Genomic DNA, 140683 nt, shown 5'->3' on the forward strand with positions numbered 1-140683 from the left:
CTACAGGGGTGGAACCAGGGGTCTGAGCCCTCTACAAAGGCCAGACCAGCGTCCTTCTGTGCTCTGAGGCACTGGGAAGGCACCCAGGGCCCGGGCAGAGCCTCCTGGCCGTATCATCTGCGGTCAGGCCTTGGGGTGGGGGGAGCAGGAGTGGGTTCTGTCCTCCACCCAGGGCCCCTGACACATACGAGGGGTGCAGACACCAGCACGACCTCAGAGCACCTTGACTCTATAAAAACCAGACAGGAAGCAGCCATGGCCACACATGGGAGGGAGTGGGGAATGGACCCTGTGAGCTCTATTCTTCCAGTCACCAGGGCCAGAGCCCGCAGAGATGCGCTGCCCAGGACACACCCAGGACAAAGCAGTGAGTAGGCTCCCACGCCCACAGCTTTGTTCACCATCCCCAGAACCAGACAGGCAAATAGGAGAACGAGGGTGGGCACTCACCAGACATCCTAACACCTGCGGAAGACCAATGCCATGGGAGAGGGGCACCAAACCAACAGAAACATTCACAGAGCAAACAAACATCCTGAAACAAACCTAACTAAAACTCCCAACGGGCAAAGCTCAGGATATGTGCACAGCAGGCCTGGGACGCAGTCCTCAGGCAGTAGGGAAAGTGTGGGGAGGGGTCTCAAGTGGGAGCCTCAACCGTCTGCACAACTGTGAAGTGTGTGCTGCACACCTGCTCTTGCTCGGGGGCTGGGGTCTTGGTGCCAAGCAGAGGGTGCCCACATGACCAGCCCGATAAACTCCCTCAGCGCTTGTCTCTCAGGAGCTCCCTGCTCGTAGATCAAGTGCACGAAATGTGACCTGGCCAGGAGGGTCCTAGGAAGCCTGTGGTGCCCTCCTGACCTCTCCCCAGGCCATGTTTCTGGAGGTGCTGGAGCCCCTGGGCCTTTCGCTGTTAAGAGCTGGCAGCTGTGAGGCCTCCTGAACGACCCCTGAACCCAGGGTGGCATCAGGGACCCCACCTCACTATTCTGTTAGAGATAAAATAGTACAAAGTGGGACGGAAGCCCCTCAGCAAAGAGCAGAATAAGCGCTGCTGGGAGAGGGGCGGAGCCCAGCCGTACACATGTGGAGCAGGGGAGGAGGGGCAGAAGGACGTCATGGGGTCACACGGGAACAGTATGGCAGGTCAGCAACTGGCCTCTGCACCAACACTGCCCAAGCCCAGACTCAGGTCAGCAGTTGTGACGAGGCCCCAGCTGTGACAGGTGTGAGATCTGAGGGCAGAACAGTAGCACCGTCTCAGCGCCTGCTGGTCTCCCCTTGCCCGATGAGGTTGGTGAAAACACCCACAGACCCTGACGTGGACACCGGGAATTCAGGGGAAACCAGAGGGTAGGAGGAACAGGAAGCCAGTGGAACTTGCCGAAGCTCAGGCGTCTTGGGGAGATGGGGCAGTGGGGGTCTCAGTGCCCGTGCTCCCCAGGGGGCCACTCCGCTGTTCCTATACAATTACATTACAACACGACAAAGAAAACACTGCTCAGAATAGGGGGAAAATAGAACTTTATTTTTACCGTAGGAATTAGACTCTGTCACAGAATAAGGACACCATGGGACTCTCTCTCGTTTCATTTAATACAAATGAATACAAATGAATTCTGCAGAGGGATCGCCTCTGCTCCGTCTCTGGACTTGCTGCCCTATGGCCACCATGTCCCACGGTGCCCACCCCTCACACCCAGCTCACGGCCCCTCTCTCCTCTCCACAAAGGCGCTGCAGCCCCACACCGGCCTGTGAACACCAGTAGGTACAACACCTCCCATTCCCACCCCTTTCCCAGGACAAGTCCTCAGACTGAACTTCAACTTGTAAATGATCCCTTTCTGAGAAGGACGACTCGGGTTCCCACAGAAGCCTCTTAGCCAGAACTGCTGAACATCAAGCATCAGTGAGCTCTCAGGAAGCAGAACGCTGCCCACGGCACATGGAGCAGGGCAAAGGACAGCACAATGTCAAGAGTCCTGTACGTCTTGTAGATTGTCCCTTATTTCAAAAATAGAAACTCCTATTTAAATTGAACCTGTTTGCAACAGGCCAAATGTGTGATTCTGCACGCAACAGATCTGTTATTGCTTGAAATGTAACCCCCAGGGCTGGGCTGCCCACACTGGGGCACGCTGACCATCTCAAAGTTACGAACCACAGCTGAGCGCCCGCCCACAACAGGGACCCAGGACCCGCACCATGCTTCCCAGGCATGGATCAGGTCCAGGTAAGGCACGCTCTGTGCTCTGCGCTGAGGGGAGCCCTTCCCTTCCTTCCCCTCCCAAGCTGCAAAGAATGGTTTTGTCCCAACAGTCATAGGTGCTGCCACAGCCACTGTGTACACACACTCAGAACCTCCTAGCCTTCAGACTGGAAAAGAAAACCTCCTGCACACCCACAAAAGGTGCCTGGACTAGAGTCTTGGCTTCACATGCTCGCACTCCAGGAAACGCACTAGTAACTGAGACTCAAGGGTGAGCTACAGTGAACACTAGCAGGGAAGACGCTGGTCCTCACAGCCAGCACAAAATTTTTCTATGCACCCCTTTTTCATTAATCCACATTTTTAAAAAGTATTTATTTCCTGACAGTATTTCTAAATGTGACTATTTGTAACATACAACAAATGAAAAATATGACTAGACTGCAAGAAAAAAAATCTGCTTGTGAAACAAGGTACTGAAACAAAGTCGTGTGCTCCTTGCTGGGGAAAGGGGACCAAGAGGGGCGCTGGAGACATCTGGCTGTAGCCCTCTGCCTGGGCAACAAGGCCCCAGATCTTCAGAAGGAGCATCACTGGCTCTAACCACGGGGCTGGCACGTCCCCTCACCGCTCCCGCTCCAGGAAGTGCTGGGTGCACAGGCGCGTCAGTTGGAGAGGTAGTGGTGACAGCGCGTCTGGTCCCCGAGCCCCTCGCAGGACGCCCCAACTGTGCCTTCTGCCTACAGAAGCCCGCATTTCAGAAGAGAAGCCCGCCTGGGGTGGGGAAGGTACAAAAAACACAGATGCTGTGGTTCTGTAAGCTCGCCTTTTTTGGTACCAGCACAGAGTGTCCCTGTCACTGAGTGTCCCAGAGGAAACCCTGCGAACCACCTGGTAGTGCGTCTGCGCGCAGCTGTGCACGGGCGCGGGAGGCTCAGAGCCCCAGCGACTTCTGCACAATCTGCTTGGCGACCTTGTAGAACTGCTCCCGGTCGTCCCGCCACATTTTGGAGGCGTCCACATTGGCACCGCTCTCGTCATTGGGCTCTGAAAAAGGGAGAATCTCCAGGTGAAAGGGGCTCGGCCAGGAAGGGCCTGGCACGACCTCCCATGTCCTGTAAGGGCATTGGGCATCTCCCCACGGAGGTGACCAGGCAGACCAGAAGCTGTGGGAGGCTGTCAGTTCTCTGGGGAGAAGAGCCCCTCCTGAGGGGCCAGGCTGAAAAGTGGTGCAAGCCGCCCTCGGGCTCCTCCACCCAGAGCGACAGCTTCACTCTGTAATACCAGCTGGCAGGCCGAGCAGCCGCAGGGCCAAGTCTCTCCATTTCATGGAAGCACTCCCCCCACAACCAGGGTTTCAGGCCACTCCTACCTCGGCTCCTCTGAGCCCCCCGTGTCTTGGCTACAGGATTCCCTCCAAGCTGGGTCACCTCCTGCCTCCTCCAGAGACAGCCCCACACCTTACCTCCATGGCCAGTCCTTGGAGAGCCCCCGCCAAGAGTGGACACTCACACCCAAACTCTGCTCTTCCTGAAATCCTGCTCCCTCTGCACTCCCGTCCCAAAGACAACACTCCTCCACCCGCTGTCAGGGCAGGTGCAAGAGCCCCCTCACACCAGTCACTGAGCCTCCAGGGTCTTCCCAGCCTTGCCCTCCTCTCGGCTGGGACCTTCCCCGCCTGCTTCAAGCACTTGGGCTGCGAGGACGATTCTTCCTGGGCACTGCCTTATGGTCTAACAGCTCCATGAATGTCAGGCTCTGGGAGAGCGCTTGTCCAAAGGGTACCCCCACCCCCCAGCTGGGCTCCAGCCACACCCAATCCTGGCAGTGCCACCATGAGGCTCAGCGGCTCACCCCAAATGCCCCACCCCCCCTTACCTTGTTGACTTCTCTGTGCTCTAAGCTCACCTCAGGGAGTGGCCCAAGCACCCCTGTGTCCTCATCTCAGATTTACTACCATGGCTGCACCACTGGTGGGTGTGAAAGTGCCCTAGATTGTGGGGCCTTAGGGCTGGGGTCAGTGTCGCCTGAGCTTTACACCCAGGACACAGTGTCTGTAATACAGCAGGACTCCCAGGTGAGAGGACAGCTAACCATGGCCAATGACATGGCAGACAGACATAAGACCATCTTTACATCCACAATTATGAAAAGTAAGCTTACGCTTGGGGAAGAGTATGCGATTAACACTAAATAAAAAAGCAGAGAAGAATATATATCAACTACTCAGGGAGGAGGTTCATGACACTGTACAGGAGGCAGTGATCAAAACCATCCCTCAGAAAAAGAAAAGCTTTAAAAAGGAGGCCTTACAAATAGCTGAGAAAAGAAGAGAAGTGAAAGGCAAAGGAGAAAAGGAAAGATATACCCATCTGAATGCAGAGGTCCAAAGAGTAACAAGGAGAGATAAGAAAGCCTTTCTAAGTGGACAGTTAAAGAGGTAGAGGAAAGCAACAGAATGGGAAAGACTAGACATCTCTTCAAGAAAATCAGATACCAAGGGAACATTTCATGCAAAGATGGGCTCAATAAATGACAGAAATGGCAAGGACCTAACAGAAGCAGAAGATATTCAGAAGAGGTGGCAAGAATACACAGAAGAGCTAAACAAAAGAGATCTTCAAGACCCAGATAACCACGATGGTGTGATCACTCACCTACAGCCAGACATCTTGGAGTGCGAAGTCAAGTGGGCCTTAGGAAGCATCACTACAAACAAAGCTAGTGGAGGTGATGGAATATTGCACTCAATATGCCTGCAAATATGGAAAACTCAGCAGTGGCCACAGGACTGGAAAAGATCAGTTTTCATTCCAATCCCAAAAAAGGACCAAGCCAAAGAAGGTTCAAACTACTGTATAACTGCACTCATTTCACATGCTAACAGAGTAGTGCTCAAAATTCTCCAAGCCACGCTTCAACAGTACATGAACCAAGAACTTCCAGATGTTCAAGCTGTATTTAGAAATGGCAGAGGAACCCGAGATCAAATTGCCAACATCCGCTGGATCATCGAAAAAGCAAGAGACTTCTAGGAAAACTTCACTGACTATGCTAAAGCCTTTGACTGTATGGATCACAACAAACTGGAAAATTCTTAAAGAGATGGGAATACCAGACCACCTTACCCGCCTCCTGGGAAACCTGTATGCAGGTCCAGAAGCAACAGTTAGAACCAGACATGGAATAACAGACTGGTTCCAAACTGGGAAAGTAGTACGTCAAGGCTGTGTATTGTCACCCTGCTTATTTAACTTATATGCAGAATACATCATGCGAAATGCCAGGTTGGATGAAGCACAAGCTGGAATCAAGATTGCCGGGAGAAATATCAATAATCTCAGATATGCAGATGACACTACCCTTATGGCAGAAAGTGAAGAAAAACTAAAGAGCCTCTTGATGAAAGTGTAAGAGGAAAATGAAAAAGCTGGCTTAAAATTCACCATTCAAAACACTAAGATCATGGCATCTGGTCCCATCACTTCATGGCAAATAGATGGGGAAAAATTGGAAACAGTGACAGACTTTATTTTCTTGGGCTCCAAAATCACTGCAGATGATGACTGCATCCAAGAAATTAAAAGACACTTACTCCTTGGATGAAAAGCTATGACAAACCTAGACAGTGTATTAAAAAGTACAGACATTACTTTGCCAACAAAGGTCTGTATAATCAAAGCTATGGTTTTTCCAGTAGTCATGTATGGATATGAGAGTTGGACCACAAAGAAGGCTGAATACCGAAGAATTGATGCTTTTGAGCTGTGGTATTGGAAAAGACTCTTGATAGTCCCCTGGACTGCAAGGAGATAAAACCAGTCAATCCTAAAGGAAATCAATCCTGAATATTCATTAGAAGGATTAACGCTGAAGCTGAAGCCCCAATACTTTGGACATCTGATGCGAAAAGTTGACACATTAGAAAAGACCCTGATGCTGGGAAAGATTGAGGGCAGGAGATGGGGACTACAGAGGATGAGATGGTCGGACGGCATAACCAACTCAATGGACGTGAGTTTGAGCAAGCTCCAGGAGCTGGTGATGGACAGGGCAGCCTGGCGTGCTGCACTCCATGGGGTCGCAGAGTCGGACACGACTGAGTGACTGAACACCACCACTCAGGAAGGACCAGTGAGCTGCAAGACAAGGGTTAGTGAGGAGAGAGAAGCAGGCCCTTGTGTCAGGTCTCCTCTCTGGACCAGAGCTGCTGCTGTCGTGGGGCGGTGGGGCGGTGTTACCTGCCAGCATGCTCACCACCGACAGGAGGATCTTCTCCACGCTCTGCACAGGGCTCCAGCGCTCGGCGCTGCTCTCGTAGCCCATGGGGTCGTCACCAGGAGCATGCAGGATGGAGATGCAGACTCGGCCGTCTGGGTAGACTGTGGGGCAGGACACACACGGTTAGCTGAGGGAACGCTGGTGACAGGGCACCTGGTCAGACCACGGAGAAGAGGCACAAGCAGTGGACACGGAAGAGAGCTGTCTGCACGACAACACCACTGTGGCCTGGGCGCCACTAACATCCACGCACCGCCCACAGGCCCAGCGGGCTCCCAGGGCAGCGCCCGATCACGGACAGGGTGCTGGGCCGGTCTGCACAGCCCTAGTCCCCATGGGGTGGCTCCATTTTCATATGGATCTTACAGGTATTATATCCAAGGGAATAAATGAAAGGCCATCTGGTCGTCAGATATTCTACCCATGTGTCTCACATAGTCAGGATCTTCACAACGCTCTCATAAGGAGTTTCTCAGATACTCCTCATTCTGCCATTAAAGCCCTGAAATGGGCTGTGTAAAACACAGGTCCCCGTGACCAGGAAAAAGGCTACGGGAATTACTTAACTATCCAGAAAAAGACAGGTACTGAGCTTTCTCCTGGTAATTTATTCTAACAGAAAAATGACCGCCTGAATTCTCTGGAAATCAGCTGTGCTTGAATTGAAATCCGTCTTCCATCAACAGCATCACTAACTAGACCCTCAAGATGCACCTGCCATTCTCCTTTCACAACTCTCAGGTGAATCGGTACACGCTCAGATACCCAGGGATCACTGGTCAACCTGTAAGGCTACTGAGTGATAACAGTAACAGGAAGTTTTAAACAAACTGGCTGACGTCACCTCCACCATCTTGTGACCCTCTAGCAGAATGACAGCTCTAAATAGCCTTTCCTCCACACCTCGCCCCTGTACCCCAACATCCAGCTCCAGAAGCTGCTGCGCTCTCACTGAAGGGTTAGAAGACCACGTGCCACCTGTCCTGGACACTGGGATGTCCGTCTGAGGTCCACACGCACGGGACCCAGGCACCCAGGACACTGTGAAAGCTCTCCCTGCCACGGACAGAGAGGACGTGTCCAGTTTTCACCTTCAGCGTCCCCTCCTCAGAGTGGTAGTCCCATGCGATGGCACTGCCGCCCCAGAAACATCAGAAAGCAGCTGTGTCCCTGCACCCCCCAGCCCCGGGCCCACCCCCACCCACAGTGCCTCATCACCGGCACCCACACGTGGCGCCAGACTGGCAGGCTCTCTCCTCCAGCCACAGCAAAGCCCCAGCCTGCGCACTCACTCTGCCCTCTGCACTACACACCGTGACCCTTCTGAGACCATGCTGGTCGTGCCAGCCTCTCCACCCCCTCACACCCTCTCCCAGCCCCTCAGCGGACCCCCACTGCTCCTCAGACAGGCGTCAGAATCCTTAACGTTGACTTAAGAGGCCCTCCCTGGTTTGCCCCTGCATCCTCAACACAGGGCCTCTGCACAGGCCAGATCCCCTCCCTGCCCCACACAGACCCTGGCCACCCCTGCTGCTCCTCCCACGGGAGGGGGGCTCCACACCCACCTTGCAGGTGCCCTCCTGGCCCCCGTGGGGCTTTTCATCGGTACAACCCCGTAATGAGCGCCCATTGCTGCCCTCAGATGGGAGCTCCTGACTGTCAAGCCCCCACCTCTGATTATCTGCTCACTGCTGCACCCCAGCAACCCACAGCGAATCTGCTGGGTTACCTTCTGTAAGTGTTTATGGACTGACCAACCTTCATGATACTGTCAAACAGTTCTCTCAAAAATAACTTTAACAAAATAAAAGTGACATACATACTCACTCACAGTAAGGCTAAATTTTAAAACTGTTTGAACTGATTATCTGAACATCAAATATAATATTATCAGACTATTAGCACTCACATAACTCAACAAGTTTATTGGCCATATTTGTCTTTAAAGTACATCACAGGTGTCATTTTAAAGAATGTATTTATTTTCAATGTAATCTTATTTTTAATTACGCACAATCGTCTTCACAGTTGCATTTTACTGTTAATCACCTTGAACTTGCTGACTTCTTCAACTGCCTCTACCGACCATAGTGAATGTCTAAACGTTGTATTATGGGAAATTTCAAACACACAGCAGAACCATGGCACATAACGTACGCCCACCTGCACGCACCTCCAGGGGTCCCTGGAGCCAGCACACTACTTCAGAAGCACTTACTGTTGGGGTGAAACATCTCGCAGGTAAATCTCATCTTTGGGGGACTTAATGGGTAATCAAGTGGGAAACTCAGGATGGCAGGAAACACCCCAAACTCAAAACAGGTGTCTTCTGGGCCCCTGGAAGATATAAAAAGAGAAACAGAACTTCCAGGTAGATTTTCCTCAATGTCTACCACATTTTAGACATAAGTACAGGACACTTCTACTGCTTTACAAATAAATGCACGTGACAAGATTATCTAAATAACACGATGAATTGGCTCTGGATGCAAAGCCCTATGTCACCGTCCCCTTCCAATCTGGTTTAAACCATGCAGGGCAGGCCAGGCAGTAACAAGGCTAAGAGTGAGGCGGCAGCACCTGCCAGAGGAGAGGGAACAGAGGAGAGCCAGAGCGACAGTGGGGCGCCCAGGATCCCGTCTGTCTGTGCAGTACAGCTACATGCTACGACACAGACACAAACCAGGGCAATGTTAGAACAAGGCTCAGCTGTACTGAACGAACAAGCAGTCACCAGCTGTCATCTCAAAGGCTAGTTGTAGCTTTTGAAAGTGCCTGAGAAGTGCTCTGTAACCTCCAAGGAGCAGACCCAGAGCACACAGGGGTCACTGACTGATGCGGCTCGAGCGCATGTGTGTGAGCCACCAGCACTGACCTGCAGGCCTGGGCTCGCACCACATCCTGGGCCGACACCGTCACCTGAGACTTCACTGTAACCAGGCACGCGCCTGCCTGCCTGGGTTCACGTCTTCCTCGTGTGGAGAATGGCACAAACGGGCCAAACCACTTTCAAAGTCCTGTCAAATTTTAAAAACACTATTCTGAACAACAGACAAGATGGAAGGCCAGCAGAGAGAGAGGAGAGATACCCTGCTCACAGTGTGACAGGGAGCAACCTTCTCCCCTCACACATACAAACGTCTCATAAAACAGGCTCGACACTTAGACCAGCTTTCCTAAGCAAACGTTTATAAGGAAGCAGAACTGATGAATAACAGCTACAGACACTGACACAGGGCAACGCTTTGGGAAGAGCAGTCAGTCCAACGAGGAGGAGGGATCCTGTTCTCTTCACAGGAGCGGAGAGGGCCTGAGGCCAATGTAACACGCGAGCCCCAAAGACGGCAAGGGGACAGAGAGCCTGCGCTACAGCAGAAGTTCCCTATGCAGAGACACTTCACTTCTACCTGGTGAGGACACCCAGCGCAGCAGAGCTGGCACTGCGTCATTGCTGGGGTTGCAGGTGGAAAATGGTCAAAACGAGATCAAGGCAACAAGTGTTTGGTGGAGCCATTTTTTCTCAACAGAAGACACACACGTGGATTCTGAAAACTGTGTTCCTGCTACTCTGGGGGAGACCAGAGGGAAAAGCTGGTCAGTGTGGAGCATGAGTGTCCAAGAGAGTGGTGCCAGAGTCTGGGAAATGACGGCCACCCAGGGGGCGAGTGTAGGGGGCTCCCTGACAGCTGCCCCAAGCTTTCCCCTCCGAAGGGGTCTGCACCCCGCCCCCTTCTCCAGTTGAGAGCTCACAGCAGAGGATAAACACCACTGCGGGGCTCCCCATGCATCCTCCCAGGGGAGGTGCCAAGAAGGAGGGCTGTGGCCTCGGCCAGGGTCCCCCAACTTGGTCCAGGGTTCCCCCACCTCGGGCTGGATCCCAGATCGGGTGGCTGAGGGGGCGCGGAGCAGAGCACAGCCTAGGCTGCTGACCCAGGAGCCTGCAGAGTAGGCCATAGGCATGCCAGGAAGGCTAGCAGCGCCTCACTGTCCCTGGCAGCTCCAAGCCAGAACAGAAAAGAATGTCTAGGTAGGTCGTATTTTTGGACTGAGCCAACTGGTATTTGCTCAAGACTTTGATAACAGGTCTTTGTTTCCTCATAATAGGGCTTCTTTAAAATAAAACAAAACCCACTGTGTCGTCCGCAGCTTCAGAAGCAAGATCAAACATTTCCTAAAGTGCTCCCACATCTGAAATATCAAAGCTACTTTCAAATGCTCTGGTTCGCTACTGCTTGAAATGGGGGCTTCCTCTCTTCCAGGACACCCGGCACCTTGGCCCAACACACGGGCGTGCCCATGTGCGCGGTGGCACGCCTGCTGACTTCACGGAAAATGCTATCGAGTAAATTCCTGAACTAAGATGGAAGACATAATTGGTGTTGTTTTTGGACAGCTTTTTTGCCACACTCTAGGACCGCCTCACTTCTCCTCCACTAAGAGGGCCTCACCTCAAAACCAAATTTATCTGAGGCAAACACAAACTCTTCAAAGCCCACGAGTTATTTTCTATTGTAATTGATTAAAATGATGGCTTCAATTACTGTAGAGCTCTGAAAGACGTATTTTAGTTCCTTTCTGACCAGCATTAAGAGCAGAGCAGGATGGCCTTGGTCTCCTCCGCAAAGGCAGCAGTCCACTGTGCTCTCCCGGCTACAGGGGAGCGAGAGGCTGGGGCCAGCACCGTGAGCGCAGCACCTACGTCCCCGCCCGACCAGGCCCAGCAAGGCTCGGTCCTCTTGTAGGACAGCGGTTGTGGTCACTTGTGGAGCCAATAAACACTGGAGACACCCGAGGTTAATCTTCCAACATCACCCTCAAGTGAAGAACTGTGCTTTGCTTCTCATCTCTAAAACTGTATCACAAGAGATAACACAAGAAGCCCACAGCTGCATTCCGAAGGCGACGGGGAGGCCAGGGCCTCCACTGTGGAACCTGGGTGTGTCTGGGCTTGGTGAGCCATCTGCCCGCCAGGCATGTTCCGGGACCGCAGCCTGCCCATCACTCCAGCTGCAGCAGGTGTGGGAGAAGCTGTTTTTATGCTGTTCTCTTTTTCAAGTTTGTCACAGCACACAGACAAGATGTCTCAAATGTACATACAAGGCTTGAAGTAATGGAGACTGTAAACCCGTTCACTAGCACGCCCTTGAACTGGATCACCTAGGGACCATTACTCTCCAAAGCCAGGACCATAAAAAGCATAAAAAAGCACATGAAAGCATAAAAAAGAAGGGCACACGGCTTCACTGACACCCTCAGTCAGGGGAGCGCACGTCCCTTGCCCACACACTGCAGAACCACACGGAGCACCCAGCTGGCAGGCGGGCAGCTGCGAGGAGTGACTGGCACCAGAGCAGGGGCACCACCTCCTTCCTGCATCCTTGGCTCAGCTCTCAGTCAAAGCTTCATGCCAAAGCCCCTGCCTCCCCTGCCCACATGGGCTGCATGCACAGCCCTCAGGAGCCAGGACTCCAGCTCTGGGGTGCCCTGCTGTGCTTCAAGGCCCCCAAGTCACTGAAGGAACGCCTGCTGCAGGAGGGTCGCCTGGCCAGCAACGGAGCTGCAGAAGCTGCCAGGGAGGTCCTGCTGACAGGACTTACATCTGGGGGACAGACAGGCCACAGGGAGCTGTCGTCCAGGGGCCAGTGGGAGCCTGGCGGTCTTAGCTGGACTGGGAATCTACAACCATCTGGCCCCAGCCCTTCTCAGCACTGCCTCTGGGATGGACCCAGACCGCCGTGTGCCTCTGTTGTTGGGTTCTCAGCACCCCGGGGATCCTGACGCAGAGAACCAGTGCTGGTCACTCTGAGGAAGAAAAGCACAGGGCTTCCATTTCAGGAAAGCACAGCAGTAACAAATACAGTTTCCTTCCATATAATTATTTTTATGATTAAATCTCCTATAGTAATCTCCTAACTTTTGCCTGTAATAGAAATTTCTGAAAACTTTACATCAAATATATTTGAACTTTATTTAAAGCTCACAAAATAAGTCCATCAATTATAAGAGCGTCATAGTGAATTCTGACATGGACAATAGCATCGACAACATAAACTCTGACTCTGGAGAAAACAGGTATGTTAGAAAACACGCAAACACAGCAGCATATAGAATAAATGCAAATGTCGGCTGCCCTTCCTGACCCAGCTCTGAGGCAGCCACTGTGGAGTCTGGTTACCCTCCAGGCTTCCCTCCACATGCGTCCACTCACATCTTCAACCACAAAACAGGGTCGCTTTTCATTAACAAGTATCATGGCACCACTGAGAGGAGTTTTTAAAGACCTGAATAAGTGGAAAGACATTCCACGTGCATGGACTGGAGCACTCAAGATGGTTAAACAGTCAACATGCTTCCTACTGATCTCAAGACTGAGCACAATCCCAATCAAATCCCAACAGCTTCTTCACAGAAGCTGACAAGCTGATCCCCAGAATCCAGTGGAAACACAAGGGACCCAGAACAGGTAAAACACCTTGAAAAAGGAGAACAGAACACTCCCCAAGTTTCAAACATACTCTCAAGCTGCAGTGGTGGAGAATGTGTGTCATTCACGGAGGGTTAGACACAGGTCAACAGGACAGAATTCAGAGTCCAGAACAAACCTTCACACCAAGGGTCAACTCATTCTGACAAAGGTCCAAAGTGATTCAATACAGGAAAGATTTTCTTTTCAACAAATGGTGCAAGACAAATGGACAGCCACATGCAAAAGAATGAAGCTGCCCCCTACCCAATGCTATACCCCTAAATTATCCAAAACAGGCCCCAAATCTAAATTTAATAGCTTTAAATATAAAACTCCTAAAGGAAAACATAAGAGAAAATCTTTGTTACCTTGGGTTACATGACACCAAAAGCATAATCTATACACGGAAAGACTGCTACACTGCATTTTATCAGCAATAAAAACCTTTGCATTTCAAAAGACTCTCTTAAGAAATTGAAAAGGGACTTCCCTGGTGGTCCAGTGGTTAAGACTCCCAATGCAGGGGGCACAGGTTTGACCCCTGGTTGGGGAACTAAGATCCCAAATCCCATATGCCACACAGCATGGCCTAAAAAATTTAAAAATGGAAAGAAAATATGCAGACTGGGAGAAAATATCTGAAAATCATACATCTGATAAAGGACTTGCATCCAAAATATATAAAGAATTCTTAGGACTAAATAAAAGACTACCCAATTAAAAGTGGGCAAAAGTTTCTAAGTTCACCAAGAAAGACACTTGAATGGCTCTTTAGCCCATGAAAAGATGCTCAACAGCATCGGTCACCAGGGCAATGCAGACCAAACCCACACTGAGACCCACCTCACACCCACCAGGACAGCTGGCATCAGACGACACAGAGAGGGTGAGGAGTGAAGAAGTGAACTCTCAGCACTCAGGTGGGAACGTGAAACGGTGGCTCCACAAGTCCACCCCTGGGCATTTAGCCCAGGGGACGGGACACCTGTCTGCGCACTTAAAGTTCACAGCTGCCGTCACAACAGCCGAAAAGGGAAGCACCCCAACGCCTGCCAGTGGGGGAGCAGATCCCTGCATGGTGAACAAGCTCACGGGGACAGGCAGGAGCTGCTGCCCCAGGCTGCACGGAGGAACCTTGAAGGCACCACGCCCAGAGAAGGAGCCAGAGGCCCTATCCTGTGACTCTACTCATGGCAAAGTCCAGAAAAGGCCAGTCAACAGTCAGACAGCAGACTGGAGAGTGCTAGCGGCTGAGGGCGGGAGTGGGGACTGAGTGCACACGGGCATGAGCACTTTTCTGGAAACGCTCTAAAAATGACTGCAAAACTCTCCTTATTTAATGTACTAAAAAATCACTGACTGCGCACACTAGATCCAGGTAACACTCTGCATATAGATCCTTTCTCAATAAAGCTGCTGAAGGTACCCGGCCACACCAGGGTCTCTCAACCTCAACACCACAGCCACCGCGGGCAGCCCGGGCACTGTGGGGCACTCAGCGCTCTCCCACCCAGGACAGGGCAAGAGCTGCCCCTGCCACCAGGGGGTGTCAGCCATGGTGTCTCCAGACATGGCCCAACATCCCGCAGGAGACACCCTACTCAAGGACAACTCTGGTCTAGACCTGCCTTCCAACACCTGCCCGAACTGTGGCCGTGCCGTCGGCATCCTGATGACTGGACATCCATAACTTGGGCTGGACAATGACGTTTCCACTTTTTTTTTTATGTCTGCAGTGAATGTTGTAATGAATGTCCTCACACACAGGTCTTCATTAACACCTCTTTTTCTTTTTCGGGTTTTGCTTTTGGCTACGCTGGGTCTTCGTCACCGTGTGGGCTTTCTCTAGCTGCGGAGAGGGGGGCTACTCTAGTTGCAGTGCACGAGCTTCTCATCGTGGTGGCTTCTCTTGTTGAGGAGCATGGGCTCCAGGCCCGTGGGATTCAGTAGTTGTGGCTCGAGGGCCCTAGAGCACGCGGCTCTGATAGGTGTGGTGCAAGGGCTTAGCCGTCCCACAGCCTATGGGATCCTTCCGGATCAGGGATGGAACCCGTGTCCCCTGCACTGGCAGGCAGGTTCTCATCCACTGGATCACCAGTAAGTCCTTTGTAACACTTCTGATGAAGGACCCCCAGGCGGCGAATTGCTGGGCCAGAGGACATGCAGTACAAATCATTCACATGTGCTGTAACAGCTCAGTTTCATCTGAGCAGCCACAACACTAACAGGAGCCAGCTTCTGTACTCGCCATGAAAGCCTGGTATAGAGGGCGGCACCGTGTCAGTGGCCTTGGCACTCAGCATGGGCCAAGCACAGCCTAGGAAGGGCCTCGGTCCGGGAACCCTAGCCGTGGCCTAGGAGGGGCCTCGATCGGGGAACCCTAGCCACAGCAGGTGTGAACCAGCTGGGACCCAAGTGTGCCGCAGACTCGCGATGAGGTCAGCCAAGGGCCCAGCCATTCAGGAGGAGGGCGGGCCTGCTCACTTCACCACAGCCTCAGGGCCCTGACCTGGAGATGGGACAGCAGCTGCTTTAAGAAGCCTGAGGCAGGACAGAAAACGGGCAGCGAGACTCCAAGGACTTCACACCTTGTCCTGACATGAAAACTAAACTACCACCCTGCATGGCAGGGTTCCTTCTGTCCTGCAAAAGCGTGTGTCCATCCCCCTACCACTGCCACACTGCGGCCAAAGGCCACTGAGGTTGCACAGGCCAGAGACCCTGGAGCTGGACGAGGTGGGCGTGAAGCCACTTGTTGATAAAGGTTTTGATCCAGAGAAGCAGAGTGACTGCCCAAGACCATGAAGCCACATCAGACACACACAGCTCAGGGACCCACAGCCCTCAGAAGGACTGACCAGAAGCCCCAGTCCTTTCCCCTGGGCCAGGGGCTCAAACCCTACCTTAGGCTAGGCCAAGAATCTCTGGAGTTCCTGTCTCCTTTAGTCAAAGAACAGGCTGTGGCGACTTTATTACTGTTCCTTAATTTGCTGGGTTTCCCATCCTAGGCCCTTAACCTTGCTTTTTCAGGGCAGAGCTGTGGGGTTACCAAGGACACATCTGTATCCTCAGACAAGGCTCCCATATGACTGGCTCTCAGCATTTGCTGCTGGGACATCTGAACAGACATTTTCCTCGCTGGACAGCTGAGGCCTTGTAGGTAAGCACTACAGCAAAGCCCAATAGCACCGGGCTCCCAGAAACAGGCACGGTGCTTTTTAGAAGCACAAGTGGATGGAGGGAACTCTGGAAACAATCAGAGAATAAAAAGAGGGAAGAGAAAACCTATCACCAAGGAGCAAAACTCAGTCAGCCGTCTGCCAGAACAGCGGAGTGAGACAAATCAATGGGAGGACAGTTAATTCCTTAATAGATGTTTTCAGCACATTTGTAAACGACCTCTTGTTTGTGGAAGGATCTGGAATGGGACCAAAACCCACAATCTCAGCAGATCCCGAGGCCGGGGAATTCCACACTAACGCAAAAGGCTAGTCAAACCCAAAAGTACTCTACCTAGAAGTAGTTATAATCACTTTTTAAGATAAGTTTTCAAAATACTGGTTTAATTTTATACTATTTACCTATAATTAGTAATATTTACTCTAACAGATTCTTAACAGTAAATCCTTTAAAAAATAAAACACACTGGAAGGCTCGAGTGTCCCAGAAGGGCTTCTGTGTCCTGTTGAGTGGAAGCGTGAAGGGCCATCAGGGGCTCGCTGACCCCCGCGCACCCACAGCCTGGCTGTCCTGGGTGGGTCAGTATATTACCACAGAAAGAATGCACCTGACCTGACAGATGGAAAGGACATATTACAGACCAAGTTTCTGGTTTCAATCTCCTGTTTCCCTAAAGATAAAAAGCTATAGCTGACCCAAGTGCATCAAATGCAGACAAGCTGACCAGGAGACGCATCCTCCAGTTTGGACCTGCTTTAGAGGGTGAAAGACAGTACCTACTAGATACAAACACAGAATGTGAAGTCATCCTCCTGCCAAAAGCACTTCAACACAGGAAAGAAATGGGTATCACAGGCCCAAGCCATTGGCTATAAAAAATGATGAGGCAATGCTAGGTGTGACATAATTTCTTTGGATAGTGTTTATTGATGACTTTTAAAACAATTTGCTTATCAAAAAACCTCACTTTCACACCAATTTTCATGTATTAACCTAAGCTCCACAGGCAACATTCAGCAGCAGTCTGCTCTCAGACTAAACTCGGTATGAGCACTGAGCAAATGCAGAGCATCTACTGATGCTGACATCACACTTCAAACCCAAGTGCACGCCTGCTCCAGCAACCCTCACACTCCCCCAGGCCTGCCCCACTAGAGCACGCCTCAACCCAACAAAACCCCACCTGAAGAAAACTTTCTAGCTAACTGAAAGCTCTCATTCTACTAACAAGAACACTAAAACGGATTATAATTTCAACTTCCTAAATTCAACCTAAGCACATTTTGTTTAAAATACCACCTAAGAATGGTCAAGAATCGCACACTTAAGGTCGAAAGAAAACAAGGGCCTGGGTCACAGGGCCAAAGAACACTCTGAAGTCAGAGGTCCACTGCTCTCTCCAAGAAGCGACACTTACAGTGAAATATGACATCCAGGCAGGACCTTTCCAGAATGAAGTCAGGAACCACACTGCTCACCTTAGAACTAAGCCATGTCTTTAAGTCAGGGACAAGGGAAGGCCAGACAAGGCACACAGAGAAGGAGCAGCAGCAGAGGACCTGAAGAACTGGGAAGGGGGGAGAAGGGAAAGGGGAGAAGGGCAGGGACAAGAAGGAGGGAGATGAAGCCAGGTTCACAGGTGGGCAGAGCCCAGGCTGCACCCACAGACCTTAGGCCACACCCATACCGAGGACCTCCCACCGCCAGGGCCCCAGGCTCACAGGGACTCTTCGAAGCCTGAGCCCATTCTGTCTGAGGCTAACCCAAAGTCCAAACTTCATTACTCTGAAACTCTACAAATACAAATACTTAACTAAGCCTTTCACTGGCTTTAAGGAAACACTCATTCCCTTTGGATGAATGTTCCTACTGTTGTTTTTTTCTTTTGAAACTTTTTATTTTATATTTGTGTATAACTGATTAACAATGTGATAGTTTCAAGGGGACTCAGTCATACATATACACGTATCCATTCTCTCCCAAACTCCCCTCCAGTCCAGGCTGCCACATATCACTGAGCAGAGTTCCAGTGCTACACAGTAGGGCCCTGTTGGTTATTCATTTTAAATATAGCACTGTGTACACATCTATCTCAAACTCCCTAACGATACCTTCCCCCATCCATCCCCCCAGGCAATCATAAATTTATTCTCTGAGTCTGTGCAACAGTTTCTGTTTTGTAAATTAGTTCAAATGTTCATGCTGTTCTCTGCTTTCAGATCAGCAGACAGAAAAACTCAACAAAAGAGGTGCACTTGGCCTTTTTTTCTCTGTTGACACCTCCAAGCAGTCACACTGCTGAACATGATTCACAGTTCTAATTTCCAGTAAAGGCTTAAAACCAAACAACACATATGATGAACTCACATGATCAATGCCTCCCATTCAAAAAAGTTCTCTTCATTCATGGGGCCTGCAGGGAAAGAAGAAATTCCAGAACTTTAATTCTGTAGGAAACTTTGGCAGTTAGGAGTAAATGATAAAGACTGAACTTCACAGAACCTTACCTGCCACAATTCCTTCTGGAGGATTCAGCGTTAATTCTGTAAGATAAAAGGTAAAGCCATTATGAAAAAGAATGCATATTACCTTGCATTTTAACAAAAATCTGTAAAACATATATAAACCTATACATGACTAGCATACATACTAGCAACTGGAAATTCTGCTTGTCCCAAGTGAGTGCCGGCTGCACTGACACTTCAGATCAAGACTGTGTGAAGAGCTGTTTCCGCCAGCAAAAAGGAAGCTTTCAGAACTGCCAACACTTTCACTTTACAATGAAGAAACAAACGAAAGGTGCTGTTAACTTTCCAAAATACTCCTGCTGGTTATTCTGACTAAAGCTCATAAATCAAACATGCTATATTATATCCCAACTGAATGGGAATTCCTGTCATGTTGACAGTGGTCATCAAAATGATAATGCTGCACTAAGGACATGCAGTCTCCTGAGTCCTCTCTAGGAGAGGACCCTGCAGGGCCCCACTGCGTGCAGCACCTGCTGATGTGGTGACCCGACCACTCTGCTCCTACAGAGGAGCCAGTGAGCATGAAGCCCCAAGAAACCCTGGCACCTTACTGAACTCTGTAAGCCACTGAAGCCAGGGAGAGCCAGGGGTGCAACTGCACGGTGGACTTGAACCACAGGGAGGATGCATGCTGCTGAGCTGGAAAATCCCGCCAGAGAAACAGGTTTCAGAAGGATGAAAATAGTCGAGTTCTGAAACATCAAGTTAAAGATGCTTACAAGTCATCTAAGTGCAGATTTCCATCTGAATGCAGAGTTCCAAAGAATAGCAAGGAGAGATAAGAAAGGCTTCCTCAGCGATCAGTGCAAAGAAATAGAGGAAAACAACAAAATGGGAAAGACTAGAGATCTCTTCAAGAAAATTAGAGATACCAAAGGAACATTTCATGCAAAGATAGGCTCGATAAAGGACAGAAATGGTATGGACCTAACAGAAGCAGAAGATATTAAGAAGAGGTGGCAAGAATACCCAGAAGAACTGTACAAAAAAGATCTTCACGACCCAGATAATCACGATGGTGTGATCACTCACCTAGAGCCAGACATCCTGGAATGTGAAGTCAAGTGGGCCTTAGAAAGCATCACTACGAACAAAGCTAGTGGAGGTGATGGAATTCCAGTTGAGCTATTTCAAATCCTCAAAGGTGATGCTGGGAAAGTGCTGCACTCAATATGCCAGCAAATTTGGAAAACTCAGCAGTGGCCACAGGACTGGAAGAGGTCAGTCTTTGTTCCAATCCCAAAGAAAGGCAATGCCAAAGAATGTTCAAACTACTGCACAATTGCACTCATCTCACATGCTAGTAAAGTAATGCTCAAAATTCTCCAAGCCAGGCTTCAACAATACGTGAACCGTGAACTTCCAGGTCTGCTTTATTGACTATGCCAAAGCCTTTGACTGTGTGGATCACAATAAACTGTGGAAAATTCTGAAAGAGATGGGAATACCAGACCATCTGACCTGTCTCTTGAGAAACCTGTATGCAGGTCAGGAAGCAACAGTTAGAACTGGACATGGAACAACAGACTGGTTCCAAATAGGAAAAGGAGTACGTCAAGGCTGTATATTGTCACCCTGCTTATTTAACTTCTATGCAGAGTACATCATGAGAAACGCTGGGCTGGAAGAAACACAAGCTGGAATCAAGATTGCCGGGAGAAATATCAATAACCTCAGATATGCGGATGACACCACCCTTATGGCAGAAAGGGAAGAAGAACTAAAGAGCCTCTTGATGAAGGTGAAAGAGGAGAGTGAAAAAGTTGGCTTAAAGCTCAACGTTCAGAAAACTAAGATGATGGCATGTGGTCCCATCACTTCACGGGAAATAGATGGGGAAACAGTGGAAACAGTGTCAGACTTTATTTTTTTGGGCTCCAAAATCACTGCTGATGGCGATTGCAGCCATGAAATTAAAAGACGCTTACTCCTTGGAAGGAAGGTTATGGCCAACCTAGATAGCATATTTAAAAGCAGAGACATGGAGAAGGAAATGGCAACCCACTCCGGTATTCTTGCCTGGAAAAGTCCATGGACAGAGGAGCCTGGTGGGCTGCAGTCCATGGGGTTACATGACTGAGCACGCGTGCATGAGGGTGGAGGGAGATGGGTTGGTAGCAATAAACTGGTAGAACTAAAAACAATAAAAATAAAAATAAAAAATAAAAGCAGAGACATTACTTTGCCAACAAAAGTACGTCTAGTCAAGGCTATGGTTTTTCCAGCAGTCATGTATGGATGTGAGAGTTGGACGGTGAAGAAAGCTGAGCGCCGAAGAATTGATGCTTTTGAACTGTGGTGTTGGAGAAGACTCTTGAGAGTACCTTGGACTGCAAGGAGATCCAATCAATCCATCCTAAAGGAGATCAATCCTGGGTGTTCATTGGAAGGTCTGATGTTGAAGCTGAAACTCCAATACTTTGGCCACCTCATGCGAAGAGTTGACTCATTGGAAAAGACCCTAATGCTGGGTAGGATTGGGGGCGGAAGGAGAAGGGGACGACAGAGGATGAGATGGTTGGATGGCATAACCGACTCGATGGACATGGGTTTGGGTAGACTCCGGGAGTTGGTGATGGACAGAGAGGCCTGGCGTGCTACAATTCATGGGGTCGCAGAGAGTCGGACACGACTGAGCGACTGAACTGAACTGAAGTGCAGATTGTCAAGGGGGAAACTGGACCTGTGCCTAGAGCCCTAAAGAGTAGTCCAGGCTGGACACATAAATCAGGGGTCCTGAACACAGGATGGTGCCTGAAAACAGGAATGCAGTAAAATTAAATAAAATGTATGTGCCCACAGACTCGTACGGGAATGTTCCCGGCACAGGAACATCATAACAGCCCCACGTAGGAAACAACCCAAATGTCTATCTATGGTAAATGAACAAGGTATGATTTATCTACACCAGGGACACTGCTCAGCCACAGACATGTATTCTTGCCTGGAAAATCCCATGGACAGAGGAGCCTGGTGGGCTACAGTCCATGGGGTTGCAAAAGAGTTAGACATGACTTAGCAACTGAACAACAACAATAACCATGACCCAGAAAGTCATCTCCAGAGTGTAAATTCAGGTATGTGTGCACACGGGCACCAAGAGACATGCTGAAGAATTTTTTTTTAAACTGTTGATGTCATGACTTCGAAGACTAGCTTCAGAATCTAGGCAGTAGCCAACATGCTTCTGTGCAGAGCAACTTGTAACAAATTATAACAACATCCATTATGAATCTACTTCTAGAAAAATATGAGGAAGTAGCAGGTGAGACATCACTGGACGTGACTAAGCAGTTTTAGACAGTAACACATAGCATGCTCCTGAAAGGGACAGAGAATGGACTCTGATCAAGGATAGTAACTTAAGAGTAAGAAGACCTCTCTGGAATCATTCCTTCCAATGAATATCCAGGGTTGACTTCCTTTAAGATTGACTGGTTTGATCTCTGTGCTGTCCAAAGGACTCTCAAGAGTCTTCTCTAGCATGACAATTTGAAAGCATCAATTCTTGGGTGCTCAGCCTTCTTTATGGTCCAACTCTCACATCCATACATGACTACTAGGAAAACCATAACTCTGACTATACGGACCTTTGCTGGCAAAGTGATGTCTCTGCTTTTTAATACACTAAGTTTCTCAAAGCTTTCCTTCCAAGGAGCAAGTGTCTTTTACTTTCATGGCTGCAGTCACTGTCCACAATGATTTTGGAACTCAAGAAAATCTGTCACTGCTTCAACTGATTGGGTAGATGAATTACAAAGAGCTAAGGAGGGGTGGGGGATATAATGTCGGTAGGAAAGGGAGCGAGGTGCTTGGGCCTGGAGGAGGAACTTACACCCAAAAAAGCCGGCCTTTTTCCTCCTGCATGGAGTTCCCCTGGGAACTCCCCCCCAACCCCTCAATGACACCCTCGCTTCAGGGAAGGGCAAGGTCTAAATTCTGCAGCTGGAGAACCTCTACCTCCAGCAGCCTGCCCACCCTCATCCTTGGTCAACAGCGGCATCTACTGGTCGGCAAAGAATTACAGCAATCGAGTGAAACACATGGAGCGACCATTACTGGACTAAGAACCCACCTGCCAATGAAGGAGATGCAGGTTCAACCCTTGGGATGGAAAGATCCCCTGGAGAAGGAAATGGCAACCCACTCCAGTATTCTCTTGCCTGGGAAATCCTGCCAGAGGAGCCTGGCAGGCTACAGTCCACGGGATTGCAAAGAGTTGGACACGACTTAGCGACTAAACAACAAACAACGCTCTGTTTACTTGTTCTGTTGTTTTGTTTTTAAAACACACACACACAACCATATTGTTTCATGTTTAACGATAAAAACAACTTCAAAAAGAGAAACAAAATCTTAATATCAGAGAAATTTACAATGCCCATTCTTTGCCACTGATTCCTTGAGAATGATAATTGGTTAATAAAAACATTGTTTTAAATAGTGGCTTAAAAAATAGATACCACACAAAATAAAATATAAACTTTGACCAGCAGTCCTATTTCTTGGAATTTATCCCCCTTGGACACAAGGGTAAAAATAAGAAAAGACACTTGGGTAAAGTTAGCTTTTTGGAATAGCAAACAAACAAAAAAGCTGGCAACAACTCAAATGTCTATCAACAGGGGACCAGTCATATTATGACGCCCCTACTGATGGGACACCTCTGTGTCCTCGTACAGGATGAACTCCAGGATGCAGTAAGTGGCACAAAATGGAGAAAAGTGCATAACTGGGGTCTTTAAAAAAGAATTAAAATTAAATGAGGTCATGGGGGGTGGGCCCTAATCCAATCTAACAGGTGTCCTTTTAAGGAGATTAGGGCACAGGCATGCAGAGGGATGGACACGTGAGGACACGGGAGGAGACGGCTGTTTACACACCCAGGAGAGAGGCTTCGGGGGGCCAGTGCTGCCACAACTGTGTAAGGAAGTGATTTCCGTGGCTTAAGCTCCTCATCCTGTGGTACTTTGTTACAGCTTCCCAGGAAAACTAATACAGCATTCAAAAACTCAGAGAGCCATTTGGAAATCATCTGCAAATAAACCTTGATCTTTATCCCATACGACACACAAAACTTTGACATGAATCACAGACTGAAATATAAGAGGTAACAGTATAAAGAAATCACAGGAGAAAACCTTAGTGAGCTTATGTTAGGCAATGATTTTTTAAACATAACACAGGAAGCAAGAAATGGTTTAAAAGTCAATCAACTGGACGTCACTGAAAATTTTAAAACCTTTGCTCTCTTAAAGGCACTGTTATGAAAATTACAAGGCAAACCACAGCAGCTGTCATTCAAGGGACAGAGGGAAGCCAAGTGAAGGAGCAGCAGAATCCTGCCTCACAGCCAGTGCACACAGCTCACAACACCACACAGTACACTTCAGATGCTAACAGGGCAACAGCACCTGCTTCTTACCACATGTTTTAAAAAGGCAAGCCATAGTCTAAGTGAAAACATTTAAAAAATGTCCAACAAAAGACCTGCACCAGCACTATATAAAGAACTCTTAGGATGTAATAAGAAAACAATAAACTCAATTAAAAACTGAGCAAAAGACTCAAGACATATTATCGATAAAGATATAAGGATGGTATGTAAAAACAGGAACTAAAACCATAATGAGATACCACTACACGCCCAGCAGAATGACTAAAACTTTAAACCTGATCACACCAAGTGTCAGCAAGTTGGTGGGCCTCCTGATACCCTGCTTCTGGGGAGGGAAAGTGGTACAACTGCTTGGGAAAACAGTTTGGCTATTTCTTCAAAAATCAAACACACATCTCACATGTGATCCAGGAATTTACTCAAAAGAAATGAAAGTGTATGTACACAGAAAAACAGGGACCCAAATGTTCACAGCAGGTTTACCTGTAATAGCCAAGAAAACTAGAAACAACCCAAACGTCCACTGACACGTGAATGCAGTAACAAGCCATGGTGGGTCTGCCCACACAGAGGAACATCCCTCCGCTAGGACAGGAAGCAACAATTGGCCAAAGCAACAACCTGGAGGAATCGCAACATGATTACGCAGAGTGAAAGACCTCTGACAAAGAAAGTACAAGCAACTAGGAGGGTGATGAAGGTGGACTGAAGGTGGATTAGTCATTGCCTGGGTGCTGGGGGTGCAGGACAGAGAGGGCCCAGCAGATTACAAAGAGGCAGGAGGAGGCTGGGGAGGTGGGACGGCTGCACGCACACCAAAGTCATCAATGAACCCTTATACACACCAGCTTACTGCAGGTCAATTACACCTCAATAAAACTGTTCACAAAAGGATGGCTAGGAAAATAGACACCACAAAGGCTGAAAGACAAAGCACAAACAGGGATAAAATACTTGTAACACATAACCACTACTCGGCAGTAAAAATGGATACAGCTCTAATAAATGAATCTCAGAAATAGTGCTGAGCAAAAACTCAATTTGCAGAATACATACTGTGCAATCCCATCTCCACTAAATATAAAACCAGGAAAAAGTCAGTAAAATGTGTAGGAGGATATTACAGGCTTCCCAGGTGGCACCAGTGTAAAGAACCCACCTGCCAATGCAGAAGACACAAGAGACGCTGGTTCGATCCCTGGGTGGGGAAGATCCCCTGGAGGAGGAAATGGCAACCCACTCCAGTATTCTTGCCTGGAGAATCCCATGGACACAGGAGCCTGGTGGGCTACTGTCCATTGGGTCATAAAGAGTCAGACACGGCTGGAGCGACTTGGCATGCACGAACGCAGGAGGATATTAAGTGATAGAACTATAAAGAAAAGAACAAGTCACACAAAATTCAGTGGTCGTCACTCCTGGTAGGGGTGGGAAGGAACACACACCAGACTGCTCAGTTCCTGCTAACGTTCTTCTTCTTAAGCTGGTGTCATTTTACTATATTATCTGAATGTACACCTTCTATATTGTTTACAAATGTAACATCTTTCACAATAAAAGCTTTAAAAGCTATAAAGAGTTAAAGACAGGGAAGGACGACAGAAACAGGAAGCCCAGGATGTCTGGTGTTCACAGATGGCATTTCCAGGGAAGTGGGGCAGGGAAGGGCTGCCCACGGGGCTGAAGAGTCATACTGGGCAGAGGGGTCGATGAGATCAGAGGCAGAAGGGCTGGGGCATGCAGAGGCTAAGAGGTCAGAGGCTAAGAGGGCTTCTGGGCAGAGTGACCCGATCTGACTTTTTCCTGTGCTGGGAACAGAGCCTGGGCCAGTGTGGAACCCCAGATAAAGGAGAAAGTCTGAAGGTGGGTCAACAGTTAAAACAAGGACACGCCGGATTAGGATGGGCAAGAATCAATGACTGGCATCTTTATTAGAGGGAAGCCGGCCGTGGGAAGCAATCCGTAGAAGCTGGCAGAGGCAAGGCAAGATGTTTCCTAGAGCCTTAGGAGGAACAAGGCCTGCTGACACTTTGCTGGGACTTCTAGCCTCCAGACCGTGACATAATAAATTTCTTTCGTGTTAAGCCCACTCAACTGTGCTGCGTTGCTATGGCAGCCCTGGAAGCTAAGACCTAAGACCATATATGACATCCCTAGAAAATCCCAGATGATGCATGAAGATAAAACACCAAGAAAAGAGGTCGGTTTAAGACACTTTGGTTCTTTCCCTGCCTCTCCTTTTTTCTGGCTGTAAGAACCTGGGCAAATCATTTTGTCTGTTACTCAATTCCCTACAAAAATCTGTAAAATCAGGAGCCTGAACAGACTCACACCCAAGGTCCTACCACCTCAGAGTTTCTGCAGTTCTATGTCTTCTGCAGTTCTGTGTCTTCAAGCACAAGACAGTGGGCCTAATCCACATCCAAATCTATCTAATCCCTCGCGCACAGATGCTGCTTCTGGGGGGATACCTTCCCAATGAATGCACCACCCTAAAATGCAGGCGGACAGCAAGCCGGCATGCTAAGGCACAAAAGACAAGAATCACTAAGTGGAATTTTGTCATGTTCCTGAGATACAGCATCAACAACAAAACCCCCCATAATACACTGTAGTCATTTTGTACAGCTGATGTGACAATGACCGCAAACTCAGTGGCTGAAAACAATACCCACTGATGACCTCACAATTTTTGTGTTAGAGGCTGGGCACCCACAGGCCAGTTGGTTCTCTGCTGATAGTCTCACAAGGCTGCCACCCAAGTTCACTCAGTGGCCTGGCAGGATCCCACTCCCGGTGCTGCAGGACCAAGGCTCCAGATCCTCACCACCGCCAGCCAGGGGATGTCCTCAGGTTCCAGAGACCACCGTGTTCCTCTGGTCCTGGCCCACCCATCAGGGGGCATCCTTCTCCTGCTCTGGGTCCCCGACCTCCCCTCCTGCCTCATCTGTTTGGGGGCCTCGTGTGATGACTGGGTTCCACCCCAATAACCCAGGACACACTCCCCACCTTAACGTCAGCTCCTTAGTTACCAACATCTCCAATGTCCCTCACAGCAGCGCCCAGGTCACTGTCTGATGGGTAACTGGGGACTGGAGTCTTTGGGAGACACCTGCAGAGCCTGTCTGCTACACACACTCCAAAATGTTGTGCATTTACACATTAAAACACACAAGATACATTTCCGTGATACAGCTTTGAAAATCAACTGCTATTTACATTTTATTACTACAAGCTGACAATATGGTTGAAATAGTTAATGAAACTTTTATAAGTACGGTAAAGGGACAACATGAGAAAATACAAGCTCAATGATGCAGACTGGACTGAAGCAGCCACCTAAATTCCCTGTGCAGGGGTTTTATAGTGTCTTCTACAAAAATAACACCTGCTGGCAGTCTAGAAACAGGGATTAACACACAAACAGATACAGCAACACACTAGAATGGCAAGAGACAGCATGTGTCCCCAGACCCCAGCCAGGTGTCCCACGAGGAGACAGAGGCAATGGCCCCCCACCCCCAGTCTGTGCAGGGGGAACCGTATCTCCCCACTCCGCCCCCAAAAGTCTTTCCTAAATATACATTCTTACCTTAGAGAACACTGGATGGTGAGAACTATTTAAACGTTTATTTTAGTAAGCCTGCACTTGCAACACTGTGGTTCCCTCCAGCCAAACATCCATACTCCCTGTACAGGGCCATCAAGAAGGTTTAGGGTGCGCGCATGTTTACCAGTTCACTTTATGACATTCGTTACTGTAGTTTATCTTCAAGTTTCTTCTGAAAGTGTCCTCAGTATAACGACAACTGTCACAGCGCACGCTCTAGACAGCCAGCTGTCAGGCACCTGCCTAAGGTCCATCCTCACAGATGAGGATGGGGGAAGGCGCAGGGCGAGGGCCAGGCCAAGGTCAGACAGCTAACCGGCAGGTCTGAACCGCAAGCAGGCTGCTACCGTGTCCCAGCAAACACAAGAGCATCCGTCCCTCACTTCTCACCGAGACTCCAAGGGCGCCTCCGCGGTAGAAGGCAGAGGACGGTTCTCGTTTTCCCCTTTGCCTTCAGCTGCTGCTGCTGCTGCTGCTGCTAAACCGCTTCAGTCGTGTCCGACTCTGTGCGACCCCATAGACGGCAACCCACCAGGCTCCGCCGTCCCTGGGATTCTCCAGGCAAGAACACTGGAGTGGGTTGCCATTTGCGGCAAACATCAGAAAATCCTGCGGGCACTAAGCACTAAGGACGCTGCGTCAACACCCACCCGGAAGAAAGGTAGGTGGCACCGCTCAAAAACCGTTCGTTAAAGCGGAGACCCGAGTCTGACCTTTCACCTCCGGCCCATCACAATGCGCTCCCCACTACCCCTAGGACGGTTCCTGGACTCCTCAGGAGGAGGCGAGGCGCCCCTCCCCGACCCGCGGACGTCCGCGAGGCTGAGGCAGTGGGCCCTCGGGTTACCGCAGAGCCGGCGTCTCCAGACCAGCGCCACGCCAGCCTCTCCCAGCCAGACGTCGTGGGCGGCCCCCGTCCCGACGGCGCACCGACGGAGTCCACGCCCCGCACCGGACAGCAGGCAAGGTGCAGTCTCGAACTCACGTTTGTACTCGGCCATCAGCCTCTTGAGCGCCGTCCCCGCCATCGTCCAGGCAACACCTGCGCCGTCAGCCTCGGGTCCTCAGCTCTCTTCCCTCCCGCCCGAGGCCGGGGCCACTTCCGGGTCGCCTTGGGGGCACAGGAGCCCTTCCGGGGCGCGGGGCGCGTGCGCGGTGTGCGGGGCAGCTCTGGTGTCCCGGCTGCGAGCCACTTTGTGCGGTCAGCTCCGCCTCCGCGCATCCGGGTTCCAATGGGAAAGTTAGCAGATTTCGGAGCCCCGGGCTCCAACAGAATGTGTGTGAACAGCCTGTTCGTCCTCGAGGCCTCCGGGGTTTCGGCGGCGGGGACGCGGACGGATGGTGGAGACGCCGGGGAGGGCGAATGGAAGGGCGGGTAGGCGGGGAGGGCGGATGGAAGGGCGGGTAGGCAGGAAGGGCGGATGGAAGGGTAGGTGGGTAGGGCGGCCTCGTGCGGGCCGAGTGAGCGGGTGTCGTTCAGATTGTTTTGGGGGTGCACCTGGGGCCGTGTTGGGGCTCCTGCACCGTCACCCGCGCAGTTCAGAGGAGGTAACTTTCAAGCGCAACTGCAGTTAAAGCGAGAACATCCACGCGGAGAGCGGCTGGTGCTCGGTGGCGACCCTCACACGGTTTTACGTTTGAAAAAGTTAGATTGGCGATTGTGGCCATTTTATGCTCTGTCGGTCTGTGTTCAGCTTGGCCTGGAGAGGAGCTTTGGAGACCGAGGAGGGAGCAGAGCAGCAGCCAGACACCCCCCACCCCAGGGTGGATGGGCTTCCCTCACAACCACAGCCCACCGCCCCACGCCCCATACGCCCCAGGCAGCGGCCCCCTCGGCCTTCCCTTAGGCCTCTGCCTCAAGAAGCCAGCATCCACCCGCGCTGCTCTGACTTCTCCACTGACTAAAGTGTATCAGGTCACTAGATGAGTCCTTTTTTCATTAATATTCATGGTGGCTCTACAGCTGATTGGCCCATTGATCTATCTACTCCTCTATTGTGCTTTTTAGAACCCCATTCCTAAAAGAAAAGTTTTGATCTTCACAACACTTATTCCCACACACTCTTGTGTAGAATTTACTATATTATGCCCTGTGTGGTGGTCTAGTATAATATGTAACTTATTATCTGTCTCCTTTAACCAGAAACATTTCCCATGAGGGCAGGGAGTTTTTGTCTTCTGTGTTTCTGGATGTGGTTAAGAAGCATCTCTTGAGCTGAATAAAACCGCGCAAATAAACCTCACAATGATGCATGTTTGGCATAGAGGCATCAACAAAAATTCAGCCTGACACTGTCTTCTCAAATGACCATAGTGATTTATATAAAAACACTGTACTTTTAAACAGTTCCAAAAAGTAATGGGTTTGCACAAATACTCCTAAGGTTTCCATCTCCCATTCAAGTAGTTACCTTCTCTGTGATCCAGCTACACCCCATCCCCCCATGCAGGTCAGGGGTCAGAGGGCGACTGAAGAATAATTCTACTTGGCACGGGACAGAAGTGCAGGTGATGAGAAGTACCATCATCAACATGAGGCTCAGACAACAGCACCCATCAGATGCTGGGTGTTTTCTGAACTGCATCCATGTCTGTCACTTGCTGTCTGAGGTCATTCTCCTGTTCTAACAGTGTGTGTTCAGTTTGTACCAGGATTAGTTTCAAGTGACAAAAAACCAAAATATGAGGTGCTAACATAATGGAAGTCTCACCTCGCTGTGACTGGTGGGACAGGCTCACCTTCAAGGATACTTGTGCTCCCCTCCATGTATCCTCGCTGAGACTCAATTGAGACTAGGCATCCTGTGTTTTATTCGCTAAATCTGGCAATGCTCAGCTCAGGTCAGCTGGTCCTGGTGTCCCAAGGGTTCTAAGCACCCGGTGTGTGATACTTAAAGGCTTTCACCCACTGGACTGGCCGGCAAGTTTGGAATGAACTAGTTTCTTTGGGAACTGAAGTTCTGAGGTATAAAAAGGGTCTGCTTTTTGCAGATTCTTTCCATCAAAGCTGTGTCAGGGAATGGCTGAAATTAGTGGGTGCTCTCCCCAGTTGTGCTGCACAGTGCAGCCAGGCCGGCACCACCCGTGTGCCTGGGACCAAGGGGTCCTCGGGTGTGGGGTTTTGGTACTGAAACTGGGAAGTGCCAGATGGGACCCAGGGCACCCATAATAAAGTCAGTTAAGACGCCTGTCTCCTACTGAAGCATCTGTTTAACCCAGTGATTCTAGGAGCTGGTTTTACGTGACAGTATTTTAATATATCAGCAGATCTGTTATTCCAAATCCACCATCTGCACAAATTTCTAAGATAAAAAGACAACCTCCAGGACACTGCCTGCTTGTCTGTCAGATGCTGGAGGTAGCGCTCAGGCAGCACTGCACTAGGGCTCCCCAGAAACTGCAGTGCTCCTGACCTCAGGCACCCTGACTTGTCACCCTCCCCATGAGTGCAGGGCCTGCCCTGCTGGGCTCCCCCAGCTTCTCTGGGCCACGCCTCTGCCTGCTGGATGCTGCTGCCATAAGCAAGTCACGTGCTCACTGCCCCTGAGCTTTCAGCCTATGCCCAGCTCGCCCAACCACCAGGATACAGCATCACAGTGCAACACACCAGAAGTTTCCAAAACAGTGTCAACTCACTTCCATTTCAAAACAGATGAGGGAATAAGTTGCCAGCTGCACTGCACAAAGGAAAAGTCTCACATTCAAACACCAAAAATATCAAGAAGCCCAAAGTCATAGTAACCCTCCCCCCAGGAGCCCAGGAGAGGGAGGAGAGCTCTGCGGGGGAGGGGGTGGTGCGGGGGAGGGGGTGGCCTCAGCGGGGATGTCGCAGCCTGTAGGAGTGCAGAAGGTGAGCCAGCCTTCAGGTGGAAGTTGGAGTGGTCTTGCTGAAGTTCAGTTCAGTTCAGTCGCTCAGTCATGTCCGACTCTGCAATCCCATGAATCGCAGCACGCCAGGCCTCCCTGTCCATCACCAACTCCCGTAGTCCACCCAAACCCACGTCCATTAAGTCGGTGATGCCATCAACCATCTCGTCCTCTGTCGTCCCCTTCTTCTCCTGCCCTTAATCTTTCCCAGCATCAGGGTCACTGCAAATACTGAACGTGACACGATGTCCAATCTCCAAACGCAGTATAGAATATGAGCCGAGAGACAGTATACCAAACTATATTTACTGTTGACAGTAGTAAAGGACAACAAATAATGTACAAATTGGGGAATAAACACAACAGAGCTGCAGACACCCATCCTGTGCCCGAACAGCAAGGTACAAAGTGCAGACTTCTCCACCGAGGTCTCAGGCGAGCAGGAGATGATGGTGGCTGTCCTGCCCAGGTGACCCAAACAGGCAGCCAGGGGCCATCAGACAGGAGTGAGTCCACACAGCAGGGCACCATTGGAGGTTAACCAAAACAGACCCCAAAATTCACAGAACTGAAATCACACGTTAATGGGGAAGCTCCATACCAACTTGGGGAGCAAAGCATGGTCCTCACGGAGAACCTGGAGGCATCTCTCACTTGTAGCCACACTTTGAAGCAGGTCTTTTACACAAAAACATAACAGCAAAATCAGCAATATTGTATCTTCCTTGTTTACATACAGACCATTGTTACTCATCAGAAGCAAATACTGGAAGAAATCTGAGGCCCTGGCACTGGGACCACAGCAGATGTGTGGGACTTACTTTCTTCGACGTTAAAAAAGGGGAAAAGCCCATTTTTGTTGTGTCCAAGCAGTGTCAATGGCAGTTGGTGGCAATGGGTCCGGGGCCCCAGGCCCCGCCCAGAGCCGTGTTACTGAAGAACTTCTTACCTCTTAAGAAACATTCCAGTATTTTCCCTTCAACTTTACTATATTCTGGCAAAGCTTACATTTCTAATATTTAGCATTAAAAAAACCTGTGCCCGCAAGAAACAGTAAGTGAAAGTGTATCTCCCATACCAACCATGACCCCAAAACTCGCCCCACAGAAGCACCCCCAAAGTAGTGACGGTTCTCTCCATGATTGGAATGAGGAGGGTCAACACCTGGAGTGAGATCCCCATCTAGACAGAAAGCAGGCAGTCAGGCCACAAGCTTGGAGAAAATGTCATAGGAGGGAGAAAAACCAAAAAAGTAAAAACAAAACCCAAGTCCTTCACCACGCATTTTACCCAAACAAAGGTACCAGGGGATGGGCCAAGGGAGGCTGGGGACCATCACCACGGTGGCGCTCAAGTGCCTCAGAGCAAAGTCCTCCTGGGGAATGTCCTGGGTGTCCGAGCCTCCCTGCGGATGGGCCTGGCCACACGCCCACCATTCAATAGCAAACACAGCACGGTGCGGCGAGGGGACGCGGGCTCTAGAGGCCGCTGGCCGCCCTGGAGCCCCCCGTCTGCTGCTGGAACACGTCGATGGTGTCCTCGTCTTCCATCTCCAGCTGCAGGCACAGAAGGCGTGTCAGCGTCCTCACGCGGGAGGGCCACCCCCCGCCCCCCGCCCCTGAGCCCACCCCCGAGGGGGCACCTGAGGACAGGGGCCCAGCTATGGATTTCCAGTTGGCCCACTTCTTCCCCAAGTTCTCCTAGCAGAAGCCACAACGCTAGGGCCTTGACTGACAAAGAAACTAAGTCCCGTTAAAAACAAAGTGTCTAAAGTTTTACTGAGAAGTATACAAAATCAGATTTCAGCTAGGAGTGAGTGACCAGAAGCACTGAGTCCTGGGGACCTCAGAGGTGGGGATGGAGTCCACACGGGTGCTGCCAAAGCCAACTCCCTCCCAAAGGAAGGAGTTCCTGCTGGCCTCTCCAGCCCATCAAGTAGCATCCTGCTCAGAAATCAAGAGAAGTACCCCTGAGGGGGTGGGAGGGCAGGGGGAGGACTCCTGTTGCAGACACGACACAGCACGAGCATCAGAGGAGAGGCTGGGGGAGCCCACAGCTGCCACCTCCCTCTGTGGAGTGGCATGCGGTTCCCCACAAGAGCAGAGATGAAACCTCTACAGAGCAGCCTTTTCACACTGAAGGCTGGCTGACTCTCCCCACGCTCGACCCCGCAGTCATCTGGCTGACAAGTGCCAGGAGTGCAGCCTGGACCCCAGGCTCTCCCTCCAGGGAAGCAGTGCGTGGACTGAGAGAGCCACACATGGTGGCTGATGCTGGAGGAAACAGAGCATGCTGCACCCCTCTCTGCCCATGCCCCTTGGCATCAGTGCTCAGAGCGCAGGAGTCGGAGGCAGGAATGTAGCTGCAGACTAACACTGCAGGTCCAGTGTCCCGACAACACACAGTGGTGATCCTATCTGCCCAGCTAGCCTAGAGCAGAGGTGGGAGTGGGGTGGGGGGTGAGGATGCTGCGCCTCAGCCGTGACCCTGGACCACCTCAGCTGAGAACCCAGCCCTCCTGCTCCTTCTCCCAACACAGATGAGGCTGACAAAGTACATTTTTCTCATTTGAAAACTGAACTTAAAAATTACAAAATCTAATGATCTAATAATCTAAGCCATTAAGAAAATGTAAGGGGAATTCACTGGCCACCCAGTGGTTAGGACTCTGCACTTTCACTGCAGAGGCATGAGTTCAATCCTTAGTCAGGAGCTACCACAAGCCATGCAGCATGCTCAAAAAAAAAAGGAATACGGTGTTCTATATGAACAGCAATCAGTAACTCTCAAATGTGAGCGTTCCTGATGGCAGTTACCACACGCAGGTTGGAGCTGGATTCCTACCTGTGCTGGGGTGTCTGTTTCATTAATTGGTTGTCCATCAAACCTGAATCGAATCTGTCTCATTGACAAGCCCTGAAAAGAAAAGCAGTTATCACTGTGTAAGTACTTCCCGCTAACACATTAGTTCAAAAAGAATCACACATTCATCAAAACACCAGACTTCTGAATACACGGATTTATGACCCAGTTGACGACGAAGTCTCACCAGTGGGCCTGAAGCTCTGAGGCAGCTAGAAAACAACAGAAGAGTTCCCCCAGGAAAAGGGAGCCACAGAAAACAGTAAAGAACAAGGACTTTTGAAAATCAGAAATCATGACGGCACAAGACCACCCATAAAAAGCGGGAACAGAAAGTTGAGAAAACCTCCCAGAAAGAAGACCAACAGCAAGAAACCCCATGCACAGGCAGAGGAAATGGTCCAGATGAGCACATCTGACACAGCTGACTACAATCGGATGGAATCCCGCTGGAGAGGGACACAGACTGTCACTGAACTGACAGAAGGTCCAGTTCCTGAGCTGAACTGAGTTTCTAGACCAAAAAGGCCGAGAACGAGCCCAAAAGAGTCTAAGACAAAACTGCCTACCTCAAAGCCCAGGAATAAAGTCCTGAAAGCTATCAGAGATAAACCACATTACAACAAAGGACCAAGAATCAGAGCGTCACTGAACTTTTCACACAAACAGGGGAAACTAGAAGAATATGATGCAGTAACTCCAAAAAAAGAAAATGAATTTCAACTTAGAAATTTATGTGCAGTCAAATTACTCAAGTGTGAAGGTTTATAAAGCAAATCATGTTCAGAGAAGCAGTATTCTTCATATGCTTTCTGAGCAAGATACTGGAAGATATGCTTTACCAAGACAGGGGAAGAAGATTAATCCAGAAAGATTAGTCCAGGAGCGGGGCTGAGGACGTGGGCAGAAGGATTCCTGGGAGGCTCTGGGATGACCGCAGAGCGGCAGCCCAGGTGGGGCAGGACGGAGGGGCCCGGGTGGGAGATAGTGTAGCACAGCAGGAACATGATGGACACCCTGAAACCGACACACACAGCCACCACCAGACCAAGAACAACAGGACTCAGGCAAGAGCCAGCAGTAAGCACAGGCTGCTGTGTGGCTGGGGTGGGGCCTGGTCACAAAAGCAGCCGATTCCAGAGCAGGCTGCGTGCAGGGAGGGGCTGTGTGCCAGGCAGGGGCTGGCTGTGTGGACCACGGGTCAGAGCAGAAGTCCCACCTTTCACAGGTGAAAATAGTCTCCAAAATTCAAAATTTCTCCAACAAACAGATGCACAAGTATATTTACCAAGAAAAAGTGGAAAAAAAAAAAAAAGCTGGAGTTGACAGTGACCTCCTCTGAAGAGCAAAGCCTGAAAAGAGGGGAGAAAAAGAGGAAGGCATGGAGCTTTTTTAGGTGTTTTTAACAGTAACAACAAACAGGCCAAGGCAAGGGTGATCAAAGCCAAGAGTAGAAATTAAGGTCAAGGATTTCCGCATCCCCCCAAGAGGACTGGCTCCTGTGGAGAGCACCAGGGGCCCCAGGGCAAAGTGTGACACATACACTCAGGGTGCCAGTGTCTCTGATCACCATGGGAGGGCGCCAGTGAGGCGGCTCTTTGTCTTGTAAAGCGGTAAATAAAGGGAAGCATTAAGTCTGTCTGGAGCAAACTGTGCCAGGGCAGTGTCTCCACAGACATGGAGGAGAGATGGAATCCATGAGAACCCACTGCTCAGATTCCAACAGCGCCAGACACCTGACCCGCCCAGCGAAGACCGGCCAGCCTGGACACACATGAGCACACACACAGGCCCCTGCACACACAGCCCACCGCCTCTCCCCACACCTGGCGCTCGCAGTAGGCCTTCATCAGCTTGCTGAGCGGTGTATGTCTCTTGATCTTGAACTGGACTACGGAGCCGTCCTGCCCGGCCACCTTCAGGTTGATGTGGTCGTTCTCCGTCTTCACTCCCTCCTGCAAAGAGACGTGGGTCTGGGCCTCCGCCTGTCGCCCCACAACCACCACTGCTTCTTAAACGTCCCCAGCAATTCAGTCACTGGTGTGTCTGTCGTATTCCTACACAGAACTGACTTGTAACTTCTATTTGCTGAGTCAGGCAAATGCCCTGCCAACCTAGCGTTTGTCACACACGTCAGCTTAAGGGGAAAAAAAATCTGCGTAACACCAGAAAACAACAGCGAGAAGATCCGCCTTTGTTGTAAGGTTGCTCTTAGAGTGGAGCACAGGTGACTTACACTCAAGTGTGAGGGTGAATAAGACACCAGAGACATTTCTGGCCAGAACAGCAGGCTGCGCAGTGGCTCAGGGTCCAGACTGCCCGTGGCTTCCCTGCTTGCCTTCCAGGGAGGGCCACCTTCGAGTGCATCCTGGGTCGCCAGTCCCACCTGAACAGGGTCACTGCCCTATCCTATCCTGACATGACCCATGGGACGCTCCAAGCTGCTGAGCGATCAAGGTCTCTGGTCCTTGGAAACTACTGGAAGTTGATGCAAGAAGCTGGTGTTCCAAGCAGAGCTCAGCCCAAGAGCACGCTGCTGGGGAGAAGAGGAGTCTCTGCTTTTTCACAAAGTGATGAAGCTGACCTAAGTCAATTTGCACAGTCTGGGTGGAGACCAAAGTGGGTTTGTGTGCTGTCCCGGCCAAGGTCTGTCCTTGCCCACAGCTCCCCCTTCCAAGCCCTAGGACCTGCTCCCCGCCACATGGAGGAGAGAGGAAAGGAGGCCCCTGGAGACCAGAGTAGGGGAGCTCGGACTAGCTCTGAGAAGTGGTCCCAGGGGGTGAGACTCTAGCAATGAGCTAGATCTGATGAAGCTGGGGGGGTCCCATGATCAGTAACTCACCACTCCCCAGAGACCAAGGATGCTTTTGCCTTTTCATCTTTTCAAATAAAGGTTTTATTTTGAAATAATCCTACATTTCCAAAAAAATTGCCATACAGAGGCAGAGCGCTCCTACAGGCCCCACTGGGTCTCCCTGGTGTTAACATCTCGCACACTGCACTGTGCGTCCTACCCAAGAACACAACACTAGCACACCGCTAGCAACAAAACTGCAAGCTTTTTTGTATTTCACCAGTTTTTCCACTAATACCCTTTCTCTGTTTTGCATTTCACCATTTTTTCCACTAATACCATTTTTCTGTTCCAGAATCCAATCCAGGGTACCTCCTTGCATTTACAGGTAAGATTTCCTCTCCGTTTATTCTTTTATTTCTTTGCTATTTATTGTGTTAAAATACACATAAAATTTACCATCTCAGCCATTTTTAAATGTACATTTTGTAGTCTAAAATACAACCACCACCCCCATCCATCTCTACAACTCTTTTCATCATGTAAAACTGAAACTCTGTCCCCATTAAACCCTCACTCATCCTCCTCCAGCCACTGGCAACCACCATTCTTCCGCCTCTATGAATCTGACTCCTCTAGGGACCTCCTGTAAGTAGAATCACAGTATCAGTCCTCTTGTGACTGGCTTACATCAATCAGCATAATAATGTCTTCCAGGTTCATCCCTGAAGTAGGAAGGGTCAAGATTTCCTTCCTTTTTAAGCCTGAATAATACCCTGCTGTACACATAGACCAGGCCTGCCTAGTGGCTCAGATGGTAAAGAATCTGCCTGCAATGCAGGAGACCTGGGTTCGATTCCTGGGTCTGGAAGATCCCCTGGAGAAGGAAATGGCTCCCACTCCACTTATTCTTGCCTGGAGAATTCCATGGACAAGGAGCCTGGCGGGCTATAGTCCATGGGGCCGCAGAGTTAGACACCACTGAGTGACTAACACTTTCAGCCAGCAGTAGAGTTGCTGGATCATACGGAAATTCAGCTTTTAACTCTTTGAGGAACTTCCATTCTCTCTTCCACGGCAGCTGCATCATTTTACATTCCCACCAACAATTCCAACTTCTCCACATCCTCTCCAGTACTTGTTGTTTTCTGTTTTGATTTTTTAAAGTAGCTATCCTAATGGGTGTCAGGCAGTATCTCGCTGTAGTTCTATTTGCATTCCCCTGATGATCAGTGATGTCAAGCATCATTCCATGAGCTTCTTGGCTATTCGTATGTCTTCTCTGGAGAAATGTCTATTCAGGTTTTTTTGCTCATTTTTTAATCAGGTCACTTATTTTCTTGTTGAGGTTTACGAGTTCTCTATATAGTCTAGACATTGATCCTTTATCAGATATGCAATGTAGAAAGAAAATCAAAAAGGAATTGGTGTCACTCAGAGAGCCCCTCAGACAGAACCCGGAGACCACTGAGGACAGGACTCACGCTCATCGCAACCCAGATGGAATCTGACCTATCACCACATCCTGTCCTAACGAAGCATCCAGGATACCTGCCCAAAACGCCAGATGCCTGTGGGACCTTGACCCTGAAACACCGCGTGACAGCCACCCCTTTGGGACACACATTTCCTTCTGTGTCAGAGTTCAACCTCGTGGCTCTTGCCTTTGTAAGCCCGATTCTTTCTCTTACCCAGAAAGCTCTGTGTTTTACCCAAATCTGTGTCTCCCAAATCACAATTCTTAACACCCCAAATTACTTTCTTATTTGCAGCCTTCTGTGGAGTTTTTTGGGTTGAAAGTGAGTTGAAGATATCATCTCCCCTTTCTGTGGTTGCCTTTTTACCCTGCTCACAGTGTCTTTTGATGTACAAAATTTTTTAATTTTCATAAGTCGTTTTTTTTTTTTCATGACACGTGTGTCTTTGGTGTCATAATCAAGAAATCACCACCAAGTCCAATGTCTGTCCTAAGCTTTCTTCTAAAAGTTGTATTGTTTTAATTCTTACCTTTAGGTCTTTGATCCATCTTAACTTTCGCATTTAGTGTTAAGAAGGGTCCAACTTCATTCTTTTGCACATAGATGATGCATTTACTTTCTTAATGAAAAAATATGGGTGTGTTTAAACAGAGAGATGCAGGGACCAGAACACAAACATAAAGAGGGCAGCGGATACAGACCAGGCAGAGGAAGGCCAGACCAGGGGTGAGTCTGTAATAATCAGAACTTGGAAAAAAGGAAAGGGAAGGAAGAAACCCCAAACACCAGAGCAGGCTTCACGCGGTCAGTCCCCACCTGGACTCTCCAGGGGAGCCAAACTGTCCTCCCAACTGGTCCACAAGGCTTTCTTTGCACCAAGATGGCCTGGGGGTGTGCCTCCTACCCCTCCCCTCCAGGCCCGAAGGAGAGCGTGTTTCTGAGCCAGAGCAGCCCGGCAGGAATCGAGGCCTCAGAAGACAAGGGTGGGGCGTGAGGCACAACCAGCTCGCTGTCTTAGAAGTAGTTAAAACAAGTTAATTCTACTGAACTAGGCCTTGGACATTGAACACGTGGGAGTGTTAAGCTTAAGTGCACCGAAGGGATGAGTACTGAGCGTGTTTCACTGTATCTCATTGCATTTAAACTGCAGGAAGAGGAGACCACATAGAGGTCATAAAGAAAGGCAGTTACATCTGTTCCCACCCCCACCAGAAAAGCAAAGGCAGCTCCGAGGAGGCTCCAGGACGACCAGGGCCGCGTCCACCGGGGCCCCACCGTGGGATCCCATCCAGGGGCTCCGTGCAGGCGCACCCAGCCCTGCTCTGCCTCCCGTACGCACTGGGGTGCGACCTCCAGCAGCAGCAGCGGGGTAAGAGAGAGGCTGCGCGCAGAGCAAGAGTGCAGATGAAAAGCTCCAGAAACACGTTTCCAAGACTAGTTTTCACGACCGCGGACCTTCGCGAGGACTGCCGGCCAGGGCACCAGACTGCGGAGCGCACACCCGGCAGCGGCGACGCGGGATGGGCGCACACCCAGGGGGCCGCAGTGGATCCAGAGAGGTCAGGCCTCTCGGAGCCCCTGCCCGGCCTGCGCCCTCTTGGCGCTCCGCAGCGAGGACTGAGGCCTCCTCAGACCACGCGCACGCAGGGCAGGAGAGCCCAGGCCGGCCGGTCCGCGTGAGGGGCATAGTTAGGGAGGGTCCCGGCGAGGGAAAAGGTCCTTCGGAGGGGCGGTCCCAGAGAGGGTTTCGGGACGCGGGCGATGTCGGCGGAGGGAGAGGGTCCGGACTAGAAGCGCCGGCTCTCCCAGACTCGGCCCAACCGGGCGGGGCTCCCCGCAGGGCGGGCCGGGCTGGAGCCGGAGGGGTGGAGCTCGAACAGTGGCATCGGGACCTGGGCGGAGTCGGAGCGCGAGGGCGGGGCCTGGGTAGGGGCGGGGCCCGAAGGAGGGGTCTGGGTAGGGGCGGGGCCTGGAAGGAGGGCGGGGCGCGAGACCGGGCTGGGGGAGGGGAACCGACCGGAGCAGGGCGGCGTGGGGGAGGGGTGGAGGGAGAAGGGGGGAGGGGAGGCCCAGCGGCGCGGCTCGACACGGGTCCCAGCGGCCGGCGGCGGAGGGCGGCGGGGCCCGGGGCGCGGGCGCGGGGGCGGCGCAGGCGTGGGGGCTGAGTCCGGCCCGGCCCGCACCCGCCGGCCCTTACCTTGGGCTTCTCCTCGGACATGGCTGCGCTCGGACGGCAGGGGGACGGCAGGCAGCCCCGAGCGAGCCACTCACGCTCTCGGCCCGCCGCTCTCCCGCCGCAACTGCTCGCGGGGCCGCGCTTTGCCCCCAAATCCCTGCGCGCAGGTTGGCCGGCGCGGGTCACGTGGCGGTCGCGCGTGCACGATGCGCGCTCCCGGACGTCGGGCGCGTGCCCGGTCGGCCAGGGTTCCTGGCTGTTGGAAATGCGTCACCGGGCGGGCCCTACGCTGTCCGGAGTCTGGCCTTCGGGGTGCTCCGGGCAGCGAGGCCTGGGGCAGCTGGAGGGGTGGGGGCGCGCTGCGACCCGGGGAGCGCACAGAGCAGCTAGGGTCGAGGTCAGGGGCGGTGCATAGGGCAGCTGGGGTGGCGAGGGGTAAGCTATGAGGCAAGGGGCGCTGGGACCCAGAGGTGCCTGGGGCAGCGAGGGCCGGTGGGGGGGGGGCCTGGAACGCGCGCAAGCACCCCGAGGGAGCGTACTGGAACCCCCAAGGGTGCTCAGAGATCCAAGCCATGAGGCCTGGCGCCTGATCTTGGAGCCTGAGAATGGCCTGTTCACCTCTTCAGTCCCGAACTGCCCCCTCACCTACCGCAGCTCCACCAGCCAAGCCCCATTGCACTCACTGGCTCCTATATAGGGCGTGCGTTTCTCAGAGGAAAACAAGGAAAATAAAGCCAGCCAGGCGAACCACCTCCACAGTGGCCCCAGGAGACCTGAGTGAGAGAGCTGCTCTGGAGGGGACCCCCGCTACTAGGAAGGGCCAGCTAACCTCCACTGAGGAGCCGAAGGTCAGGTCATGAGGAAGTGGGAATGAGGAAGAATGCCTACCGGGCCGACCCACCTGGCAGCTCCGTCCACAGAGGACGTATGGTGTGTTCATTCAGCAAGGCCAGGCAGACTCCAAAGTCCGCCTCCACCCTCCCTGAGCTCCCGGTGAACAGAGACGTCAACGGGCCTTTCTAGGAGGGCCTCGGGGTGGTGGAAAGTCTCTAGTTCCTTCCAATTTGCAATCTCTGCTCCCTGACTCTGTAGGGCTCCTTCCTCTCCCCTTGTCCAGTCCCCTTCAGGGTCCTTCTGAGCCTGGCGAGTGGAAGCTGAGCACCTGTGAGAGACAGTGATCTAGCCCATTGGGTTCAGCTCATTTCCTGTCAATATCAAAAGGCCATAAAGCCAAGTTTTCATGGACCTTACTTTAACTTCTTGGGACTTCCCTGGTGGTCCAGTGGTTACGAATCTGCCTTGCAATGCAGGCAATGCTGATTCCCTGGTTGGGGAAACTTAAGATCTTACCAGATCTTACCAGCTCAGCCCACATGAGCTGCCACGAAAGCTCCTGAGTGATGCAAAGAAGATGTGCCACAACTAAGACCTGATGCCGCCAAAATAATTTTTTTTTAATTATTTAAGAAAAGAGAACACTGACAAAGCATTGTCAAAATCAACTTAAAAAAAAAAAAATTCACTTTTGTGGCTAGAGGCACCATTTAGGAGAGGGGGAAAGAGCGCCCCAGAATGGAGCTGCCATATCCCAGACTGACAGTCTCTCAGTGAAAGATGTGGTCGGACCTGAACTCCATCTCAGCCAGGTCCAAAAGTTTGGTCCCTGTCGTCCTGGAATGTGGTGTCTGTTCCAGAGGATCTTGGCACAGTGGCCAGCTCAAGGGGTGCTTCCTGGAAAAGGGAGTCTCTGGAGCTGGCCCCTTCCAGGACAGAGGTGGACAACTGGGACCAGAATCACCCCCTGCCCCCAGAAGACTGGCTGTGGTGTAGCTTCAGATAGGCAGTGTTTGGACCCATCACCCATCAGTGACTCTAAGACACCAGCAGCTATAAACTATGATGTTGTTTTATTTAACACAGACACATTAAACTATGCTGGTTACAGGTTAGAATTGATGAAATACAGTATCAAAATGTGTTACAAAAAAAATTAAACTATGGTTCATTCATATAATGAACAGCTCTGCCACTATTAAATGTGTAAAAAAAAAAGTTGATAACAGGAAAAGATGTTCATATGTTGATGAGTTTTTTCTGAAGAAAATTATAAAACTATTATGATTTTGAACAACCAGAAAATTTGTATAAAATATTTTGAAAATCTGAAGACAACCAGATAGCTGCCAAAACAGGAAAGACTTTTTCTGAGGGGCAAAGATCCCGAAAGACAGGAAGTGCTTTTCCTTTTCAGGTATTTGATGATTAGTATGATGGCGTTGCAAACAGACACAACTGAAGCAACTTAGCTCGCGTGCACACACAATGTATCAGCTTCCCAGGTGGCGCCAGTGGTTAAGAAACACCCTGCCCATGCAGGAGACAACTGATGGGTTGGGAAAGATGCCCTGGATTAGGAAATGGCAACCCACTCCAGTACTCTTACCTGAAAAATTCCATGGACAGAGGAGCCCGATGGGCTCAAGTCCATGAAGTTGCAAAGGGTCAGACATGACTGAGTGAGCACCATTTATATATTCTTACTATATTACATATTCTATTCTAGTTTCTCATTTTAGAGCTACTATAATTTCCTTTGCTTTAGTCCTTGCTCTGCTGCTTTTACTAACCAGGTAACCTTGGATGCAAAACTTTTGCCTCAACTTCCCTGTGAAATGGCTCAATAATGGTACCTACCTCATTCCATTAATCTGTATGAAGATAGGAGAGTGCAAGTCATGTAAGTGCTACATGAATACCTTCTGTTATTTTCTACTGTTTCCTTTTACCTGTTTTTATGACTATGTTAATTGGTTTTGTTGATTCATTGTTCTTGCAGTGGTTTGAAAGTTATTTCTCATTTTCTTGGGAAAATCCACTCCCTCTACTTCTATTTTCTTCTAACGTAACTTCCAGTTCAGAATCATCTCTTCCACTGTGTCTAATCTGTTGTTACACTCATCTAGTTTCAACAATTGCATTTTTGTTTACAAATTTCTATTTTTGTATAGATTTTGCTTATCAACTGAAGATTTCCATCTCATAAACTGTTTCCTTGAACGTATTATTTAGTTATTTTTAAATCTATCTAGTAATGCCAGTGGATTTATTATTAATATATACATATTTCTTTCCCCTTGGCTTTGATCACTTGATTTCTGGTTTTCTCTGTGAACTTTCTATTCTGAATATTGTATATGACCATATTTTAGTGAACTTGAGGCCCCAAGTGATGGTGTTTTGTTAACAGCTACTGAGCTGCTACATCATGTGCTGTGTGTGTGCTTGGATACTCAGACACATCTGACTCTTTGCGGCTCCTTGGACTGTAGCCCACCAGGGTCCTCTTTCCATGGGGATTCTCCAGGCACGAATACTGGAGTGGATTGCCGTTTCCTACTCTAGGGGATCTTCCCCAACCCAAGGATCGAACTCACATCTCTTGTGTCTCCTGCATTGACAGGCAGATTCTTTACCACTAGCACTACCTGAGAAGCCCAAGAATAAATAAATACCAGTAATCATACTAGATATTAGTGGATTAAGTTGTTACATTTAAGGACAGTCGCTTCCTAAACGGGTCAATAAAGTACAACTATGTTTGTAAGAGATACAACTGAAGAGTAGAAGAAAGGGTAAAAATAAAAGGCAAATTCGCTATATCTTGTAACAATTTTTATATCAGATAAAATACATTTCAAACCACAAACCATTAAATGGACAATGAGAGATACATTCAGTTCAGTTCAGTTGCTCAGTTGTGTCCGACTCTTTGCAACCCCATGGACTGCAGCATGCTAGGCTTTCCTGTCCATCACCACCTCCTGGAGCTTGCTCAAACTCATGTCCATTGAGTCAATGATGCCATCCAACCATCTCATCCTCTGTTGTCCCCTTCTCCTCCTGCCTTCAGTCTTTCCCAGCATCAGGGTCTTTTCCAATGAGTCACTTCTTTGCATCAGGTGGCCAGAGTATTGGAGCTTCAACCTCAGCATCAAAGAGATACATTATCAATACATTAGTAATGGGTCCATTCCACCAAGAAGCATGTAGGAAAATGCAAATAGGAGTCTGACTCTGTTTTTTTTTGTTTTTTTGTTTGCTTGTTTTAGGTTATTCACTTTATTGACCAGAAGATTGTCACAAAGAAAAAATTGGCATCCGTTTTTATCCACTAATATTTTTAATTTTTATTTTATATTGGAGTATAGTTGATTTACAGTGTTGTATTAGTTTCAGGTATAAAGCAACTTGATTGAGTTTTACATATCCATATATCCATTCTTTTTCAATTCTGTCCCCATATAGGTTATTATAGAGTGCTGAGTAGAGTTCCCTGTGCACTGCGGTAGGCTGTTGTTGATTATCTATTTTATTATTTTTAAATCTTTATTTATTATTGAAGTATAATTCAGTTCAGTTCAATCACTCAGTCGTGTCCAACTCTTTGCGACCCCATGAATCACAGCATGCCAGGCCTCCCTGTCCATCACCAACTCCCGGAGTTTACCCAAACTCATGTCCATTGAGTCAGTGATGCCATCCAACCATCTCATCCTCTGTCATCCCGTTCTCCTCCTGCCCTCAATCCTTTCCAGCATCAGGATCTTTTCCAATGAGTCAACTCTTCGCATCAGGTGGCCAGGGTATTGGAGTTTCAGCTTCAACATCAGTCCTTCCAGTGAACACCGAGGACTGATCTCCTTTAGGATGGACTGGTTGGATCTCCTTGCAGTCCAAGGGACTCTCAAGAGTCTTCTCCAACACCACAGTTTAAAAGCATCAATTCTTCAGTGCTCAGCTTTCTTTATAGTCCAACTCTCACATCCACATATGACTACTGGAAAAACCATAGCCTTGACTAGATGGACCTTTGTTGACAAAGTGATGTCTCTGCTTTTTAATATGCTGTCTGCTGCTGCTGCCAAGTAGCTTCAGTCGTGTCCGACTCTGTGCAACCCCATAGACGGCAGCCCACCAAGCTCCACTGTCCCTGGGATTTTCCAGGCAAGAGTACTGGAGCAGATGGCCATTTCCTTCTCCAGTGCATGAAAGTGAAAAGTGAAAGTGAAATCGCTCAGTCGTGTCCGACTCTTTGCAACTCCATGGACTGCAGCCTACCAGGCTCCTCCGTCCATGGGATTTTCCAGGCAAGAGTACTGGAGTGGGGTGCCATTGCCTTCTCCGAATATGCTCTCTAGGTTGGTCATAACTTTCCTTCCAAGGAGCAAGCGTCTTATAATTTCATGGCTGCAATCATCATCTGCAGTGATTGTGGAGCCCCCAAAAATAAAGTCAGCCACTGTTTCCACTGTTTCCCCACCTATTTGCCATGAAGTGATGGGACCGGATGCCATGATATTAGTTTTCTGAGTGTTGAGCTTTAAGCCAACCTTTTCACTCTCTTCTTTCACTTTCATCAAGAGGCTCTTTAGTTCTTTTTCACTTTCTACCATAAGGGTGGTGTCATCTGCATATCTGAGGTTATTGATATTTTCCTGTATTAGTTTCTGCTGTACAATGAGGGGAATCAGCTATATGTATAAATATATCCCCTCCCTCTAGGACCTCCCTCCCACCTCCCCACATCCCACCCCTCTAGGTAACTGCTGACATCTTTGAAGCCTCATCCCTGAGTCTTTTCTATCTCCCCATATCTTAGCAGTCAGAAAAGAAAGCCTGGGCACTGCCTCCCTTGGTACCAGTGGGAAATTCAAACCATACAGGAGGCACCTGCCTGTGCTGGAACCCTCACCAAGGCCCCACCCCTAACACAACAGAAGCCCAAGTGCGTCTCCTTTCCTGGCTCTCAAGTCATTTTTAGACCAGCTTGAGGGGCCTCCACTGCTCACCCCAGAAAGCCTCCTTGTGTAAGGGATAAACATTTCCATACCTTCTTTGTGTGTGTGTGTGTGTGTGTGTGTGTGTGTGTGGTTATCAGTCTTGACAGCTGGACCAAAGTTTGGGTGAGAGTCCATCTTCTTTCTGAAAGATGTCACAATGATAAACACTAAGTAAGCATTTAGAAGATCTGAGTAACATAGTAAGCTTGCAATAATAAGCTTGCACTTTGTATTACAAGATGGCAGAGTAGAAGGACGTTCGCTTATCTTCTCCTGTGAGAACTCCAAAACTGCAACTAACCGCTGAACAACCATCGACAGGAGAATGTTGGATCCCACCAAAAAAAGATACCTCACATCTCAGTGCAAAGAAGCCCCAACAAGACACTGGGAGGGGTGAAATCACATTTAGAATCAAACCCCATACCAGCCAGAGATGCTTGGAGGGTTCAAACAAAACGTTGTGTACACCTGGACCCAGGGACCCCACAAGAAACTGAGCCAGACCTGCCTTTGAGTGTTTGGGCATCTCCTGAGGAGGCCTGGGTCAGCAGTGGCCTGCTGCAGGGGCAGGGGCTCTGGCTGCAGCAGACCTGAGAGGCGTGTGAGCCCCACCATAGAGCCACTGAGCTGACAACCCATAAACTGAGAACAATTATACCAAAGAAGTTCTTGCACTGTTGCAAAAGTTCTGGGGCCCACAACAGATTTCTCAACCTGGGGATCCAGCAAAGGGACTTAGAACCCCCAGGGAATTTGACTTTGAAGGCCAGTGGGATTTGATTACTGAACTTCCACAGGACTGGGGAAACAGACTCTTGGAGGGCACAAACAAAAACTTGTGTGCACCAGGATCCAGGAGAAAGGACCAGTGACCCCACAAGAGATTGAGCCACACTTGCCTGTGAGTGTCCAGGAGTCTCTGGCAGAGGCATGAGTCGACAGTGACCTGCTCTGGGGTCGGGGCACTGAATACAACAGTCTTGGCATAAGTCCTTTTGAAGGAGGTTTCCATTACCCCTACCATAGTCTGGCCTCAGGTGAAACTACAGGGGGCCCCAACCACTAATGCCTCAGGCCAACCAGTCAATCCTAAAGGAAATCAGTCTTGAATATTCATTGGAAGAACTGATGGTGAAGCTGAAACTCCAATACTTTGGCCACCTGATGCGAAGAGCTGACTCATTGGAAAAGACCCTGATGCTGGGAAAGATTGCTGGCAGGAGGAGAAGGGGATGACAGAGGATCAGATGGTTAGATGGCATCACCGACTTGATGGATGTGAATTTGAGTAAGCTCTGGGAGTTGATGATAGACAGGGAAGCCTGGTGTGCTGCAGTCCATGGGATCACAAAGAGTCAGACACCACTGAATGAACTGAACTGAAACTACAGGGAGGGAACACAACCCCACCCGTCAACAGAAAATTGGATTAAAGATTTACTGAGCATGGCCCCACACATCAGAGCAAGACCCAGATTCCCCCACAGCCAGTATCTCCCATCCAGGAAGCTTCCATAAGCCTCTTACCCTTATCCATCAGAGGGCAGACAAACAGGATGGAAACCACAATTACAGAAAACTAACCAAACTGACCACTTGGATCACAGCCTGTCTAACTCAATGAAACTATGAGCCATGCCATGTAGGGCCACCCAAGATGGACAGGTCATGGTGACGAGTTATGACAAAACATGGTGCACTTGAAAAGGGAATGGCAAACCACTTCAGTATTCTTGCCTTGAGAGCCCCATGAACAGTATGAAAAGGCAACAAGATATGACACTGAAAGATGAACTCCCCAGGTTGGTAGGTGTCCAATATGCTACTGGAGAAGAGTGGAGAAGTAGCTCAGAGAAGAATGAAGAGGCTGAGCCAAAGTGAAAACAGTGCCCAGTTGTGGTTGTGACTGGTGATGGAAGTAAAGTCTGATGCTATAAACAACAATATTGCATAGGAACCTGGAATGTTAGGTCCATGAATCAAGGTAAATTGTAAGTGGTCACATAGGAGATGGCAAGAGTGAACATTGACTGTTTAGGAATCAGTGAACTAAAATGAACAGGAATGAGTAACTTTAATTCAGATGACCATTATATCTACTACTGTGGGCAAGAATCCCTTAGAAGAAATGGAGTAGTCTTCATAGTCAACAAAAGAGTCCAAAATGCAGTACTTGCGTGCATCTCAAAAATGACAGAATGATCTCTGTTTGTTTCCAATGCAAACCATTCAATATCACAGTAAATCCAAGTCTAGGCCCCAACCACTAATGCTGAAGAAGCTGAACGGTTCTATGAAGACCTACAAGACCTTCTAGAACTAACACTAAAAAAAGATGTCCTTTTCATCACAGGGGACTGGAATGCAAAAGTAGGAAGTCAAGAGAAAACTGGAGTAACAGGCAAGTTTGGCCTTGGAGTACAGAATGAAGCAGGGAAAAGGCTGATAGAGTTCTGCCAAGAGAATGCACTGGTCATAGCAAACACCCTCTTCCAACAACACAAGAGACAACTCTACACATGGACATCACCAGATGGTCAATACTGAAATCAGATTGATTATATTCTTTGGAGCCAAGGATGGATAAACTCTATATAGTCAGCAAAAACAGAACTGGGAGCACTGAAGAAAGTAGGGAGAACCACTAGACCATTCAGGTATGACCTAAATCAAATCCCTTACAATTATACAGTGACAAATAGATTCAAGGGATTAGATCTGATAGAGTGCCTGAAGAACTATGGAGAGAGGTTTGTAACATGGAACAGGAGGTGGTGATCAAAACCATCCCCAAGAAGAAGAAATGCAAAGAGGCAAAATGGTTGCCTAAGGAGGCCTTACAAATAGCTGAGAAAAGAAGGGAAGTGAAAGGCAAAGGAGAAAAGGAAAGATATACCCATCTGAATGCAGAGTTCCAAAGAATAGCAAGGAGAGATAAAAAAAGCCTTTCTAAGTGATCAATGCAAAGAAACAGAAGAAAACAATAGAATGGAAAGACTAGAGATCTCATCAAGAAAATTAGAGATACCAAGGGAATATTTCATACAAAGATAGGCACAATAAAGAACAGAAATGGTATGGACCTAACAGAAGCAGAAGATATTAAGAAGAGGTGGCAAGAATACACAAAATAATGGTACAAAAAAGATCTTAATGACCCAGATACTCACGATGGTATGATCACTCACCTAGAGCCAGACATCCTGCAGTGCAAAGTCAAGTGGGCCTTAGGAAGCATCACTATGAACAAAGCTAGTGGAGGTGATGGAATTCCAGTTGAGCTATTTCAAATCCTAAAAGATGATGCTGTAAAAGTGCTGCACTCAATATGCCAGCAAATTTGGGAAACTCAGTAGAGGCCACAGGACTGGAAAAGGTCAGTTTTCATTCCAATCCCCCCCAAAAAGGCAATGCCAAAGAATGTTCAACCTACTGCACAATTGCACTCATCTCACACACTAGCAAAGTAACGCTCAAAATTCTCCAAGTTAGGCTTCAATAGTATGTGAACTGAGAACTTCCAGATGTTCAAGCTGGATTTAGAAAAGGCAGAGGAACCAGAGATCAAATTGCCAACATCTGATGGATCATAGAAAAAGCAAGAGAATTCCAGAAAAAACATCTACTTCTGCTTCATTGACTACACTAAAGCCTTTGACTGTGTGGATCACAACAAATGTAAAAAATTCTTTAAGATATCGGAATACCAGACCACTTTACCTGCCTCCTGAGAAATCTGTATACAGGTCAAGAAGCAACAGTTAGAACCAGACATGGAACAACAGACTGGTTCCAAACCGGGAAACGAGTTCATGAAGGCTGTATATTGTCACCTTGCTTATTTAACTTATATGCAGAGTATATCATGCGAAATGCCAGGCTGGGTGAATCACAAGTTGGAATCAAGACTGTCATGAGAAATACCAATAACCTCAGATATGCAGATGACACCACCCTTATGGCAAAAAGCAAAGAGGAATTAAAGAATCTCTTGATGAAGGTGAAAGAAGAGAGTGAAAAAGCTGGTTTAAAACTCAACATTCAAGATCATGGCATCCGGTCCCATCACTTCACAGCAAATAGATGCGGAAACAATGGAAACAGTGACAGACTTTATTTTCCTGGGCTCCAAAATCACTGCAGATGGTGACTGTAGCCATGAAATGAAAAGACACTTGCTCCTTGGAAGAAAAGCTATGACCAACCTAGACAGCATATTGAAAAGCAGAGACATTACTTTGCTGACAAAGGTCTGTCTAGTCAAAGCTATGGTTTTTCCAGTAGTCATGTATGGATGTGAGAGTTGGACCATAAAGATAGCTGACAGCTGAAGAATTGATGCTTTTGAACTGTGGTGTTCAAGAAGACTCTTGAGAATCCCTTGGACTGCAAAGAGTTCAAACCAGTCAATCCTAAAGGAAATCAGTCCTGAATATTCATTGGAAGGACTGATGCTGAAGCTTAAGCTCCAATACTTTGGCCACATGATGCAAAGAACTGACTCATTGGAAAAGACCCTGATGCTGGGAAAGGTTGAAGGCTGGAGAAGAAGGGGACTACAGAGGCTGATATGGTTGTATGGCATCACTGACTCAATGGACATGAGTTTGAGCAAGCTCCAGGAGTTGGTGATGGACAGGGAAGCCTGTAGTGCTTTAGTCCATCGGATCACAAAGAGTCGGACATGACAGAGTGGCTGAACTAAACTGAATGCATAGAGAGAGAACTTGGAAGCCAAAGAAAGCTGTATGTAATATTTTTAGTCACCTTGGAATAGTTACAAAGTTTGAGCACATATTAGGTCTCTAAGAAAACTCAAGAAGCAAAATCCTGTGGAGGGTGAGTTCTGCCTAGGATATGGAAAGCTGTGATGATCATTTTCCCAGTCTACAAACGAGAAAAGTTGGAGAACCTCAAAATTACAACTTTTCTTAAACCCATCAGAAAGCTGGGATTTTGACTTTCCATTGTTAAGTTTAGGGTCCTCTCCCTAATCGGTCTGCTCTTACTTTCAAACTCAAGCTTTCAGACTCCTCAGATAGATGCTCACTTTGTCTTGTCTGCACCAGAAGTCTCTCGATATTAGAATGGCCTTCTGGGTATAGAAATCTGAGCCTAAAGCCTTCAAAGGTGTCACCTCACTGTCGTTATTGTCAGAATACATCCAGGCCCACCCAGCCCCTTGGTGGTCTTCTGTCTCTGGAGAGGAAACAGGGTCAGCAAGTCCCACCCCAAAGTGCAAGGACATGAGATCTGCATCCACGTGAACCTGCATGAGGGCAACAGTGAGCCCGACCTGCCACTCCCCATTCCAGGGCAGTCAGTGCCCAGAAGCAAGCTGGAGGGTCATCACACTGAGGGGAGTGAGCCTGGAGAGAGCCCCTCCCCCCGGTCAGGTGCTCAGGGCAGGCCTGGAGTTCCAGGCGGAGGGGGACACTGAGGAAAACCTTCCAGCAAACCATCCCCCACCCTCAGCATGGGTGATGGTGAGGAATGTGAGGTCAGTGGGCACTAAAGGTAACCATGGCAACCACAAAACCCAGAGCCAGCCAGCCCGTAGCCTGCCTGACCCCTGCAATAGCAGCCAAAGAGAAGAAGAAAAATGTCCATTTCCAGATATAAATACTGTTAACCACAGTCTCTGTTGCCCTCCAGACAGTATCTTGCTCTCAGTAATTATAAGACACGCAAAAAAGAAGGAAAAACTCCCACAATCAAGACACAAAAATCACCAGAACCAGATTCAAATGTGACACAAATGCTGGGGTTGTCAGACCAGATTGATATTAAGGCTCTAGAGGAAAAGATAACACAAAGTAAAGAGTGGAGACTTTGAGCACAGAAATGGAGACAGAAGGGGCCCATGGAAATTCTAGAAATCAAAACAGGGGAACAGAGATGAAGGATCTTCACAGTCTCACGAGGAGACTCAGTACAGACAAGGGGAAGAACCATGAGCTTTGAGATAAGACCGTGGAAATAACCCAGACTAAACAGAGAGGAAAGACGGGCCCCACCTCCAACACAACAGAGCAAACAAAAACCTGCAATGATTTCAAATGTCCTAACATGGCAAGCCACTCCAGTATTCTTGCCTGGAGAATTCCATGGACAGAGGAGCCTGGCGAGCTACAGTCCATGGGGTCGCAAATGGTTGGGCACAACTGAGCCACTCACACACACACAACATACAATTGGACAACAATTGGAGTCACAGAAGGAGAAGCAAGAATGGGCAGGAGATATATTTGAAAAAATAATGTTTGGGAATTTTCTGTAAGTAAAGACACCATGGCACAGATTCAAATTCAGAAGGATTTAAATGTATACAGAGAAGACTGGCAGGCTGCAGTTCACAGGGTTGCATAGAGTCGAAAATGACCGAAGTGACTAAGCAGCAGCAGCATAATAAGCATACAAAAGTCACACCAAGACACATCATATTCAAAGTGATGAAAGCCAAAGATAAGGAAGACACCTTGAAGGCAGAAAGAGGGAAAAAAGACACATAACATGCAGAAGAACAAGGACCAGAAGACCACACACCTGATGCAGAGACCATGCAAGCTGGAGACCAGGAAGAGGAAGGATAGCTGCCATTTTACACATGGAGCTCAGATCTCTACACCCGGCAAACTAGCCTTCCGAAGACTAGCAGAGACTTCCGGTGTGAGCAACTCTGTGAAGACTCTTAAAGGCTAGAAGGAGGCAGGTTAGAGAGCAGACCCAAAGTTCAGCGACTCGATGGGGTGACTTTCCAGGTGTTCTTGCTCTTTCATCTCCCAGCTCCGACCAGAGGGCGCCCCCAGTGTGGCGGTGACAGGCCAGTGCAGGAGGCAAAACCCCAAGAGAAATCCTGTCTCTCTAGCCAGAGAAAAGGAAACCATGCGAACCGAAGGCTGTGGTGAATCCAGGTTTTGTGCTCTTTTACTCCTAGACAGATCCCTATCCTGGAGCAGCACACCCGCCCAAACCTCAGGAGAAAACACCCCCCCCGCCCCCCCCGCCCCCCCGCCCCCCCGCCCCCCCCGCCCCCCCCCGCCCCCCCCGCCTCCCCCGCCCCCCCCTCCCCCGGCCACAGAAACCGGGAAACGGCCCCATGGTCCAGAAAAATCGTCAGCGATCCTTCATTTTATCCCTCTTCCCTCCCTGCTGGATCCCTGGGCAGCCTCCGGACACCTGACTCCGCCTGGCCCTTCCCTGCGGAGGTTGGGCCCCTCTACCGACCCCAAACGAGGGTCTGAGTCCTCCCCAGATGCCCTGGCGGGGTCTGGGGAGCATCCTAGAAACAGGCTTCGCGCCTGTCAGACCTGGGAGATGCTGCATAAGCCTGGCGGGACTGGAGGTGCAGTCGTGAAAGCAGGCCGGGGACGCAGGGCTAACAGGACGTCGGGCTTCACCGGGGTCATCCTCTTGCATCCCTGGGCGGGCAGCACCCTCGTCTTCTGGGAACAGGCTGCAGGTGCACAGGCTGGATCAGAGACTCTGGGGCGGGGCCCAGCCAAGCGGGTTTTAAGAGCCTTCCGGGGGATTCCGGGATTCCGACGCAGCTGCAGCTAGAGAGCCCTGGTGGGCGGTGCTCAGCCGGGACACTCCAGACAAACTGTCAGGGCATCTAGGAGGAGCACAGGCTCTGGTTTATCAGGCCCTGCGTGGGCACTGACGCTCTGCAAGCCGATCGAGCTCCCAGGTGACGCCAGGCTACTTAACCCGGGCCACACCACGCGGAGCAAGCCTCTGGGGCAGTCGTTCTAAGACTTGCTGTGCATCACCATCACCTGGAGACGCTGGGGAAAAACCACCTTGTGAGTCCCTTCCTCCCCAAACCCAGGAGACCGGTGAGCCTGGAGGCGGGGCCAGGCACGAGAGAGGGTAGTGGACGTGCTGAAGGCGGGGCCTGGCACAGAGGAGGGCAATGGACGTTCCTGGAGGCGGGGCCTGGCACGGGAGAGGGTAGTGGGCGTGCCTGGAGGCGGGGCCTGGCACAGGCGAGGGCAGTGGGCAGCCAAGGTGGGTTCGCTGCTGTGGAGCAAAGGTCTGGGCTCCTGGAAACGAGACCGTTGGTGGGCCTGGTACGTGAGCCTTCACCCTGCCCCACCAGCCAAATTCAGGGCACTTTCTGAACCGAGTTATGGGGAAATGCACAGGCAAAACGCCCTCAGCAGCCTCTGCAGACTGGAGAGTCTGCCATGGAATGGGTCGGATGCCAGGGGTCAACACCAGAAGCTAGAGATAGACCCGGAGCAAATAATATGTCACCTGGAAGGAAGGAGAGGAATCGGAATTTTTTGAGCCCCAGGAACTGTCAGGCGAGGGGCCCTGAGAATGAAACTGATGCATAGCTGCTAAGCTAGCAGGCAGGAAAATTCTAGGTCTTTTGGTCAAAGGCTTCCCGAAGTCTGGCAAAGGCTTCCCCTGTGGCTCAGCTGGTGAAGAACCCGCCTACCAATGCAGGAGATGCAAGAGAGGTGAGTTTGATTCCTGGGTCTAGAAGATCCCCTGGAGAAGGAAATGGCAACCTGGTCCAGTATTCTTGCCTGGGAAATACCATGGACAAGGGAGCCTGGTGGGCTACAGTCCATGGGGTCACAGAATCAGACATGACTGAGTGTGCATACACATTCGGGCAAAACCCAGCTGTGACGGTAATGGGGACACCTGGCTTTTCCCCAGTGGTCTCCAGGCTGGTGAGAAAGGACCCTGTCACTCAGCCACAGGGGAGACCATGGAGTGGCTCTCAGGGCTTCCCCAGATGGACCTGTAGCCATTTTCAACGGCCACTGTCCTGGAGCAAAGGAAATCCCTGACCCTCAGGGGTTATTACCGGCTCTGCAGGGGCTTCCCCAGTGGCTCAGGTGATAAAGAAGTTGCCTCCCAATGCAGGAGACGGGTTCAATCCCTGAGTCGGGAAGATCCCCTGGAGGAGAGAATGGCAACCCACTCCAGTAATCTTGTCTGGAGAATGGCAAGGACAGAGGAGCCAGGCGGGCTACAACCCGGGGGTCGCAGAATCGGATATGACTGAATGGCTAACATTTTCTGTGGGGACCTGGCAATCCACCAAGGTCCGCTGGCCAGAGTGGGGCCTGTGGAGGCCAGATGAGGATGGGTCCTACTCGAGTCTAGCTCACTGTGGGCCCGTGGGAACCAGAGGCCCAGCATGTGTCAGGGACGAGCTCACTTGGTGCCTCCCCACTGGTGCCTGGCACCAAAGGGAAGACTGCCCTACAGATAGGCCTGGGAAGCTGTGGAACCCACCCCTGCCGCTGAGATGGTGAGCAGAGCCCTGCATCCCAGAGCGGGTGCCACAGGCTACTGCACCCCAAAGGTCAAATGTGGGGCTCCCTGCATACGATGAGCTGGGTCGTATCCCCTAGATTCACAAGCCGAAGCCCTAATCCCAGCACTCAGAATGTCAAGCTCTGGAGAGGGGATAGTTAATGAGGAAATGAAGTTAGAACGAAGTCACTGGGTGAGCCCTAATCCCATCTGTCCAGGTCCTTCCAAGGAGAGGAGGACAGACATAAAGAGAGACGGCCACACGCTTCCACAGGAGGGGCCGCCTGAGACGCCTAGGGCCCAGACTCCTGGCCTCCAGACTGTGAGACAGGAAATGTCTGTTGTATATGCCTCGAGTCAGTGGTCTTGTCACGGTGACTGGAGCAGAGGCATTCCAAGATCCTCTGAGCCCCCTCTGGCTGTTACAGGGCAGAGGAGTCCTGAAGAGTGGCTGGGGTCACAGCCAGGCCCCAAGGGTCACAGCTGCTGGGGTGAATTAACTCGGCCACTGGGCTCCCTCCAGCTGCTGGCCTGGCACTTGCTTCCCTCTCCTCTCCCAGCCCTGACAGCTGAGACCACCTGACGCCTGTGCCTCCATACTGACCTCAGGCCAGTCGACCTTCTGGCTCTGTCGTCCGCAGCGCCTGACCTGACTATGACATCACTGGAGCTGATGGGCCTGGTGAGCAGGCAGCAGGGAGCCCAGATGCTCAGCCACACCCTGTGCACCCCCAGACAGTGCGGGGAAGCGGCCTGATCAGGGCAGGTGGCCCGCCAGGGGTCTGGCTGTTGAGAACATGCTAGACTGCCCCCTGGAGGCCAGTTGCTGACTTGCTGACCATGACTGTGGGTGGCAAGCTTGGACAGTGCAGTCACAGATCATGGAGCCCACGTTCAGGCGGCTGTCGTCAGAGGCCTGTGATGCCTAGCGGGCTCAGGGAGAGGTGCGGGAACATGGAATTGAGGTCACAGGGCCTAGGGTAAGCTGACAGGGGCAGGGCAGGGTGGGGGTGGGTGAGCTGTGAACCTGCCAGCCCAGTTCTGACCCTGGACCTGCCACCGCGTACTCCAGATCCCAGGACTCTTGTGGCCCCTGAAGAGGCTCCTGCTCATTTTGGTGCCTGGACCCCTGGATTTAGTCACTGAGCAGGCAGGCTCCCTGTGGGCTAGCACAACCTCACTGTCCCTCAGCCAGCGCTGGTGGGCAGTGAGTGCCTGGAACCTTCCCGGGAGGTGGGCCAGTTTCCCCAAGCAGCCACCTAGCCTGACCCCCACTGTGGTTTCCCTTCCTGAGGGGAGGCAGCAGATCCCAGTCCCAGGTGTGAATAGGTCCAACCTCCTCCCGTGGCGGCCTGGAGGCGCTGGCAGTGCCCTGCCTGCCCGTCCCTTCCAGTTGCCCTCAGCAACCCTGTGACTGAGACTAACCTCGGAGTTTGGAGCAGAGAACGTTTATGGCAGGGCTGAGAAAAGAGACACGTGGCTTGTGCTCAAAAAAAACCCAACTAAGCAGCAACTCAGAAGACGGAGGGGCCATCCTCACACCAGGCACTGAGACCCTGGGGAGGGGAAGGGAGTGGGGGACGAGGCGGGAGATGTCTGTGCTGGTCACAGGTCTGAAGCAGGGGAGCTGCAGGAGGAATGAACGCATGGTGGGGCCCGGGGACCACTCAGCTTGTGGTGTGGAGGATCCCTACCAGCCTGGCATTAGGAGCAGGCTGCGCACTCGTGCCAGTGGGTCCTGAAGCCCGTCTTTACTCCAGCAGCCCTGCTGCCCCAAGCACTCACGTCCACAGCCCCCAGAAACGAAACACAAGGAACACGAGGCATAGTCAACAAATGCATGTATTAATCAGCTGATTGGAAACTGGTTCAAGATTAAGGCACTCAGACTCGTGGTTTCCTTGAGGTTACAATCTCTGGCTGCTCTTGGTGCTGCTTCAGAAGAATAGGAGACTGCGGAGCCGTCCCGGGAGGGCTCTCTGCTGTGTTGGGAGGGTGGCACGTGCCCCAGCAACCCGCTCTAACAACCCGTGTATCTACAACCCGGCTCTGCTTTCAGCTCAGCAGCCTCAAGTCAAGAAAGAGTGATTTTTACATCCAAACTAACTACCATGTTAATACAAAGTTCATTAAAGTCTACTACAAAGTTTATGAACAAATAGCATAAAGTAAAAATTTGCAGACTGTTATATTTAGGAATGTTTCATAATACTTTCATTGCTATCAAATGCCCAAGAAATCAGAGAAATAGGACAAAAGACTTTGTTAAAGGTTGTTTCTGGTCTGTGAAATGTGAGGGTGGGACTGCGAGGTCAAACACAGATCCGTGCGGCTAACCAGGCACATGCGACCGTGTGACAATGTCCTCCGGCCCCTGGATCCGCATGAATGCCCCTACTTATTGTGCATGTTCACCTTCCTTCCCAAAGCTCAATGTTTTTCTCATTTAAAACAATATGGCAGCTAGGACTATTTTCAGATTTTTTTTAAGAAAGGCTGTTCACAGTGACTTCACCATCTGCTGTCCCTGCCAGGAAGCGCAAGGGCTACTGACTGCGGGCACGCATCTTGATCTGGAAGAAAGGAACGGCACCACGGCACCCAACGCCCCTTCTGTGGGAGATTCCCAGAACAAGCCGAGACAGATGATGGTTAGGGAGCTAGGGTCGGTGGACAAGAGGGACAGCCGCCAGTGCCTATGTGTGGAGATTCCATCGGCGGTCCCTCCTCTCGAGGGAGGGCCTGTGGTCACCTGCAAGTCCTGAGTGACCACCAGAGACAGCAGGGAGGGTCTGACTCAGGAGACCCCGATCCCGAGGTTGACGCTCAGTGGGGCTGAAGAGAAGGCAGGCAGAGCCTCAGGAGGCCCTCCCACCCCCAGGACACAATAGCACCTGACCGACGACTGCCCATCGGAGGTTTTATAATTCAGATGAACGCTAGAAAAATATCTTGATGTACCAGTAAAAACACAACCTTGAAAAATCACCCCATAGCTGGTCTGAACTTTGACAATAAAGCTTTTTGGGAGAATCTTTTGGGTGGGAGAATAATATCCAATAATTAAAAAAAAAGGTTTACGGCTCAATGCTACTTGGTGTGGGCGAGGTCAGACTGCATCCTGGGCCCCAAGATGCAGGGGAAATGACAGGGGTTGGGGGAGGTCCCAGGACGGACTGCACCACTCTGCTTCCTGCACGTGGACCTCGTGGGCCCAGATGCAGGGCCGTCTGCACTGGCTCACAGACGAGTGGAGGCCTGAGGTGTGCCGCTTCCTCCCCAAGTGGACAACAGAACAACAGAGAAGCCCTGACAGCCTTCGTGTCTCAAATGGCTAAATACAGAAATGAGAGAAGAGGAAACAGAAGCTCCCAGGCCTTGGCCCAAGGCAGCTTCCTACCCCAGGGCGGGAGGCAGACGGGCAGCGGGGTCCCTGCTGACTAGAGGCCTGGAGACTGCTCGCCACGCCACCAAGTGTATCTTAGTTGTTTTCGAATCTGGCATATGGGTTTTCTTCTTTAAACAAACCTGAAAACAAAACAAGCCTGATTAGAAATACACTCAGCCACAGGCAACAAGAGCCAGAAAACGGCACATGAGGCTGTGCACGGTTTCCACAGAAGCCCGTGTGAAGGTTTACTGAAGCCCCAAGGAAGACAGGTGTGCAAGCAGCTCAGACACTACCCTTCTGAGAAAGTCACACCACTGGCGACGTTAAAACCAAAGTGAAATTTACTGGAAACAATACTTCTAAGAAAAATAGGTCCTAAGCAAAAAAGACTTGTTTGCTGATCCAGAAAGAAATAAGAAAGCCACTGTATCATCCCTCCGTGGCTGGCTAAATTATACAGAAGAAAAGAAAAGCACCATACTTAAGATGCTCTATATAAATCCTGATTAATTTTCAGAATTAAGGCCACAGGCAGAAGGTGACTTGTCAGTTCGACAGTGAAGGAGCTAAACACCTGAAGACCAGGAGCTGTCTGTGCGAGAAGCATACTCTCTCTCTCTGTAACAGCTGGAGCCACTCCAAAACTCTCCTCCCCACAGGGCTTGGGGTGTGGGGGATGACAGGGCCAGGTACGCGCAGAGGGAGGGTGCTGTCTGTCAGGGGAAGATGGTGAGCTCAGCTGGGGAGAAACACACAGCTGGTTTGGGGTAGGAAACGATCATGTGCCAAGTATCAAGTACAAGCAGTATTGTTAAGGTCCTGTTGGGAAAAAAACCCCCAAACCAGCTCCTGGTGCTACTTCTAGTTTAGAGGGAAAAACAGACGATAGCTGCCTTGTGAGGAGGAAGCCAAAGGACAGCGGGTTTCTCTGCGCTGTGTCCTGTGTGTCAATCAGGCTCAGCTCTGACCCCGCCCCGCATTCTTCCCATGGTCAGGCGTTCCTTCCACAGTCCAGGCCATTCAGAGGGCTTCACACAAACGTGTACAAGTTAATTCCATCAGTGCAATTACAGGGCAACTGATGAGCTCCTTGAAAGGAATACAGGGAATCTCTTACTGCTCCAGAAAAGGCCTTGTGCAGGCTGGGCACAGGTCCAGGGTCCCATCACTGCCTGTGCTCTGCTGTGTACATATGTGTTTGTGTCTGTGTGTACACACACATATGCGAGCACACACCCACCTGTCTCTTATTTACATTAACTTTAATCAGTTGTCAAAAAGCGCCTTTCTACAATTTCCAATTTCGTAGGAAACCAAGTGCAGAAAACACCAATGATCTCGGTGGTTTGAGAATCAGCACAGAATCAACTGAACACAGGAGCAGGTTCAGTGCTCCTAACACCAAGGAAAACAGTCCCCCCATGGAAAACCTCTGCAAGCAAACGCTGGAACAACACGACACAGCTCCCAGGACAAGGCCTAAGTGTGGTCACTGCCGAGAGGGTGGGGAGTCAGGCCAGGAGCAACTCCAGCATGAGGGCCGGGCACGCAGGGCCCCGCAGTTCAGAAGCTCCCCCACTGGAAGGCCAATCAGAGCAGAGGGGAAGGGAGGCAGTACTTCACTGGCACGTAGGTACCGGGAGGGCCGACGGAGGCACAAACACTTGGGGGACCAGTGGTCAACCGCATGCTCCTGCAGAGCCACCCCCAACACAGCAGAGACTGCCCGCACTCAACGTGACTGGGAAGGCAGGGCAGCCCCTGCCAACAGAAATGGGGAGCCCACTGTTCTTACCATATTTTTTTCTGATTTCATCATGTCTCAACTTCATCTCCGCTCTCCTAAAACAGAGAAATCTGGTTTAGCACCAAACTATGGTGTAATTCTAACAGCTGTGCCTCTCACATCCTCTGGCCTGGAGCCAGACCGGACAGGACAGCTTGACCATGGCCACTCCCACTGGGATGGGCAGGTGTTAAGCACACACTCAAGGCTGCTTTGATGGCACATCATTCAACTCTTCCTTTCAATAAAACCAATTCCAGTGCCCCTTACTGTGATTTTAGAAAACTTCTTTTCACATAAAAACAAATCAGCAAAGATCTCCTTGGTTCTGAAGACAGTGGGGAGTACATGGGTCCTGGCCCCCAGCAGCTGCAGGCCAGCACCCCCAACCCTGGCCGCACTGCACACACTCGCCAAAGGGCTCCAGGACCAGGGACACATGGTCACCAGAGCACTGGCCACACAAGAAGCCCAGTTAGGCCTCAGATGGACAGGAGACCTAGTTAAATGCCTTCCTCCTGCTGAGCCTCTGCTGGCTCAGGACTGGATGACCCCCTAGAAGCCATGCTGGCCCAGCCCCCACACTCAGCTTTCCACCCTCTGCACCACCCTGAGAAAACCCTGTGGACACTCCACGTGGTCCTGCTCTTCAGGTGTGGAGGAAGCTCAGGCAGCAGGAGCGCCCGACCCTGCTGCCCCTGGATCAGGCTGGGCCTCACCGCTCCTCCTGCCGGACCCGGCGCTCCTCGCGCTCCCGGATGGCCTTCTCCTCGCTCTTGTCTGGCCGACGGCTCCGGCTCCTCCTGCAGCAGCACCAGCAGCAGACGGCAACCCCCAGGAGCAGGGAGCCCCCGATCACTGACATGGCGATGATCAAGGCCTCGAAGTTCACTGCAGGTTCAAAGGCACAGAGTTAGGGCCTGAGTGTTCCCAGCAGCACCCCTCCCTGCAGAGTCTCCAGAGCCAGGGATGCCCCTCCTCTTGGGGCCTCCAGAACCGGGGATGTCCCTCCCCAAAGGGTCTCCAGAACCAGGGACGACCCTTCTTGTGGGGGTCTCCAGAACCAGGAGCGCCCCTCCCCCATGGGGTCTCCAGAACCAGGAGCGCCCCTCCCCCATGGGGTCTCCAGAACCAGGGATGCCCCCTCCCCAAAGGGTCTCCAGAACCAGGGACGCCCCTCCTCGTGGGGGTCTCCAGAACCAGCAGCGCCCCTCTCCCATGGGGTCTCCAGAACTAGGGACGCCCCTCCCCCATGAGGTCTCCAGAACCAGGAGCGCCCCTCCTCGTGGGGTCTCCAGAACCAGGGATGCCCCTTCCCCAAGGAGTCGCCAGAACCAGGGATGCCCCCTACACAAAGGGTCTCCAGAACCAGGGACACCCCTCCTCGTGGGGTCTCCAGAACCAGGGACGCCCCTCCTCGTGGGGTCTGCAGAACCAGGAGCGCCCCTCCTCGTGGGGTCTCCAGAACCAGGGATGCCCCTCCTCGTGGGGGGTCTCCAGAACTAGGAGTGCCCCTCCCCCATGGGGGTATCCAGAACTAGGGACGCCCCTCCCCCATGAGGTCTCCAGAACCAGGGGTGTGGAGCAATGCCCCAGCTTCCTCCAGCCTGTTTCTGTGACTGAGTTACCAGTTTCCATCAACTTCAAGCAACAGGTAACTTTCCTCACCACCTGATGCTGGAGAGATGTTTCCAGCCTGAGAAAAGCTGACAAAACCAGGGAGACCAGCCCTGCTCTGACGACCTGAGTCAAAGGCCAGCAGGAGGCATGTCCGCCTGTGCAGGCCAAGGGCTTGCCAGAGCCAGGGCCCAGGCCAAGGCACACCCAGGGGCTGGAAAACGGCACTGCCGCCATCAGCTGACTATGGTTTCCTGTCCAGACGAAACACACTTAGGACAAGTTCCAATTCTTTCCAGCTTCTCTTGAGGATTGACAAATTAAAACCAGCCGGTCAGTACTTTTCCACTCCATTCACACCAAAGCTTCTCACAGGACAGCCTGGCACCGTCCAGTCAGCTCAGCCCCGCCCTGTACTCCTGGATGGTGGTGGGACCTTCCCATGACAGCTTGCAGCACTGGACTTGCCTCCCGCAGCTGATAACCTTCGACCCTGCCGGTTTCTTGGCTGGGGGCGGGGGAGGCAGATGCCCACCACCCTGGTGCCCCCACCCCAGAGCCACCTCAGGCTACCAGCATAACAGCACTGGCCGTGAATCTTATGGTTTTTTCTCCTCTGACCTATCCTGGAAGTGCCAGAAACACAAGAAATAGAAGTAACACAAGACGCTCGCAAGCAGAGGGTGTGACTTTTGGACTACAGAACTCCCGAACAATCAACTTTAAAAACCAGTGAGACTGAGAAGACTGTGGCTCTAAGACACACCTGCCCCCACAGGAGCCTCTCTCGTCAGCAGCTAGAGCCGGTTATAAAGCAGAAACAGAAACCTCACCATGATGGGAAACAGGATGTATTAGACCTGAGCAGAGAGAGACCTGGTCCTGGAAAAGGGGCCAAATGGTAGCGACTTCGCTGTTCTCCAACTGAATGTATACATTTAAGGTTGTCACAATCACAAGCCCACATGATTATGCCTAGAACTGGATAAGATGTCCCACAGTCATCTCTAAGAACAGAAAGCACCCGGGGCGCAGGCCTGCGTGAGAGCGGGGTGTGCTGTGACCAGGTGAGCCAGGAGTGTCTCCAGCGGCCTGACCGCAAGGCTCCCCTGGACAAGATCCCAGCTCCCTGCCTGCCCAAGGATGAACCCAGCAAGTCCATCACGCTTTCTCTAGGAACAGCGGGCACTCCACCCTTCTGTTACCATGAAGACTGCCCCCAGCACCCCCTCACCCAGTGCGAGCCTGTGTGGAGTGCAGAGCCCCCCTCCCCAAACTGCCCAGTGCAAGATGTCCTGTGTCCAGCTGTGCTCACAGCCCCAGGGAGGGAACCTCACATCACAGAAAAGGACTGACCAAGGCCCCACCCCGTCTGAAGCAGCATTGACTGGGGCGGCCACTCCTGAGAAATGTGTGGCCGACAGGCTAAACTGCTGGTGTGAGCCAGCAGTCCGCTCCTAAGGGCATGCCCAGGGCGGCAGGCATCTGCGTTCAGCCCACACAGGAGCACACGGTAGCCCATATACAGCCCAATGTCCACCAGTGCACCACAGCAGTCGCCCGTGGGGTCCCAGGGGACAGGCAAGTGCTGGATGCGGTCTGTGTGTCTTGCTGAGTGGCATCACCTGCAGGCTCCTGTGACAACCCACTGAGTACACAAGTATGTGTGTGTATCCCCACACACATGTACGTGCATGTGTTTGTCCTCTAGAGTATAAGTGTGTTTGCACACATGTACGTGCATATGTATGCGTGTCCTCTAGAATACAAATGTCTGTACACACACATGTATGTGGCACATGCATGCGTGTACTCTAGAGTTCAGGCCCAGAGAGAGGGAATGAGGGCTCAAGTGCGCCCTGTGTTTGGAGTCACGCTTCCAACTGTTAAAAGCACTTTAACAGTTAAAGCCCAAGATGCCCACGGTTCCCTGGAGCCAGAGCCAGCTCTGCAGAACAGGTAGGAGGGAAGGTCCCAGGGGAGACAGACACTAGGACGAAGCAGATGCTGGCAAGGCCCAGGGAGCCTTTCTGGAGCGAGGGTGGCCATGAGTACAGCCAGCTGCGTGAACATCAACAGGCATGCCTCTACACATGTACATGCACACACACACACACACACACTCACATAGACACAAACTTCTGGGTCCCCTAGGTTTCAGCAGGTGAAATCAGAAGTGAGTTGTTCAGTTGAAGGCTGACAGATTCTGAGACAGAAATCATTTAGAAAAAAGGTAACACAGAGAATAAATTGCAGATGAACCCAAAACGCAAACACACAAACAGACCATCACAACTCCCTGCGAGAGCACTGGCTCCCACAACCTGCAGCCAGGCGGGCCTCTGGAAGGCCTCGGACCTGAGCCACTAAGGAAAGGATTAATAAGCCCAACTCATAAAAATGAATTCCAGGTGGCAGCACGTACCACCCACCAACTCATGTGGCCACTAGAAAGCAGCCTGGGTACCACCGAGCGTGCGTCTCCCCAGGAGAAGCACCACTACCGGGACAGGTGTTGACGCCACCTGCGCGGCCCCGGGATGTGGGAGACGCCTGTAGAACTGAGGCCACGGCCGTCAGACCTGGACCACTCCTCTCTCAGACACCAGCACTCTCACCGGCGATCCCCACTTCCGGTGTCTTCCCTTCACTAAGCACAACCAGAATGTTCAAAACGACACTGGTTTTGCAAGAAACCAAAAAAAGTGGTGACTGACCCCAGCACACGCCCCAGCGTGCAGAGCTGAGCCGGCAGAGGGAGCTGGGCGGCAGGATTCTGCTCACGGGGTAGTCCAAGCACACCTTGTTCGTGTTGCACCAAAGGCACTGCAAGAGTCGAGGACAGGATGTCAGAGGTCAGACGGGCCAGCATCCGCCCTGTACCGCCCCCTCTCCAGCACAGCAGCTCAACTCCACCCACCCACCAGGGCCCTCCTCACCCAAAGCTCCTCCACCGGCACTCCACTCCTCGTGGCTTCCTGCAGTACTGGCAGCAAGGCAGGCACTGTGTGCCTCCCCATGTGCCTCATAGGAGGGTCCACATCCCTTGCAGGAGGGGCCAAGCCAGGCAGTTGAGTGGTGTCCACCCAAGGTTATTACCTTGCAAAGACCATAACTTGACCTTTACAACTGCACTGAGTGGTCCATTTTAAAGATGATGCAACTGAAGAGAAAGTGGAGCTAGTGAACATGAAGCCGTGTTGCCCGTGTCCCTGGAACACGTGGTGGGGACCTGGCTGGCACACCAGGCAGGGCCCTAGAGCCGGGCAGGTGCCGGCTCAGATGGGAAGTTTGAGCCACCTAACAAGCCCACCCAAGTGAGAACATTCTGGGTATTTTTATCCGTGAAAGTAAAGATTTCACTAAGTTGTTTTTCTTCCAGGTTTTAACAGGATAGAAAATAATGTTATTTTTTCCATCCCAAGTTAGGGTGAGAGTCTGTTACCAAAAAAATGTCACAATGAAACCCGGGGTCCCAGGACCACTGAGGCAGTGTACACTGTGGTGCCTCATGTTCAAAGTCACAAACAGCAGCAAGGCCCTCTTCATTTTGGCCATATGAGGATCCCTTCCATTTCAGTGGTTCTTTCCTGACTTAAAAATTGGGGGGAAATCCTCCATTTTAAAACCGTCAAGTTTTAAACATCTCATCTTCCATCCTTCCCCTGCAGTTTTACTGAGAGCCCCTGGAGTGCACTGAAGTGAGTTCTCCTCTGTGGTAGCTCTGCGACCATCTCTGTCCTGTTTTTAGATAACGAGGTACAAGCACGTGGTGAACCACACAGGGCGCTGGCAGGCTGCAGGGGCCTATGGACCCTTCTAGCAGCTCTTGTGCTTCAAGGAGTCACACACTGAAGGCCTGGCTTTCCTCTGCACTCTTTACTTTTGGTTGCACTGGTCTTCACTGCTGTTCAGGCTTTTTCTCTAGTTACAACGCGTGGGCTTCTCATTGTGGTGGCTTCTCGTCGCAGAGCACGGGCTCCAGAGCACAGGCTCAGTGCTTATAGCGGAGGGACTTAGTTGCTCTGAGGCATGTGGGATCTTCCCCAATCAGGGATCAAACCCGTGTCTTCTGCATTCAGCAGGTGGATTCTTCACCACTGAGCCACCAAGGAAGCCCTCCCCTGCCTGGGTTCAGAGTGGGAGTCAGGCCTTCAGAGGGTGTGTGCATCCACTGTCATCTAGGCAACCCCCAACCCCAGAGATGAGAAAGAACATGGGGTGCTCTGTCTCAAGGGCCCCTCAGCAGGAGAGCTAATGCTCAGCACTGGGTGAGAATAGGGGGGCTGAGAGGGCTCCAGGCACACCTGCCATGTCTCAGGGCTCATGTGTAGAACAGTCCAGCCCCTGTCCCAACAGGCCTGCAAGGTGGAATGACGCCCAGGAAGCCCTGGACACAGGTCGACAGTCACAGACTAGGGGCTAAACATGCCCCCCCGCCCCCAGCACCTGTGCTCACCCAACACCACACCTGCGGGCCCCGGGGCTCATATGCGTTCCTGGCCGTGAGCCTGTTACACATTTGCTCTCAGGAGCTGAAGCAGCACGTTAATAACACTCGGTGGTATGTGCAGCTCTCCTGAGACAGTTTAAATCACCCAAGAAAAGCTGTTACTGACCTCCCTGAACCCCATACCATGCACGGGGCCCCTGGAGTCAGAGCTGGCCAGTGTGCTTCTGGATCATGCGCTGATCGCGTACCACTTACCGAGACGTTTTTCAGGCACTCTTCACAGGTTCTGCTTGTGTTCTGAGAACAACCTGCAGGGAAAGAATGAACATCACTGAGAATCCTGCAGTGTCAACACCAGGAGGGCTAAGTGAGTCGTGCTCAGAACCTGGAAAGGGACACCCAGCCTTCAAGGTCCACGACTGAGCCTCTATGAGCAGAGTCCTGTGAGGACATGCCAGCATTGTGCGTGGGCCTGACCCCAGGGGTCTCCTGGGAGATGGCCACCTGCTTCTTGCCTGGGCACCACTGACCAGCTTCTCAGCAGACACTCTGGAGCCGAAGGCCACAGCAGCACCAGGCTGGGTTTGAGCCAGGCCTCAGCCCCTGGCCAGTCCCCCAGGGAGGAGGGAGAAGCTGTTCCAACCCCGTGGAGCAACCCGCACACCCCCGTCCCTTGGGCATCTTCACAGGACAGCCACTACAGGAAGGACTCAAAGCTGAGCAGCTAACAGCTCTGGAACTCGAGCCAGTCAGGGGAGAGCTGGTGCACGAACAAAGACTCTCCAACCCACCATCAAGCAGCTGCTCTTCACCCCAGGCTGCCCCGACATGCGCGCACACTCAAGAGGCCCGAGCACAACCCTTGGCCAGCAGGAAAGGCACAGGAGTCACAGCCAGGTCCCACTGCACACCCACCAGAACCGAGGATGCGAAACCTTGGTGAGGGTGGGGGCTCGCAGCGTGTCAGTAGGTGTGCAGAGCAGCTCAGCCACTTGAGAACAAACAGATGCTCCCCCGAGATGCAGCAATTCCACTCTGTCTTGTGTCCCTGACACACCAGGACCCCTGGTGCACAGGAGGGCTGACAGCAAACTTCACATATAGTAACAGCTGAGCGCTGAACACGGCCCAGGGGGTCCAGGCACCATGCATGCCCCTCGGCCTCCCCACAGGTCCAGAGAGCTGCCAGGCGGCTTCTCCTGCCTAGTGGGCGCATGCTCCCCTCCCCTCCCAGCACCACCTCCTCCTCACATGCAGTGCCTAGGGGGCAGGGGACAGAGGTGGCTGGAGGGTCTTGCAGTGGGACACTCTTCAGCCCCAAAGAGGAGCACGCCCGCACAGAGATGACTCTACAGACCACAAGGACCGGGAAAGGCCCCCACAAAGGCCCATAGCACAGGGTCTGGGACAGGTGAGACTCAACTGCGGGGGGCAGGTAGGACTGGGTGGGGCCCCGACCACTGGAGATGCCTGTTCTGAGGCTGGAAAGAGGTCAGGGTCACACAGGTGGAATGCACTCGATGGCACACGTAGGTTCCTGCATCTCACTGCACACAGAATGCATCTAAGAAAGGAGGGACACTGAGCTCCTGGTAATGGCTTGTGCAGGGAGGCGCAGGGTGGGGGGAGTGGGGGGAGTGGGGGTGTCTGCAATTTCAGAATGAGACAAACCCAACGGTGGGCAGAGGAGTGCTCACCACCTGGGTCCCTCAACTCCATGGACTTCCTGAGATTCCCATGATAAAATGCAAGGAAAGGGAGCTTTAGCTCTAAGTCACAATCTCATTCGTAATGTTTGCTGACCAGGACCTGTACAGTAAACTGCTACCTGAGAGGGCTGAGAGCGCTTCTCTTCAATAGTGTAGCTCTTCTACATCCCATTTTTAAAAATAAAAGCCCATTTTTGTCACAACATACCATTCTAAGGCAATCACTATTAAATAGCACCCTTCTCAGAGCCTCCAGTGGCGTGATCTTAGGTTTGTGTTGAAGCTGATTTTAGACTATTTTGACACATTCAGCCCAGGAGGGCAGAGAAAGCTAACAGCTCCCAAAAGCCCCTCACAGCAGGGCTGAGAGGGCAGGGCTGCCACAGGTGTTCGGAGCCTCCCACCCCCCGGCCTTGGATGGCAGGAGGGGGAGCCCCACAGGGCTGCCGTGAGGACGGCTTCACCTGAAAGCTGAATTCTGAGTTCTGTCCACCAAGGGGCCGAGGGTAGATGATTCTGTCCCCACTACAAGGCACCAGGCTCCGTGCAGGACAACAGCTGGCCCCACAACCAGGGCGGAGACAACACCGTCACCTTGGACAGCCTGCTGCCTCCGACAGTGGCACAAAGGCCCAGAAGCCAGCGTGGGTGGGGGGTCCTCCTTGCCAAACTGGCACGACTTAAACATCAGAGTGATGGATTCTCACCTCCTGAATGTTCATGATTTCACACTAGCATGGAATAAACAGAGAAGGACAACCAGCCAAGCGTCTCCATCACAATGGACGCCAAGACCACTGAGCCATTTGTGGAGGGACAAGAGATTACATAGGGTCTCAGAGCAGCCCCCACCCCACCCCATTTAACTGTACTTAGGAAGAGAAAAGGCACCCGAAGAGTGATGAACGTATTGCCGCGATGACCTATGACCACAAGACCACAGGACCAGTGGCAGCAGGTGCCTCCAAGGGTGCAGGAAGGACAGTCACCCAGTGGCTGAACCCTCCCCACATGCACTCGAATCAGATCAGAGGAAACTGACGGGACCGCAAAGGGGTCTCTGAGCCCAAGGACATGCTGAGGGGCTGCCCCAGGGGAACGGAGGCTAAGAGACATCACAGCCAAAAGCGACACATGCGTGCCCAGGGTCAGCGGCCGGAGGATGCTACTGGGAAACTGGTGATCCGTGTGCACAAGGTGTGTGTTAAATCAAGTGTTCAGTAACATCCTAACGGTCACCATGCAGACCTGACTGTCACGTTCTGCTATGTCTTCCTTCTTAGGAGATACACCCTGGCGAACTTAGGGCAAATGGCCACATCACAACTTGCTCTCATCAGTTTGGGTAATCCAACTTTCCCGGCGGTCCAATGGGTAGGACTTTGCACTTTCACTGCAGTGGCCTGGGTTCAGTCCCTGGTCCGGGAAGTACAGTCCCACAAGCCATGTCGCACAGCCAAAATAGGTAAATAAGCAGTCCCAGGCAGATACAGACAGGAAGGCAGAGCACATGTGGCCAAGGCTGCAAGAACAGACAGGGATTCTGGAGTTCACTGTACCATCTTTCCTTCAACTTTCTCTGCAGCTCTAACTTTTTCTAATAAAGTGCTGGGTGGGAAGGCACGGTGGGGATCTATCTGCATGACGCCTAACACATCCACTCTCGATTCCTTCTGAAAAACTGAAGAAAGCCTGCACTTCCTTGTCGTCAATCTTAACAGAGGCCAAGAGAGCAGCAGTAATAAAGCACAGGAATTCTCCATGGGGAATTTCCAACGTAGAAGCCTGTGTGACAACTGGTCTTACAGGAACTAACAGACCCAGGGTCTGCAGGTCACGGGCCAACACAAGTCAACAGAGAGGCCAGGAGGGGCAGGCCAAGGGGACTGCCTCGCCCTCCTGCTCCCAGCGTGCCAATGTCATACAGCCCTCACCGAGTCAGCACAAAGCCCTTGAAAACAGCAGGGCGTAGTAAGAAAGGCAAACATGTTAACTATTTACATCTGACTCAGAGACAGAGCACTCTTGGTCATTCAGGGCATTTATCTCCTCATAGAAACAGGAAATCTGGAGCCAAAAAGCTCACCCAAGATTCCAAGCTCGAAGAGGCAATGTTGCTGAGGCCGGGCTCTCCAGCTTGGACTCTGAGCCAGTGACTAGAGAACCTTAAGTCTTGTGCTCTCAGGAAAACTAAGCTAAAGAAAAAGGGTTCTCAGGACATACCAGCCGTGGTACATCTGAGTTCTTTCCTACAGGTTCAGGTGAGTCCTGCTTAACTACAGAAGGACACACACTACGTGTGTAAAGAGACATGTTTTCTAACAAGGAAACAAGTAAGAATATTTCCTGTGAAACATAACAGACCAGAGGGCTGCATTTGGCCATGCTGGCGGCAGTGGAAGGTCCCCAGAATCAGGCACTGTGGCCATGGCACAGGGTAAAAGGATGTGGGGGACGGGGGGTACTGGGGCTGTCACCTTCACAGGAGAAATGTGGCAGCAAGTTCATTTAGACAGAAAGTCCCGGCTGTCTTACTACCTCGGCATAAAAGGGGGAAGGAGAGCCCAGAGCAAGGCAAAAGTTCAGACCCGTGCACGCACCCAATGCCCTGTGACCTGCTTGGGAGCCCCCCGCCCCGTTTTCAGCAGCAGGACCGCAGTGCTGCTGGACTGAAAGAGTGCGAAGGAGCCCCACCTCCAGTCCCAGCTCCTCTGGATCCCTCTGTTTAGGATAACAGACTGAGGTCCTTTCAGGGGTCGCCTTCCCTCCAGATGTAAAGATGAAACTCAGGTGGACTCTGACCCCATACACAATTAAAGTGGGGTCCAAAACCCACGAAACTTCTTCAATTCAATGAATTTCTCTCTGAAGCTCTTCAACACCTTGTGGGTTCCTAATGCCTCCCCTCCACCCAAGTGCACAGCAGAGAAGACATGGCTGGTTCTGGATTGTCGTGATAGTTTATGAGTTCACACACCTGTGGTGATTACTATTATCTGTCAATAGTCTGGGCTACGGGATGCCAAGAGAGCTGGTAAAACACCGTTTCTCGTTTCCTTTTTATGAAGATTTCTTTCTTCTTCTTGGCCATGCCTCATGGCTTGCAGGGTCTTAGTTCTTCTCCAACTAGGAATGGAACCGGGGCCCCTGGCAATGGAAGCACTGAGTCCTAACCACTTGACTGCCAGGGAATTCCCAAAACATAGTTCCAGGAGTATCTGTGAAAGTGTTTCCAGAAGACATTAGCATCTGAACGGGTGGACAGATGAAAGCACCGGCCCTCTCCAGGGAGGTGGGCATCTCCCACTCCACTGAGGCCCTGACAGAACGAAACAGCAAGGCAGCACGAGTCTGCTGTGAGCTGAGATGTCATCTCCCCCTGCCAGTGAGCCTTCGGGCTTAGACTGTGCCGTGACTCCCTGCTGCCTAGTCTTGAGGTGTGGACTGGACCACACGCCAGCTCTCCCTGGTTGAGCAGACGGCAGCTCTCCTTGGTTGAGCAGACGGCAGCTCATGGGGCTCCTTGGCCTCACGGTCCCGTGAGCCAGTCCCTCATAACTCTTTCTCTACAGCTACATATATCCTGCTGGTTCTGTTTCTTTAGGGTAATCTTTCCTGACTAATATGCACAGCATCCTTGCAAGGAAAACAAAGTATCTTAAATGGTGTAGTCACATTCCTATGGTATGACAAGCACTAAAATCACACAGCAAGCCCAGGCTCTGTGGGAAACAGGCACCTCAGTGCTCAGTGTGGCTAGAAAAACAGCGGCTTTTCTCCTGAAATACTAAGTCTGGTTTCATTCCCAAACTGTCACAGGACCCGCCCACTCAGCTCACAGGGGTCTCTGGCGGCTTCAGAAGTCCAGGGCCAAGCCAGCATGAAAAGCAAGCAGCCAAACACACGGGGGGCATTTCCTGACACCCCCACTCTAACAATGCAAGAGTGGAGGCCCTTCAGCCACCCAGGAGAGGCTCTTGGGTGATAGCAGATTTGGCTCTCATCCAGCCTGTTTAGTAAAAAGCACTCCCAGATCAAGCAGACCAGCTCACACAGCTCCTTGGACACATGGTCACGGGAGCCAGGTCTTTGTAACAACTCTTTCTCTACAGCTACATATATCCTGCTGTGCTGAAAATTCACATTTGTGCTGAAAAGTCAATTTCAATCGAAAGTTCCCTATTCTGTGCAACTCCACTGCTGCACTGAGAGACAATGTCACAAGTGTGCACACAAGTGTATTTAGGAGGAGACTGAAGAGACACGCAGCATTGCACACACACACCCGCTCAGGCCACACAGAGGAAAGGTGCCTTGCAGTGCTGAACAGAGTTGATGCAGCTACAGCTGACAGGCCCCTCAGGCTGGCCCAGGTGGGTGAGGTCACCAGCTGGAGGCTCTGCTCCCCACACTGATATTACCCCCCCACCCGCCGCAGGCCACACACAGCTCCCCCATCAAACCCTCCAAGATCCCCACCCACCTGTAGACAACCCACAGGATGCTGCCCGCCAGCAGCCCCCTTTCTGGAGCTTCTGAGCTCTTAGGCCATGCACTCTCCTCACCCCTCACCCCTCTAACTGCTATTTCCAGGTCAGGCGGCCCAGGAACTCAGCGCCTCCATCAGCCAACCACCATGTAGGCTCAGCACCTGGCACAGGTGGTTACTGAGAAGCGGTGGGATAAACAAGGAGGGCCACCCACCTGCCCAGGTAGGGAAGGTCTGGAGAGCCTAGGACCTGCTCCCGCAGGGCAGGCCAAGTTCAAGCACTGGCTGCTGACCCTGGAGCTCCTCGGAGGGGTCTACTCTGCACAGTGGGCATCGATGGAAGAGCTTCACACAGGTCTCCTCGAGGGGAGCAAAGCCCCCCAACACACCAGCCGTGCCCACACAAGGGCCAGGCCCCTGGACTCCAGCCGCTGACCTGCTGTGGGTCAGACAAGCTCTCGAGCTCTGCTTCCGACCCCGAGTCCACACTCCACAGCTCTTTCCCAGGGTAGCGGGGCCATTAAAGAGGGGACAGCGCGCTCGGCCAGGCCGCCCCCGCGGTCCCGGACCACCCTGAATGCTGAGCCAGGACAAAGGGCCGGCCCAGGCCACGGACGGACACTCGGGTGGCCCCCGGCCGTCCCCGCAAACCGCGCGGGCCTGGAGCAGAGACCCCGGGCGGCTGCGACCCCCTGCCCTCCGCTCTCCTTGACCCCGACCCTGCTCCCCCTGTCCTCACCTCGCCCGGTCCCCTCGACCCCTTGACCCTGTGCCCCCCTACCGCCCTCACCCTGCGCGGCGACCGCCGGGAGGAGCAGCAGGAACAGCGCTGCGCCGCCGAGTGTCGGTCCCCAGCGCGGCGTCGGCCCGCGGACCCCGCTGGACGCCATGGTGGCTACGGCCCTGACGGTCGATCGTCGTCTCCTTCGTCGTCCGGACGCGCCCCACCTCGGACCCACGCCAAAAGCCTTAGCCCGGAAGAGCCGCCCTCCGGAAGTGGGCGGGGCGACGGCCGAGCCACAGCGCAACAGGGGCCCCTCCCATCGCCCTCCGGCCTGCTCCCAGCTGTTCGCGATCGCGCCTCGTGGTGCGCGGTTCAGTGCGCTTGCGCGGCGGGAAAGCAGCTGGCAGCGAGATCCGTGCGCGTCAGTGCGCTTGCGCGATAGCGAGGGCTGGTTCAGCTGGGGCGCCCCGCGGCCTTGGCCCACAAGGGGTGCAGAAGCTCCAAGGAGTCAGGAAGTGGCGCTGCTTCCTGGACTGGTCTCGCAGGCGGTGCAGAACCAGCAAGCTAGGCCCCCACTCCCGCCCGGGCACCAATATCCTCACACGCCCCTCACCTCCCTGGGGCTCGGCCGCGGCTGGCCCTCTCCTGGGATGTCTGCAGGCTGCAGCTCCGGCCCCGACGGCCTCAAGAAATGATAAAAAAATATATATATATATTGCAAGAGTCCAGTTGCTTTCTTGTGTTTGATTGTGTTTGAAAAAGTACAATGCGGCTTCAGGGATGGTACAGGGAAGCCAGAGACCCACCTCATAAGCTTCCGGGGTCACTGGCTTGTGGCTTCTTGGACCAGTCTGATAAGACCACCTTCCCTAGTAGAAGCAGTGCTGGGATCAGAGGTGGAGCTTCTGTCACGGGGTGAGGTAGGGCCTCTGTGAAAGAAAGTGGAAAGTTGCTCAGTCGTGTCCGATTGTTTGCCACTCCATGGACTGTAGTCCATGGAATTCTCCAGGCCAGAATACTGGAGTGGGCAGCTGTTCCCTTCTCCAGGGGATCTTGCCAACCCAGGGATCGAACCCAGCCTCCCACAGTGCAGGCGGATTCTTTACCAGCTGAGTCACCAGGGTAGCCCAAGAATCCTGGAGTGGGTAGCCTATCCCTTCTCCAGCAGCTCTTCCCATCCCAGGGGTTGAACCGGGGGTCTCCTGAATTGAAGGCAGATTCTTTATCAGCTGAGCTACCAGGGAAGCCCAGGGTCTCTGTGATCTTTGATCCAATTCAGGATCCAAACGTAGCTTACTGGGTCGTGTTCCACCACTGTCCCACACCTACCTCAACCCTGACTATTGCTGTGAAATCTGGGGCAGGGGCTTTGTAGTCCAGCATGGAATCTAGCTGACACTGGGGAAATAGGTGGGGTACAGACAGATGGCCTGCTACCGTTTGAAGCAGGGTATATCTGTTCCCTGCCAAAGACTGAGGTGGGGCCAGGGAAGGAATGAGCTCTGAGTCCTAGCCACTAGACCAACAGGGACAGCAACCAGTGACAAGGCCCTCGCCCAGCAGCTGTGTAAAAGGAACTTCCACGTTGAAACAGAAAGTAGTGAAACAAGTCTTTATTAGAAGGAAAAAGAGTATGTGTGGATGGACACACAGGCAGGCTCAGAAGATTTGTGGCCTTGAGGTAGCTTGAATCACTTTTATGAGTGTTTCTTCCTGAATTTCCTTTGGCCGATCATCTTGCTTTGCCTGCTGCTGAGTCCATATTCGGTTTATCTCAGGGTGCTCCTGTGTGTGCCCACATCTTAACTAAGATGGATTCCAGCAAAGAGGCCTGTGGGTAGGTTGACATCACATGCTATGGGGTGGTACCCCCTCCCTTTTTGACCTCCAACGAGCCTTTCTGTGCATGTCTAGTGGGAAAGTTCTTAACTTCGAGAATGAGGAATATGTGATCATTTATCTTGTCCTCCATCATCCTGCTGTTTTGCTGAAAGCTTCAACTTCCATTTCAGGTTCAAAGGATTTGTTAACCAAAGAAACCACTCGTTATACACAAATAAATTAAATATTTAATAGAGAATTATCTAACTTACTTTCAATATACTGTTGACCAAAAAGACACACAACATGAGAGTTATGAATTAAGTTTTATTTGGGGTAAAATGAGGACTGCAGCCTGGAAGACAGCACCTCAGATAGCTCTGAGAGACTGCTCCAAAGAGGCAGTTGGGGAAGGTCAGTACATAAGATTTTGGTGAAGGAGGAGTTCAGTGCAATCAAGTGCTTACTTTACAAAAGGTTTTCTACTAGGCACGAGGAGCCGATGTCACCATGAAGGGATTCAGTGCTTTTCTAGAAATGAAGAGAGTCAAGGACTGGGATCATGAAATCAGTTTCTGAAAATACCTCACTATCTAAACACCTGTTCCACCAGTTTCCCTGGAGGCAGAGTGCCTCACTCTCCACTGTGATACCCTGCAGAGGGTGTTGAAGGTCAGCAGCTGCAGCAGCACAGGGTGCAATCCCTAAAGAGGCAGATGGCAAATGCCCTCATTGTTATTGTTGTTGCTCAGTCATGGCAAATGATCTTGCCAAGTACCAGTTTGTAATTGAGAGGGCTCTCTCATGGTCATAAACTGGACCATAATTTGGGAGGCGTTTCATGATCATTTCACCCCCATGTTGCTAGGAATGCTCATTCCTAGTTCTGGAGAAGATTTTGCCGACAGGCCACTCAATGTGCTTTTACTGGACTAGGTCTTAATAGTCAAAGATCTTTGGGCATTTGTCTTCTAAGTTATGGTCCAGGAAAGTATACCTTCTCTGCATCTTCCCATATTGAGAGCTACAGTATTACAATCACTGATCACATACTGAGTTATACATTTGATCAACTGCTTCAAGTCTAGTCTTCATTATTTTCATTTGTGGCTCAGTCATACACTTGGTAATACAAGAAAAAATAATCTTGTAAAACAGGCAAAATACAAATAATATAGCTAATAACATTAGTGGAGTTATAAGTAAACATTTCAGCCATGAGTCTCCCACACCAAACCTATCATTTTGCTAATCTTTGTGGAGCCATCAGGTATCCCATTAAACTATTTATCCAAAAGTCCTTTCTATAAATCTTCTTGAAGAGAAAGCATTTTTGTGAAAATTGGTTACCACTGTGACAACACTTTAAGATAGTAACTAGAATTATGACTGATAACATTTTACCAGGGTATATCAAAATTTTAGAAACTAGGAAAAAAAAAAAAATAGAAACTAGGACTTCCCAGATGGTGCTAGTGGTAAAGAACCCACTTGTCAATGCAGGTAGGTGTAAGAGATGTGGGTTTGATCCTGGGTCAGGAAGATCCCCTGGAGGAGGGCATGGCAACCCACTCTAGTATTCTTGCCTGGAGAATCCCACGGACAGAGGAGCCCAGCGGGCTACAGTCCATGGGGTTGCATAGAGTCAGATACGACCGAAGCGACTTAGCAAGCACATAATTTCTAGGATATTTATATTAGTAATATTTACCACACTATAACCTGAGGAGATGTATTGCTCATTTGACGATACTTCCCATATAATTTGACATACCAAATGAACCTAATTAGTTTAATATCTCTCTTTGGGATGGGTCCTCTGAAGCATCCCAAAGTTAATGAGAAGTCAAAAGTGTTTCATTAGTTTTTGATTTAGGAAGTTTTGTCAATAAATATCATAACAGTTTAGAACATTCAGTCAGATAGGATCATAGGTCCCGGTGACAATAGCTATTTACTTAGCCAAAGTAACCAAAAAGGATTTCAAAGGCAAATAAAGAACAGATTATTTAAGAGGTAGAGAAACTTAAATCTATTATCAAAGGCAGTTCAACATCTGAAGAAAGCATATCCTCTTAATGGGGAGAAAAGTCAAATTCAAGTTTTTATACCAACTTACTTTTAAATTCATTTAAAAGTAAACTTAATTAAATTTATTTTAAACTTAGTCTGTTCTGACCCTGCCCAAAACTCTTTGCTCAGGGTCCACTATCCACAAACCTTCTTATCATTTTCTGTACACATTGATTTGTTCTGACATCCTGAAACAGCCACTTGTAAGTCAGACATACTTTCTTTTCCCTTCATAAAATGCAATCCATTCCTCATACCTTCTTTATCAAAAACACACAACCTACTTTCCTTAAGCAACCCCAAACTGACCTTAATATTAGCATTCTATAGATTGGTGAGCATAAATGTTGTTGTTCAGTCGCTCTGTCTTGTCCAACTCTTTGCAACCCCATGGACTGCAGCATTACAGGCTTCCCTGTCCTTCACTGTCTCCAGGAGTTAGTTAAAACTCATGTGTACTGATTCAGTGATGCCATCCAACCACCTCATCTTCTGTTGCTAACTTCTACTCCTGCCTTCAATTTTTCCCAGCATCAGGGTCTTTTCCAGTGAGTCAGTTCTTTGCATCAGGTGACCAAATTATTGGAGCTTAAGCTTCAGCATCAATCCTTCCAATGAATATTCAGGGTTGATTTCCTTTAGGATTGACTGATTTAACCTCCTTGCTGTCCAAGGGACTCTCAAGAGTCTTCTCCAACACAACAGTTCAAAAGCATCAATTCTTCGGTGCTCAGGCTTCTTGATGGTTCGACACTCACATCCACACATGAGTACTGGAAAAACCATAGTTTGACTATATGGACCTTTGTCGGCAAAGTGATGTCTCTGCTTTTCAATACATTGTCTAGGTTTCTCATTGATTTTCTTCCAAGGAGCAAGTGGCTTTTAATTTCATGTCTGCAGTCACTGTCTGCAGTGATTTTGGAGTTCAAGAAAATAAAATCTACCACGTTTCCACTTTTCCCCCATCTACTTGCCATGAAATGATGGGACCAGATGCCATGATCTTAGTTTTTTGAATGTTGAGTTTTAAGCCAGCTTTTTCACTCTCTTTTTTCACCCTCATCAAGAGGCTCTTTAATTCCTCTTCACTTTCTCCCACTAGGGTGATATCATCTGTACATCTGAGGTTGTTGATATTTCTCCCTGCCATCTTGATTACAGCTTGTGCTTCATACAGCCTGGTGTTTTGCATGATGTACTCTGCATATAAGTGAAATAAGTAGGGTGACAATATATAGCCTTGGTGTACTCCTTTCCCAATTTGGAACCAGTCCTTTTTTCCATGTCCAGTTCTAACTGTTGCTTTTTGTCCTTGATACAGGCTACTTAGGAGATAGGTAAGGTGGTCTTATATTCCCATCTCTTTAAGAATTTTCCACAATTTGTTGTGATCCACACAGTCAAAGACTTTAGCATAGTCAATGAAACAGAAGTAGATTTTTTTTAATTCCCTTGCTTTTTCTACGATCCAGCGCATGTTGGCAATTAGACCTCTGGTTCCTCTGCCTTTTCTAAACCCAGCTTGTACATCTTGAAGTTCTCAGTTCACTTACTGTTGAAGACTGTCTTGGAGAATTTTGAGCATGACCTTGCTAGCATGTGAAAAGAGTGCAATTGTGCGGTAGTCTGAACATTTTTTGGCATTGTCCTCCTTTGGTATTGGAATGAAAATGGAACTTTCCCAGTCCTGTGGCCACTACTGAGTTTTCCAAATTTGCTGGCATGTTGAGCGCGCACTTTCACAGCATCATCTTTTAGGATTTGAAATAGCTCAGCTGGAATTCCATCACCTCCACTAGCTTTGTTCGTAGTGATGCTTCCTAAGGCCCAGTTGACGTCACACTCCAGGATGTCTGGCTCTAGGTGAGTGATCACACCATCATCATTATCTGGGTCATTAAGATCTTTTATGTACAGTTATTTTGTGTATTCTTGCCACCACTTCTTAATATCTTCTGCTTCTGTTAGGTCCATACCGTTTCTGTCCTTTACTGTCCCCATCTTTGCATGAAATGTTCCCTTGGGATCTCTAATTTTCTTGAAGAGATCTCTAGTCTTTCCCATTCTACTGTTTTCTTCTATTTGTTTGCATTGATCACTGAGGAAGGCTTTCTTATCTTTCCTTGCTATTCTTTGAAACTCTGCATTCAGATGAGTACAACTTTCCCTTTCTCTTTATGCCTTTGCTTTTCTTCTTTTCTCAGCTATTTGTAAGGCCTCCTCAGACAACCATTTTGCCTTTTGCATTTCTTTTTCTTGAGGTTGGTTTTGATCACCACCTTTTATACAATGTTACAAATCTCTGTCCATAGTTCTTTAGGCACTCTGTCAGATCTAATCCCTTGAATCTATTTGTCACTTCCACTGTATAATTGTAAGGGATTTGATTTAGGTCATACCTGAATGGTCTAGTGGTTCTCCCTACTTTCTTCAATTTAAGTCTGAATTTTGCAATAAGGAGTTCATGATCTGAGCCACAGTCAGCTCCCAGTCTTATTTTTGCTGGCTGTATAAATACTAGTGATAATTTCTAAAAAACCTTTGCTTTCTTATAGAAAGCGTCTCAGGATGGCACCAAGCATTTTTCATCAGTAGCCCAAAGTTTCTCTGTAAGAGGAAATTAGTTTTCAAGAATCAGTGTTTCAGAATTTTATTTTATTTGGAGATGACCTAGCTATTCAATAAGCTTTTATCACTCAGTTTAGCATAACCCTAGAAATTCAGATTACCAAAATTTTAGACAGATATTCCTAAAGTATAATTATTCTTAATAGAGGTTATCTAAAAGCTTCTGTCTCATTTACATTCTTTCCTGAGAGGTTTCTTTACTTGAGTTACTTTCCTTGCTGATAAACTTGTAACAGATATAACAATATTTAACTTATATTAAACCTAGGCACAATGAAAATATTGTGCTTAATGACTCTTAGACATGTCTGTATTAGTTAGACCAACAAACAAACATTGACACCACGTATTAATCTAATACTGAATATTTCCCAGTTCACACGAACCTGAAATTCATTTAGGTTGATTTCTCTTGTATTTAGAATTGTTTGATTTGTAAGTGCTTACTTTTCCTTCTGCCAATTAGATTATAGCTCATTTACAAACTAACCGCAGCAATCACCAATATTATCCAAAGACAAAGACGAGTATCAAGACACATGTACATCCAAACAGACACAAGAGATCTCATAGCTTTGTTTTCCAAACTTAGTTATGAATCACGTATCACAATATAAAACTCACTACTTGTAAATAGCAGTTGGAATAAGAAAATTTTAAAAAGGCTTCATTCCCTTTTTTTCCCTTCAGTTTCAGGAATTAGAGATGGTCTAGATAAGTGATCCAGAGAGCTCTCCTCTCAAGGCATAATAGGAGTTATTTCCTCAGGGCAAGGATTCTAAAGAGATAATTTTTCCTTCAAACTTTCTCTAGAGGCTAAAGAATATTGTGACCACACTGTCAAAAAGCATATTTATTTTTCTGTGGTCATAGTTTCAGAGCCAAATTTTAGGCCAGATAGTGCTCCAAATGGCCCTGATAACAAGGGCAGACTGGCTGATAAAATGTCTGTCCCAGAAGGTATTGTCCCTCTGGGAGGTGAGGGGTCTTAGTTAGATCAGCTTCAGGCTGTTGAATACAGGAGAAAAGTCTTAGACATAAGGGAACTTCAGTCTATTTTCCCATCATATGGCAATAAAGATCTAATATTTTTAGGCTATTCTTCCTTGTCATTGGATCATAATGTATGGGGTGATCAGTCATTTGAAATATTTCCCAAAAGGCTCCCAGGTGAGGGGTAGAACCTAAGAGGAAGTGCTTCCAGTTTTAGCTTGAGCAGTTTGTACCAGATGTCTGTGTGCTCAAACCAAACCAAACCAAACCAAACCAGAAGCTTACCAACCAGAAGTCACACTTCAAATAAAACAAAAGGCAAAGAGATGCCCAAGAAGTCAATAGCCAAATGGCATAAATGTCAAATGTGACTTCCCAGTCCCACTAGATCTGTGACCTGGCAGAGTCAGTGCTTGGTGGCGTTTTTTAGTTCTGATATAATTTCAAGCAATTTCATTTGATTTCCTGCAAAGAAGTTACTCTGTCGTTTCCTCTTTTAGAACCTTCTAGATACCAAAGAAAGCATTCCATTCAGTCTGTTTGATCTCATGGCCAGCATTTTCTAAGAGTATGCAAAAATATCAATTTTGGAATATCAAAAGAACTCCAATTTGGACATTTTTGTTGAGAGGTCCTTTAATATAATTCCCCCAATTAACTATATCTGTTAGCCACCCAGTCATGTCCGACTCTTTGTGACCCCATAGACTGTAGCCCTCCAGGCTCCTCTGTCCATGGAATTCTCCAGGCAAGAATACTGGAGTGGGTTGCCATTATCTTTTCCAAGGGGATCTTTCTGACCCATGGATCAAACCTGGGTCTCCTGCACTGCAGGCAGATTCTTTACCATCTGAGTCACCAAGGAAGTCCAGTTAACTAGGTACTTGCAAGTATAAGTCTGTATATATTGTATATAAATCTAGTTGGAATGCTAATCAGAGGTTGACTTTCTGATGCCCTTCATTTCTGTTTTTGAGGTACTGTTTCCCATTTTAAGTTGAATTTGTCAGGGACAAAAATCACTAGGGAAATTGTGTGGTGGGCCTGTGTGCTGCTTGTTAGCTTAACTCCTCCAGGAGTCACCCCAAAGTCGTTTCAGCCCGTCTTACGTGTCTCAGATTCTGCCTCTGACAGTCTAAGACTGCCATGACTTCTCAGGTCGCTGAATGGCCAATTGTTATTGTGACCCCTGAATGAGCAAGTGTTTTAATTAATGAATGGGTTTCCCTGTGGGACCACTGCATGGTATGAGGACCAGGCCTCCACCACTTCCGTAAATTTCTCAGTCACCTGAGAAAACTATAACCAGCTGAGAGGAGATTTGTCCCTTTTCTTCATTCTCCTCACTTTTATCCTGACAAATTCTATAAAAGCAGCAGAATTGAGGAAAAGTGACAGATCAGCCTCTTCCCTAACCACTCAGTCCTCTGCAACAGAGTGACCTTGGTATCCTTCAGCCAAGCCTGGAGTATTCCTGAATTTTTTTCAATTGAGCCCCCCATCCCAGTACCTTTCCACTAGGTGGGTATTCCCATGGTATCTTTCAACCAAGCCCCACACAGTCTGGACCATGAGTGGGTATTGTTCTTGTTCAGTTGCTAAGATGTGTCTGACTCTGCAATCCCATGAACCGCAGCACATCAGTATTCCCTGTCCTTCACTATCTTCCAGAGCTTGCTCAAATTCATGTCCATTGAGTCCATGATTCCATCCAACCATCTCATCCTCTGTCATCCCCTTCTCTTCCTGCCTTCAATCTTTCCCAGCATCAGGGTCTTTTCCAATGAGTTGGCTCTTTGCATCAGGTAGCCAAAGTGTTGGAGCTTCAGCTTCAGCATCAGTCCTTCCAATGATATTCAGGACTGATTTCCTTTAGGATTGACTGGTTTCATCTCCTTGCAGTCCAAGGGACCCTAGAGGGTCTTCTCCAGGAACCCAATTCAAAAGCATCAGTTTTTGGGTGTTCAGCCTTCTTAATGGTCCAGTTCTCACATCCATACATGACTACTGGAAAAACCGTAGCTTTGACTATACAGACCCTTGTTGGCAAAGTGAGTGTCTCTGATTTTTAATACATGTCTATGTTTATCATAGCTTTCCTTCCAAGGAGTGAGGGTCTTTTAATTTCATGGTGGCAGTCATTGTCCACAGTGATTTTGGGTATTAGTGGATGTGCCCCAGCATATTTCAACTCCCCTCCCTCAATATCTTTCAGCTGGGAGGGGGAGCAGGTAACCTGCTCCACCACCAAATAAAACTCATGATCTCAACCAATACAGGATATCTGAGAACAAGGAGATTTCCCATCTGCACTCCCCATGGAGGCGGATGGGCACAAGGGTCCCAGCTGCTGCTGGTACCAAAGCTCCAGTTCCTCATGAAGTTCAGGCAAAGGAGGGAAATCTACTCAGGTCACTTCACTGGCCACCATAACTGTTGATTAAAAAGATGCACAATGTGAGCGTTGCAAGTTAAGTTTTACTGGGGATAAAATGATGACTGCAGCCCAGGAGACATTACCTCAGATAGTTCTGAGAGACTGCTCCAAAGAGGTAGTAGGGGGATGTAAATATTTAAGATTTTGGTGAAGGAGTGATACATTGCAATCAAGTGCTTACTTTACAAAAGGGTCTCTGCTAGTCATGAGGAGCTGATGTCACTATGAAGGGATTTAACGATTCTCTAGACATGAAGAGATACAAGGATTGGGATCATGAAATCAGTTCCTGAAAATAATCTAACTATCCAGAGACCTGTTACACCAGTTTCCCTGGAGCACAGAGTGCCTCACTCTCCACCCTGATCTCCCTCAGGGGGTGTTGAAGGTTGGCAGCTGCAGCAGCACAGGGGTCAATCTCCACAGAGGTAGAGGGCAAATGCCCTTGTTGTTGCTGTTCAGTTGCTGGCAAAAGCTCTTGGCAAGTACCAATTTGTGGTTGACAATACCATCAATGGAAAAGACCCTGATGCTGGGAAAGATTTAAGACAGGAGGAGAAGGGGACAACAGAGGATGAGATGGTTGGATGGCATCACTGACTTGATGGACATGAGTTTGAGCAAGCTCCAGGAGTTGGTGATGGACAGGGAAGCCTGGCGTGCTGCAGTCCATGGGGTCACAAAGAGTCAGACATGACTGAGCAACTGAACTGATACAAACATTAAAAAAAGAGAGAAACTGTAGAGGAGAGTAACAGCACATACATCACCAAACTGGGCCAACCAACATCCAGACTCAAACAGTGCGGGAAGTCCCACGTAGTAGCAATCTGGAGTCCCAACTGGAAAAGTGCATCCACCCCACGGGTGAGACTTGAAAGTTGTAATTTAGGGGCTTCCGATTATAATTCCAGGCCACAAACTGATCAACAGTTTGTGAGCAGAAATGTAGCTCTGGTTTCATGTTACTCTTTTTACAATGCTATTTTTCTTTTATCTTGTAAGTGATAAGATTGCCAAACCCTGGGGGATTGGCCAGATTCAGGGGCTCGAGAGAATTCCAGGACTTACTCCCAATCTTATCTACAGTGCCCCTGGCTTACAGGTAACAACTGGTGTCCTCAGGAGCAGACAGTCAGGGCAGTGTCCAGGCAGGCCACCAGCAAGGTCAGAGGCCTGCTCTGCTTCTTTGCTTCTGAAGCCTGAGCAAGACTACTTCCATTAAATTCCCCTAACACCTGATTTTATGGAGTTTCTGCTATTAGGGTGTTTCTTTCCACAAGGAGAAATTGTTCAGCCAGGAGCCCATCTATCTCTTGCCTCAAGGGCATCTCCCCCTAGCATGCTAGGACTCAGAGGCCTGGCCTTTAAAATCTTCCACATGCTCTCCCCAAGACAGTCTCAACTGGTTGGAATGTAATTGGCCCTCAACCCCTAGGGTCAGTGTGGAAAAACTTTTCTTGGCCAAAAGGACATGGTTGGTGACCTTGTACCTGTGCCTCTTCATGTGCAGGGACTAAAGACACCATGACCTCATTGTGCCCACTGCCAGGTGGGGAAACCTGGGCCCAGTGTGGTTCCTGCAGAAGGTCCCAAGCCAGGAGAACAGCACATCAGGGCTGTGAGCTGACATCCCAAACCCACCAGTTCCTGCCTCCATGACCTCAGCTGCCATTAGCTTTAGTGCCACAGCTCAGGGCACTGCTGACATCACAAGGTCACAGGGTCACATACTGAAAGGACTTGAGGGCCACAGGTCAGAGCCCAGAGTTCATGTCTCTGCCCTTCCCTTTCAGGGCAGCCCCGAGCGAGCCTGGGTCCTGCTGCTGCTGCACTGTGGCGCCACGAAAGAGCCTGGCCCTCTCGCACACAGAGATTGCGGGTCTCTGAGGTCACATCAGTGTGACTGTCGAATGTTTTAACAAGACTGTCTTCAACTTTGCTCTGGCTCTTTGTAGAGGGACAAGGTTCCTTCCTGCCCATGTCAGGCAGCAAAGGGCCCTTGACTGCAGTAAGCTGTGTCTGCCCCACCAGTTGCCGATTTAAAGAAGATGCATAATGTGAGAGTTGTGAGTTAAGTTTTACTTGGGGCAAAATGAGGACTGCAGCCCAGGAGACTGCTGGAGATAGTGTTGCCAAAATCTTGGCTCTCTGTGTGCCAGTGCCAAACAGAAATATGGAGACAGAGTTATGGAGGAGAATGAGAGACTAGCTTTATAACTTTGCCAGGCAAAGGGGGAACACAGTAGGCTAGTGCCTCAAGAACTGTGCCCTCCTCCCTGGTGAGCAGGGAGAGGTTATATAGTCAGGCAGGAGTATGTGATAAGAATCAAGACAGTAACAGGCTATTCTTTCTTCTGCAAAATTTCAGGGGCTTCCCTGGTGGCTCAGATGGTCAAGAATATGCTTGCAATGTAGGAGAACTGGGTTCAGTCCCTGGGTTGGGAAGGGAATGGGAAGTCCTTGGGAAGGAGGAAGGAATGGCTACCCACTCCAGTATTCGTGCCTGGAGAATTCCATGGACAGAGGAGCCTGCTGGGCTACAGTCCATGGGGGTCACACAGAGTTGGACACCACTGAGCAAATAAGCACAGCACAGCAGAGTTTGGGAAGGGCAGCGTTGCTGACAAGACGAGGGGTGGGCAGTGTCTCAGGTGGTCCGTCTCCTGACCTTGATGAGTCTCTCTGGCCCTTCAGTCTGGCCTCAGGTGGTTCATTGCTGTTCCTCTTTGATTAAGAGCTTCTCTGCCTCTGGGAACTGAGAGGCCAAGGAGGCTCAAGTCTCACCTCTAGGAAATACGGGACAAAAAGACCTCTGTGTCCAGGAGTCCCACAGGGCACCGCTTCACATCGATAACTCTGAGAAACTGCTCCAAAGAGGTAGGTGGGAAGGTCAATATATGTGATTTTGGTAAAGGAGGAGTTCGGTGCAATCAAGATCTTACTTTACAAAAGGTTTTCTGCTAGTCACAAGGAGGTGATGTCACCATGAAGGGATTTAGCACTTTTCTAGATATGAGCAAGAGAATTCCAGAAAAACATTTACTTCTGCTTCACTGACTACATTAAAGCCTCTAACTGTATGGACTACAACAAACTGTGGAAAATCCTTAAAGAGATGGTAATACCAGGCCACCTTACCTGCCTTCTGGAAAACCTGTATGCAGGTCAAGAAGCAACACTTAGAACCAGACATGGAACTGGTTCCAAATTGGGAAACGAATATGTCAAGTCTGCATATTGTCATCCTGCTTATTTAACTTATATGCAGATTGAGTTCAGTGCAGTTGCTCAGTCCTGTCTGACTCTTTGAGATCCCATGGACTGCAGCACACCAGGCTTCCCTGTCCATCACCAACTCCCGGAGCTTGCTCAACCTCATGTCCATTGAGTCAGTGATGCCATCCAACCAACTCATCCTCTGTCATTCCCTTCTCCTCCTGTCTTCTATCTTTTCTAGCACCAGGGTCTTTTCCAATGAGAAAAGACCATATATATGCAGAGTACATCATGTGAAACACCGGGCTGAATGAAGCACAAGCTGGAATCAAGATTGCCAAGAGAAATATCAATAACCTCAGATATGCAGATAACACCATCCTTATGGCAGAATATGAAGAGGAACTAAAGAACCTATTGATGAGGGTGAAAGAGGAGAGTGAAAAAGCTGGCTTATAACTCAACATTCAAAAAACTTAAGTAATGGCATCCTGTCAACATTCAAAAAAACTAAGATCGTGGCATCCGGTCCCATCACTTCATGGCAAATAGCTCAGGGTAGGGGGGAAATGGAAACAGTGACAGATTTTATTGTCTTGTGCTCCAAAATCATTGTGGACAGTGACTGCAGCCATGAAATTAAGACGCTTGCTCCTTGGAAGAAAAACATGATAAACCTAGATAGCGTATTAAAAAGCAGAGACATCACTTTGTTAACCAAGGTCCATATAGTCACAGTTATGGTTTTTCCAGTAGTCATGTATGGATGTGAGGGTTGGACCATAAAGAAGACTGAGCACCAAAGAACTGATGCTTGCTAACTGTGGTGTTGGAGAAGACTCTTGAGAGTCCCTTGGACTGCAAGGAGATCAAACCAGTCAACATTAAAGGAAATCAACTCTGAATATTAATTGGAAGGACTGATTGCTGAAGCTGAAGCTCCAGCACTTTGGTCACCTGATGCAAAGAGCCGACTCACTGGAAAAGACCCTGATGCTGGGAAAAATTGAAGACAGGAGGAGAAGGGGATGACAGAGGATGAGATGATTGGATGGCATCACCACCTCAATGGACATGAATTTGAGCAAATTCCAGGAGACAGTGAAGGCTGGTGTGCTGCAGACCATGGGGTTGCAAAGAATTGGACACAACTGAGTGACTGAACAAGATATGAGCACCTCTGCATTCAGATGGGTATATCTTTCCTTTTCTCCTTTGTCTTTCACTTCTCTTCTTTTCTCAGCACTTTGTAAGGCCTCCTCAGACAACCATTTTGCCTTTTTGCATTTCTTTTGCTTGGGGATGGTTTTGGTCACGGCTTCCTGTAGAATGTAACAAACCTCCATCCATAGTTCTTCAGGCACTCTACCAGATCTAATCCTTTGAATCTATTTGTCACTTCCACTGTATAATCATAAGGGATTTGATTTAGGTCATACCTGAATGGCCTAGTGGTTTTCCCTACTTTCTTCAGTTTAAGTCTGACTTTGACAATAACAGTCAGCTCCAGGTCTTCTTTTTGCTGACTGTATAGCACTTCTCCATCTTTGGCTACAAAGAATATAATCAATCTGATTTCAGTATTGACTATCTGGTGATGTCCATATGTAGAATTGTCTCTTGTGTTATTGGAAGAGGGTGTTTGCTATGATCAGTGTATTCTCTTGGCAGAACTCTGTTAGCCTTTGCCCCACTTCATTTTGTACTCCAAGCCCAAACTTGCCTGTTACTGCAAGTCAAATTACTCTTGACTTCCTACTTTTGCATTCCAGTCCCCTATGATGAAAAGGTCATCTTTTTTTTTTTTTTTTGGTGTTAGTTCTAGAAGTTCTTATAGGTCTTCATAGAACAGAAGCAGAAGATAGTAAGAAGAGGTAGCAAAAATACACAGAAGAACTATACAAAAAAGATCTTCATGACCCAGATAATCACCATGGTGTGATCATTTACCTAGAGCCAGACATCCTGGAATGCAAAGTCAAGCGGGCCTCAGGAAGCATCACTATGAACAAAGCTAGTGGAGGTGATGGAATTCCAGTTGAGCTATTTCAAATCCTAAAAGATGATGCTGTGAAACTGTTGCACTCAATATGCTAGCAAATTTGGAAAACTCAGCAGTGGCCACAGGACTGGAAAAGGTCAGTTTTCATTTCAGTCCCAAAGAAAGGCAATGCCAAAGAATGCTCCAACTACTGCATAATTGCACTCATCTCACATGCTAGTAAAGTAATGCTCAAAATTCTCCAAGCCAGGCTTCAACAGTACATGAACCATGAAATTCCAGCTGTTCAAGCTGGATTCAGAAAAGGCAGAGGAACCAGAGATCAAATTGCCAACATCTGTTGGATCATAGAAAAAATAAGAGAGTTCCAGAAAAACATCTACTTCTGCTTTATTGACTATGCCAAAGCCTTTGACTGTGTGGATCACAATAAACTGTGGAAAATTCTTAAAGAGATGGGAATACCAGACCACCACTTTACGTGCCTCCTGAGAAATCTGTATTGCTCAATCTGTATTGCTCTAACTGTTGCTCAAGAAGCAGCAGTTAGAACCTGGAATGAGGGACTGGTTCCAAATTGGGAAAGGAGTACATCAAGGCTGTATATTGTCACCCTGCTTATTTAACTTATATGCAGAGTACATCATGCGAAATGCCAGGCTAGATGAAGCACAAGCCGGAATCAAGATTCTCAGGAGAAATATCAATAACCTCAGGTTTGCAGATGACAAGACCCTTATGGCAGAAAGTGAAGAGGAATTAAAGAGTCTCTTGATGAAGGTGAAAGAGGAGAGTGAAAAAGCTGGCTTAAAACTCAACATTCAGAAAACTAAGATCATGGCATCTGGTCCTATCACTTCATGACAAATAGATGGAGAAACAGTGGAAACAGTGACAGACTTTATTTTCCTGCGCTCCAAAATCACTGCAGATGGTGACTGCAGCCATGAAATGAAAAGACACTTGCTCCTTGGAAGAAAAACTATGACAAACCAAGACAGTATATTAAAAAGCAGGACATTACTGATAAAGGTCTGTCTAGTTAAAACTATGGTTTATCCAGTAGTCATGTATGGATGTGAGAGCTGAACCATCAAGAAGGCTGAGCACAAAAGAATTGATGCTTTTGAATTGTGGTGTTGGAGAAGACTCTTGAGAGTCCCTTGGACTGCAAGGAGATCAAAACAGTCAATCCTAAAGGAAATCAACCCTGAATATTCATTGGAAGGACTGATGCTGAAGCTGAGGCTCCAATACGTTGGCCACCTGATGCGAAGAACTGACTCACTGGAAAAGACCCTGATGCTGGGAAAAATTGAAGACAGGAGGAGAAGGGGACAACAGAGGATAAGATGGTTGGATGACATCACCAACTCAATGGACATGAGTTTGAACAGGGTCCAGGAGTTGGTGGTGGACAGGGAAGCCTGGTGTGCTGCAATCCATGGGATTGTAAAGAGTTCGATACAACTGAGCAACTGAACTGAACTAACTTCCAATAAAAATTTTTAAAAAGCCACATTTGTATTCCTAGTGGAGCAAATACCATCTTGGGCTTAGAACTATGTCTGCAGATAGCAACATTTTAAAAAAATTTAGTTTATATTTTTGGCTGCACTGGGTATTCATTGTGTCAGCAACAGATTGCCAGTGCTTGCCAAGGGCACTTGGCATCTGCCTCTGTGATTTACTGAATCCTGTGCTGTTGCAGCTGCTGACACCCTCTGAAGGGAGTTCATGGTGGAGTGAGACACTCTGCTCACGAAACTGGTGGAATGTGTCTTTAGATAGTTAGATATTTTCAGGAACTGATTTCATGATCCCAATCCTTGCACCTCTTCATATCTAGAAAAGCACTAAATCCCTTCATTGTGACATCAGCTTCTCATGACTAGCAGAGAACGTTTTGTAAGATAAGTGCTTGATTGCATGTACTCCCTCTTCACCAAAATCATATATATTGACCTTCCCCTCTACCTCTTTGGAGCTGTCTCTCATAACCATCTGAGGTGCTGTCTCCTGAACTGTGGTCCTCATTTGCCCCAAGTAAAACTTAACACGCATCTCTCATCTTGTGCATTTTTTTAATGCAGTTGACAGTTGCTGCATGTGGGTTTTCTCTAGTTGCATCGAGCTGGGGCCTCTCTCTAGTGTGGTGCTCAGGCTTCTTCTTGTGGTAGCTTCCCCTGCTGTGGAGCACGGGCTCTAGGCTCCGGGGTTCGGTAGTTGTGGCACACGGGCTTAGTTGCTCCTTGGAATGTGGGGTCTTCCTGGATCAAGGATCGAACTAGTGTCCTCTACATTGGCAGGTGGATTCTTAACCACTGGACCACCAGGGAAGTCCAGAAGGCAACATTTTTCTCATCCTAACAACCACACAACAACAGTGTGCTGGCACTTGAAGGACACTGGGCATTTGTCACATTAACCAAGACAGAGTGTTCACTGCTGCATCTCAAACGCTGCCCACAGCAAAGGCATTTAAAATCCAACTGAGGTTTTGGGATATTAGATAAAGAGGAAGTTTAAAAAATAGTAACTAGAGCCCAAGTCTCTCTTTGAAAAGGCAGAGATGGTGACAGCATTGTCAAACTTGACGCATTCAATCGTTAAAGAGCTTCAAGCTGATGAGAAATGTGAAATACAGTGACTTTGTGGAGAAACTGATTATTGTTTGCAATGTGGAATTTGTTTTTGCAAGAACAATGGTTAAGGAATTATACTGACACAATCACAGTGGAGTCAACTTGGGAGAAATAATTGCAGCACCCCAGCAAGATGGAGCAGGCTGTCCACAGGCAGACCAGACCAGTCCCAGTGGGCTGCAGTCTAAGCCCTGGTGGCTCTGGAGCTCCAAGACTCCTACGCCAGGAGTGTGCATGTGGGAGTCACACAATTTAGGCATTTTCACCTGAGTTTGTTGCAGGAAAGGGGACGCTTCGGGGCCTGAGAGTGGGCAACACTCGAAAATGAATTGTCCAAGTAAACAATAGCTACTGACAAAGCAAGAGACTGCGTTGAGAAGGGGCGCTCGGGCGGAGAATAGCAGGGTAAGGGAACCCAGGAGGACCGCTCTGCCATGTGGCTCAAAGCCTCTGGTTTAACGGTGAAGGGGTTAGTTTCCAGGTTGTCTCTGGCCAATCATTTTGACTCAGGGTCCTTCCTGGTGGTGCACATGTCACTCAGCCAAGATGGTACCAGCGAGGAGAATTCTGGGAGACTGGTAGGACATGTGGGCTGGTGTCTCCTCTCTCCTTTTGACCGTTCCCGAATCCTTCCAGTTGGAGGTAGCTTGTTGGTTCCGAGTTCCTTATCAGGACCTCCTGTTGTAATATAACTCACGTAAGTGGTTACTATCAGGCCTGGTAAGGACAGGCGATTTCCATCAGTGGTTCCCCTAACATGTTGTTTTTATTAGGTGGTCGAGCGTGCCATTTGATTTTCTCATCATTGTTAGTATATTCTATAGAAATTAAAGAATGACTTCCAGAAAGGCTGTGGGAAAAGATGGAAGCTTCTACCCAGACAGGTCACATTTTAACCCCTGGGATTATTTTCAGTTCAGCTGAGGACAAGGGAACCCTTGAGCCCTGGGAGGGATCTGGGAAGGTCTGTGGGGCTCTTAGACAGGCAGGGGTCATTGGGAGGGATGGACAGAGACAGAAGACTGCACTGAGTGTCCGGAGCCCATTTTCCACAGTTGGGTTGAGAGACAGTACGGGCCATGCGTGCACCCCCAGGTATGAGGATGGCTCCAAGGAGGGCTGCAAGCAGGAAGGCTCCCCAGGCCCTGGCAGGTTGGGCCCCTCAGGGCCCCGGGATTTGTCCTGGACCGAGGCAGGGATACTCTGCCACCCATCTCTTCCCACGTGGGCAGTGGTGATCCTCAAAGCACTTCCTCTCAGGGACAGGAAAGGGGCACTATGGACCCCTCCACCAGTACCTCTTTATTTTTTTTAATTAAAAAAAATTAGAGGGCCATGCTATGCGGCATGCATGCGGAACTTCTCTGACCAGGGATGGAACCCGACCGAGCCCCTGCATTTGAAGTGCAGAGTCTTAACCACCGGACTGCCAGGGAAGTCTCCACCTGCACTTTGACAAGGCAGAAAACAACTTTTTTCCAGGTCACGAAGTGGGAGGCAGGTTGGGCCTGAACCTCAGGTTTCACCCTGGGTGTCCACTCTCCTTCCTGGGGTCGCCATCCTACCAGGACAAGGTGGAAACATTTCAAAAGGATTATTTGGAAACTAGCCGGAATAAGTCACAAGAACAGGAAATGGATTGAGTGCAGCTGAGTCTACTGTTTGTATTCCTGCAGCCTCCTCAGGGGACCAGCCAGCTGGGCCCCACCTGAGAGGACTCAGGCAGGCAGAGTAGGTGTCTGGTCTCTCCCTGCAGCCAGGCCTCTGGTTTCCTGGGAAGCCTGATGTAGAGAGCAGGGCAGCAGGAGAGAAGATCCCTCTGAGCCTCCTCCTGGAGGGCATCACCTGCTGTACACACAGCACCTGCAGCCCCCCACAGAGTCACCTTAGATCCACAGTTAGACCTCCATCGACTGGCTTCACCCAACTGTACTCAGATTAAAGAATGCATCAGAATCACAGGGAGGACTTGTTAAAACTTGGCTTTCCAGACCCAAGACTGCCCCCGAGCCTTGGATTCAGCAGATCGGGGACCTAGCCCAGCATCTGCACCTGACAGACTCTCAGGGAAGCTGAGCCTGCCATCCAAGCCCCCAGCCATGGAGAAGTGTGGCTCTGGGCCAGTTGGCCTCAGGCGACCTCACCCCACCAAGTCCATTTAAAAGCGGCAGTGCTAGCACTCAGAGACCACACACACGCGCGCACACACACACACACACACACACACACACACACGCCCACCAGCAGAGAGGTCAAAACTTGGTGGGCCAGGTGTTGAAAGCTCCCCAGGCACAAGATGGCTGAGCCCCGGAGCTGCATGCTTCCTTGGAAAGCAGTGATGGGGTGATCCCAGGGAGCCTTAGTCTGCAGAGGCTTGGAGGGGGACTTGGGTTCCCAGCCAGAGACGGGCTAGGTCCTGGCGGTGAGAGCACCAGATCCTAGCCACTAGAGCAGTGGTCAGTGACCAGAGCCCTGGCCATTTAGCTTTGCTGAGAAGAATTCCCATAGAGGTGAAGTAAGTATTTACTAAGTGGAAAAAGAGTGCAGTACGAGGGGTAGACCACACAGGAGTTCTGTACGTGTGAGTGGACACACAGGAGTGTGGTATGGGTGGGTATACACACAAGAGTGCAGTACAGGTAGGTAGACACATGGAGTACGGTACAGGTGGGTGGACACATAGGAGTGCGGTACGTGTGGACAGACACACAAGATACAGTTCAGGTGGACAGACACACAGGCCAACTCAGAGGGCGAGCCCTTGCGATGCAGACTTGCACCCTCATGACAGATGGGATTACTTTTCTGAGGCATTTCTTCTGGATTTCCTCTGATCAGTCATTTTGGTTTCCCTAGTTCAGTTCTCTTCTGGTCTGTCTCAGGGCCCTCTCGTATGTGCACACATCTCTCAGCCAAGATGGATTCTATCACAAAGGCATAGAGGTAGAACATCCCATGACATCACTCCCCTTTGACCTCCAAGGAGCCTTTCTGAGCGTGTGTGGTCAGGAAGGTCTCCTGACTTCGGGAGTGAGAGATTTGTGGTCTGGGCAGGGCCCAGCCTCCTCTTTTAATTGTTCTGCTATTCTCATCTTGAAGTTTCAGTCTACAAGGAAAGAATGTCCCTGGTGGGGGTGGCACCTACCTGCTGTCTCAAAGGCATCCACTATTCTAGTTCCTCACCTGCCCAGGTCCCAGGTCCCAACAGTAAGAGGCCCTCAGCAGTTAGAGTTTAAAATAAAAGTAGGTGACTCAATGGACCTGAGTTTGAGCAAACTCAGGGCGATTGTGAAGGACAGGGAAGCCTAGCATGCTTCTTGGGTTTGCAAAGACTCGAACACAACTTTGCAACTGAACAAAAGGGACCAAAAGCCAGATGCCCTCTACATGTGTCCCTTTGCAGGTCTGCTTCGGACCCCGAGGATTCTGTGATACTGTGATATAATAAGAAGTATATGTTTATTCAAGGCACAGAGCTCCTAAAACTCTTGGAATTTCCTGAGTGATGAGTGATAAAGGTGTGTCTTAGTTACTCACAACAATCCCCTTTCAAACACATCAGAGTTTTTTCATGCTGTGACCTTCGGAAAATAGCTGTGGATGGGGGCTGGTTGCCAGGAGAATTTCCAGTCCCCTTGGCAGTCCGACCTCCAGGGAGGGGAGAGGGGCCGGAGTGAGGTGATCAACCATGCCTAGGCCTATGTAATGGAACTATTATGGGAACCACCAATCAAAACTGCCTGCCCTGGCCAGACCTGAGAGTAACCACTTGTGTGAGTTATCTTACAACGGGAGGTCCTGGTAAGGAATGCGGAACTAACAAGCTACCACCAATCAGAAGAATTTAGGAAGATCAAAAACAGAGAGGAGTCACTAGCCCACATGTCCCACCAATCTCCCAGAATCTCCCTTGCTGGTACCATCTTGGCTGAGCCATGCGTAGGCCACCAAGAAGGACCCTGAGTCAGAATGACTGGTCAGAGACAACCCGGAAACTATTCCCATCACCATAAAACCTGAGACTTCAAGCCACATGTCAGAGCAGTCCTCCTGGTTTCCCTTAACCTGCTGCTCTCTGGCCGGGTGTCCCTTCTCAATAAAGTCTCTTGCTTTGTCAGCACGTGTGTCTCCTCGGACAATTCATTTCTGCGGGTTACACATGCAGGTCCCCCTTCCTGCAACAGACCATCCTTAGAAACCCAAAAAGGATAGGGTTCGGGGGGCTTCCAGGAAGAGGAAAGTGGGCTCAGAGAGCATGGAAACTCTGCGGCCCTTCCGACTGTTCATTTCTTACAAAAATAAACTGGTAATCTAGTGAGTAAATTGTTTTCCAGTTCTGTGAGCCCCTCTGGCAAGTTAACCAGATCTCTGATCGATAGCTGGTCCATCAGAAGCACAGGTGACCTGGGACAGGCAAGGATGGGGGTGGTCTGGTGGGACTGAGCCCTTAAATCTGTGAGATCTCCAGGCAGATGGAATCAGAATTGAATGAAATTTGTGGGACGCTGGTCAATGTTCTCAGGGAACTGACTTAATTGCTTGGTTGTGTGGGAAAATACAGATAGCAGAAGTGGCCCACTGTCAAAACTTGCCAAGACTGTAAGATTTCCCAGGGTAAGGAAATTTGAGGGTTAAACTAGGACATCCCTTGGGACTTCTCTGGCAGTTCAGTGGTTGGGACCCCGCACTTCCACTCCAGGGCACTCAGGTTCATCCCTGGCTGGGGAACTAAGATCCCACATGCCATGTGGCTCAGCCAAAAAAAAACCAACTCTGGAACATTCCAGGCCACCCTGGTCACTGGGCCTGGCTATGAACCATGCTCCCACTTCATTCTGATACCCTCCCTTCCCCCCTTTTCTCCTCCCCGCCCCCCACCCCATGTGTGCCACCTGCCGAGGGTCACGACCTGCCTGTATGGGAAGCCAGTCCTGAATTCTCCATTTGGGCTGTGTGCTTGCTCTATCATGGTTCAGAGCTTTTCATAGAACAACCCCCTGGTTGGGGCAGGGGGGCAGAGGTTGAGGGAGGGCCCCCCTTGCCCTGTGGCCCTAGCAGCATCTAGCTCCTGCCCAGGTGGTATTGGTACTGGGATGGACCCGGCTAAGGAGACAGGATGGTGCACCATGGAGGTGTCATTGTTATAGGATAAAACAAACCCATGAAATTAGCTTGTTGAAATGCACCCACAGTCTAGAAACAAACATCGGTGGAGTTGCTTATATAAGCGAGGTAGGATTGTGACCCTAACTGAGTCTCTAAACCTGTGTTTAAAGCAGAGAGTGAAGGAGAACACTACAGGATCTGGAGGGTGAGGCTCCAGCTGTTTTTTTCTGGTCCACAGGCTTGTGCTGCCGGAAGGAGGAGATCTAGTTGGAGGTTTGGGGACCAAGGGGTCAGGGCTTCTGGAGAGGACTGCACCTGGTTGTGAGAGAGGGAATAAGGTCACCACTGCCTGTCTGTGTAGATGCCAATGCGCAGCAAGGGCAGGGGGACCCCACCAGGGGCCGCACCCAGGGGGCCCCAGAGGAAGGAGCCGCTTGGGGGAGGTGCCAAACGTCCTCGGATGCGCCTGGCTGACATTGGGGGGTGGGAGTTGGCGGGGTGGGTGGGTGGGGGGCATCTGCAGGGCCTAGAGGCTGGAGTGGAGTCCCTCAGTGTGCAGACCAGGTGTGAAGAGGGGCTCGCCTGCCGTGGCAGGGAGAGTAAGGTCAAGACCAGGCACACGCAGAGCCACCCACATAAACCAGGTGGGGAGCCGGGATGACCTGCAGCCCAGCGTTGTCTGGAAGAAATTCCATGTTGTTCAGTTGGGTTTTAAAATTTTGGAAAACCACAGCCCGGTTCTGGGCGCGGAAGGATGCGGCACCACGAAGGTGGTAGAAGGTTGACCTTCGGCTGCTCTGTGTCAAGCCCGCGCATTTATGAACAGGGCAGGAAGGAAAGACGCCCGGGCGCTGGAGCGAAGGCTTCCAGGCGGGAGCGCGCCAGTGCCGTTGCCCACGTTCTGTGATTGGCGGCCGGATGGTGAGGCGGCAGAGGCCCTGGAGGGGATGGGGAGCGCCCCCTGCAGGAGAACAGGCGGCAGTGCAGGTTACTAGCGGCAGAAGCCTAGTGGGCGAGGTGTGCGTGTGTGCTCAGTCGCGTGCAACTCTGTGCAACCTCATGGACTGTAGCCCGCCAGTTTCCTCCATCCAAGGGATTCTCCAGGCAAGAATGCTGGAGTGGGTTGCCGTTTCCTCCTGCAGGGGATCTTCCGGATCCAGGGATCGAATCCGGGTCTTCTGAGGCGCCTGCACAGGCAACCTCCCTTTAAAGTGCCACCTGGTGGGCGACGTGGGCAGTTTTATTTCTTTAAACCTTGCTCATTAGAAAAGTGGAGAAGGAAATGGCAAAACACTCCAGTAATCTTGCCTAGAGAATCCTGTGGACCGAGGAGCCTGGTGGGCTGCTGTCCGTAGGGTCGCGCAGAGTCGGACACGACTGAAGCGACTTAGCATGCATGCCTGCATGTATTAGAAAAGACCCTGACCCTGGGAAAGATTGAAGGCACGAGAAGGGGACGACAGAGGACGAGACAGTTGGATGGCATCACCGACTTAAAGGACAGTGAGTTTAAGCAAGCTCTGAGAGATGGTGAAGGACAGGAAAGACTGGAGTGCCGCAGACCATCGGGTTGCGAAGAGTTGGACACGACTGAGTGACTGAACTCAGTTCTGGACCATGTGCCCTTCCGTCTCAGCGTGCATCCTTTATCATGTCACACCGACAGGGAGGCTACCCTGCGTGTACCTCCATGAGGGCAGTGAGCGTCTCTCCTTTGCCCAATCTTCTCTGCAGTGACTGGCAAAGGCAGAACTTCATAAGTGCTGTTTGAATAAATTGATGTTCTTTTTAACAAAGCATTATGCTCGGGTTTTAATAAAGAATTATATATTTTAGGGAAAAACAAGGGCAAATATCATCTGAAACTATGTCTATGCTTTTGAATATATATTCACAAACACGCACTCCATACTCAACATCTATCTGCCTCTCTTAGGTCTGTGTAACATGAAGAGAGCCAGCACCGGCAGGGTTTCGGAGGACGTATTTTTGTTTTTTTTCATTTTTGGCTGTGCTGGATCTCTGTTGCTGCCCAAGGGCTTTCTCTGGTTGCCCTGAGCAGGGGCTACTCGCTATCTGCAGTGCACTTGCTTCTTTTGTTGCAGAGCACAGGCTCTATGGTGCCCGGGCGCACGGGTTCAGCTGCCCTTCGGTGTGTGGGATCTTCCTGGAGCAGGGAAGGAACCCGTGTCCCCTGCACTGGCAGGCAGACTCCCAACTCCATGACCAGGGAAGTCCCAGAGAATATTAGCTTACGGGAGCACAGCCCTTTCCTTGGGGATCCAAGGACTGCCCCATCCTCACGGGATCTCATTGGCCACACCTGGACCCTGACCCACACCAAGCCTACAGAGACTGGCAGATACACACAGGTCTTAAGTGATCACAGTGGGACCTTCCCCCTGCTGTCAACGTGACCTCCAGGTCACTCTAGAAAACAGCCCATGAGAAACACACTCAAACTCTGTCCCATCATCAGCCGAGAGCAGGTGTAGACAGTGGAGAGGGGGACAGACGCCCAGTTTCCCATCTTGCCACGGCCCCACTCAGACTCCACAATGGGACCCCCTTGGGGGGGCTGCTCCTTCTCAAAGCTGCTTATGAGGGGGACCCAGGCAGGGACAGAGAGAGGCTTGCATGGGCAACAGGTGAGGAAGGAGAAAAGAGAATCCCACACCCTGGCCCAGAGGCCGCGTGGACCCTCAGAATGCAGTGGGGGAGGAGCAGAGTCTGGCTCCCATGGAAGCTTCTGCACAGGAAGATTTTATTGATTTTTTTATTGATTGAGGGCAGCATAACCAAGGGGATGTAACTTCATACCCTGAGAAGTTCACATATAAATAATTCTTCATCAGACTGCTGTGCTAATTTTTACAAAGGACCTGTGTGTAACTGTACAAAATGTAGGGAATTCCTTTTCTGACTTGCTATCAAAAGTCATTCACATCAGAAGGGGGAGGCTGGCCCTTACCATGAGCCCATAGGATCATCTGGCCGTGCCCATCATTCTGGGGCAGGAAAAGCAGTGCATTTTTGGTTAACAGTGAAGTTGTCAAGCATCATCAGCCACGTTCACTAGGCAGCAGGGTCACAGTCGGCCTGCTGGTGGGGATGTGGCGAGGGGGTGGTCCCATCTGGGTGGTGCAGAAGGCCTCGTCTTCACCAGGCACCCCTAACTCTCGGCAAACTTAGGGTTCATGACTGTTGTGGTGGCACTCTTGAAAAGAGGGTTATCCTGGTGAGAAAAGCAAACGTGGCTTGTCAGCACAGGGAGGAAGGCACTGGGCTCTGGGTCACAACAGTGTCCGCTGGGGGTGGACGAGGTTCAGGGGTGGGAGTGGGGCAGGCACACACTCCCGTGGGAACACCTCGGCTTGGAGGGTAGGAGGTGGGCCTTCGCGGGGGCCCCGAGGCCACTCACATTGTTCCACTGGGACTTGAGCTTCTCCTTCTCGAAGCGATGGAACTCCCTGAGGTCGCTCAAGTGTGTCAGGGCCTTCCAGATGGCCAGCAGCAGGATGCCGACGAGCACAACTCCCCCCACGGTACCCCCCACGATGGCAGCGATGTTGGGGCCCTTCACACACTCTAAGGCAAGGAGGTGCACAAATGGGGTGTCAAGCCTTCCCCGGCTCCCAGGCCCCAGGTTTCGGCCAGTCCCTGCACGGTGTCGAGGTCCCACTGCCAGATCTCTGTGGCAGGTAGTGAGCAAACTGGCCCCAGTCCCGGCCCCCAGCCCAGGAGAGCCCGGAGCTGAGCACAAGGCCAGGTCCCATGGTTCCCAATGAAGTCGAGAGGACCCTTGTTTACAGAGAAGGAAAGGGGGGCCTGGGTTGCCAGTAACCAGGGCCAGACTCTGGCCTCCCACCCGGACCACACTGTATCAGAGTTTAGGGGGGACTCTCCTCATGCAGGCATTCCTGGGGAGACTCATAGCAGCAGCCTTGGGAATGGGAGGCAGGGTCCCAGTGCCCAAGAGGGCTGCACCCAGCCTCCTACTGAGCTCAGGTGGGGGTCTCTGGGCTGCAGCATGCCCACCCTGGCTGCCGACAAAGGCACAGCACTCGGTGCGAGCCCCTCCCTGTCTGCCTGGCTGAGGGCACCGGAGTCTGTGGTGCTCCCCCATCCACAACCTGGCCTTTCCAGGGAGCCTCATGTCCTTAGAGACTGAACACCTTAGACACGGCTGCCCCAAACCAGACCTGACGGCACACCTGCTCTGAAAACCCAGGGAGAGCCATCCACCCCAGCAGGCTGGGCTCTGCAGCCCTGGGGATACACACGGGACTGGGCCCCACATGCCTTTCTGGAGGTCCTTTCCTGGGGAGGGGGAGCGGGAGGAGGTCCCACTCTTGCAAGAACCCAGGTGGACAGCTGTCACATGTCTGCTGCGGTCACCCCAGAGGCTGGCCTGGAAGCCTGTGCCCTACCCTCAGCCTCTCTGAGTGGGAAGGGCGGGGTACTCAGATCTGGTGTCCAGATGGCTCTAGGTGCTGCTGCTCCAACCCTTACACCCATCCCCTCAGGAGTCTGTTGCTCTAAGTCCCTCCATCTCACAATGTCGTCATCACTCAATGTACCGCCTTAAACTGACTTACCCTCTGCCTCTACTTGTCACCTGTCCCTTCTGATCAGCCCAGAGTTGCATTCCAGAGCAGGCTCTGTCCACACCGCCCCCAGGACCCCAACCCAGCCCTGCTCAGTGCCTGGACTGGGCAATGGCCCTTCCCAGGTGTGTGTCTGGCTTGTGAAAGCCATGTGCTCCTCTGAAAGCTGTTGGCAGCCTCCTTTTATGTCTGGGAAGAGACCTAAGGCTTCCCTGGACTCTCAGGGCTCCACTAAGCGCCCAGCCCAGCACCTCCAACCTTCTCCAACTGTCTGCAACTGTCCTCCTTAGAGATACCTTCTGACCTCTGACCTCAGAGACAGGCCCCACTGGAGTCTTTGCCCCTCAGAACCTGCTCATATGTCCCCAGCCTGTGTCATGGGGGACCTATGAAGACTGCGCTGGTCTCTGGGTCCTGGGCAGAGCCCGGTGACTGGCGGGTAGTGGGCATCTAGGGAAGAGAGCAGCAGCTCTACGGGCCCCTCCAGGGCAGGGTCTGGACTTGGGTCTGGAGGTCTGCATGGTCCCCTCCACCCGGCTCTCAGGACCCGCTCTCCAGACGCGCTCAGCTTGGGGCAGCGCTACTGTGGGACAGCCCACCGCCCCGTTATACAACGACGGGGACGGGCTGAGAGATGAGGCGGGGGCAGGGTATGGTGGGCGTGCGGCGGGGGCGGGCTGAGATGCGGGCCCCGGGGTGGGGAGTGGGGGCGCGGTGGGGACCCTTCTCGATCCCGCGCCGGGCTCACCGCGAGTGTCGTCCACGTGCACGTCGTATCTGTCCCGCCCGTCGCGCTGCACCAGGGTGTAGGTCATCCAGCAGCCCTGGGAGTCGCGCTCCTTGCACTTGCGGCCGGGCACTGGGCTGGACAGCAGCTTCGTCTCCCCGCACGCTGCGCTGCAGTTCTTGGCGAAGGGGCCCTTGTCGAACTTCAGACACTCGGTGCAGGGGCTGCGGGGAGCCGGGGCGTGAGCGCGGGCGGGGTTGGGAGGCGTGGCCGTCGGGAGCGGCGGGTCGGCGCAGGGCCTTCTGGGGAGGGCGGGCCGCACGCGCCCCCGCCCCGCGCCCGGGGCCGGGCAGTGGTTCTCCCCCGGACAAGGAGGTGCGAGCCCGACAGGGCGGCGGACACTCACGCGAGGCTGGCGCAGGGCACAGGGCAGCCCGGGCACTCCCTGCACAGGGGCGGCTGGTAGCCGGGGTCGCATTGGCACACGTTGCAGCGGCACCGGCCGCGGCCGCTGCACTCGACGCCATCCAGGTTGAGGCAGCCCTGCGTGGACTTGAGGCACTGGCACGCCGAGCCCTCGTACTGGTCGTTGCACCTGCAGGTGCCGCAGAAGCAGAGCCCCCTCTCTGGAAGACAGCGCAGCCGCGGACTCAGTCCCGCCCCAGCCCCCGCCCCCGCCCGAACCCCATCCTCGCCCGAACTCCCCCAACCCGGCCCTGGAAGACAAGGCCGCCTCGGACTCAGTCCTTCCCGAGCCCCCCCCCCGCCGCCCCCCGGCCAAAGCCCCTGGCCCCGTGCGGCCGAGGCTCTGCCCCGCCGCCGCAGCACTCACTGTCGCCCCCGCAGACTTGGCCGTCGTAGCGCTCGCAGTTGACGTTATCGCACTCGCAGAACTGGCCGTAGATCTTCTTGTTGGGCACGTCGCTCGTGTGGCACACGCACTGCCCGCAGATGCAGTCCCCCAGCCCCGAGCAGATGATGGAGCTGTTGTCCTTGCGGCAGCTGCCCTCCAGCTCCTGGCTGCTCCGGCCCTGCGTCTGGCACTCGCAGTTCTTCCCGATGTAGCCGGCGTCGCACCTGCGGGAATGCGAGGTCAGAGCCCTCCCGAGCGCGCCCTGCTCCCGGGCGCCTGAGCCGGGGGCGGGGCGGGGCGGCGGCCTCACCTGCAGACGCCGCACTCCATCGAACCCCTGCCACCGCAGACGCTGCGGTCCCTGCTCGCGTCCCGGCATTGGCACTCGCACTGGGGGAGGACCCGCACGGTCACCGTGTCCGTGAAGCCCAGCGCCCGGATGGTGAAGGACTGCTCCTGGATGCACTCTGTGGCTGTGACCTTCACCTGGAAGGTGACCTGTCATGGGAAAGTAGAGCTCAGGTGAGCACTGGACACCGGCGACATGACCCTGCTCTGATCTCCTCTGGGCAGCATGGACAAGGGCACAGCCTAGAAGGGTGAGAGCCGGCGTCCTCCGCTACCAGGCTGGTAGAGTGCTGCCTCTGCTGGGCCGGGGAGGGAGTGGATCGAGGTGGGAGAAGGGAAGGACACGGACATTCCAGGTGGCTCCAGGGCTCAGGAACGGAGATGAGGGAAAAGAAGATGAGAGCTGGAAACTCAGAGGTGCTGGAACATGCACCCCCACCCAGCTCCCCCCACCCACCATCCTCAGGTGGCCTGGACTTGGGCGGAGGTGTCTTGAGAATTCTTTTAATTACTCATCTCCTAAAGGGGTTTTAAAGTGACTTCGTATTAATAAATGATGTATATTTTCTCCAGGTATTTTGTCGTGAAGCCCGGAGGCTAAGATGTCAGAATACCATAGGAAGTCCTACGTTCTCAAGATTGAGCCTGAATACCCCAGAAGAACTGAGCCGGCAGCGCAGTACCCCCGCACCCACACTGCTCTGCGGCTCAGCCCACAGGGAGCTTCAGGAAGCACCGGCTCAGCCTCACTGCTGGTCAACATGAGTGAGTCTCCACCCAGTACATGAAGACAGAGTGGAAACATCAGGGAGGAATTAGGCAGTCAACACTGAGTGGATTCGGGTATGGATCCCCCGGTAAGAGGGGCAGAGATTTCAGTCAAAATTCACATGCATTTAGTAAGTCACATATTTGAAAGAATTCCAATGTCATTCAGAAATAAAAGCAAGTATTTTGCTGAATATTAATTCACAGCTGGTGAAAGGAAACATTTAATCATTCCTGGTCATGACAAATTTGAACTGTTAGAGAAATAACTCACTGCCTGCTTGTAATCATCTGTGTGGCCCCTGCTTTAATGTCTTTGTCAAAAAACAAGAATACAGGGCCTTCCCTGGTGGTCCAGGGGTTGAGAATCTGCCTTCCAATGCAGGGGACTTGGGTTCCATCCCAGATTGGGGAACTAAGATCCCACATGCCAAGGGGCAACTAAGCCCACTCGCCACAGCTGGAGAGCCCACGTGCCACAAGGAAGACCTGATGCAGCCAAATAAATAAATTAATAACAATAAACAAAAACACAAAAATCAGGAAAATCAAACCAAAGCAGATGCCCAGAGGGGAAGGAATGCCCTTTTTAGGTGTGTGGTGCTATACCCAGCATCTGTCCCCAGGGGGTGCTGCAGTCCTCGCAGTCAGGGGTCTGTCCACATCAGGCCACAGCGTTTGTGGATTTTAAAGGAAAGGAATTGGACTGGAGGTGGACAGGCCCAAACTCTAGCTGATCCCCGGTAGGCCATTGGCTGGGGTGCACCCTCTTGCTGTCCCAGGGGAGCCCCTTCCAGAGGCTGGGAGGGAGCCTCACCGGGACGTTGATCTGGACGCCGTCGCAATCCCCTCTGGGCTGGTCCACCTGCGACACGTTACTGCAGAAGGAGTCGTAGGTGACTTTCAGGGTGTCAGGGAGGGTGTTGTGATCCAGGAAGACTCTGGAGGACAGTTTCTGTGGGGAGACAGTGGCGCCATCAGACTCATCTTTCAGGCCATGGCTGGCATGCCTCTCATCCCCCTACCCACCATGCATCCATGGAGAGCTCTGTGGGTGCCAGGTTACCCATGTCATGCCCCCTAAGACAGGCCAGTGGAGGGTACAGATGTGGAGAAGGGTCACAGCCCCATGAGAACGGGAGCTCAACCGTCCACTCACCACTGAAACCCCAGTGCCTGGCACAGGGCAGGAGCTGGAAAAACTGTTTAAGTGAATGAGAGAGTGAGACAGACACACAGAGAGAGACACAGAGAGACATAGAGAGCTGAGACAGCCCCTCCAGACAGAACCTGGGGTTTGGGAGGGCCTGCTGGGGCTTAGGGCTCCAGCAGGGCAGGGGCAGCAGATGGAGCTCCCCCGCGGGGCTCCGACTTCACCCAGTGCCACCAGCGCTTCCCGGTGCTCCCAGAGAGCTGTGCCTGTGAGACCCTCAGGCCCTGCAGCTGGAAGAGGGCCTGGTGCGCATGTTCCAGCAAAGTGCAGGAGGGGCTGGGGTGGCACCTACCGAGCCATAACCAGGGAGTACATTGCTGCCCCGGGGAGGCGCCTGAGGGTGGCCCAGACAAGGCTGGGGCTCTCTGCACCAGACCACTCTCCTGTTGACCTGCGGTGGGGACCCCGTCTTTGCTGACTGCCCGGGGACTCACATTGTAGGCACTCTTGATAAGCTCCACCACGTTCTTGGAATCTTCAGACAGCTCCCCGACTGCAGACTTGGGGATGATCTCTGTCAGCTTCTGTCAGGACAGAACACAGCTGGTCGTGGCCAGAACCATGGGGCTGAAGATGCCTCAGTGTCCACTCAGTTCTGTCACACCCCCGAGGGTTTCCTTCTTGCTGGCGAGATGGCCCAAACAACCCCCCACTTGACTTCTTATTGTGCGCATGGTCAGTGTTGTGTGTGCAGACATTCACTTGGTATAAATACTTCCCCCTGGTTATTTCAAGCTCGTCACTGAGGGCAGAGCTGGGAAGACATGCCACATCTAGGGGCTGGCCCCACCTTGCAGATGTGACAGGCACAAACAAACCAAGGGCACAGGTCATCGTAAAATGTGGCATAAAGTCAGGAAGCGACGTGCACCAAGCGTGTGAACGAGTTGACATAATTTCAGCAATGGCTGTGTTAAACAACAGTGTGCAGGTTGACTCTGGCAGGTGGGGCCACACCCAGTCCAGGTACACCTCTGGGTGGGCAGGCAGGAGCACTGGCTCAGGCACGCAAGCCTGGGGCCAGCCTCCAGGACCATCTGTGCCCTCTGCCCCTGCCTCCCCCCAGCTTAGCTTATCTTTCACAGGAAATTGCACCATCACTTTATCTTGCAGAGCGGAGGGCTGCGCCATGTCCTTGCCCCCAACCCTGCTGTGATGCCCTGGAATGGAGTCCAGTCCCCTCCGTTCGTGGCTCACGAGGACCATCACAACCTGGCCCTCCACCTTGGGTCTCCATCACCCGCTCCCCTCCCTCCCAGCCAGGACCCTGCTGGGGCTCGGGAAGTCCTCCCAGCCACCTGCTCTCCACTCAGAGCAGAAACATGTACTGAGGAGGGTCCCGCGTAAACTGTCCACATAGACCCTGGGCCTCCTAGAACCCCTGGGAGCCCCAGGAATGGGGGTCAGGAAGCTGAGGCTCAGCGAGGCCTGCGACTGCCTGGGGCCTCGCCCTTGCTGTCGGGGAGTAGGGTCCAGGGTCCATGTCTTCCGTCTCCAGCTCCTGCCCTCTCACCACACTGCCTTCTGGGACACGACTTCTCCTCAAAGCAAAGTGCTGGGACCCATGCTGCCACTCAGTGAGGAGAGACTGTCGTGTCTGGGGACATGGTCGGGGACATGGCGACTAGAGGTCCTGACCTGCCGGCGCTCAGGCAGCTTGTGGGGGTGGTGGTCTCAGTCACACTCAGCCATCAGCCCTGCACTGTCCCTGTGTCATGGCCAGCTCCCACCACCCGCCCCGGACACTTGTCCCTCCTCCCTCGGCGTCCCCTGCATCCTGTGCCCGAGGAGGGGCTCTGAATGCTGAAGGCAGGGGCGGCTGGTCCCACCGTCGGGCCTGCAAGTGTCCCACACAGGCACAGCAGGTCACAGGCAAGAGGAAGGAGACTGGGACTTAGGGAAGGAGAGGGGCCAGGAGGCGCCCCCAGCCCATCGCAGCCAGAGAGGCTGCCACACAGAGCCCAACAGACAAAAACACAAAACAGCAAGTAAAACAGCCCTCTAGTGATGGGCAGAGGGGAGAAGAAGTGCTGATGTGCAAATGTACGTGGACACAAAACAAGGAACGTTTCCTGATGTGAAGAATGGGACCTGCAGACTCAAAGGGTTTGCTATGTTGTAGAAAAACCACGATCACCGAGCCACAAGGACCTGTCAGCTCCTCCTCCACAGTGCTCAATGCCTGAGGCCGCCCGCAAGGCCATGGCCAGCACACCCAGCATGAAGCAGCACTCAGTCTGATCACCTCAGACTTTGTTACTCTTCAGCTGCAACACCTTGTCCTGCCAGGTTGCTCAAGCCCACTTACCTCGTATGTTTCCACCATCTTCTTGGTTACTGCAAAGATGGGCTGGATGTTGCTTTCTGCCAGTTTGTGTGCCAGCTGGCCCACCGATGGGTAGTCCTAGAGAGGAGACTCCCGGTCAGATGGCCCTGAGGCTGAGGACAAGCCATACAGGCCACCTGTCAGCTCCTACAGGCAGAAGTGACTGCCCAGAGTGCAGAGGCTACACCCTGCTTGCGCTGTGATGGGACTGTTCCCAGTGATGTTTGCAAACACATAAGAGAATGGGATTAGTAGGGAGAGAATGGGATTAGGAGGGAAACGGACAACACTGAAATACACTCAAGAAAATAGTAAAAGTTGTGGTGTGCTTCTTGATCAATGCACCAAAAAAGAAGTCCAGTGGCCAGTAACAGCTCACAGACCCTCAATGTGGAGATGAGTGAGCAGCACTTTGTTGTGTCTGAGCTGTAGCGCACTGGGGAAACCCCTCTGGAAACGCTGGGACCGAGATCACAGACGCTGCCCCCCCAGCATGCAATTAGTCACTCAGTCGTGTCCAACTCTGTGTGACCCCATAGACTGTAACCCGCCAGGTTTCTCTGTTCATGGGATTCTCCAGGCAAGAATACCAGAGTGGGTTGCCATTTCCTCCTCCAGGGGATCTTCCCAACCCAGGGATCAAACCCGTGTCTCCTGAGTCTCCTGCCTTGCAGGTGGATTCTTCATCTGCTGAGCCAGTGGGGAACAGCACAGTGGTCTATTTTCATAGCCATCTCATGTACTATTTCAGACAGAAGCTCACAGGAACTCAGATGTCACATTCATCCTGTCCCAGTTGGTGGGCTCCTGAGAGCTGCCACCACCACCTCCCGCCTCAAGTCTGCAGACTGCAGGTGGAGGGCCCCAAGGGTCTCATCTCTGAAATCCTCTGCAGCTCCAGGGATTACAATGCCAGCAGACCAGGGAATTCTGCCCTCTCGGTGCCTTCAAAGCACCTCCCTGGGAGCAAGGGCCCCTTCCCGCCCCTCTGGATCCCAGGCTGGGAGTGAGCCTGCCTCTCTGCTTCCCTGGGGCAGACTCACACCCTCCCACCTTCCACCCCCAGACACTGCTCTCACAAATTCGTTGCTGCTTTTGTACAGGTTGTCTTCCAGGTGGCAGCGGCCGTCATTGGGGGTGAGGATGGCACCCAGCTTTCCATCGCCCGCAAAGTGGAAGCCGTCGTCCGTGGCGAACACCAGCAGCCTGGTGACATTGCGCCAGCCGATTTCCTCCTGACAAGGAGATGGTGGGAGTGACCTGCCTCGGTTTCCCCAGTGGGACCTCCACAGACTGCAGGAGCCAAGGCTGAGCTTGCTATGGGGGCCTTGTGTGCCCCCAACACCTGGGTTTTCTAGGGAGCACGGGGACCAGAGAAGGACCCAGCTGCTCGACTCAGGCTCCCATGTCTGCTGCAGATTCCAGCACCCAGGGGAGCCTGAGAAGTGTCTGCAGGGTGACAGCCTCCCTGATGCCTGGGCGGGTGTGGGACGCTGAGGGGATAGGAATGCACGTTCACATCTGAACACTGCATCCTCTGTGCCCAGTCAGCTCAGACCTGGGAGGCCCTCCTAAGGAGATGCTTCCAAAGAAGAAAAAATACTTAGAGATGTTTGTCTCAGTGGAAAAGCACTGCCAACACAGAATAAAGCAGCCGCGGACACTGGGATGAGGGGGCGATGGAGGCAGGGCACGTCAGCAACAAGCGTCATGAACTGTGATAATCACACAGACATGAAAGTGCGGGTCTATGAGTCAGGGCGGTGTGCCCAGGGACCAGAGAGCCTGGAGGGTTGGGATCCCATCTGTGGAGGCGACAGGACTGCATGGCTAAATGGGATCGATGTGCTGTAACACTGACATCACAGCTACAGTGGCTGGACAGGACCACATTGGGAGGGGTCAGCAGTGGCTGGGGGTGGCCGGCACTGACCCTGAAGCCACATAACTGTGGGTGAGCCTGGCCAGGACATCCTTATTCTCTGAGGGGCTCTGGAAGTAGGGGGACTACCAGGATCGGGCAGCAAAGGGGTCTTGCTTTCTAGGGTCATTTCCTTGTATTTGGGCTTTAGAAGGTTTGCCTAGGATGGAGCCTCACCGGGCACGCAGCCACCTGCATCATGGCATCCAGCCCGCCCTCGGGGGCATCCAGGTTCCCCGAGATCAGCTGCTTCCCGACTTCTGTCTCGAACTGTTTGGAGTTGTTGGTGAGCTTCAACACGTGCCTGAAGGTGAACGGGGGCTGGCACTCCTTCTCCTTGTTGGGGCAGGGGTTCCGCAGCTTCTCGGGGTGCGTGTTGACGAAAGGGAGCACCGTCTTGTCCACGAAGGACCCGAAACCTGGGGGACAGTGGGGGGCCGTGAGCCTTGACTTCCCTACCTCTTACCAGACTGGGGGAGGAAGGCCTGGCACGTGGGGAGAGGCCTGGTGCCCTGCCCTTGGGATACAGGGGTGCAGAGGTGCCTGGGACCGGGGCTTGGGGGTTCAGGGGAAGGTGGAGTAGCTGCCTCACCAATGCGGCCCGACTCGGTGATGTCATTGAGGGCCCGGAGCAGGTCACCTCCCAGCTTCTTGACGTTGGCGAGGTCGTCCACCATGGAGTAGGAGAGGTCCATCAGGTAGTACAGGTCGATGGGGTAGCCCTTGGCCCTCCGGAAGGTCACGTTGAATGCAGCTGCCTGACCTGCCAGGATTTGGGAGAGAGTCAGGGTGTACCACCTGGTCTGGAGGTGGGGGGTTGCAGGGGCACTGATGCCTCTGCAGGCCTCAGAACCCTCAGGACTCCCCCATTCTCTGAGGCTGGTGGATAAGATGCAGGACACCTATTCAGATCCTGATTTCAGGTACAGCGCACATTTCAACACAGAAGACCCTCTGGATACAAGATGTGCTGTATACAAGAAGATATAAGAAGTGCTCATTGTTTATCCAGCACCGTTGAGATTCAGATCCACCTGGCTCTCCCTGGGTCTCCCCGGCAAGGCCTTCTCTACCACCAGCCACTAAGCAAACCTGTCCCCTGCCCAAAAGGGCTTCCTGGCCATCCTGGGGACACCCTCCCTTCCTCAATCACAGCCCCTCTGGTTTCTGCTCCTCGTCATCTTAATCACCACCTGCACTTGTAATGACTTGTTTCCTTGTCAGTACAAATAGCCTGTGTCCCCAGCTCCCAGGTAGGTGCCTGGCACACAGCTGGTGCTCGACAAAGCCATGATGAATCAAGTCCCCTCTGCCAGCCCGCCCTCCAGCATCAGCTCCCCCATGTGGCCACCCTAGCCCTGCCAAGGCCCGCCCACCATAACCCCCTGCTGCTCCACCATGCCACCTTCCTGAAGGGTATTTCTTGGAGTGCTAACAGGGAGCTGTGTCCTAAACCTGGGTCTGTGGTCAAGTCAGGTGGACAACACTGATTCAAAGGTTTACTTGGGTTCCTAGATTACAAGACTTATCAGAGCCTTCACTCAGCCAAAAATACCTCATCTTCTGAGGGAAGGAAACAGGAGTGTTTTCCAGATGGTTTATTCTCCCTTTTTATACGACACAGAACTCAGTACTAAAAGCGAGACTAGACACTAGCTGCAGACAGGGTGCTGGGGACATCTTCCTGAGGCAGGGACACATGGATACACTGCCATCAGGGCCAGCCCACCCCTAGCCAACCAAGCCTACCTGGTCTCAGGTAGAGCGTCACTTCCTGTGGGGACAGCTGCTTCTGGCTGCCCGCCTGGCTCTTGTGGGTCTCAGCAAGGCTCTTGGGCTCCATGATGTCATCAGCGGCACAGCCCTTTGACAGCAGCTGTGCCCGCGTGTCACAGCGAGTGGAGTCAGGCTCCCCTTGCCCTGTGAAGTTCTGGGGGAGGCAGGGGTCAGGGTAGCACAGAGAAAACATGGGAGCCCACATTGTGGGTGCTGTGTCAGGCTGACCCCCTCATCTGCCTCGCTGTTCAGGAAGAGGTCACTGGGGGGGGCAGGGATGGGGTTGGGGCTGGCAGCCTCTTCACCAGGCTTGGAGTCCCAGGAGAGCCTGGCACCAGCGGGCTTCTCCCCATAGCCTCCAGCACTGGAAGCGACTCAGGGCTAGCATCTCAGCTCCAGGCGGACCCATGGGTACCCTCCACGGCCCATCGAGCATCTGACCCAGGTTTTCAACCCCTTCCTCAGCAGTGCCTTGCTGGGAGGGAGCGGCTCTCTCCTGAGGGAACGCGGTGCCCCTCTTGGCCCACCAGTTAACGCCCGGGCACCCCGGGAATAGAGGCCAGGGCTCTGGGCCAAGCAGATCAGAAGGAAAAGGCAGGGGGGACCGTGGGGGTCCTGGGTCCAGGGCACTTTCCTCGTGACCACTCTGCCCCCATGAAGGCCCCCTGGATGTCGTTGCAGCAGGGAGAGCCAAGGAGCCGTATCGGTGGGTCTGGCTTCCTCCCACAGAGGGAGACTAGGGGATAACAACCAGACAGGAGGCCTGATAGGAGGCACTCAACATGCTGACAAATTTGGAAAACTCAGCAGTGGCCACAGAACTGGAGAAGGTCAGTTTTTATTCCAATCCCAAAAGGCAGCTGACTGTTCAAAATACTGCACAATTGCACTCATCTCACATGCTAGCAAAGTAATGCTACAAATCTCCAACCTAGGCTTCAACAGTACATGAACTGAGAACTTCCAGATATTCAAGCTGGATTTAGAAAAGGCAGAGGAACCAGAGATCAAATTGTCAACATACATTGGATTATAGAAAAAACAAGAGAGTTCCAGAAAAACATCTACTTTTGCTTCATTGACTATGCTAAAGCCTTTGACTGTATGGATCACAACAAACTGTGGAAAATTCTTAAAGAGATGGGAATACCAAGCCACCTTACCTGCCTCCTGAGAAGTCTGTATGCAGGTCAAGAAGCAACAGTTAGAACCAGTCATGGAACAACGGACTGGTTGCAAATTGGGAAAGGAGTACATCAAGGCTGTATATTGTCACCCTGCGTATTTATGTTATATACAGAGTACACTGTGTGAAATACCGAGCTGGATGAAGCACAAGCTGGAATCAAGATTGCCAGGAGAAATATTGGTAACCTCAGATATGCAGATGACACCACCATTATGGCAGAAAGTGAAGAAGAACAAAAGAGCCTCTTGATGAAGGTGAAAGAGGAGAGTGAAAAAGCTGGCTTAAAACTCAACATTCAGAAAACTAAGATCATAGCATCCAGTCCCATCGTTTCATGGCAAATAGATGGGGAAACAGTGGAAACAGTGACAGACTTTATTTTCTTGGGCTCCAAAATCACTGCAGATGGTGACTGCAGCCATGAAATTAAAAGACACTTGCTCCTTGAAGAAAAGCTATGACCAACCTAGGCAGCATATTAAAAAGCAGAGACATTACTTTGCTGACAAAGTTGTGTACAGTCAAAGCTATGGTTTTCCCAGTAGTCATGTATGGATGTGAGAGTTGGACCATCAAGAAGGCTGAGAGCTGAAGAAATGATGCTTTTGAACTATGGTGCTGGAGAAGACTCTTGAGAGTCCCTTGGACTGCAAGGAGATCAAACCAGTCAATCCTAAAGGAAATCAATCCTGAATATTCATTGGAAGGACTGATGCTGAAGCTGAAGCTCCAATACTTTGGCCACCTGATGCAAAGAGCTGACTCATTAGAAAAGACCCTGGTGCAGGGAAAGATTGAAGGCAGGAGGAGAAGGGGACGACAGAGGATGAGATGGTTGGATGGCATCACAGACTTAATGAACATGAGTTTGAGCAAGCTCCGGGAGATGGTGAAGGACAGGGAAGCCTGTTGTGCTGCAGTCCATGGGGTCACAGAGTCAGACATGACCAAGCCACTGAACAACCAACAAGGAGGCCTGAGAGATCAGGGGGCAGGGCCAGACTAAAGGGGCGTGGCCATTAGAGGGGTGGTGCTTCCTGAGCTGCCTCTGTACTGTCTTCACTTTTGAAATTCTATTAACGTTTTAATTCCAAGAAGGCAATGGCAACCCACTCCAGTACTCTTGCCTGGAAAATCCCATGGACAGAGGAGCCTGGTTGGCTGCAGTCCATGGGGTCGCTAAGAGTCGGACATGACTGAGCAACTTCACTTTCACTTTTCACTTTTATGCATTGGAGAAGGAAATGGCAACCCTCTCCAGTGTTCTTGCCTGGAGAATCCCAGGGATGGGGGAGCCTGGTGGACTGCCGTCTATGGGGTCGCACAGAGTCGGACACGACTGAAGTGACTTAGCAGCAGCAGTAGCAGCAGCAATGCTTTAATTGCTGCGCGCCTGCATGCGTGCTTAGTGGCTCAGTCGAGTCTAACTCTTTGCGACCCTATGGACTGTAGCCTGCCAGGCTTCTCTGTCCATGGGGTTCTCCAGGCAAGAATACTGGAGTGGGTTGCCATTTCCTACTCCAGGGGATCTTCTTGATCCAGGGATAAAAACTGCATCTCTTGCATCTCCTGTGTTGGCAGGCAGATTCCTTTCTACTGAGTCACCTGGGAAGCCTACTTTAAGTATTAGGGAAATAAAATTAACAGGAACGGGGAGGGAAGAAATCCCTAAAATGGAATCTGCTCAGAAGCAATTTAACCTAACTGCATTTCAGATGTGAACGAGAAGCTCACAGGAGGGAAGGGAGAAACCCACCCTGAGGAGGGACTTTGCAAGCTGGACTGCGACTGCATGCCAACAACAGAAGAGCACACAGACCCCACCCATCTCCTCCCTGCAGTGCTGTGGGTAGCAACTCTGTAACCACTTTCCCAAAGTCAAAGGAAGAGGAAATGGGGAAATGTATTGTGCATGCTGGGAGCCTGACTTCTCTTGAAGGGAACCAGGAACCCTCTGGAGGTGGCCAGGCAAGTGCCAAGGGGCCAGGAGCACCTGCTGATCCCAGAGAGAGAGCTCAGGAAGTGATGCTGGGGTGTGCTAGTAGGGCCCAGGGCTCCTATGGCCAAATGAGGAACAATTTGAGCTTCAAAATGACAAAGTGAAAGTGATAGCTTATAAGCTACCGAGTAACATAAACATCTACATCTATGGGTCCACACCGATGAGAGAGACAGAGAGAGGGAGATTGCAGGAAGGAAATATTACTCTTACATTAGGAGCCATTGGAGGGAGTCATGAATAGAAATGTCACCATTCTGCAACCATCCCAGTGATAATTGATTCAGGCTCCCATCGACTGATGGACGCTAGAGTGAGTGGGTGTAGGCTTCAAGGGAAGCAGAGTGCTTCCTGGCTTCAGAGTATCTCCCCACAGATTACTTGCTAAATGCAAAGGGGAAATACTGACATCGTGGTGGAGAGTCTGGCAGACGTTTCCCTCAGCTGAGTGGTCTAGGCCGCCGTCGCCCATACTAGGACAGAGTGACAGCAGAAGCCCTGCATGGGGTTCCTGCTGAAAGGCCCACCCGGGCTGTGTCAGAGGGAGCACCAGACAAACTCACACGAGGGACATTCTGCACAACTGCAGTTCTGAACTCTGAGAAATGTCAAGGATGTGAAAGACAAAGAAATCTGAGGAATGTTCCAGGTTTGAGGAGATAAAGAGACATTCGAATGCAATGTATAATCCTGGATTATAATATTGACCAGTGAGGCAGGGCGGGGGGATGATAGCAAAGACATTATTGGAACAATCGGCAAAATTTGTACAAGGTGTGTACGTTTGTCTTTTTTTAATTTTACTTATTTATTATTTTGGCTGCACTGGGCCTTTGCTGGGTGTGGGCTTCAGTAACTGTGGTGCACGGGTTTAGTTGCTCCACGGCCTGTGGGATTTTCCCAGACCAGTGATTGAATCTGTGTCCCCTGTATTGGCAGGTGGACTCTTAACCACTGGGCCACCAGGGAAGCCCCGAGTTGTGTAAATTTGATCAGAGTAAAGTACTGTGTTAAATTTCCAGGCTTTGATAAATGCATTGTGGTTTTGTAAGTGAATACCTTGTTCTTGAGAAAGTCCCTGGAAATCTTAAGGGACAAAGGGGTTCGTGTCTGCAACCTACTTTCAAACAATTGAGAAAAAATAATAATGTGTGTGTATGCATGTGTTTCCAAACAGACCTGCAGTGTCTGAACCTCAGGGATCTCCAGGAGGAGGGAATGGTCAGGATCTCAGGGGTCCCCAGGGAAGCGGTCCTCCCCAGGAAGAGGTGGAGATCCTCCACATCCTGGCTATCCTGAGCCTTTGCCTTTTTCCCCAGAGGGTCTCGCAAGTAAAACATGAAGTAAGGAGAGCAGAGAGTTCAGGACCCAGTAGGGAGCTTCCCCACTCCTGGTTCTGAGAGCAGATGGCTAGCGGGGAACCGCGGCTGCAGCAGCTCTACCCACACGTCTCTCTCCCTTGTCTGGCCCAGGGTTCCTGCCTCCAGGGCCCAGTGGGCTGCACCTGGCCCGAACCAGCGGTTTCACTTAGATCTGCCTCTGCCAGGCTGCCTGGGGACACCACTCTGTCTGCCTCTCTGACAACGCTGTGTCCCTGGCCTGCTCCTGCCCCACTAGAAAGCAGAGTGACGGTGCTCCTGGGGGCCGGCAGTTTCAGAGGCAGAGAAGGGGCTCCAGCCCAGGAGGGAAGAGGGGAAGGCAGGCTGGGCGCGAGGACCCTCAGGGTAGCTGATACCATTCGGTGAGGCTCTTACCAGTTTCTGGCACCAGGCACAGCCGGGGCCTGACTCGATGCAGTCCCGGCAAGTGCTGACCTTGTACTTGGTGCACTCCTGGGACAGGACTGGGAGAGAGACACAGGCTGGTGAGCTGGCTCTGGTCGACCCCCCTCTCCCAGGGATGGCGGGCCCTCCAAGGGCAGCAGTGAGGGGCTGGGGGCTGAGAATGGATGGCCAAGCCCGCAGGCAGGGGTAGTGGAGAAGGAGGGCAAATGGGAGCACCAGGAAGGAGGGAAGAAACCAGCGCCCACGGGATGCTGTCTTCAGGAGGGTGGGCCCCAAGTTAGCCCCAGGTAGAGGGGCAGGGGGGACGGGCAGAGCAAGGCCCTTCCTAAGGCCCCGTCCAGGAAGGTGCAAGGGTGGGTCCCACTCTGCCCGTGAGGAGCTGCCCCCGTGGGACTCACCGGACTGGAGAGCGAGCAGGCCCGCTAGGAGCAGCAGCTGGGCGCGCTGGCACAGCATGTCCTGTGGAGGGAAGGGGTAGTGACACAGCCTCGGACTCCAGACTCTGGGCCTAGAGACACAGAGCTGGGAGGCCCAGTCCCTGCTGCCGAGGGGTGCTCAGCACTGGGACACGGCCGACACAGGTCAGTCTCCCCGACCTCCTCACCCAGGCTGTGCGACCAGCAGGGGAGGAGGCCTGAGCTGGTCATGTGTGCTCCACTCGGCTAAGCCCTCCGGACCTCCAAGGATGAGCAGGGAGTGGGCCTTCTGCCAGCGACACACACACCCCCCACCCCCACAGGTGTGCCTGAGGGGTGGCATCTCTGGGTCAGGGCCCTGTGTGACCTTTGTGGCCCTGAGTCCCCAGCGAATTGAGCTGAGCTTGGAGCAGAGAACCAGGACTCAGAGAGAAGCGAACTCAGCTTTTGCAGCACCAGGACTGTGCTGGCTGCCTGCTGGACACCTGCCTCCAGGGCAAGGATGTGTGACTGGGCAGGCACTGCCCAATCCATCTTCTGCTTGCCTCTTGTTTACAGAAAAGCTGTGGTCTCCCAGGCCTCCCCTGAGTCACAGAAGCCTGGCTGGAGAATTAAAGATCCAAAAGATGTGAATGTGTAGTGACAACAGCAACAGTTGAGCCAGGAGAACTGGTAAGAATTTAAACAGTAATTCAGCCATGTGGCAATCACAGACGCTTTAGTTTCTCCCTGAAGTGCCTAGATAACAGTCTCTGAGACACATTTCCTAGGTTGTTTTACAGATGCTAAAATCCCCACCAAACGGAAGAAGCTGATTGAATGATGACCATGAACACATGGCCCCCAGACCTACTGGATCCCAAGGACTGATAGTGTTAACCCCTGTGATCCTGTCCTATTACCTCATCATCAACCAATCAGAGAACTGCACATGACCTGATCGCATACCCTGCTAAGCCCCCTCCCTCCATTTGCCTTTAAAAATGCTTTGTCGAAATCTTCGAGGAGCTCAGGGATTTTGGGGCCTGAGCCACAATCTCTTTGCTCCACCCTGCAGTAAACTTTTCGCTGCTCCAAGGTGTTTTGATTTGTTTGGCCTCACTGTGCATTGGGCACATGAGCTTGGGCCGTTGGCCAACACACAGTCCTGCAGAGCCATACCTGCCTTACTTGAGGCCACCAGCTGTAGGCGACCACTACTGTGTTTTTCTTATTCCATACCTACTGTCCTTAAAAACCCAGCACCTGGAGTGGGGCATGGACCGGGAGTTGGGTCATCACTGACTGGTCCTGATGCTCCCGAGGCAAGATGGTGGGGGCGCGGCGGGAGGCTGGTATGATGGTTCTGGCGCTGGGTCTTGGAGGTGGACGCAACACTTTCAAACCCACTGTGTGCTGCGCAGGGGCCAGCCTGCTGGCTCCGCCCTCAGGGAGATGCCACCCACTCCCTCCCTGGATGTGCCCCAGGGACCCAGGTCCGGCCCAAAGTGACAGACCTCCTCCAGCTCAGCTTCCAGGAGGGATGGCAGGACTTCCTGGGCACGTGAGCCCCCAGGTCTGAGAAACCTGTAGGGCTGCGGCCTTTTAATCTGACACTAAGAGAGTGGAGAGGGTGCTGAGAAGCTAGCAAACCAGAGGCAGCGGACAGGAAGAGGGTGTGTTTTATCAGAAACCAAGATCAAACCAAGATGAGCAGGCTCGCCCTGAATATCTTGCCCAGTGCACTGCTGATAGTGTTGGCCAGCACGGTGGCCTCGGGGTCCCGGATCTGGGCCTGCAGAGGCTCTGGCCCAAGGTGCGCTTGTGTGGCAGGCCACATGGCCCCTGCTGCGGCCTGTGGGCTCTGGGTGCCCCTGGGAGCGGGTCATGCCCTAGCCTCTGCTCTCGCATAACCTCTGCATGCGTACCAGGGGCTCTGGGTGGAGGAGGACCCCAGGGTGCCCCTGGGGAGTCCCAGTCCTTTGAGTTCCACCCAGCCTCACCCTGCTGTCTTTTCAGAGGTGACCTTGGTCCCTGGTCCCTGCCAAGATTAACATCAGGAGCTAGAAGTGTCAAAATGGAACCGTGGATCCTTCCTGTTCAGGTCAAAAGCAGAACTCATGCCCTGCTCTGGCTTCCAGGGTCACAGAATGGAGCTGGGAAGAAGGTTCCAGTTCACAGCATGCCCACCCATTTGTGGAAGTCCGGCGTTGCCCCAGAGTCCTCCTGCTCCCTTTAGGTTCCGCAGCTGGGTGGCCTGTGGGGCCCGTGTGTGCCCATGACCTCGGCTGACCAGAGCACTGCCAGATCCAGGCGGCCTCAGGAGAGTACCCCACATCTGAGCCAGAAGTGGCTCCAAGTAGAGGAGGGGAACCCCCCCCAAGTGCCCCAACCATGCATGCGGCCTGGTAGGGGGCTCTAACTCAGCTCTCCACACTTGCTCCTGTGGCCACAGACGGAACCCCAAAGGGTCACGACAGCTGGCAGGTAACCCCATCCTGGCCTGGGGAAGCTAAGGCCCCTCAGCACCAGGCTACGGACCCTGTGCTGCTCACAGCTGGAGCCCCTCCCACACAGGGGGTGGCGGGTGGCGGGCAGGGGGGCGGGGGGAGAGGCGAGGGGAGCCGATCACTGCTGGAGTGGTGCTCCTGGAGGGAAGGGAGTGCACCTCGGTTAGGCAAGACAACCCACAGGCCGCAGGGCCTGACCTTGACCGCAGGAAGCTAGTGGGGGGGTCTGTCCCCACAAGTGTCGTCCCCACTCGCTTCCTCACTCAAGCATTGGGATAGCCACTGCCAACAGCTCCACAGCCCCTCAGGGACAGGACACCTGGACACACGGCAGCTCTGGGAGCTGAGGGCAGCCCGCTGGGAGCAGGCAGAGGTGGGGCCTGCAGCCAGCCCTGCTCTCAGCTGCAGGCAGAGGTCACAGCACCCATGCCCCGCAGCCAGGACTGGTTATCAGAGCCTTGATGCCTGAAACCAGCATCGCGGGGCTTTGCAGACCAAGGCCCCTCTGGGTGCTGACGGCTTAGGACAGTGTCAGTCTGGGTCCCCCAGCAACACACTGTGCCTCAACTCCCTGTGTGCCTGGAGGGGCTCGCAGGCCAGGACCAGCTTGAAGAGCCCTCATGTACTTGGGGCACTGACTTGGCTGGGACAGCCAGCCCAAGAGCAAGGAGGAGGGCACCCCAGCCAACCACCCGAACCCAGGTGTGCGGTGCCTCCCTGATGATGTGCCAGCCCACAGGCTGCACCCACGCTCCTCAGATCAAAGGGCAGCCCAGCACCAGGACTCAAGGTGCGAAACCCCAAGTCCAGGCAGGTTCAGAAACCCAAGGCCACCCCCCCCATTGCCACCCCCCCCCCACTGCCACCGGCAAGGATTTTGCATCAGTCACCCTTGAGCTTGACCCTGCCCAGCAGGGGGCGCTGGCACAACCGAGTGTAACCACAGGAAGCGGTTCATCGGAGACCCTGGGCGCCCCGAGGATCACCCTTCACAGTGGACAGAGCTCTGAGCTTCAGGGACCAAGACTCAGAAAAAAAAACTGGATCTATTCCTTTCAAACCCCACACACGCCACAACACCCCATAGTTCACATTTGGTAAAAGACCAGAAAAAGAGGAAACATCAACAAAGGAAGAAAATTTTGAGCAAGAGGCAGTGGGAGGCCCACATCCGAGGCAGGGCGAGCTGATGTCAGATCAGCTTCCTGTCAAAGACAAAGGCTCTGCCAAAGTGCAGACCCCTAGACGAGGCCCCTCTAACTGTCATCAGAGCCTGCCCTTGACCAAGGTCAGGCCATAAACCCAGAGGCATGGCCAGTAAGTGATGAGGAACAGAGGTGCCCTGGGGAGAAGGTTACATGAGGAGAAGGCAGGGTTCAGAATTCATCCTGGGAAGTGAGGATTCAAGCCTCTTTCATGTAGAAAAAGTATTTACATCAACCTTTAAACATGTATCAACCTTTTAAACCAAAAAGACAAAGTTAAGATGTAGTTGTGTCTGCTTTATGTAAAGACAAGAAAGAATTGGACAGAAGCTGATTGCAACAGAGGCTGGAACCCCCACCCTCACTCCAGGACACAGAGTTTCAGACAGATCAGGGAAGAGGAGACCGAGGAGGAAACAACCCACGGATTCTCCGAACCCACACATTCTCAGGCCCATGAAAACCCACCACACACGTTCACCACTGCTCAGTTCACTGTCCGCGGCAGAAATTTTAAGGGCCATAGTTTCTGGCCGAATGGAAAAAAAAAATTGATGCCCCCCCCACACTTGCTAATTGGAACCTTTAAGGCACTCTGCTCAATATCGCTTAAGTCCAAGAGGAAATCAAGTTTAATGTCTACAGACACGTCAGAAAGGAGAGAGCACAGTGTTCACTGATCAACACGGTGAAAACCTCCGTCCCTGCGGAGACAGAAGCCCAGGGGCCTAGGTGGCTTTGTGCCAGATGCAGAGGAGTGATGACACACACCTGCAGGACAGAGAGCTCGAGGTGAGAGAAGAGCCGAGGGCTCAGGCACGAAGGTGAGGGAGGTGGGAAGCAGACAATAGAAGAAGCTGGAGAGTCTGAAAACAAACATAAAAGCTAAAATTGATAAACACACCGAAACCCATTTCTTTGGAAAAAGCAATCCAGTAGGTCATCTGGAAGAGACTGTGTGTGGCAGTTGCCAGGGAGCTTAGAAAGGGAAGGGGCACGGTGGCTGCCAGCTGGGCAGTGGCCTCTGAAACTCATCTAGAAGCTTTGGGACAGAGTTGGTGCTGCCCTGGCCCTCAGACCAGTGGCCAGGAGAGACAAGTGAGCGGCAGGACTCTGGCCTTGGAAGGTACACGGCAGAGCATGTTCCTGGGGAGACATGCCCCCTTCACATCATGGGCCAGGTCAACCCAGGTGCAGGAAATGAAATGGTTAAAGGAATGAGAGACTGTGTATTTCAGAGTAAGGATGCTGAGCATAAAAACTAAGGGAGAAACTGTTAAGAAGATAGACTCCACGATGAAAACTCTAATTTGAAAAGACACATCCCAGTTGTTTACTGTGGTGCTGTTTACAGTAGCCAGGACATGGAAGCAACCTAAATGTCCATCAATAGAGGATGGACAAAGAAGATTCGGTACATATATACAATGGAATATTACTCAGCCAGGAGAAAAGTTTGCCTGGAGAAATGTCAATAACCTCAGATATGCAGATGGTACCACCCTTATGGCAGAAAGCAAAGAGGAACTAAAGAGCCTCTTGATGAAAGTGAAAGAGGAGAGTAAAAAAGTTGCCTTAAAGCTCAACATTCAGAAAACTAAGATCATGGCATCCAGTCCCATCACTTCATGGCAGATAGATGGGGAAACAGTGGAAACAGTGACAGACTTTATTTTCTTGGGCTCCAAAATCACTGCAGATGGTGACTGCAGCCATGAAATTAAAAGACACTTGCCCCTTGGAAGAAAAGCTATGACCAACCTAGACAGCATATTAAAAAGCAGAGACATTACTTTGCCAACAAAGGTCTGTATGGTCAAAGCTATGGTTTTTCCAGTAGTCATGTATGGATGTGAGAGTTGGACCATCAAGAAGGCTGAGAGCTGAAGAAATGATGCTTTTGAACTGTGGTGTTGGAGAAGACTCTTGAGAGTCCCTTGGACTGCAAGGAGATCAAACCAGTCAATCCTAAAGGAAATCAACCCTGAATATTCATTGGAAGGACTGATGCTGAAGCTACAATACTTTGGCCATCTAATGTGAAAAACTGACTCATTAGAAAAGACCCTGAAGCTGAGAAAGATAGAAGGCAGGAGGGGAAGGGGATGACAGAGGATGAGATGGTTGAATGGTATCACTGACTCAATGAACATGAGTTTGAGCAAGCTCCGGGAGATGGTGAAGGACAGCGAAGCCTGTTGTGCTGCAGTCCATGGGGTCACAAAGAATCAGACCCGACTGAGTGACTGAACAACAACAACGTTACTCAGCTGTAAAAAGAATGATATAATGCCATTTACACCAATATGGATAGACCTAGAGATTGTCATTTGAGTGAAGTAAGTCAAAAAGAGAAAGACAAATGGTATGAAACCTTATCATATCGCTTATATGTAGAATCTGAAAATTGGTACAAATGAATTAATTTACAAAACAGAAACATATTCACAGCCATAGAAAACAAACTTCTGGTTACCAAAGGGGAGAGAGTGGGAAAGGATAAATTACGAGTTTGGGATTAACATTTACACACTACTATATAGAAAATAGATAACTAACAAGGACCTACTGTAGAGCACAGGGAAGGGAACCATATTCAATGTCTGTAATAACCTATAACGAGAAGGAGAAGGAAATGGCAACCCTCTCCAGTATTCTTGCCTGGAGAATCCCATGGACAGAGAAGCCTGGTGAGTTAAGGTCCATAGGGTCGCACAGGGTTGGATACAATGAGGCAAATTAGCATGCCCGCACGCACGCATAATAGAAAAGAACCTGAAAAAGAATGTATACATATATTAATATATATACATATATATATATATAAATGAATCCATTTGCTGTGCACCTGAAACAGTGTAAATCAACTACGCTTCAATAAATTAAATAAAAAAGAAGACTGACTCTGAAAACAAAGTTTGTAGATAAAAAATTGAATAGATGAAAACATTCAGTATTTGTCTCATGCAGAAGGTGAATGGTAATTTTTGTGTCTAAGGAAATCTCAGGAATAAAAGCGAAAAGGCAAATACCCCATAGAAAAGTCTCTTGTAAACACAAAATTCAGAAGAGAAGAAATGAAACTTGTTATCAAACATTTGAAAAGGCTGCTCTGGCTGATAATCAGGCATTCTAATCAAAATACCTAGATTCCTGGTCTAGTTATCAAACTGGACACTGTTTTTAACAACTGTGATGCTCATGAGTGGAACCTACACACGTGAAACTGTGTGAATGGTGAGTCCAGCTCAATTTTTCCAATAAAGTGTTGCTGTGTGAAAAAAAAAAGTAACTGAAAAATAACCAAAATAGGCCCTGTTTCTGCTGGATGGTAGCATTGTAAGTATTTTCAATTTTCTTTATTATCCCAGTTTGTATTTTTCAAACCTTCTACAATAAACATATAAATTGATTTTTAAAAAATTCATATACTTAAAAAATTTTCAATTCCATGGTGGTCGATGCATTTCTTTGAAATGTCTCTGGATTCCCAAAGTGGTCAGTTTTTCTGTCCCCACTGAGGACAGAGAGCAGTCCTCAGTCCGCAGGCTGAGGGCAGTGACTCTCTGCTGGGACGCTGGCTCCCAACTCGGTCACTCATTCACTCATTCTCGGAACAAGTGCTACCTGTCTGGTCTCTGGCACTGTTCTCGGTTCTAGGATTTTGACTTCTGCCAAGGCCTTGTGGCACACCACACCTCTGTCCCTCCCCCAAACTTCCATCACCCTGAAACCCTCACCACTGCAAAGCCAATGCATGGCCACATCCATGCTGTTTATAAAATGAACTGGGGACTTCCCTGGTGGTCCAGTGGCTAAGACTCCATGCTCCCAATGCAGGGGGCCCAGGTTCAATCCTTGGTCAGGGAACTAGATCCCACATGCCACAACTAAGAGTTTGCTTGCCACAACTAAGAACTGGCATGGCAAAATAAAAATAAATATTAAAAAAAAACCACGAAAATGAATTGGTGGATTTTCATCACTAGGTAGTCAACAAGGGCCTCCAGAACACTGTTGAGTGGTTCCAACTCGCAACTAATTATAAAGCATTTACTTTTTGTCTTTTGTAACCATATACAAATAAACATGTTTACAAAGTAAAAAAATAGATTGGTGGAAGCACTGGTCCCGCTGGGCTGCCTTTATGTGTGTCCCTGCCCTTGGAGCACTGGAAGAGGACCCGTGCCCCATGCTTGGGGAGGCCCCTCAGGCAGGAGCCCTCGCCCCGCTGCGGCCTCACCCGTCAAGGAGGCTGGCCTCAGTCCCTGACCTTACTTCTCATCCAGCCAGGGAACACTTCCAGCTACTCCTAGCTACAGCCCAGGGCACAACTCCCCCAGACGCCCCTCCCCTAGAAGCTTCCAGAGTGGTGGAATCAGGCCGTGTGGATGCGAAGGTCTCTGCATTGCAGACTAGCCAAATCTGAGCACCCAGGAATCTGAGCCCACATGGTGTGCTCTGCAGTGACCCCTGGGCAGAGGGCGGAGGCCGCGAAGGCCTGGGCCACAGCGACCTGACCACAGCAGACATGGCCAGTCTTCAGGGGGAGCCTCAGGCAGCGGGCGTGGTCCCTGCCTGGACAGCCACTCAGGACCCCAGGTCCCAGAGGACCAGGGCTGTGTGATGCCCACAGCAGCCTCCCTGCGGGCCTGGCTGCCACTGACACCCACAGCCTCGATTCACCAGCAGCTCCCTGGCATAGGGAGGCCAGACCTGCTCCCCATTCCCAGGGGTGGGGGGCCAGACCTGCTCCCATTCCCAGGGGTGGGGGGCCAGACCTGCTCCATTTCTCCCAGGGATGGAGATGGTGGCTCTGAGGGTCCCTAAGCCCCACAGCCAGGACAGATGCCAGGACGGGGGCCCCCATCAGCCTGACCCCAGGGTTGACATGCCCAAGTCTATGCCCAGTGCCAAGTGACTGGACAGGTCACAGTGACTTCCCCTTCTGGACCTCAGTTTCCTCCCGGTCACAGAGAGCCAGAGGTGCTGTGAGTGTGAGTTTCATGTGCCAAGTCCACGGGCCCAAGGTACCCAGATGTCTGCTCAAACTCTGCTCTGAATGTGGCTGCAAAGATGCCTCTAAGATGAAGTCAACATTGAATCAGTGGACTCTGGGTAAAGCAGATTGCCCTCAATTCTGTGGTTGGCCTCATCCAACCAGTTGAAGGCCTTAAAGGAAAGACGGTGTCCCCCAGGAGGAGAGACCTCTGCCTCTGGACGGCCTGGAACTCCAGCTGTAGCATTAGCTCTCTACGGGTTCTCCAGCCTGTCCTGTAGACTTACGGTCTGCCAGCCTCCATAGTTTCACAGGTCAGCTCCACCAAATCGACCTTTCTGTCTGTACATACACACGCAAACACGTGCACATGTTTACATACACACACACACATGCACATGTCCTATTGGCTCTGTCTCTCTGGGGACCCCACTCCATAGCTCCCAGGAGAAGCACCCCAGGTTCAGGGAAAGCTGCTGGAGGCATTTTTTGACACCACCTCCAGGTAGGTGGGCACAGCTGTGCCTTCCTGCTCTGTGTGTTTCAGAAGCGGCAAGGGTGCCTGGCTCCCACATCTCTCTGCCCCCAGCAGAGCCCTGCAGTGATGGCACCCCAGCCCCGAGTCCATGTGCACGGTTTCAGACCTGGCCTCATGGGGTGCCATGCTGAACAGGGATCATGCCAGGGATCACGTGGAAGCTTGGGTCTGCTGGCTCCCTGGCACCCCCAGCCCTGCTGCTCCACTGCTGGGACGGTGAGCAGCCTGGATGCCCCTGGCTATTGGGGGGGACCCTGGAACAAGCAGGAAGGCCTGCCCGGGTCACAGACTGGCAGCCTGGGGACTTGATTGCAACCTGCTGTGTCACAAAGATGCTCACTCACCAGTGGTGGGAGTGACTGGAAACCCCAGGCCCGCCCTAGGGCTGCCCTCTGCACAGCCTGCCCTGCCCAAGGTGTGGGGGGGAAGTGGAGGAAGGTGGGGAAGGGGAAGGTAGGGGGAGGTGAGGGAGGGGAAGGCGGCGGGACATGGCTCTTTCTGAACAGCCCAGGTTCCCTGCCCACCACGGCTGCTGGACATGGACTCCACTAGCCTGACCATGACCCCATGTCCAGGGACGGGGCCCCAGAGGCCAGGCGGGTGACAGGTGGCAGCACAGCTGGGACGGGTGGGTCTTGGCACCCCAGGGCCCCTGTGGCTTGGCCCCCACCCCATTGGCCACTTGCTCAGTAGGGGCGGGGGTTTTGGGTGGCGCCTCCTTCAGGCCTCAGCTCCTGGCTCAGGTGGGATTGGGTGAGATGACAACAGAACCCACAGCCCATTTTAGGTCTTGTTTGGGGAAAAGGGAAATGGACAGGGACCACATTAGCATTGCAGCCCCGCCTACCTGTGGTGTCACTGGGACTTCACTGTTCCCAGAACTGGCATTCTCAGCTGGCCCCGCTGCCCTCAGGGGCACAGTCACTAGCTCCCGGTAGCTGCCCGGTGACGTTGGCTCCAGAGGGACTGAGGGACATGCGCAGTGACAGGTGTGCAGGCTACTGGGCCCCGCCCCCACATGCCTTCCAGAGCAGCGAGGCCAGAGTCACGTGGGGCCCCACCCATGGGGTGAAGACATCGCCACAGTCCAGTAACCAGCCAAGCGTGGCCTGAGCTGAACTTGTGGGGCCCTATGGACACAGGCCGGCCTTGCCCATAGGCCCACGTCGCCACCTCCCAGGGAAGTGATTTTTGAATCACAATTTGATTAGACAGTCAGCTGGAGTGTAAACTACTGGCCCATTTCACAGATGGGAGGCCAAGCAGCCAGCCTGTCCCCCACCCAACCAGTCAGTGTGTGGGTGGGCCTCTCCCATCCCCTGGACAGCAGTGCCCCCTCTGCTGAGCTTCTGAGAGGCTCCTGACTGTCTGGGGTATCTTCCCTCAGAAACCTCCAGGAGCTGACTGTGACCTGCCCCAGGGCTGCACTGGCTTGGTCCAAGCCGACAGCTGTGGGCAGGCAAGTCCACGGATTTCAGCTGAGAAACCTGAGGCCGGTGGGGCTGAATCTGGCTGCCTGGCCGGCCGAGCCCCCAGGAAATATCTCGATTTCCTCCTGTCAGGACAAATCGAAAGGCAGCCAAGAGTCCCCTCTTCCTGAACTCATCTGGGTCCTTGGACCCTTGTCCCCCCACTCCCAGGGGGACAGGCCTCCAAGGACCTGGTTGCAGGAGATTTAGGTCGCACACCCAATGACCCCCTAAAACTTAACTGTCTCCCCGCATTTTCACATCGTTAGGCCAGAACTCATGAGCCTTCTGGACCCTGAGAGAAGAAGATCTGCCGTCAACACAATGCACCATGGACACAAACATACACAGACACACACACACACAGACACAAACACACACAGACACACACACACACACACACACACACAATGTACCATGGACACCCAGTCACACAGACACAGACACACAAAGACACAGACACAAACACACAATGCATGGTGGACATACACACACACATAGACACACAGATACACAGACACATACACAGACACACAGACACGAACACACATAGCTACAAACATACACAGACACACACAATGCACCGTGTATACACAGACATAGACACACAGACACACACACAGACACAAACACACACACAGACACACACACAGACACACACACACACAAAATGCACCGTGGACACACAGACACATACATACTCAGAGGTACCACACACACACAGGGGCTCTGCTGGAGGACAGACCTGCCTGGCCAACCATGGAAGCATGAAGAGAGGACAGGGACAGGCCAGGGCAGGAAGAGGAAGACACGGCGCAGGGGGAGGAGGGGGAGGCCCAGGAACCCTCTGCAGAGCCCGGCCTCGCAGACCCCGCACCCCTCAGAGGGTCCTGGCCTGCCTCCAGCCTCCTTCTGGCTCTGTGGGGCCTTGCGGCCCCCACATCGGGGGCTCAGCAACTGCCTGGGCCTTGTTGAGAGACTCCCACAGAAGGGCCCAGGCTGAGGTCTGAGCGCATCCTTCCGCCATGCAGGTCCCATCCCCTTGGTTACGTGCCTCCCAGCAGCCAGTAGCTCTGCAGCAGTGGGCTCAGCACTTCCCCTTGCGGGGTCTCAGCTCAAGGGGCCTGGAGCAGACAACCTCTGGGTATGTGACCTGGACAGGACAGGGCCACCAGGGCCCCCGCAGCCTGGGCCCCTCGGAGCTGCTTCCCTTGGGAAAGATGGCAGCCAGAGCCTCAAGGCTGAGCAGTTCCCCTTCAGAGAAACTAGCCAGGACACAGAGGAGCCTCTGTCCACTCACCCACTGGATGCCCTGGAGACCTCAGCAGGGGCGTCTCGGCTGGGCTGGCAGGGGCTTCGGCTCTGCTCTTCACCAGGCTGGTGCTTCGCGGGTCTGGGAAGACACTGGCCACTGGAAACCCCACTGGTGAAGGCGCGATGCTTCCTGTTCTAAGTCAGCAACTTGGAGGAAGTAGTTACATGTGGTTGATTGCACCACATGGGGCCCGTCATCCAGCCCCGGCCTCTCTGCCTACACAGCTCCAGCCCGAGGGCTGTCAGAGGAACAACCACAGGAGACTGGGGACACACCATCCATTACACATGCTCAGGGAGGGAAGCGGAACAGGGTGGGAGCAGATGAAGCGGGAGCAGGGCCCCTGGCAGCACTGCCTGTGCCCTCAGGGGATGGGGAACCCTGGAGGGCAGTGCCCAGGAATTTGCACCCCTGGAAGGGACAGCCTGCAGACTGAGCACACCCATCAAAGAAGAAGCAGAAAGGCACCAAGCAGACAGGATCCAAACTTGTATCACAGACATGGAAAAGCATCACAGGGCCCAAAGGGCAGAATGAGAAGGTGGAGTGCAAATCAGTGAGCAGGCTGTGGGATCAGCTGCCGGGGACAAAGGAACAGGGCAGAGGGCAGAGGAGCTCCAGGAGAGACTCAATCAACAGGAGAAAAGCTCCAGATCCAAGAGAAAGAGAGAGAGAATCCAGATGCAGGGGCTGCTGCTTGGCTTGGGAGGAAGGAAAAAGGTCCCCATACTGGGTAACATATGATGTTATCACAGAACATTAATGATAGAAAACTGTACAGATTCAGAGAGACAGAGATGGAGAGAGACAGAGAGAGACAGAGGTGGAGAGAGACAGAGAGGCAGAGACATAGAGAGAGACAGAGATGGAGAGAGACAGAGACAGAGAGACAGAGACATAGAGAGACAGAGAGGGAGAGAGACAGAGAGAGACAGCGACAGAGAGCACACAGAAGGAAGGGGAGGATTAGGATGGGGTGGAAGAGAGGAGGAGAGGAGACACGGACTGATTACATCCACAAAGAAACAGAAAGCAGAGTCTTCAGATGAACCGAGTCTCACAGACGTGAACTACCCTTAACTCTGTTTGGAAGATGCAATCTCAAAGACAGACAGATGAAGAAATCCAAGAGGAATCCAAGGGCGGGTGTGGGGGCAACAGTAACAAAAGAAATAAGTAAAAATTGTTAAGCCTAAGTAACTGTTGATTTTAAACTAATGATAGGAAATATTCAACTTTAATATTTAAATTAAAATTTAATATTTTAATTTAATATTTAATTTTAATAATACATTGTGATTTGTTGTTCAGTTGCTAAATCATGTCCAACTCTTTGCGACCCCATGGACTGTAGCACAACAGGTTTCCCTGTCCTTCACCGTCTCCAGGAGCTTGCTCAAACTCACATCCATTGAGTCGGTGATGCCATCCAACCATCTCATCCTCTGTCACCCACTTCTCCTGCCCTCAATCTTTCCCAGCATCAGGGTCTTTTCCAATGTGTCGGCTCTTCACATCAGGTGGCCAAAGTACTGGAGCTTCAGCTTCAGCATCAGTCCTTCCAATGAATATCCAGAGTTGATTTCCTTTAGGATTGACTGGTTTGATCTCCTTGCTGTCCAAGGGACTTTCAAGAATCTTCTCCAGCACCACAATTTGAAAGCATTGATTTCTTTGGTGCTCAGATAGGAAACACTTAATTTTACATGTGGTAACTATTAAAACTCTTCTAAAGAAGAGAAATAGGCAGATCTTCCCTGGTGGTCCAATGCTTAATAACCTGCCTGCCAATGCAGGGGACACGGGTTCAATTCCTGCTTGGGGAGCTAAGATCCCATATGCTGTGGAGCAATTAAGTCTGAGCGCCACAACTATTGAGCCTGTGCATTCTGGAGCCTGTGCTCCACAGCAAGAGAAGCCACTGCAATGAGAAGCCTGCACTAGAGAAAGCCCATGTGCAGCAACAAAGACCCAGTGCGGCCAAAAGTCAATAAAATAAGTAAATAAATATATTTTTTTAAAAGAATAGAAATAGGAAGTATACAGCTGAAGAAGAAGGAAATATGAGAAAAAAATTTTTTTAAGGCAGGGGCAATAGAACAATAAGAAAGGATTGTGAACTAAGAGCACACAGTAAGATTTCAGGAATGGTTTCAAAAGTTCCAGAGAACCTAGAGTTCCAGAGTTGCAGCCCCTGTGAACAGGCCACCCTCTCCCTCTTCAAATAAAGTCTTGGTGACTTTTTTTTAAAAAAAGAACAAGTTCCAATTAGATGTCTTCTATAAATGGAACTTCCTCTTTATGGAACTATTTCAGAAAATACGACAAAAAAAGGAAGGAGAGATTGAGAATGTCCCTGCGTCACGCCCACCGATTTCTCACCAGATGCAGCAGTGACTGTCCCTGGCAGTGACCCCACAGAGACATGCCAGTCACAGAGACACCTCTGCCACTCACAGACCTGTCAACTGCTGCCCTAGGCCTTGGAAAACGTAGCAACAGACATTAAGATAATAAAATAATTGATGTTGAAGCTGAAACTCCAATATTTTGGCCACCTGATGTGAAGAACTGACTCACTGGAAAAGACCCTGATGCTGGGAAAGATTGAAGGCTGGAGGAGAAGGGGACGACAGAGGATGAGATGATTAGATGGCATCACCGACTCAATGGACATGAGTTTGGGTAAACTCTGGGAGTTGGTGACGGACAGGGAGGCCTGATGTGGTGCAGACCATGGGGTCACAAAAAGTTGGACACAACTGAGCGACAGAACTGAACTGAAATAGAATAAAAATAACAATGTTTACTCTTGAACGCAAATCGCATCAATACTTTATCTCTTTGGTGGGAACAAGGACAGAGGGCTGGGCTAGTGGGCGTGGCAGGGATGAGTGAGCACCATCGAGGCTGGAGAGCAGCCCCCAGGACCAAGAGCAGGTTGCAAAAGAGTAGGTGTGGGAACCCCAAGACAAGAGACTGGAGAGACAGGAGCCGCTTACCACGCCTGTACTGCAGGACATTCACAAACTACTGTCAACAGCTTTAGGAGTGTTAAAGGTTCCGTGATTATCTTAAAGAATCATCACCTTTTAGAGTCCCAAGTTAAGATATTTGCACAGGATGTTTCGAGTTTGCTTCCAAACAGTCAGGGGTGGGGTAGGTGGGAGAGAGTGGGCAGGGATGTAAATAAGACAAGATTAGCCGAGAACTGATGGTTGTTGAAGCAGATGCTGAGGACACATGGGTTCATTAAACTGTCTGGTCTATTTGTATATGTGTGAAATTTTCTGTAGTAAAATTTTTTAATTTTAAAAAGAAGCATAAAGTTGTCTAATGGGGGTAGAGGTTCAGTTTTGCAAAATGAAAAAGTTCCAGAGTTTAGTTGCATGACAATGTGAATATATTTAATAATACTGAACTTTACACTTAAAAATGGTTCCGTTCAGTTCAGTTCCATTAAGTCGCTCAGTCATGTCCAACTCTTTGCGACCCCATGAACCGCTGCACGCCAGGCCTCCCTGTCCAACACCAACTCCTGGAGTCCACCCAAACCCATGTCCATTGAGTTGATGATGCCATCCAGCCATCTCATCCTCTGTCGTCCCCTTCTCCTCCTGCCCTCAATCTTTCCCAGCAACAGGGTCTTTTCCAATGAGTCAGCTCTTCGCATCAGGTGGCCAAAGTATTGGAGTTTCAGCTTCAAAATCAATCAGTCCTTCCAATGAACACCCAGGACTGATCTTCTTTAGGATGGACTGGTTGATCTCCTTGCTGTCCAAGGAACTCTCAAGAGTCTTCTCCAACACCACAGTTCAAAAGCATCAATTCTTTGGCGCTCAGCTTTCTTTATAGTCCAACTCTCACATCCATACATGACCACTGGAAAAACCATAGCCTTGACTAGACAGACCTTTGTTGGCAAAGTATTGTCTCTGCTTTTTAATATGCTGTCTAGGTTGGTCATAACTTTCCTTCCAAGGAGTAAGCGTCTTTTAATTTCATGGCTGCGATCACCATCTGCAGTGATTTTGGAGCCCAGAAAAATAAAGTCAGTCATTGTTTCCACTATTTCCCCATCTATCTGTCATGAAGTGATGGGACTGGATGCCATGATCTTAGTTTTCTGAATGTTGAGCTTTAAGCCAACTTTTTCACTCTCTTCTTTCACTTTAAAAATGGTAAAGATGGCTAAATTGATGTTATGTATTTTACCTTAATTAGAAAGAAAAAACGTTACCTATTAGCTAAATTGTTAAAAGTGACATTGAAGGCTGAAAATAAAGGATTGGAAAACATACATATCACATAATAAAAAATACTAAAGATACAATATATAGATAATATTAAAAGATAGAATTAAATGCAAAAAAACCCACATTAAATGAATAAATAAAGATGTACATAATGAAAGTTCCAATCCACAAAGAAAGTTCAGCCATCCTAAATCTTTATATACCAAACAAAATCACCACAATACATAAAAACAAAAACTGACAATGCATAAGTAAACAGATACAATCACAAACATAGCAAACATCTTAATATGCCTCTCTCAGAAATGAATAGATACCATAGAAAATTAGGTCTATGTAGAACTTGAGGAATATAATCCCTGGAGGAAGTCATGGCAACTCACTCCAGTATTACTGCCTGGAGAATCCCATGGACAGAGGAGCCTGGCAGGCTACTGTTTCAAAGAGTTGGACATGACTGAAGCAACTTAGCACATGTGCACAACCTTTTATCTTTAAGTTGTATGCTGTGAAGTTAAAAAGGGAGGGAAGTAACAAGCAGATCATTTATTAAGCCACAAAGGAAATTTCAATTTGTTCTAAAGCACAGAGATCATAAGGAGGCCAAACTCAGTGTAATAAAAGTAGATGATAAGCAAAGAAGGGTGTGTGTATATTAGTCACTCAGTCGTGTCTGACACTTTGTGACCCTAGGCTACTCTGTCCACGGGATTCTACAGGCAAGAATACTGGAGTGGGTAGCCATTCCCTTCTCCAGGGGATCTTCCTGACCCAGAGATGGAGACCTGGTCTCTTGCACTGCAGGCAGATTCTCTACTGTTTGAGCCACTAGGGAAGTCCTAAGCAAAGAATAGCAGTAAAGAAAAACCCAGCACTCCCAAACTGGAGCCAAACCCAACATGGAATAAAAAGATGCCTTGTGGCCTTTCATGCACAAGAGGAAGCAATTAAAGTATGGATCTGGAGCTGTCTGTATCCACATGAGATGCCCCAAATCATAACACTGAGGTTATATTTAAAAACAAACTGTAGAAGAAGGCTTCCTACTACACCATGCACATTCGATTCAATCTCAGGAAAAATACCCTCACATTCAGGAACCCACATCCAGGGCAGCAGCTGCCTCTGAAGGTGAGAAGGCAGTGGTCCTGGGAGATGGAGGCAGAGGGCTTCAATTTAATGTTTTAAAATTTTATGAAGAAGAAAGAAGAAAACTATGGGCAAAGTAAAACAAAATATTAAGATTTGATGATGTTGGATGGTGAGTATATGGGTGTTGATCATGCTGATCTCCACACTTTTCTATAGTCTCAAAGTAATTTATTTTTTTTTAATGAGCATTTTTAAAACACAAATTTTATTTATTTATTATTTTTACAGTTTTGGCCATACTGGGATCTTTGTTCCCCAACCAGGATTGAATCCTCACCCCCTGCATTGAAAGGTGGAATCTTAACCACTGGACCACCAGGGATGTCTCCAAATAATTTCTTTTCTTTTTTTAAAAAAGGAACTAACAGGGATGACTGCAAATGAGCATGGAGATCTTTTAGGGGTAAGGGAAATACTTTAAAAATGGACTGTGGTGGTGACCAAAAAAATTTGCAAATCCAGCTAAAATTCATCATCATTAAATCACACACTTAATGTGAGTGGTATTGGCTTGCAAACTCTGTCTTAATACAGCTGTAAAAAATGAATTTAGATTAAGAATAGGAAAAAAAGGGCCAGTAGCTTCCAGTCCCAGCTGAGACAGAGTAAGCCCACCCCACTCCATCTCTACAGTGACCACAGCTGAAAATATCACACAGGATAAAATGGAGCAACTTTCCAGACAGACTAGGGGGAGAAATCAAGACCTGAGGAAAGGCTGATTTCATTGCAGATGTCTCCTACACCCACGGGTTAGATTCAAGGTAGCTTGAACCCCAAGAGAGACAGGAAGCACAGCCAAGGGAACCTTTCCTTTCTGGTCAGTGGGCCAGGAGGAGCAACGCCCTGAAAGACAGACAGAGTGAAAGAGATTCCCTGTTTCATTTTCTTTTTCCTAGTCTTTCCCTAGAGGCAAATTCCTGTCCCAACGCTGCACTCCCAGGATGGTGGTAGTGGTAGCAGCAGCTACAGCAGCAGAAGCTCTGGTCACTTTGACCCAAAGGCGATGTAGTCACAGAAAGCAGGAGGCACATCAATGCAGGAGGCTGAAGCTCCTGCTTTATAGCCAGAGGACAGGAAAGGAAGCCTCAGGAAGCCGGAGAGCTTGGGAGAAATTAGTAAGATCAAGAAGGAGAACACATAAAGCTTCACATGAAGTTCCAGACTCAACTCTGGGCTGGAAATGTGTGGAAATGACCCAAAAGAGCAAGCCAAAGCCTTTGAGAGTTGAATCATGGTGTAGATAGACCACTGTCAAGGTTGAAAACTGGACCAGGGGGTGCAGATGTGAAGTGGATTCAAATAGCACTGCAGAGACTCTGAAAAGTAAACTCACATTGGAACCACATCCCACAGGAGGCAGATCTGAACTTGTGGTCTAACCCAACCAGGCCGATGCGTGGGGCAGGGGCAGGGTTGGGGGAAGAGCAATGTTGGAGAACACTGGAGAAGATTTTGAGAGGATCATTAAACAATGTCCAAAATGTTTAAAACACAATCCAAAAGTTCCCAAACAACAATGACAACAAAGAAAATCTGACCAAATTGTAAGAGAGAAAAAAAAAAACTAGGTGCCAACTCTGAGATGATCCAAATGTTGAAATTATCACATAAAGCATGTAAATCAATTTCTTAAAATATGATCTATTATGTAAAAAATACATCTTGAAACAAATGCAGCAATATGAAAATTTCAGCAGCAATATAAAGGCTACAAAAAGAAACAGATGGTATTAAACATTAAAAATATTATAGAAATTAAAAAATTCATTGAGTGGGCTTACTAGGCGGGTAGTGAAGACAGCAGAGTGAGTGAACTTGGGGACCAGTAGAAATTAGCCAATATTAATGACAGAGAGAAGAAAAGATTGACAACAAATGAAGACAGCCTGGGGACCTGTGGAATAATATCAAGAGACCTAACATTTGTGTCACTGGAGCCCCAGGGTGAGAGGAGTAAAGCACTGGCCCAGAAAAAGTTTTTGAAAAAATAATGGCTGAAAAATGTCCCAAATTTGATGAAAAAATATACATTTACAGATTAAAGAAACTTAGTGAACCCCTAACAGGATAAAGCTGAAGAAAATCAAGCCTATACCTACTCAGACTGCTGAAAACCAAACACAAAAAAAAATGTCCCGAAAGCACCCAGAGTAAAATGACGCATCACATGTAGAGAAGCAACTGCTGGAGTAACAGCAGATTTCCCGCCAGAGTCCAGGGATGCCAGAAGACAATGGAACAACCTGTACAAAAGCTCTGAAAGGAAAGAATTCTTTTCCCTCAGCTCTGAATTCTATTCCCACTAGTGAAGGGGAAACAAACACATCCTCTTATAAAAGTAGGAAAACTAGTGCTAAGCAGACAAGCTCTAAGAGAAACCTTAAGATTTCAGGAGGAAATCATATCAGAGGGAAACCGGGAAACCCAGAAATTAAGAAAAAACAACAGACACAGAAAATAGCTGGTAAACATGTACGCTACTTGCCCTCTTCAGTTCAGTTCAGTCACTCAGTCATGTCCGATTCTGAAACCCCATGGGAAGCAGCACCCCAGGCTTCCCTGTCCAGCACCAACTCCCAGAGTTTGCTCAAACTCATGTCCATTGAGTTGGTGATGCCATCCAACCATCTCATCCTCGTCGTCCCCTTCTCCTCCTGCCTTCAATCTTTCCCAGCATCAGGGTCTTTTCCAGTGAGTCAGTTCTTCACATCAAATGGCCAAAGTATTGGAGTTTCAGCTTCAGCACCAGCCTTCCAATGAATATTCAGGACTGATTTCCGTGAGGATTGACTGGTTGGATCTCCTTGCTGCCCAAGGGACTCTCAAGAGTCTTCTCCAACTCCACAGTTCAAAAGCATCAATTCTTTAGTGCTCAGCTTTCTTTATGGTCCAACTCTTACATCCATACAGGACTACAGCAAAAACCATAGCTTTGACTAGACAGACCTTTGTCAGTAACTTAATGTCTCTGCCTTTTAATATGCTGTCTAGGTTTATCATAGCTTTTCTTCCAAGGACCAAGTGTCTTTTAATTTCATGGTTGCAGTCACCATCTGCGGTGATTTTGGAGCCCAGAAAAATAAAGTCAGCCACTGTTTCCATTGTTTCCCCACCTATTTGCCATGAAGTGATGGGACCAGATGCCATGATCTTAAGTTTTTGAATGTTGAGTTTTAAGCCAGCTTTTTCATCCTCCTCTTTCACTTTCATCAAGAGGCTCTTTAGTTCCTCTTCAATTTCTGCCAGAAGGGTGGTTTCAACTGCATATCCGAGGTTATTGATATTTCTCCCTCCAAGCTTGATTCCGGCTTGTGCTTCATCCAGTCCAGCATTTCACACGATGTACTCTGCATATAAGTTAAATAAGCAGGGTGACAATAAAGGAGCCTTGATGTATCCCTTTCCCAATTTGGAACCAGTCCACTTTTCCATGTCCAGTTTTAACTGTTGCTTCTTGACCTGTATACAGATTTCTCAGGAGGCAGGCAAGGTGGTCTGGTATTCCCATCTCTTTAAGAATTTTCCACAGTTTGTTGTGATCCACACAGTCAAAAGCTTTAGTACAGTCAATGAAGCAGAAGTAGATGTTTTTTCTGGAGGTCTCTTGCTTTTTCTATGATCCAATGTATGTCGGCAATTTGATCTCTGGTTCCTCTGCCTTTTCTAAATCCAGCTTGAATATCTGGACATTCTCGGTTCACATACTGTTGAAGCCTAGCTTGGAGAATTTTGAGCATTACTTTCTAGTGTGTGAGATGAATGCAGTTGTGCTGTAGTTTGAACATTTTTTGGCATTGCCTTTCTTTGGGATTGGAATGAAAACTGACCTTGTCCAGTCCTGTGGCCACTGCTGAGTTTTCCAAATTTGCTGGCCTATTGCGTGCAGCACTTTCACAGCATCATCTTTTAGGATTTGAAATATTTCAGCTGGCATTCCATCACCTCTACTAGCTTTGTTCGTAGTAATGCTTCCTAAGGCCCAGTTGACTTCACACTCCAGGATGTCTGGCTCCAGGTGAGTGATCACACTATCGTGGTTATCTGGGTCATGAAGATCTTTTATGTATAGTTCTTCTGTGTATTTTTGCCACCTCTTCTTAATATCTTCTGCTTCTGTTAGGTCCATACTGTTTCTGTCCTTTATTGTGACCATCTTTGCATGAAATGTACCCTTGGTATCTTGAATTTTCTTGAAGAGATCTCGTCTTTCCCATTCTATTGTTTTCCTCTGTTTCTTTGCATTGATAACTGAGAATGGCTTTCTTATCTCTCCTTGCTAGTCTTTGGAACTCTGCATTCAGATGGGTATCTTTCCTTTTTTCCTTTGCCTTTCATTTCTCTTCTCAGCTATTTGTAAGGCCTCCTCAGACAACCATTTTGCCTTTTTGCATTTCTGCCTCCTGTACAATGTTATGAACTTCCGTCCACAGTTCTTCAGGCACTCTATCAGATATAATCCGTTGAATCTATTTCCCCCCTTAATGTTGATGGTAAAAATGATGACACTGTCTGGTGGGGTTTTCAATGAACATAGATGTTAAAATGGACTTCCCTGGTGGTGCGGAGGTAAAGAATCTGCCTGCAATGCAAGAGACGCAGGTTTAATCCCTGGGTTGGGAAGATCCCCTCTGGAGAAGGAAATGGCAACTTACTCCAGTATTCTTGCCTGGAGAATTCCATGGATAGGAGCCTGTTGGGCTACAGTCCATGGGGTCACAAAGACTTGCACTCAATTTAGTGACGGAGCATGCACGCAGATGAAAAATAGACGCAACTACATCATAAAAGGAGACCAGTGAGGAACACACAGTTTTAATGTTCCATTTCATTTCACTTGAAACGGTAAAGTGGCCATTTCAGTAGACAATGAGGTGTTTAGTATATATATTATAATCCCCGGAGCAATTGCTGAAAAACCTATATAAAAAGATGTAGTTAAAAGCCAACTGATATATTAGAATATAATACTCAAAACCCTGATACAATCCAAAGGAAAGCAGGAAAGTTGAACAGAAAAGTGAAAACCAAAGAGCAAAGAGAAAACGAAGATTTGAACACTTAAATCCAATGATGTCAATAATTACATCGTGTAAATGATCTAAATACACCAATTACAAGACAGATACTGGCACATGGAGTTTCTAAGAATGCGGCCCAACTATGTGCTGCCTATAAGAAACACACTTTACTTTATTAATTTTTTTATTGAAGTATATAGTTGATTTACAGTGTTGTGGCAATCTCTGCCGTACAGCCAAGTGACTCAGTTATACACACATATATTCTTCTTAATATATTCTTTACCATTATGATTTATCATAGGATATTGAATATAGTTCCCTGTGCTATATGTTAGGACCTTATTTTTTATCCATTCTAAATTTAGTAGAGAAACACACTTTAAATATGATAGTATAAGTAGGTTAATAGAAGATGGATGGGAAAGATATACCATACACTAATAAAAAGAAATTTAGAATGACTGTGTGAATATCAAGCAAAGTACACTTCACATCAATGCACATTACCAGGTGCATGGTGGGTCCTGACTTGATGAAAGGGCCTATTTAACAAGACAATACAACAGTTGTAAAATGTGTATACATCTAATGACAGAATGTCAAAATATTAATACATGAAGAAAAATCTGAAAGAACTAAAAGGAGAAATAGATGATTACAAGAGGAGGCTTCATTACTCCTCTCCCAGTAATAAATTTTTAAAAAAAATTGACACAAGATCAGCAAGTACACAGAAGACCTAAAAAACACCACTGACCATCAGGACCCAAAGGACATTCCACCCAGAGCAGTAGAAGATGCCCACAACACGGTCACCAAGGAAGGCTGTGTCCAGGGCCATGGAGCAAAGTAGAACACATTTAAGAGAACTAGAATCATGTGGGGTATGTTCTCCAGCTGTATGGCATTGCTAATTGGAATTGAACCAGAAAACAAGCAACAGAAAGAAACAGGGCACTCTCGGAAGAAATGATGTACTTCTAAATAATCCATGGATCAACAGAAGTCTCAAGGGAAATTAGAAAACATTTCGGATGGAATGAAACAAAACACAACATATTGTTTGTAGGATGCAGCTAAAGCAATGTGTAGAGGGAAATTCATAGCAGTAAAAGCATCCATTAGAGACCCAACAACATGAATGATTCACAAGCATTGTGCTAAGTGAAGAAAGCCAGGGGGAAACACATAAGGCTGGCCAGAGACTCAGTGTGCACAGGGGAGGTTAACATCAAAAC

The 140683-nt window shown here is 50.6% G+C and overlaps 4 protein-coding genes and 3 long non-coding RNA genes across 58 annotated transcripts in view; 3 read left to right on the plus strand and 4 right to left on the minus strand.

Moving 5' to 3' along the window:
• Positions 1-1507: 1507 nt before the first annotated feature.
• UBE2G2 (ubiquitin conjugating enzyme E2 G2) lies at positions 1508-28774 on the minus strand. 32 transcript variants are annotated; one of them, XM_081570107.1, is made up of 9 exons: positions 28662-28774; positions 18788-18910; positions 18645-18680; positions 18505-18550; positions 17616-17704; positions 9367-9508; positions 8710-8828; positions 6468-6592; positions 1508-3257 (listed from the first exon to the last, which is right to left on the minus strand). In XM_081570107.1, exons 7-9 carry the CDS (start codon positions 8741-8743, stop codon positions 2835-2837), a joined length of 582 nt encoding a protein of 193 aa, XP_081426233.1. In that variant the 5' UTR covers positions 8744-8828; positions 9367-9508; positions 17616-17704; positions 18505-18550; positions 18645-18680; positions 18788-18910; positions 28662-28774; the 3' UTR covers positions 1508-2834. The 32 variants fall into 32 exon arrangements, with proteins under 32 accessions (XP_081426233.1, XP_081426237.1, XP_081426235.1 ...); XM_081570125.1 differs by having other exon boundaries at positions 3023-3257; positions 6452-6592; XM_081570111.1 differs by lacking the exon at positions 18788-18910.
• LOC145538302 (uncharacterized) lies at positions 28454-52401 on the plus strand. The gene is made up of 3 exons (XR_014076767.1): positions 28454-28643; positions 37555-37587; positions 46933-52401. It is a non-coding gene; the product is annotated as an uncharacterized LOC145538302 (long non-coding RNA).
• SUMO3 (small ubiquitin like modifier 3) lies at positions 31829-40979 on the minus strand. 5 transcript variants are annotated; one of them, XM_081570127.1, is made up of 5 exons: positions 40875-40979; positions 39207-39296; positions 36232-36360; positions 34388-34459; positions 31829-33099 (listed from the first exon to the last, which is right to left on the minus strand). In XM_081570127.1, exons 2-5 carry the CDS (start codon positions 39237-39239, stop codon positions 33022-33024), a joined length of 312 nt encoding a protein of 103 aa, XP_081426253.1. In that variant the 5' UTR covers positions 39240-39296; positions 40875-40979; the 3' UTR covers positions 31829-33021. The 5 variants fall into 5 exon arrangements, with proteins under 5 accessions (XP_081426253.1, XP_081426254.1, XP_081426255.1 ...); XM_081570128.1 differs by lacking the exon at positions 40875-40979 and adding an exon at positions 40133-40511; XM_081570129.1 differs by lacking the exon at positions 40875-40979 and adding an exon at positions 39494-39690.
• Positions 52402-56708: 4307 nt separating the features above from the next.
• Positions 56709-61421, plus strand: LOC145538304 (uncharacterized). The gene is made up of 2 exons (XR_014076768.1): positions 56709-56955; positions 60676-61421. It is a non-coding gene; the product is annotated as an uncharacterized LOC145538304 (long non-coding RNA).
• On the minus strand, positions 57800-74377 carry PTTG1IP (PTTG1 interacting protein). Of its 2 annotated transcripts, XM_081570133.1 has the most exons (7): positions 74211-74377; positions 73319-73330; positions 67478-67530; positions 65487-65595; positions 61872-62043; positions 61162-61208; positions 57800-59503 (listed from the first exon to the last, which is right to left on the minus strand). In XM_081570133.1, the coding sequence occupies exons 1-7, from the start codon at positions 74308-74310 to the stop codon at positions 59457-59459; spliced, it is 540 nt and encodes a 179-aa protein (XP_081426259.1). In that variant the 5' UTR covers positions 74311-74377; the 3' UTR covers positions 57800-59456. The 2 variants fall into 2 exon arrangements, with proteins under 2 accessions (XP_081426259.1, XP_081426258.1); XM_081570132.1 differs by lacking the exon at positions 73319-73330.
• A 25456-nt stretch (positions 74378-99833) lies between these two features.
• ITGB2 (integrin subunit beta 2) overlaps positions 99834-140683 on the minus strand; it is a 51305-nt gene continuing 10455 nt past the window's right edge. For 12 of the 16 annotated variants that reach the window (XM_081570144.1, XM_081570141.1, XM_081570147.1 and 9 more), the window contains 15 exons: positions 116981-117041; positions 116553-116641; positions 111584-111764; positions 110427-110597; positions 110012-110253; positions 108993-109148; positions 107896-107991; positions 106022-106111; positions 105192-105329; positions 103569-103756; positions 103238-103482; positions 102812-103031; positions 102427-102629; positions 100493-100659; positions 99834-100306 (listed from right to left, as the gene is read on the minus strand). In XM_081570144.1, coding sequence (XP_081426270.1) covers positions 100244-100306; positions 100493-100659; positions 102427-102629; positions 102812-103031; positions 103238-103482; positions 103569-103756; positions 105192-105329; positions 106022-106111; positions 107896-107991; positions 108993-109148; positions 110012-110253; positions 110427-110597; positions 111584-111764; positions 116553-116641; positions 116981-117038 — 2307 coding nt within the window. In that variant the 5' untranslated portion in view covers positions 117039-117041 and the 3' untranslated portion in view covers positions 99834-100243. Of the gene's footprint in view, positions 100307-100492; positions 100660-102426; positions 102630-102811; positions 103032-103237; positions 103483-103568; positions 103757-105191; positions 105330-106021; positions 106112-107895; positions 107992-108992; positions 109149-110011; positions 110254-110426; positions 110598-111583; positions 111765-116552; positions 116642-116980; positions 117042-126335; positions 126495-127076; positions 129150-140683 lie in introns of those variants that run through there. The other 4 variants (XM_081570134.1, XM_081570135.1, XM_081570143.1 and 1 more) reach the window with 4 other exon arrangements.
• On the plus strand, positions 102637-104599 carry LOC145538308 (uncharacterized). The gene is made up of 2 exons (XR_014076771.1): positions 102637-103780; positions 104180-104599. It is a non-coding gene; the product is annotated as an uncharacterized LOC145538308 (long non-coding RNA).

This window comes from Giraffa tippelskirchi, chromosome 2, assembly GCF_054371585.1.
Source record: "Giraffa tippelskirchi isolate mGirTip1 chromosome 2, T2T-mGirTip1v1.2.pri, whole genome shotgun sequence".
Lineage (NCBI taxonomy): Eukaryota > Metazoa > Chordata > Mammalia > Artiodactyla > Giraffidae > Giraffa > Giraffa tippelskirchi.

Bases quoted from the DNA above. Each gene is read 5' to 3' on its own strand.
- SUMO3 (XM_081570127.1), bottom strand. From the start codon at position 39,239: ATGCGAAAGTTAAGATGGATCAAAGACCTAAAG. The intron at 34,460-36,231 runs GTGTGGGGAGAG...TTTTCTTTTCAG, and splicing joins AGGCCTACTGCGAGCGCCAG to GGCTTGTCAATGAGACAGAT. The intron at 33,100-34,387 runs GTAGGAATCCAG...CTGTGCCTGCAG, and splicing joins AAACAGACACCCCAGCACAG to CTGGAGATGGAAGACGAGGA.
- PTTG1IP (XM_081570133.1), bottom strand. From the start codon at position 74,310: ATGGCGTCCAGCGGGGTCCGCGGGCCGACGCCGCGCTGGGGACCGACA. The intron at 65,596-67,477 runs GTAAGTGGTACG...CGACTCTTGCAG, and splicing joins AGTGCCTGAAAAACGTCTCG to TGCCTTTGGTGCAACACGAA. The intron at 62,044-65,486 runs GTCAGTCACCAC...TTGAACCTGCAG, and splicing joins ACGCTGGGGCGTGTGCTGGG to TGAACTTCGAGGCCTTGATC.
- UBE2G2 (XM_081570094.1), bottom strand. From the start codon at position 25,373: ATGACCCAATGGACAGTAGCCCACCAGGCTCCTGTGTCCATGGGATTC. The intron at 18,681-25,225 runs GTGGGTTCTTTA...TTTATCTTACAG, and splicing joins TGTGTCTTCTGCATTGGCAG to AATTAACGCTGAATCCTCCA. The intron at 6,593-8,709 runs GTAAGTGCTTCT...CCTGCCCCACAG, and splicing joins CGAGATGTTTCACCCCAACA to TCTACCCAGACGGCCGAGTC.